Raw genomic sequence first — 144,179 nt, 5'->3', positions numbered from 1 at the left:
ATGCAGACTGACACAGAGGAGAAAGAAACCAAAAGCGCCATCAGCATCTCCACACAAACCATCACCAAACCAGAACAGCCTAAACTGGTAGCAAGTGACCCCGTTCAGAAGAAGAAATCAAAAAACAAATCAGTCTGTAGTGACTGACGAGGATGCAGCAGGACCTTCGCACCCATCAGAAGAGACAGAGCCAGAGATCATCACTCGGTCGCTATCCCCGGGTGAGATGCGTGACCTGCAGAGGGAATTCACTCGCCAGACAAACGAGTCCATCCTGACCTGGCTGCTCCACATCTGGGACGCTGCAGCCAATGACACCATTCTGGACGGAAGTGAGGCCAGGCAGCTGGGATCTCTGTCCTGGGATGTGGTCATTGACCAGGGGATCGGGAGAACCCAAGAAACCCTCAGCCTCTGGCGGCGACTGCTGACAAGTGTAAGGGACTGGTACTTTGTAAAGAAGACCTCCAGGTGCACCAAGGAAAACGGAGCACAATGGAACAAGGTAGTTGATGCCTGAGGGAATTGGCTGTGCTAGAAATAATTTTCTCAGAAGACGAGAGATTTCCTAAGAGCCTGGATGCTGTCCAGTGCACATCACAGATGTGGTTGGGATTCACACGTCTTGGACCAGAGATGTACTCCTGTTACCTGGCAACGCTGCAATGGAGGGAAGGCAAGGACAGGGTGGGCATCTTGGTGAACAAACTGAGGATTTACGAGGACACCATCACAGCCCCGTTTCGCACCCATGTCTCATCTGTGGAAACAAGGCTGGCTGAGCAAGTCCAGAGCTTGATTGAAGAGGGCCATCAGAAACTGAAAAAGGAACTTAAGGAAGAAATTTACCACATCCCGCCAGAACCAACAAGAGTCTCTGCCATTAGGAGCAGGCATCCCCCAACCAGGGAGAGAGGATACACTCCACGAGGTAATCTCTGTTTTTTTCTTCAGGAACATGGAGAAGACATGAGTAAGTGGGATGGAAAACCCACCTCCTCCTTAGCAGCCCAGGTATGTGAACTAAAAAGAGGGACCGCTACCACAAGAAGCGCATCTAGAGTCAACGCTGCTCCGGTCTCTTGCGCACAGAACTCCAGATGGTATAGGAGTGATAATATGACCGATCCTCTTGAAGGGACCTCAGGAGCATATTCACCAGAGGGGAGCAATGTGTATTATGACCAGGAATAGAGGGGCCTTTTCTCTAGCCAGGTAGAGGAAAGGGACAATCCGGTCTTTTGGACTGTGTTGATCCAATGGCCTGGCACATCTGACCCACAAAAATACACAGCTTTGGTTGACACCGGCGCTCAATGTACTCTAATGCCATCAAGGTATGTGGGAGCAGAATCCATTTCTATTTCTGGGGTGACAGGAGGATCCCAGCAGCTGACTGTACTGGAAGCCGAAGTGAGTTTAACTGGGAACAAATGGCAGAAACACACCATTGTGACTGGCCCAGAGGCCCCATGCATCCTCGGCATAGACTATCTTAGAAATGGATATTTCAAAGACCCAAAAGGACATTGTTGGGCTTTTGGGATAGCTGCTGTAGAGACAGAAGATACTAGACAACTGAGTACCTTGCCTGGCCTCTCAGATGACCCCCCTGCTGTGGGACTGCTGAGAGCTGAAGAACAACAAGTACCAATCGCCACAGCAACAGTGCACTGTCGATAATAGTGCACCGACAGAGACTCTCTGGTTCCCGTCCATGAGATGATTTGTAAACTGGAGAGCCAAGGGGTGGTCAGCAAGGCCTGCGCACCCTTCAACAGCCCTATATGGCCAGTGTGTAAGTCCAGTGGAGAATGGAGACTGATGGTGGATTACCGTGGTCTGAATGAGCTCATGCCACCACTGAGTGCTGCTGTGCCAAACACGTTGGAGCTTTAGTATGAGCTGGAGTCCAAGGCAGCAAAGTGGTACTCAACCATTGATACTGCCAATGCCTTCTTCTCCATTCATTTGGCAGCAGAGTGCAAGCCACAGTTTGCCTTCAGCTGGAAAGGCATACAGTACACCTGGAACCTACTGCCCCAGGGGTGGAAGCACCATTCCACCATTTGCCATGGACTAATGCAGACTGCACTGGAAAAGGGTGAGGCTCCAGAACATCTGCAGTACATCAACGACATCACTGTGTGGGGGAACACGGCAATGGAAGTATTTGAGAAAGGAGAGAAGATCATCCGATTCTCCTGGAAGCCGGTTTTGCCATCAAGAAGAGCAAAGTCAAAGGACCTGCTTGAGAGATCCAGTTCCTGGGAGTAAAGTGGCAAGATGGACTAACACTGTCCCTAGCTCACTAGCACGAGCTCTGGCATGCCCTCAGTCAGAGGGGACACAGCATTACTTCTGCGACGTCTTTCAGGACTGACTTTGGTAGCAGGAAAGGCGCTGGCTGGGCACGCGTGCTGCTTCCTCCACAAAGGAGCCACATCAGGGGCCGATGGTATGGGCTAGCGTTAATCTGGAGACAAAGGAAAAGAGAGGGGCTTCTGGTATGGGTTCCAACAGGTTTATTGTTAGAAGGTCCAGGAACCAGAAAACAAAAGCACCAAGGGGTTTTTGCTTTCAGTTTTGTAGGGGGGTGAAAGAGGCGGGGAAAGGGAAGGCAACCAATGAGATACAAGCCAGGGGGAGGATACAATTTAACAATAACCAATGGGGGAAACCGGGAGGCAGGAGTTACAACAGGGAGCCAATGAACAACTGAATAACAGAGAACTTTCTCTAACGGGGAGGCAGTTTGAACCCGGGTGCTGCCCAGGGGGATGCGGCTTAGGCTTCTGTGCCACCCATCGACCCACCCTCCGACTCACTGTCCTGGGTGGGGAAATCCACCAAGGGATAGCCCTGATTTGATTGGCATTCAACTGCCCCAGCCTAACAGTGGGTTGGGTCACTGCAACATCTCCTCTGTTTTTATTACATTGAAATGAGGGAGAGGACTTACAGGATTTTAAAGCTAAGCACTTAAAAATGGGAAGAGCAAGTAAAATTAACAACACCATAAACAAAACCCATACAATGTCTTTGATGACAGAGGGAATCCAGCTGCTGAAGCTCCCGGTGGACGAAAAAGAACTGGAGATGGAAAAGAGGTTTGAAAACCAGTCGCTGCCCTCTGCGTGCAGGTTGTCTACTTGGGCGTGAATTTCTTTAATTTCAGCGTGGATGGACTTGCTCTTTGACCAAAGGTCTATGCAGCAAAGTCCTTCAAATTCATCACAGCTGTGGCCATGGGTGAGGAGAAGGAAATCGATGGCAGCTCAATTTTGTAATGCCGCCTGCCTTGTTTTTTCTTCCTCAGCTAAAAGTTGGCTGAGGGCAGAGGACGTGGCTTGGGCACTTTTCCCTAGCCAGCAAGAAACATGCTCAAGTTCTCCAAGGGCTTTAGCTGCTGCCACCCATGGCAAGAAAATTGACAAGACAACTCTTTTATAATGAGGCCAGTTAGTGACTGAATCATCACAATCATCAGGGATTTTGGGAATAGAGTGTTTTGATCTAGCCTGATTAGCCGAATTATGCCATTTGAGAAGTTGAGCACTGTCTGGGGCGAGGGTGGTCAAATGCCCCAGAGTGCAGGGACCTCCTGTGAGAAATGATGGGATTCTGTTCCACGCCCAGTCTCCACAGATTAAAAACAAACCTTCTGGCAACACCTTGTTGTGACTGACGGAGTTGGAAACTGACAGGGCCATATTGTGACACTGACCCTGGGTTCTACAGTTTTTATTGATAGGGCTGACTGGGAATTGGTGTCTCGGCTTACTATAGCACAAGTTAAAACAATAGGCTGCTTCAGCGGACCCCTGAAGATGTAGTTCTTGGGGCTCCTGTATGGCTGTCGGAAGTTTCCACATCCACCGGTCCCAGCGGTGGGGCTGGAGGATGTGGATGTCGTGGGTGTAGGCAACAAACTCTTCGGTGTGCAAGGGAATGCCAATAAGGCAGGTCGACACTGGGTCCTTTGCCCCAGCCATGCCCAAGCATATCCCCGTTTGATTGAGGGCTTGGGCCAGCGTTACCCACACGTTGTTTTGTGACTGCAGTATGATCCATGCCTTGCCTTGGTGGTGGCACAGGAGGAGCTGCAGCATCAGGTGGGACAGCAGCAGGGAGAAGGTCATCATGCGGTCAAGGGTGGTAGCTTTAGGAAAAGTACAACACAAATGCAATTAACTTAAATAACAATGGCTCCCGTGGACTCCCCCTCTTTCAAAGTAAAATGAGGGATCATTTTTGGGAAGGGAAACACATTAGGGAGACTGGGAAGGGGAGGGTTTGTCTTTCGGGCCTGGAAGAGTAGTCTTTCTTTCAGGTGGTCTGGTTTTTCTCCTCTTCCAGGCTGTGGCAACTTCTTTATTCTGTTTGGTATCTGTTGGTGGTTTCAAAAAAGGCTTGATCCACTTCCCAGGAATCCATTTTGGACCCTCTGGGGTGGAAACACACCCATAGCCTCTACCCCAGGTGACTAGGGGGTATGGGCCACGTATTTGTAATGTGTCAGGATCTCTAATTAGGACCTCAGGTCTCTCAGTTCATTTTTAGCAGCGTTTGTGAAGTGTCTCATGATAGGAGGGTTGGGTTCTTCATGGGAACAGTTTAAAAAGTTTAAAGTGAACAATGCCTTAGAAAGTCTTAGGATGGGGGTGGTGATTTCATTGCCACCTCTTTGTTGCTCTTAACAGGTTTTTCAGTGTCTGATGTTTCCTTTCTACAATGGATTGGACTGTGGGTGAGTGAGGGATGCCAGTAATGTGTTCCACACCCCACTCACTCATGAATCTTTTTAATTCTGTGGAGATGTACGCTGGACCATTGTCAGTTTTAATTTTCTTTGGTGTCCCCAACACAGCAAAGGCCTGGACTAAGTGGTTGACAACATCTTTGGCCTTCTCTCCACGGTGGGCTGAGGCGAAGGTCGCGCCGGAAAAAGTATCCACAGAAACATGAATATATTTTTGGCGACCAAACTGGGGGAAGTGGGTGACATCTGTTTGCCATACTTCGCAACTGCCTAGGCCTCGGGGGTTAACCCCCTGACCCAATGATGGAAGTTGGTGTTTTTGGCAGTTGGGGCATGTTGCCACAGTAGCTTTTGCCTGGTCTCTAGTGAGGTGGAACATTCGGATGAGAGCTGGAGCATTCTGATGGAACATTGCATGGCTCAGCTGGGCTTGCTGGAATCTGTTAGGCAGATTTGCTAACTTGATTAGCATTGCTAGGGCATCCGCTCTCCTGTTCCCTTCGGCAATAAATCCTGGCAGTTCAGTGTGTAATCTTGCACGCATGACATAGTATGGTTGCTTCTGGTGAGAGATCAGTTGAATCAGTTTTGAAAGCAAATTGTGAATTTTTGGGTTTGCAACTTCCTTTAGTAAGGCTCTCTCTGCCCTGGAAACTACACCTGCAACATAGGCTGAATCAGTTATCAAATTAAATGGTTCACTGAACTGCTCAAATGCTCTGACCACAGCTGCAAGTTCTGCAACTTGTGGTGATCCTTTGTCCACCTGCACATCAGACTCCCAGTTCTGAGTGTGAGAATCCCTCCAACTGATGACAGATTTGTGGGATGCTCCAGAGCCATCTGAAAAGATTGTCAGGGCATCTAAGGGTTTTTGGCTTTGAATTTCTTTTGGAATTAGTTTGAAGACCGAATTAAACAGCTTGTTTTTTGGATTTGTATAGACATTTGGCCTGGGTAGCTGTCTAGGGCGAATTGGAGATGCACATTGTTTTTTCCTAGGTGCTCAAGTGAATTGGTTGTCAGCGGTAAGCAGATGCATGTAAAGTCACACCCTGAAAGGGTGTGGAGGCGGGATCTAGTTTTCATCACCAACTGAGCCATGAGCTCCTGTGGCATTGTGACACTTTTGGATGGCTGGTGCGAGAGGAAGACCCACTCGATGATCAACAGTGGATCTCTCTGCACCTCGTCCCATTGAAATATCAGCCCACGGAGGTATGGCATTTCCCCTAACACAATAAATTGAAAAGACAGACCTGGGGTGCAGCGATGTGGCCTGCCGGGACAACAGTGCTTCTTGTACCTTGCAGATAGATAGTCTCGCCTCCTCTGTTAGATGCCTAGGTGACATGAGGTCATCTTTCCCTCGCAGAAGGTTGAACAGAGGAGCGAGATCTTCTGTCGTCAGCCCTAGGAGCGGCCTCACCCAATTTATGGACCCACATAGCTGATGGAGTTCCTGCAAAGCCTTGGGATCGTCATTAATTTTGATTTGTTGGGGAACCACAGTCTGTGGATTTTTAGTCCAAGGTATTTAAATGGAGAAGTCTTCTGGACCTTTTCGGCCTGGATATCAAATCCATTTGCCTCTAAGACCCCAATTACTTTCTCTAATGTCCAGTCTAAGTAGGTTTGATTGGGAGCACACACCAAAATATCATCCATGTAGTGGAGCACCACAGCCTTTGCTGCCAACTTTTGGATGGGGGACAGAATGTGAGCTACATTCTCACCACTGGCAGATGGTGGGTGAGTTCTTCATGCCTTGCGGCAGAACTCGCCAGTGGTAGCGCTGCATGGGGGCCTCGCGGTTGATGGGAGGTACCGAGAAGGCAAACTGAGGTGCATCATCTGGGTGTAGTGGGATCTGGAAGAAGCAGTCCTTGATATCAATGACTGCTAACTTCCACTGCCTAGGGAGCACGGAGGGTGAATGCATTCTGGGCTGCAGGGGTCCCATGTCCTCAATGACTGCATTTATTTTCCACAAGTCCTGTAGGAGGCGCCACTTGTCTTTCCCTGGCTTTTTGATTACAAATACTGGGGAGTTCCAAGGGCTATTGGAGGGTTCAATTTTCCCTTTTTCAATTGCTCCTCTACGAGTGCAGTGACCACCTTTAATTTGTGTTTTTTCAAAGGCCACTGATCCATCCAGGTAGGTTTGTCAGTGATCCAATTTAACTCCTGGATGGGGTGCTCTGCAGTGGCCTTTATTAAAAATCCCAAGTTTGAGATGGAATTTCGACCTGGGCCCCTCACTGGGACATGAGATCTCTGCCCCACAATGTAAACCCGGAGTTATTTACAAACGGGTGGACTGATGCTATCTGTCCCTCTGGACCCTCGATGTGGACAATTGCCCTGCTTCTCTGGGCAGATATCAACCCTCCCACACCAGTCACGATACCTTCTGCCAGCTGCAACTCCCAGTGTGACAGCCAATCGTTGGAGGAAATGACTGTCATGTCTGCTCCTGTGTCCATCATTCCTGCCAGGCTGATGTCCAAGCCTTCGCAGGACAGTTTGCAGTTAAGCATAGGTTTGTCTTTCCCAACTACCTCAGCCCAGAAGACAGAGGGATTGTAGTTCTGTAGTGGACTGCTGGGCATGAGGGTGGCTTGGGTGACAACCTGCTTAGCAGCAAGGAAAAAGGGCAGCTTAACACACTGGATGTTTATTGTAAAAAGCCCTTGCGACCCCACTTGGACAATTTCTGGTGTTACACAGATGTCAGATGGCACGTGTACAACATCTCCCAACACAAGCAATATACAGTCTTTCAGGTTTTTGCAACTCATGATGACTCTTTGGGGTGTTACTGAGTCCATCTGAGTTGTGGTGGTCGTGGTAGCAGGCTTTCTGGTTGCAGCTTTTTCATTTGTGTCCACATGGGGGGACACAGATCCACGCTACTTCCTCAGTTTTATAGCTGCATCCCAATGAAGGCAGGTGATGTCATTTGCTCTGGGGAGACAGCTTGGAAATTCTGATTAATTGGAGCCAGGGGTCTACAATTACAGGCTAAATGCCCTGGTTTACCACACCTGTGACAGATTCAATTAGAATTCTTTTTGTCCTAGGTTGCCATTGCTTCAGTGGCACTTGGCAGTTCCTACTACGTTCCCCCTTGTTTTTAAATTTGGTTGGTTAATTGGGACTAATGTTGTGCAAGCATGAATCATCTGGTTTAGGGTTGGTGGAGGATCAAATGGAAGATTTAAAATCACTCTTTTACAGGCTTCATTTGCATTAGCTTTTGTAATTTGAGCTATAGATGTTCTTTTGGTTTTGGGTCTTCCACTTGTTTCTCTACCACAAGCCTCAGTTTATCAACAAAATCAATAAATGGCTCATTTTGTAGTTGCTGAATCTCAGTATAATTCAATTGAGGTGCCAATTTAGGGGGCATCATTAAAAATGCTCGCTCTGCCACATGGTTTATAGCATTCAGGACCGGCTCTGGTGTGTTTTGGGCCTGGTTCTGTGGCTTGACCAACAACCCCTCACCGGTAAGGTGATCCATAGAAACTCCTGCATTTCTTGGGTCCTGCAATAGGATCGGGAGGACCTCTCTTAGTTGCTTTCTCCAACCTTCTTCCCACATTTGGAATTCGGATGGGGAAAGTAAGCAGGGAAAAATGCTTTTGAGGTCATGCGGGACTATCACTGTAGTGGTGAGAGTTACCCACATGTTGCTGCCTGTTCCAAGCTTCCCTTCCCCCTCCGCAAGACACTTGCCTCTGCTGTGTGCTCCTGAACTCCTTTGTTCCAAGCACAAGAAAAACCAAATGTAACTCAAACTCTTTAGTAGCGTCTGATTGGCCGGGCCCGCCCCCAGTCCTCCCCTTTCCCTTTCTCTGAATAAAAGAAGAGCCCGAGAGGGGGCCCGCCCTCTTTGGCTTGCATCCCTTCTGCGAACGTCCTGTCTCTGTTTCTATTTGAAAGCTTCTAACTGCAGGAATTGGCAACAGAAGGCTATGTTTCTCCCTCTTTGCTTCTGCTCGTGATATCAGCTTTGCAGGTACTCTTTGCCGCTTTTAGAGCTACTGAAATGCTGGATTGCCCGAGCTACGTCTCTAGGCTGCCCGAGGCTTTCGAAGGCATTGAGCTACTAGCGCTAGCCGGTAAAAAGTTGTACGTATTTCCACATCTGTCACCCAGCGTGCTCTCTCTGAGCCTCAGTTCTGAGAGACTTATAGGGTGTCCCAGCAGCTGCGTGTCTGCTGGAGTTAGCTCTGCATGTCCTGCCATGCCAGCTCTGTGTAGCGAGCTGTTACATTTTGCGTAACAGCGAGCCGAAAGCCTCAGCCTGTACCCTTCCGCACACCACATGGCGAGGGAACGAGTGGAATGTAGAAGACCCTCTTCGCTTATTTTTTTCTCTGGATCTGCTTTCCTGGGGTAAATCCAGAATTCTGGTGAGTATTTCCCTGCTGGTTTAGGGGCTCCTGTCTTAAGGTGGTGCCAGTGCAAACTTTCTCTTCCCCCCCCCCTTTTTTGCGATTTGGGGCTGAGGTTTGTGGTGCTGCATTTGTAATGGGATCTGAGGTTTCTACACACCATAGAGAAATATACTACCAAGTTCAAAGCTACCTTTCTTGTACTGGGCATAAATACCCTAAAAATCTAGTTCAATCTTTTGTACAATGGCTTTTTCAGTACTTTTCTAATCTGACCTCCAAGGATATGAGATCTTCTGAATTTTGGGATAAGGTGGGGAGAAAACTCTCCTCTCTTAGGTGTTCAGGAGATGAAACAGTTTCAAAATTTTTTCCTCTCCTGTTACTAAGTTATACTTTGCCAGAGAAAAAAGCATTTCTTGAAAAGCCACCACAAAATCCCTCTTTAAATTCACTTACACCCTCTTCCAACCCCTGTGTCCCTGACCCCTCTTCTCCTATGCTGGAAAACACAGCTGGAGCAGATTGCTTTTTAGCACAGGAAAGCTACCATCCTCCTGGCTCACCCGTGTTTCCTCAGCACCCTCTCTTGGACGGGAATCCGGAGCCAGTCCCAGGACCTTTCCAACCCCTTTTCTCCACTCCTTTGTCCCCAGTTTCTAGCCCTCATGTTTTAAGCGTGTGTAAAAACCCCTTCTCCCCTGATCTCTTTGTTCCCAGGGACAGCAATAGCCATGTGCTCGCAGCCCGGGAAAAAACCCCCTCCCCCCAACCCCTTTTCTCCGTTTGTCTCCAATAATGGCGGACGCAACGTTTCTTCATCTGCAAACTACACCTCCCACAATCCCTTTCTCCCCCACCCCACAAGTCCCTTCTTGTCCCCATCCCCTCCCACTCCCTCGTTGGAACCTGTCCCTGCCCCCAACCCTGCCCCCACCGTGTCGATTTTCACCCCACAATCCCTCTGTTCCTGCCCATGATGCAAGTACCGCCCCTGCCTCCCACAACCCCGCCCCCAACCCCTCCCCTCCTCCCATCGCATCCCCGCCTCCACTCCCCGCCCCTGCCCCTCCACTCCCCGCCCCTGCTTCCCATTGTCCCGCCCCAGGTTCCCACAGTCATGTGACTACTCCCTTAAATTCTGAAACCCATGGCTACCAGGAAGTTAACTGCTGCTGCTACTACTACACACTCTCGTACTAGCACAACAGCTAACCCTGTCTGGACGCCCTTTCCTTATTCTAATATTAAGGATTTGTGCAAGGCAATTAAGGAGTTTGGGATGCATAGTAATTATTTTAAGAGCCTTTTAAGTGCTACTTTAGCAACTCACTTACTTGTACCTCATGATTTAATTACAATAATGCAAACTCTTCTCACACCTGGTGATTTTGTGTTGTGGAAACAACAATGGAAAATAATTTTATCTGAGTTTTTGCAAATTTTGTGGCAAACTCCAGATAATTACCTGGACTTTGACAACAATTGTATCACATTAGACCTTTTATCTGGTGACGATAATATGGCAAATCCTCAAAAACAAGCAATGCTTACCCTCGCCCAGTTCTTACTGAAATCACGTGCTGCTGAAAAGGCCTTAACATTACTACCATCTCAGACTCCTACATCTCATTATACCAACATCAAGCAATTGCCAAATGAAAATATTATTCACTTTTATAACCATTTGCGTGAAGCTATCTTTTCCCAGGTCCCTAATCCTGACCTCCAACAAGTGCTCCTACTCGAACTGCTCCAAGTGAATACAAATGATGCTTGCAAACGAGTCATCCTGACTCTTTGTTTGCACCCCCATCCGACTGTCGAAACCATCCTCAAAGTCTGTACAAAGAAGGTGCGGCTGAACACAGCTGTTCCCTTTTTGAAAAAAGTGGGGATGGTAGGGGAGATTGTGGAGAATGCTACGGGTACAGGGGAAACTCAATCTCGAGGTAACTTTATATGCTATCGTTGTCAGAAAAAGGGACATGTTGCTCACAATTGCAGAACAATTATAATTGCTGATAAAAACTCCCCAAAGACTGTTTCCCCAGGTCAACAGCAGGGAAACTAACGACTCAACACGTCCTAACAGCTCCGCGTTCCGACATAAATAGAGCTGAAGACAAAGCAACTTGGACTTCTGGACTCAGGTTTAAGGTAACCTGTGATGAAACACACCATTTCAACAACAACAAACAGACTGTGATACCCATCTCATTCCAGAATGTGGACCACATGCCAGAATTTACATACCTTTTTGTTATTGGAGACACTCGGGAAACACCTGCTGGGATAGACGTTACACCCACACTCATGAAAGTGGATCAGAATGGGTGTTCTAACCTAATGGTACAATGTATATATCCACCGTACTTTATGCCAAAGGGTCAGGTCGTTGCACAGGCCATTCCACTGCCCAAATACCTGCCCACAGATGGTCATATTCCAGCCATCTGTTGGGCTGAGGTTTTGGGAAACGATAAGCCTGTAATAGAATGTAAGCTCCGTCACAGATCACATAGAATCAGTATCATGGGAATGATAGACACAGGTGCTGATGTGTCTGTCATTCCATTTGATAAGTGGCCTGCGCAATGGGAATTGCAGTCTCAGGGTGTCATACAAGGGATTGGAGGTACCCAAATTGCAAAGCAATCCAAAAACACCATTCAAATTGAAGGTCCTGAAGGACAAATAGTGACACTTCGTCCGTATGTCCTAGATACCAAATTCACCCTGTGGAGAAGGGATGCCATGTCTCAGTGGGGAACAAAAATTGATATCACCCCTAGACATCAAAATTTTCCCTTGTGGCTGCTGGAGCTGAGTTGCCAGCCACAAAAGCTAACTTGGAAAACAGATGGACCAGCGTGGGTTAACCAGTGGTCGCTAAAAGAAGAAAACTTAGAGGCACTCAAAACATTAGTAGCTGAACAATTGCCTAAAGGGAATATTGTGCCAAGAAATAGCCCCTGGAATACTTCCATGTTTGTAATACAAAAACCAGGAAAGAACAAATATAGGCTCCTCCAAGATCTTAGAGATATCAATAAGGTTATTGAAGACATGGGACCCCTTCAACCAGGTATGCCATCACCTTCAATGCTCCCACAACATTGGCATTTAGCTGTTCTTGATATTAAAGATTGCTTCTTTCATATTCCACTCCGCCCTGCAGATGCCCCTCGATTTGCATTTTCTGTGCCCTCTATTAATCGTGAAACTCCCATGGAACATTACCATTGGCTTGTGCTTCCCCAAGGTATGAAAAATACCCCAACTCTCTGCCAAGAGTAAATTGCTAAAATTCTATCTCCCATCCTTGCCAAAGCAGAGAAAGCCATCATCCTACATTACATGGATGATGTGCTGGTGTGTGCTCCCAATAATCAGGATGTCGAGCAGACACTTAACATGGTGATTGAGGCCCTAGAGGCCAAGGGCTTTGAATCACAACCAGAAAAAATGCAGAGAACAAGCCCTTGGAAATACCTCGGACTCAAAATCACAGAAACCTCTATCACCCCAACACCCGTCACCATTAATAATAACCCAAAAACACTAGAGGAAGTGCAACAGATCTGTGGGACACTGAAGTATTTAAGGTCCTGGTTAGGACTCACCACAGAAGATGTAGCTCCTATTGCAAACCTGTTAAAAGGGGAAGGTGGTCCAGCATCCCCTAGATCCCTGACAAAAGAGGCAAGGCAGTCTTTCAAAAAAGATACAAGAGATCATTTCCACCAGACAAGCACACAGGAATCAGCCCTCCCTACCCTTTAAGCTTGTCATTCTAGGGAAGGTACCACACTTTCACGGCCTCATATTTCAGTGGGACAAAGAGCAGAAGGAACCTCTCATCATAATTGAATGGGTATTCCTTCCACTCCAACCGCCTAAAACCATCACACAGCCACAAGAACTAATGGCAAAAAATTATCGTGAAGGGTAGAGCAAGGCCGCACCCTGGCAGGATGTGACTTTGCATGCATCTACTTACCTGTAACAACAGACACATTAAAGCACATATTTCAAAATAATATAAATTTACAATTTGCATTAGATAGTTACTCAGGCCAAATCTCAAATCATTACCCAAAACATGACATGTTTAATCTGCCATTCTCTTTCATCCCTCAAGAGATTCAAAGTAGAAAACCCCTCGATGTGATTACCGTTTTTACCAATGCTGCAAGAAAGAGTAAAAACTCAGTGATCACATGGAAAAACCCAAAGACGCAAAAGTGGGCATCTGACATCAAAGTAATCCAGGGATCACCACAAGTAGCTGAACTAGCAGCCGTTGTTAGAGCATTTGAGAGGTTCAAAGAACCCTTTAATTTGGTCACAGACTCAGCATATGTAGCTGGAGTAACTGTTAGAGCTGAGCATGCTCTCCTAAAAGAAATCTCAAACAAAAAAATTTATGACTTGCTCTCAAAACTAATTTATCTGGTTTCCCACAGAGAGCATCCCTATTTTGTCATGCATGTGAGGTCACATACAAACATGCCAGGATTTATTGCAGACGGTAATCGTAGAGCTGATGCTCTGGCTATGCCAGCAGACATAGTTCTATCAGCCGACTTACCAAAGCTCCCCCAAGTTTTTGAACAAGCAAAATTGAGCCATGCCGTGTACCATCAAAATATTCCTGCTCTTTTCCGCATGTTCCATCTGTCGCAGACACAGGCAAAAGCAATAGTGGCGACATGTCCCAACTGCCAGAAGCTACAGCTTCCATCACTGGGCATGGGGGTCAATCCCAGAGACATTAATAGTGGTGAAGTGCGGCAGATGGACGTCACACATTTCCCTGAATTTGGGAGATTAAAATACGTTCATGTTGCTATTGATACCTTCTCTGGTGCTGTGTATGCCTGTGCACATGCAGGTGAAAAAGCTAAGGACGTTGAAAAACATCTTGTCCAAGCTTTTGCTGTGCTCGGTATACCTGAGGAGATAAAAACCGATAATGGACCTGCCTACATTTCTCAGGAGTTTAAAAACTTTCGTCAGCAGTGGGGATTTCGACATGTTACAGGTATTCCTCACTCCCCAGCTGGACAAGGCATTGTTGAACGTGCCCATCAAACCCTCAAGCGAATGCTGCTACAACAGTCAGGGACCACTAAACTCAACTCACCTGTCCTCAGACTCAGCAAAGCATTGTTTACCATAAACTTCCTGAATGGCACCTTTGAGGATCCAAACCCTCCCATCTGTCGTCATTTCTAGAACACCGGGAGACAGAAACTGAAGGAAAATTCAGAAGTCCTGATCTGGGACCCAGAGACTCAAAATATCCAATACAAACTTGTAACTTGGGGACGTGGGTATGCCAGTGTATCTACCCCTCAAGGACTGAGGTGGATCCCAGGGAAATGGATAAAACCTTATGTCACTTCCTCAAAAGTCAAGGAGGTTAAAGCTGCCTCCTGGAGGAGATGCCATAAAAAGAATCCTGATTTTGCACCTCATATAAACCCCCTACTGCAGATTTTGATGTTAATCCCTTAAGATAAGTTGCACTGTTTTGCACTCACATTTTGCACTGTATTTTGTAAATCTTTGTCCTGATACCCCATACCATAGATGTCCTGACTAACCCCGTGAGTTTTAACTGGGGAACTAGTTTAAAGGCATCCTAGGTACTGTCGAGTTGTAGGGACGATAGATTCCAATTATGTTTTGCACTGTCGTTTTGTTACTGTTCTATGCACTTTAAGTTACTAAGAGTTACAACCCAGCTTTAAAGAAAACAAAATAGGGAATTGTTGCTGCCTGTTCCGAGCTTCCCTTCCCCCTCTCCCCAAGACACTTGCCTCTGCCATGTGTTCTGAACTCCTTTGTTCCAAGCGCAGGCAAAACCAAATGTAACTCAAACTCTTTAGCAGTGTCTGATTGGCCAGTCACCCCGGGTCCGCCCCCAGTCCTCCCCTTTCCCCTCCTCCGAATAAAAGAAGGACACGCGAGGGGGCCCGCCCTCTTTGGCTTGCATCCCTTCTGCGAACATCCTGTCTCTGTCTCTATTTGAAAGCTTCTAACTGCAGGAATTGGCAACCGAAGTCTATGCTTCTCCCTCTTTGCTTCTACTGGTGGTATCAGCTTTGCAGCTACTCTTTGCCACTTTTAGAGCTACTGAAATGCTGGATTGCCCGTGCTACCTCTCTAGGCTGCCCGAGGCTTTCAAAGGCATTGAACTACTAGCGCTAGCCGGTAAAAAGCTGTAAGTAACTCCACAGGTAAAGTCAGACAATTCAATACATAGCATTTATTCATTTTTCTTTTTTGTGCCATGTGGGCACTCTGTTTGTCAATAAACAGTTGACTTTTTTTCCACTTTCATCCACTAATATTGTTTTTTTTTATTGGCAGAATGGGATTGTTGGAGGCCTTTTCTTTAGAGGAAACACTCATTTCCAGAGGGTTTTTCTCCTAAACTGGTCTCTAAACCGAGACAAGAACTCAGCTCTAGAAGACTAAAATTGGAATTGATTGTAATAATTTTCAAATAATTAATGTTTTTCTCCATTTTCAGGAAGGACAAGTGTTGGTGTGACCCAGCCCACTGTGGGGCTGGGGCAGTGTGATGCCAATCAATCCCAGCCCCTCCCCTGGATCGAGTTTCCCAAAGAAGCAGACTCAGAGGGTGGGTCAATGGGCAGCTCAGAAGCCTAAGCTGCACCCCCTGGGCGGTGCCCAGGTACAAGCCACCTCCCCCGGTTCGGGAAAATTCTCGGTTACTCGGTTGTTCACTGATTCTTTGTTATCACTCCCACCTCTCGGTTTCCCCGGTGGTTCTTGTTAATTTGTATCCTGCCCCTGGCTTGTAACTCATTGGTTGTTTTCCCCTTCCACCCCAGTTTTCAAATTGCCTATAAAACTCAGGACAAGCCTCGGGGAAAGATTCCCATCGCATTCCATCCCTTCCGAGCTTGTTTGGGTTGCGAAACTTCTAACAATAAACCTGTTAGGAGCCAGACCAGAACAGCCTCTCTCTTCCTCTGTCTCCGAGCTAATGTGAGCCGATACCATCAGCTCCTGCTGTGTTCCCTCTGCAAAGAAGCCAGCTAGCTAGCTCAGCCAGCAGCTCTTTTCCTGATGCCGAAGTCACTTCAGCAACGCACAGAAGAATGCAGTTGGACTCTCTCTGACCTGGGGCATGCCAGAGCTCGTGCCTTGAGCACAAGTACTGCTTTAGACAAGAATCTGATAAATGTCATCATCATCATCAAAAAATAATCCAAGATGAAGATTATAATAATCCAGTTCTTCCCAAGCTGAAAGAGAGGAAAGGATTAAGTTGGTTGTAGTAGCTACTTCTCTATAACTACACTGTGTTTTCCCCTCCTACTACTTACATCAAAAATTAAAAGTACAAGGGAAAACAAGACCAGGAGATAGATTAAAAAGCATCAGGGTGTCCAAATGCCTTGATTTGCTCAGACATCTCATAATCTTAATATTTACATCATGATGCTGACCTAAGTGGCAAAGCAATTTTTTCATAGCAGAAGAAAGAAGCTAGTGCTCCCGGCTGGGTCATGTAAGCTTTCTCATGCTCACAGCAAGTAGTGCAGTCCTCCTCATGTGAACAGGATGACCAATGGTTGAGTCTTCTTCAACTGATCTGAAGCAAAGCATCTTTCATGTAATCACTGTGCCACTGCTTACAGTTGAACAAGTTCTACTTCGGATTTATCCATATTCCTTCATGAAACAGGCTAGGCATAAGACAATAACTGTTTAAAAACCCTGCTTATACTGACATCGATTCAAATTGAACTTCAGAAGGCATTTCACACAGTGTAATGTAGTACTTGAGCAGCTCAGATCCCAATTAACAATGATAATGTAGAATAGTGTCCAAAGCATGATATCAGATCAGAATTTATGGGGTACTGACTTTATTGAATCTAATTCAGACAACCATTTAGCTTGATTTAAGGTGCAGGAAAGGCATGCATCTGTGTATGCACTATAAAATAGTTGCAATCACTTCTACTGATAGCGAAATTTTAATAATTACAGGAAGTCAACCTACAAGTAAACCAGAAGAAAAACTCAGAAACTAACAACAGCACATGTCAGTCATGGGGAATTGCCATGAAGGAAATGCCTGCATGCCAGCACTGAACCATCGGCAAAATTTACCAAGGACCTCACAAAACACATCTGATACATTCACGATTAGCATTTGACTCTTCTGATTTAACTTTCCTTCCATGCTAGAAATGATAGAGTTTTACTACGTGGGATTGGGACCAGTGTCATCCTGAAAGATGTTTCTGACTGTGAAGTTTTGCAACAGCATGAGTTTGCCCAGCCTCTAGAAGCTTGGATGCATCTTGTTCTTCTACAAGGAAAATGTTTCTTCCCTGTTCCACTGTCCTGCACCCCAACACAGGACATCACAGAGATTTTCAGCATTCAGTTCTGCTCCAGACCCAACAGCCTCTAGCCCTTGCATTCAAGTTAATGGTGAGGAAGCACACCACCACCAGCACAATATCCCAACAACAGAAGTAATTGTACAGATGCTGAAATGACACCCACGGAACAGTCTACTCAGAAAGGAGAGGACCATAAGAATCAAAATCCTTGCAATTACAGAAAGAAAAAAACAGTTTCAAGTATTCAACATGAAAAAGAGATGCTTTCAGGTTTTTTGTTTCATTATTGATTGTATCTTGACAGGATGGAGCTGATGTATGACAGATCAGTGTCAGGTATACAAAAGGTATACAAAAGGTAGATGTGATGAGGATGATTTTATGACCCACTTCTGATGAGACTGAACTCCTTTGTAAGATGCTGATCACTTAAACCATGTTTTGCACACAAGTTACTGAATACTAGGAGAAGAAAGTGGTTTTAAAGGAAAACTGTCTTGCTAAGGTTGTTTACCTCTACTGTATATTTTTTTTAATGACAAAAGAATGTTTAAATTAAATTCTTTTTCTCAGCAATCACTGTGAAATTAATACAACCGCTCTTCACATCAGGGGCATGACCTAATGACACAGTGGTATCTGTGTTTTTGGTGTCCCCATAGTTCACAAAGTCCTCTTTATAACTTCTTGATGAGCATTTTCATTCACTGACTCACCTTCTTTGGTGTACAATCAGTTTAACAGTCATCCCTGCCTCTCAGTGGTTTGTTTCAGCTCAGCTCACCATCATGGATTACAATGACAGTCATCTCACAACCATTCTGGATAAGCTGATTTGATCACACTTAGAATCTTGATCTGTCAAGTGATTTGGCCAACCACTTGCAGTTCACTGTGTCAACAGGATCCAGTGGGACCCATAATCCAAATGTCTTTGAGGACTGGAGTTGCATTTGTGCTCAGATACATTGGTTTCCAACTGTGGGAAGCACAGCCGCAGCCTCAGCCACTTCTGCTAGCTCCAGCAGAGCCCTTATGACTTGCACTGATTGAGAAACTGGCTTGAGAGCCTCTCAGTGAGGGGCACCACAAATTCCCACAGAAATTATTATTCAAGTGGTGTCTTCAGTTAATCAAGAATTCTTCTTAATGGAGACGAAGGGCCATCTGCCAGAGCATCTTCATTAGGATTCAACTGTATTAAATTTACAGTATTTGTGGGAAGATCAGAGCCAAATGAACCAAAACAGGTTTCCTCTTTTTTCTTTTTTTTTTTGTTTGTTTGTTTGTTTGTTTGTTTTTAATATTTAGAATGATTCAATGCACAGGAACTTTCTCCCCTTGCTCCTCAGCCAGGAAAAAAACCCCAAAACAACCAGCCACCACCACCAAATAACCCCAAAACCAAAAAACAAACAACACCCACAACAAAAACACCCACAATCAAAAAACACCCACAACAAAACAAAACAAGCAACAATAGAAAAACACCCAGAACCAAAACAAACCTCAAAACCTACATTACCCCACAAATTCCACAAGCTAACTTAACTTTCTCTCTTTCCACCAAGTTTAATCACAAAAAAAATCTCATCAAAATCTGATTTAGTGCAAGGTTTACTAATAAAAGAGACCCTGAGTTTGTGAACAGAAAATTATCTGGATATTTGGTTGGTAACAAACCATGCAATCTGGCAGCTTCATTGACTTGGGATTTGCATGTCTCTGGAAAAAAAGCTTCTTTTCTGCAGTGATTAGAAGTATGAAAGGTGCTTTATGTTGTTGAGGAATGGTTGGAGGATCAGGGACACGGGTCCCTGGAAGAGCTGTACAAGCAAACACCTTTTTAGCTTGACATAAGCAGGCCTCTTGCTAACTGCAAAAATCAGCAGGCCTCTTGCTAGATGCAGAAAAAGGAAATAGTGAGAACAGAAATCATGAGAATAAAGAAAGAAGGCAAGGACACAAACACAGTGTTCTTGACAATCCTGTTATAGATAAACAACAGGACGTGCTGACAAGATGTACTGACCATGAGAAATGAGGAGGAACCCTGAATCGCAACATTAGCAATACGTGTAAAATGTAGCTTTTTACCCAGCATCAATAGACAATAGAGAAGTGACAAGTATGCATATTTGAGTGCATAAAAGCAGAATCCTAATTCCAATAAACTGAAGCTTGCATTAACAATCACATTGATTGCCTGCATGTCTTCCCTCGTTGGAGTCAACAAGATTATGTTTTAGCAACTGGCTAAATAGTTTTTATGGACATTTGTTTTTATGACAGAATTGATGGTATCACAAAATCAAAACAAAACTGTGCACTAAAATTTTGCAGAGGAATAGAAATGACCACTTCCTCATAAGTATTTCCAAGTGTTTATTAGCAACATTTTGGAATTGGTTTTCACAATAGTAAAGTGCAGGAGCATATACAGAAAACACAGAAAACATCACTTGTCTTGCACACTGGGGAGCTCAGAAGTTGTGTTTATTTATTCATTTATTCCTTTATTTGCCTTTGTCAGGACAGGAGTAAGAAAAACAAAGTTTTGGTCAGGCAACCTATCAGAAATGAGCTGTCAAGGACTTGAAATACTAAATACTGAAACTTGACAAAGTTCATCTGTTGATGTTAAAAAAAAGACATTTCAGCACTGTATTTTGGTTGCTTAAATGTGATGTACAATCAGCAGATAAAATGAATAATTTACAGAATAATTTATATAAGTAGCAGATGGTTATATGACAATATCCTCAGCTATTAAAAATATTAATCAAACCTGTGAGAGCTTGTACATGATCTAATAATCTACAACTACAGGTAAGCGTGTTGTGAAACTGTTTGCTATAGTAACTTTAGATACTCTCCTGTAATCCCAAAAGAAAGAAGAAAAAAAAAATTTCAAGTAATTTACAGATACAAAAATTTCTAAAAGAAACCTTTTTTGTGCATCTGGCTGAAAGTGAATGATGATTATGGGTGAATAGTCAGGCTGGTACACTGACTTTAATTTTATTTCAGGAAAAATACTACTTTTGTGAACATGCCTGAAAAACTTGGAAAATTATTGCTCAAATCATAAACAGCAATAGCTTTCCCAATCTTGTTAATAAATGATAGTTGTTTGAGGAGGGAAGAAGGATAGGAAAAATACCCCCTATTTTCTTTCTGCATAAGCATATAGACTAAGATACTGCTAAAATAAAAGTAAAACGTTTGTGCATCTTGGTTAATTAACACTTTTTAAAAATACTAAAAATTATTAAAAATATGTGCTTAATGTAAGGATAATTTATATGCTATAACAGCATCAGCTGACTTGGATGAAAATGATGAATGTACATTTCAGAAGGCATTTCATTCTCCTGGGGAAAAAATCAAAACAATCTAAAATCTCTAAACCAAAATCTAAACTAAAATCTCTATATTTTAACTTTTTAAAGTCAATATATTTCAACTTCTTCACGTGTTTGTTGGCATTTTCTTGTTACTTTCACTGAGAAACCTTGAGAATCTGATGATTCTTTACTTATTTATAGCTCATGCTCACTTTTGTGCAAACGGAGAAAAAATCCAGCAGTATTCTTAAAAAAAATCCCTAAAAAACCAAACCACAGATTTGACTCAAACCACAAAGGAACAGCCACAGACCTTTTAATGCATTCTTCCCAGGGAAACAAAATAAAATCAAGGAGCAATAATTTCACACAAAACTTTGCAATACAATTGCCTTGAAAAGGTTACAAATATTTCTCACAAAATAAATACTGTCCATTCCTGTCAGCCTTTTCAACCTCTATTGTGCACTCAGAAATTGCCAGTAATGAAAACAGAGCAGAGCCAATCAAACTGTTGTATACACTACTGTACTGTGGGAGCTAGGAGCCTTGCATTTAAAATAAGTCTTATGCATTATTCATATACTGTGTATGTTTATGTAAATTATCAAAAGCAGAAGAGTATATTAAAGCAGAATAAGAAGTAAAAAAGTGACGTTAAAAATACAATCAGGGAGATACATATACAGAGAGAGAGAGATGTATATATGTATGTATATATGTATAGGTGTGTTTATGTGTATATATATATAAAATACCCCTTCTAGGCCTCCTAGTTGAAAGAGTGCAGACACATGTCAGACTTGCATAGAAAACAAATGTACCTTCTGACTTCCAGGACCAGACATATTTTTCAACATTTATATGCGAACAAGTATCTAAAACAAGGTATGTGAGCCTTTCAGTCATTCAGAAAGGCCCTGGGAAGGTTTGGTAGTGCTATTTCTAGAGAAGATATATATATTTAAAACTACATAAGGGAATGTGCAGGAATGGTCACCTGCAAACTTACAAAAATTGAAAAAAATCTTACTCTTTCCAACAAACCCAGAACATTTCCAGGTAAAAGCTGCTTTTCCCATCTATTTACACTAGCTATAATCAAGGTACATATACCATCTTCTGAAAGGAAGAGTGTTAGAAAAGATCACATTCAGTACACAAATGCAGGCAAGGATTAAAATGTTAATTTCATTCAGACATTTTGAGCAACTAAAGGAGGAGCATTTACGTAAAAGGCCTTTCTAATTTGAAGTCAACTATGCAGCCCTCTGCAGCTGAGTAGCACACATAGCACAAATACATTGATGCTCTTGTATTCACATATTTGCATGCAAAACGTAGTAACTTCCTCCTAAGGCATTTAAATTTTACATTATATTATTTCAAAATATATATCTAACTTGTATGCTCTCTATTATATATGTTAAGCAATATAAATTAATATAACACATGAATAATGTGTTAATGAATATATTAACTCATTATATGTTAATATATTCATATGTGTTAATGAATATATTAACTGAATGTTACATAACATGAAATCATTCTCCTTTTCATTCTTTAAATCACACTATTTCTTCTCCTAAGCTCAAAATATAACTTCGTGTGTGACTACAGCTACAGAATTACACATTTAGCATGAGCAGGAAATATTTTTCTTATCTGTATTGCAATTTTCCCTTAATGCTTTATAACAAAACCAACACTTTTCAGAATACTGCGGATTTGTAATTTGCACCTCAAATAATCTGAGTTCCTTTAAAAACATGGGTATTTTGAGTAATGAGTTTTTCCACACAAACCAGAGGCAGAAACAGAGGAAACTTAGGCTCAAGATGACTGATAGGAAAGTAGAGTTTTGAGAGACATTTTTCCACTCTACCACAGTGCTGATTTTTGAAAATTAATATCAGGATTACTATGTGACAGTATTTCTGAAACTTTATTGTTGAGCTTGTTTTAGCATGTAGAGAATACAGTGGGAGGCAGTTGGACCCATAATCCTGCAGGACCAAAAAATACTGAGTGAATAACTGCTTTCTGATGCCAAACATCTCCCTCCAAAACACTAGGCCATACACTTTTTTGCCTACATGTACTTACAGATGAAGAACCTCTCCATCACCATTTTCCTAGAAGTGTATTAAAGAGATCATTTGAGAATGCCCATAATGAAGCATGTAAGTAAAGGTTTGGGTTGCTATCTGTGCATTAGCATAAAAAATTCCTCAGGGAAGAAGCTGAGGACCTGTATCAGTATGACAGTTTTCATGTCTCAAGGCTGTAGTCAGAAATGCTCAATGCCATTAAGTCTGAGAATAGAGCACTGTAATTAGTTTTTACTGTTAACCCAGTGATAAGCAGGATCCACTCAAAAGACTCTTCCAGAGAAGAACCTTCAGCCTTCAGACCTCTCTGAAAAGACTTTGAGGAATATGTTGTACCAAACAAGTCTGGAAATCTCAGACAGCAATTATTTGATACAAGCATCTTACGGTGTTTCAGTTACACAGTACTCAACACCTCTGATACCAAGGAATAGAATGTTGGGTACATTTACCTGGTATTTCCTGCATATAATAAATACAAACATCAAATCTATCTATATCAGATGTGTGATATTTTGTACCGTATTTTGTAATATAACATAGACGATTAATATATACACCTTTCTGATAATATTGTAATTATGAAAGGACTTACTAAGTAAGGAGATCAAACTACATTATGCATTTTTAGGAAGCAACATGGATACTTAATCCTGTGCTGGGGTGGAACTAAGAAAAAGAAACACAGAAGAAGTCTTGTTTTGACTAGAGTGTGCGAAGTTTCTTTGAGAAAAAATACCATTGTAACCCTTAAGAGGTATAAAATCCATACTGATGTCCTAGAATTTTTAAGCCTTTTTTCTTCTCACTCAGGCATTTCAATTAATGATTGTGTTTCTTGTATGCTTGTGAAAGTAATCTCTCAAGTAGCAACATCAGCATACTCATCATGGTTCAAAAAGGCAGCTGCCAGTCTTCAAATGTAACAGCCTTCCTAGTGATGAATGTCCTCACTGAAAAGTACTGTTGTCAGGTTTTTGCGTGCTAGCTCAAAGAGAACCCGGAGGTCTAGCCGCAACCTGACTGCACTACAGCAGGCACAGACACACATGAAAGCACAAGCAGACGAGGGTGCGCTCCTCACCCGAGGGGGCCGTCCCTAAACAGGGTGTGAAGGCACACAGGCAGAGGCAAAGAAGGGAGAGAGAGGGGACTCTCCGTGTAATTTCTACACAGAAGGTTTATTGAGGTGAGACAATGGGGGGAGGAGATGGAGAGCCGAGGATCTGACAAGGGTCCAGGGATTTTATAGTGGGGATAGAAAAGGTGGGGATAAGGGATATAGCAAATGAGATACTTGACAGGAGGCAGGGTTGAGTACAAGGGAACCAATGGAAGTAACACAAAGGAGGGATTTAGGGAAGGAACCAATAGGACATCAAGGAATAAAGAACTTTCTAGAAGTGATACATATTAAACTTGGGAAATGAATATACACAACGTCATACATAAAGCAAGGTGGGAAAAATATTAACCAATCAGGGGAAAACATGCAAACAGCAGAACAAGGGAATCATGGGTTCTCACCATGACTGAAAGTTACATGCTAAACTTGGGTTGCTGACTACCACAGCTGGTTGTCTGAGCTCTCTTCAGGAGAGAGAGTGGCTGGAGCCACCTGCGCTGCCACATACTATGACCTGTCAAATTAGAAAGAAAAGTTCTGTTCTTTCAGAAAGGTCTTGTGGGTATCCAGTCTGTAGTTTTGGAAGACTGCAATAGTTAACTACAAAGCAGAGACATTTAAATTAATGACATTTAGTACAGAAATACTTTTAACACCTACTATGCAATGGTCCTCTTTCAGTTTATGGTGAGTACAGTTCTAGTGAATAAGCTTCAGAGGCAGACATCTCAGAGGATGGGTGTTAGTACAACACAGACTTTGTGGGGCTGTGTGGGGCTCAACAGTTCTCCAATAAAATTACCTCCATACTCACTAGTGAGTGATGTAATCTAAAAGTACCTGGACAGGTATTCTATGCACAATTTCACATCCTCATTTTCAAAACGTTTGTAGAAGTACCAGTCTTGGAGGTTTTATTTTGACCACTGAGAGATATGCCGCCAGTGCAGAATGATTATGGAGTCTCCAATGCTGCTCTTCCAGGTGCCCAGATGGGGTGGCAAAGTGTGAGGAATGAGATAACTCTTGGTTCTTAATTAAAATAATTAAGAACAATCTATTAAAAGAACAATCAGGGGGAAAAAAAATTGCAAGTACAAATGAATTATAAAGCCAAAAAAAAAAAAAAAAAAAGGGGTCTGCAGTGATTTAGAGACCTTGTGGCCGAACCAGGTCAAAAGTCCCAAAGTAGAGAAGACCTTACAACACTGGGGTGACTTCAGCTAGCCCAAAGTCTGAACGGTTAAGTTGCCTTTTGAAAGAGGTAGAGGTCCGTGCTCCCAGCATCGGGCTTCACCAGCAGCTAATCTGAGGTGAAAATGGCACCTCTGCTCTGGTGTCCAGCAGTTTTATAAAGTCTGGGTCCCACCCATGACTGCCCACTGTCCAGCCTCCATGGTCCTGGATGATTGGTGGTGTCTTGAGGTGAAGTAATCTCTGTCTGCCAATGGCTCGCTGCTGTCTAAGGGAAAGATGTCATCGGCTCCAAAGGTGGGAAAAGTCCTTATTAATATTCCAGGTTGCCATGGTGCTGAGCTGCTGACCAATGGCCAGGTTCTAAAAATAACTCCCTGCCAGTTAGAAGGTCTCCTCTTTGGCAAAGCTTAAAACTCACTCAAAACTTACAAAGGTTAAGAACACTTGGTAAAAGGTTTAAAACTGGTCTTCAAGTATTTCAGAGAACTCTTAAAAACAGGGTAATTAACTTGGACACATACAGGAAGACATTGTGGTTTTTTACACTTTTTAGGGACTAAAGAGGGGAACAAACTTGTGGAACTTTATTAACAAGGCATTTTTAACGAGAAATTATGTAAAACACTTTAATCAACTAATCAGGGGAGTAGCTTTGGAACTTAATAACTCTTAACTGGGTTGATGGGTAATTTGAATAAACAATAATTAAACAATTAACAATTAAAAGTTGAAAACACTTAATATGCAAAGGCCAACACTCCATTTCATATATGACACAAAGCAAGACACTATAAAAATATAAATGCTAGACAATGGGACAGCACTTGGCACCTGTAATTTAAAACTCTTGATGACCCAGCCAGCTCAAGTAAAAAAGGATTTCCATCTTGTTGTGGTTACAAGGAAAAAGGGTGCCAATAGGGGTGTAATCAGTCTATGTACTCTGCTTCCATCTGCATCATGAACTGTTAACGGTAGGTCATTTGCAACAGCTGCCTGGTGCACATTCCACCCCTCAGACTAGAGCTGGGTGTTTGAGATAAGGAAAAAAAGAGGCAACCCTGAGAGGCAGGGTGATGACTCAGCCCTGGTAACTCCCTCTGGGAGAGCAGTCACACCCATTCTGAGGGGGTCATCCCTGTTAATGGGCCATCACAAACTGAGGGTGACAAGGACTCCAAAAACATGACTAATAGGATTACATCATTCCATTGTGAAACTCCCTGCCCTGGGGGAGGTACCACATATAATCTTGAATCTGACCACATATAATCTTGAGGTTTGGGGACTTGGGACACCATCACCAGTGTGAACATCCATAGGAAGACCTGAATTTCCACAGGTAGACCAGACCTTTCCACAGGACCACTGCTTTCAACAAGATTACAATCATCACTCCAGTGGGACTGCAACTGCTGCTTAAGCGGGCTGTGACCACAACCCTGACCAAAAGGGTGTCAGGTTGTACTCTGTTGGTTTAAGCCAGTGTTTCTGTACTATTGCATTTATTGTAATCATTCTATTAAATTGCAATTCTGACCTGAAATCTTTCTCAAGGTGATTGTGTGTGGGTTCCTTTCTCATGCTGGTTTACCAGCACACACTTCTGAGATCTTCTATACAGACATAATACCGAAGTAGGGGCAGACCTTGCACTATAACTTGACCTAAAATTTTGGTCAGTAAACACTTGGCGAGAAAACAGCTGAAGGATGGACTGGGGCTCCTATTCCAACCCTTTCATAAGACTCAGGAGAGTTAGCTCTCGATAGTGTAACTTAGCTAAAATTGGAGGATGTAGATACATCAAACCACATATGCAATGGCATTACAACAATGCTTGCTGCACAGCCATTGACCGAATGATTACTAAATCAATGAAAAGGTGTTTCTAAACACTGAGAAAGACAAAAATATAAAACTCACCAGGGTGGTAAGACATGATTTGTGAGAACTTTGTTTATGAAAAGCTCTGTCTCAAACGTATACTAAGCAGTAATGTGAAAATGGAATTACTGCAAAATGCCACCAATTACTGTGCAAATTGTGCTTCCACTGGCATGAAGATGCCGCTGATATACATATAATATAGTTGGAAATGAAGCAATGTGACACACAAGACTCCAGAAACATCAGACAATCCTGCTACTAATTCTACTGGCACCAACAAATAAATGCTGCCACATATAGATCAAAGGCAGCACTGCAACCATTATGTGTTCACTTTAAAATTCTAAAAATACTTGGATTTCTTTTTAATGGGATTAGAACTGGGAACTCCAGGATAGCAAGGCAATAATTTCTCGAATAAACTAAGGGAACATGCATTTCAGTTGATCATGGGAAGATACAAATATTTTCAATTAGACTGCTAGGATTTTGTGGAACAAGAAATTGTGCCACGAAAGGATAAACGTCTTCAGGGATTGGATACTCTCAGCAAACAATATGTACACCATCTCATATTGTTATGTGAACAGCATTACCATAATAACAGCTTCATCCTGCACTGAAATACTGTGATGAAATCAAAGGTTTTTGTACAGAAACGTCCTGTTTGAAATATGCTACCATTTTTATACAAGACAATGGGTATTCCAAATCATGCTTTAGGAAAGTATCCTTGAATGCTGTAAGATTGATGCCATGTTAAGAATAAAAACACATCAAATTTACCTCTTAAAATACCAGAATAAGTCCATGGTAGATGCATAAGTTACTCTATGATTTCTAAGTTAATTTCAAAAAATCATAAATGGCTTGGATTGGAAGCAACCTTAGTTGTTGAGCTTGGATGGGATACCCTTCTTTCTCAGACCAGGATAAGAGACCAGAGGAGGCTGCTGTTCTGCTAAGTTCTTTATTTCATAGTCTCATAGCTTTCTTGAAGGCAGAGTTCGAAGTGGGTTACATGATAAATCCAAGCAGCAACAGCAAACAGCAGGCAGAAAACAGCTTTTTCTTCTAATTCTAGTTTCTTCTATATGCTTTATATTTTTTCTTACAGAAGATTAACACACGATTCTAGTTTTCCTTTTCTTAAGCTATCCTGGTCTAACAGTTGTAAGTCTTACACAAGTGTTACACAGGTATTATACAGATTTGTGTATACAGTTTCTATCAACTCTTATTGTTTATGTGAACACTCTATCTAAAAAATGTGAGCAGTATAGTTCTATCTATATTTTGTCTAAAGAAAAGAATTCTATGAAAAGATAACACAGCTGCAGTAAGAACTGTGTTTAAGGTCTCTGCTGCAGCTTTTCAATGTTTAAGGCACTTAGCATATATTTCTACTAAAAGTTAAAAATGTATATTTCTGTTTCACTTTGGTGTGACTTCATGTATCTCAGCTTATCCAAAGGTTTTAATTCAACCCCTGTGCTTTGGCTTCCCTCTGGGCCTGAGTCCAGAGAACCTTTCACTCCAACACTTAATGATCATCTGTTTCCAAAACTCATTCCACTAGACCAGGTTGCTCAGAGCAACAAAGTGTTTCCAGGGACATAAACAAAACAGATTAAATGGGAGTGTGATCCTGGATTCCATGGACACAGAAATTTGAGCTGTAATGTGTTATTTTGGCACTGGATAGTAGATGATATTTGGTTTATAATTGATAGCAAGTAAGTGTTAGTATTGGCCTATGTAACTGAGACTAGAGAGATCATTAATACTGCTTCTAGCAGTAGTCAAGAAGGATGGAGAACTGTGAATACAAAATAAATTTAAAAGTTACTTTTAGATTTTGCCAGTGTTTAATATTCCTAAATTTCCAAAGTAAATGACCCAGGTGTCTTAGGTGCTAAATATTCACAGTGTCGTGATGTATCAAAAGGGACAAAAGCAGCAAGGATGGAGCAAGAAGAGTGCTTACGGTCCTTTGAGAAGGAAGGACAAACATGGCAAGCATAATCAAACCCTTCTGACTGCCACCACCGTTGCTACTGATGACAAAAGAGCTAATGTTTAGGCAATGGTGTAAGGTAGGAACCCATCAAAAAATTAGGGAACACAGTCATTTTCAGCTGGAGGATCCCAACAGCTGGAGAGGATCCCAACAGCACTTTAAGGACACATGCTTTTTCCTCAAGAATAAACTGAAAAGAATTTTGAAGACTAGAATTTACTCCTCCTGGATTATCTGGAATACCACCTGCTTTGACAATGAGTCTTCAAAGTTCCATATTCCAGGGATAAATTTTAATACAATGATGGCATGTACCACCGTTCTGTATTAAAGAATGTTATTCCTTACAGTATCTCCTGAATTTTACTTATTTTTTAACATGCACATAGCTGTACATGGAGGAAGGATGACCAGTAGCACTTCTGTCCTGTCTTTCAACACACAAGAAGCAACACTGTGTTTTCATTTCATATAAACCTATTTTAATTTGGAGGTAAAGAACAGCAGCTTCAATAAAAGCAGCCTTTAACACCATAAAAACAATTTATACAGTGTTACTATTGAAGAGGAAAATAATTTCTTCCCTTTTCTTGTTTTACAGATTTTGAAGGGTGTTTTGTTCATTTGTGTTCAAGCAGCACCATAATAGAGATGTGACTGTGATTAACAATATCAATACTCCTGACTGCAATGACTCCAAATGACAGCATTGGGATGGACTAGTGCAGATGAAAGAAGGACAGTGCAAATTAAATTTTGAAACACATCTAAAAGTAAATCAACAAAACCAAAAACAAAGCCACAAGCAAACAAACAAATAAAAATTTACATGAAAGGGGATTGGTTGAAATCTGCTGACTTTGGTATCCAGTGCCATTTCAGATGCTGCAGGCTATCTTGGCCCAGCAGGTAGAAATTGATGGTAGGTGCTAGGGAAGCCTATTTCATTCTTCATGTCTCTGGATGGGACATGAGAGGGCTTCTGAGATCTCTTCAAGAGGGGGCAGGGATAAAATCTGATGCTGTAGAGCAAATCTGTAAGGAAATCTGTGTCATTTGGGGAGTCTGGGAATAATTACTGCAGTCCACGGTGTCATAAAAATGCTCCTAGAAAAAGTCTCAGGCACAGCTAAACTGAGCTCATTGTATCGAAAGAAAGTGGTTTTAGCATACTTAATTACCAGAATACTTACATCAGCAGTTCTAAAAAACACAGAATCATCACATGACAGCAGAAATCACACTTTTTTTGATTTGAATTAGGTTTGTATCAGGCTTACAGTTTTGTTATACAGAACTTAAATTCCATTAACTTGTGCTTTATTCACAGTCTCAGTAAAACAAATGCCATAATAATACCACTGCAAAACACAGCTTTTTTAAGTCCTTCATGTGATAGACACCTACATGCAAGACACTAACTAGATTTTTCACATTTTTTCTTTTGAAAATATAATAAAAATATGGAAAACATTAGAATTTTAATGCAATTAGAAAATATGAGAAATTTTTTTGAATATGTGTGAATAGGCTGCAACACATTTGCTAACATAACTGTCATCTAACTTGTTTCTGCTGATTTTTCAATAACACACAACAGCTGATATCTCCTCAGGCCTCTAACAGCTGAGATTTCTGCAGCAAGACCATTTTGGAAAGTCAATTCCCTCTTTGAAAAAAATCTTACTTCACTGTTCTGTGAACTCACTAAATGCTTGGCAGCAAGGGCACAAGATAAATACTCCAAAGGCCATATATTCATCCAACCACAGAATCACATTTAGGTTGCAAAATCCAGATTTCCCAAAACAATAGAACAGCTGCAAAATTTATGAAATTCCAGTGAAGGACAAACTCACTCATATCCCAATAACCTGTACCCTGCATCACAGATACCTTCCCACAGGAAAAGAAAAAAATCACTAGGTTTTGCTGCATGATATAACTTGTGCATCACTGAATGGTGGAGGGTGGTGTCACAGAGGGGCAGATTGCAACACTCCAAAGCCTAGCTCTCCAACAATACTGACCTTCCTGGTCTGCTGACCCACCTCAGAAATTATGTCTGTGGGGGCAAAGCCTCTTGTGCTCTGCCCAGCCTCTGGTTTATTTCCATAGATAAGAATTCTATGAACTTCTCATACCTCAGCTTCTCAATTTCAAGACAATAAGAGCTTGTCTAAAGGGCCAGACCAGATAACACATAAAAAATTACTATTACTTGGTAAAAAAGTATAGTTTTGAAAATATGGTCAGTGAGTTTTTGTAATCCTTACTCATTTTTTAGATACAAAAGCACCACATGGCATCTTATGTATTGGACCCCCCTAGCCTGAGACTAACAGGGATAATCAACGAACACACACAAAAGAACTCTCATTCATCAGCAGACAAGACACACAGCTGCAAAAATGAGGATGCAAATGATTTTACTGCTTCTGAATCTCATGCAGCCTTTGTGTACCCTGGTCTGTATTAAATGAAGGATGCTCAGAAGAACAAGCAATGTGATTCTCCCCAGCTACCTCAGCAAACTGTACATTTTTCCCTAAGGTGCTGAGCAGAAATGGTGCAAGGCATTCCCACAGCTTTACATTTCTTGCTTGAGGAATGCCTGGTCAGTTTTTTCACTTAGGACTCTTCTCTAAGCATCCACCCCAGTGTTTTCTCACAAGCTCTTCCATCACTGTGGCTGCAGCAGCATTTCCTGGCGGAAGCAGCTCTGCCAACATGGCCCTAGGGCTCCAGGGGTCTTCGGCTGATACTTGGGTGTAAGGGTAAAGGAAAAATGCTTCAGGAGAAGAGGAAGGAAAAAGCAACCTGAGGCTGCATTAAGGAAATAGCCATTTATTTTCTTTTCCTTGTGTACAGGCTTGCTGTGGCTTTTCTAGAGCTGATCATGGCGCTGCCTCTTGCTAGGCTGGGAGGCATCTGGGGGCCCAGGGGTTCTCCTCTTTCGGTGGCGCTGGGATGTCGCAGGTGAGTGGTCACTGCCCTCGCCAGGAGCAGAGGAACCTACAGCCACTCTTGTCTCCCCCAGCTCTTCCTGGCACTGGTCCTGCTCTGCAGGGACGGACACAGATGGGGAGTGGCTGGGATGTCCACGGAGGGCAGTCGCCGATGTGCTGGCTTCCTCTTCTGTGTTGAAATTTGCGATTACACTGGATGGGGCCTGGCTGAGGGTGGGAGCACCCTCCTGAGAGGCTGTGGGGTCAGAGCTGGCAGCAGGGATCTCATCCTCCTCCCTGGCAGCGTGGGAGTGCCGCAGCCTCTGAACCTCCTCACTGCACTGGGTCTCAATGATATTGAGGATGCCATGGACCAGTGATGCAGTGTATTGCTGAAGACGGGGCTGCAGTCTCTGGACCAAGACTTCCCTGTCTGGACCATAGACACAGAGGGCTAGCACAATGCCACTCTCTGCACTCTTCACCTCATACCACTCGCCCCCATATATCATCTCCAGCCCCTGGCGCAGCCAGGGCCGCACAGGGTCCAGGAGGTTCCGTCGTCTTCGGAAGAGTTCTGCCCAAAGCTCAGGCAGGATGCCACCCACAGCCTCTGGTCCTGCCGCCTGTTGCTCAGCAGGGGCTGTTATTCCTTGTGGAGAGGAAGCAAGGGACTCTGCAGGGCCAGGGCCTCCAGGAGCTTCTGCTGTCTGACTGCTGGTCTCTGGTGACTCTCTGCGAGGTGTGATGACACAGTGTAGGTAGTCATCTCCACCATAGTCAGAAAACTTCACTGTCAAGATGGATCTTCTGCAGAGTGGACAGGCAGGATTTCTTTCTGCCCAACGCAGGATGCAGCCAAGGCAGAATCGGTGGCCGCAGGGCATTGCATAAGCAACGTCATCTGGTGCATCGAAGCAGATGGGGCAGCTCCACTCCTTCCCCGTGGCCATCTGTGCTTGTTCCCACAAGCTGGCCCAGGCTCTGACAGCACCTGAATTTACAGAGCAATGGATGTGAGGTCACAGTCATAACCCACCACCCAGTGATGTTACAATGTGACATCCACCCCTATGGCTCTTGGAAATACACTGCTAGTTGGAGGCTGCCCTCTGCAAGACTCCCTGCTGCACCCCAGAAAGGAGGGCATCACCAAACCATGAGATCTGAGTTAACGGATTCATGGCTGTGGAAAAAAAAAAAGGTTAAAATGTGGTCCATCACTGATCATCAGAAATTCAGCACAGGAGGTTCAGGAAGCCAGGAAAAGTTTCAGATGGCATAGTGAGGAATGGCTGGATTTCACAATCCATGAAGGAGTGTTTCCCAAGAGATGGACAAAATGCACAGATAACCTGGACAAGAGCCCTAGAGACACATTGGGAAGGGGAGCCTTGCAAGAGCATCAGTGTAGCTATATCTGAAACATCATTTAAGTTTGACATTGCCTAAATAATGCTGTCCCAAATCCCAAATCTGGGACCAGATCAATCCATGTTGGAAGCAACAGGGAAAAGCATCATTAGGGTGGAGTTGTTTATGTCGGTGGAGGCAGAACCGGAGAAAGTGAAGTGCAAGGGCATCTGAGGAGAGGAAGAAAAGACAAAGCTTTTGGTGACTGGTATGAATTACCTATGGTGAGCAGAAGACATGGGTGAGAAGAAGAGAAGTAGGAAGTTGAGCTGCAGTAGCCCCAGACGTGTGCAGAGGTGTGATGGAACCCTGAGACAAACATCCCTTGGGCATCACAGAGCTGAGGAGGCTGGCGTCACAAAGTGACCCTCCAAGGCCTGGCTCTCCAACAATACTGACCTGCCTGGTGTTCTCTGCTGCTCATGACTTCTCTCCAAGCATCACCCCAGTGCTTTTATCAGAAGCTCTGTGATCTGGAGCATTATGGCACTCCTTCCAGGTCTTTTTTGTTGACACAGATTGGAGACTGAGAATGAAGAGCTGCTACCCCTCAGTGGTGTCACACATTGCAGAAGGGTCATGGTCTTTCTCATGGTCACAGGCTGTCCTGGGGATGGAAAAAATTCAAGAAACATCCAGACCATCAATAGTGACACCCTCCTGGTTCCCCAAGCCTCAAACTCACCCCAAGGCCAGCCCCAGGGAGGCGTTTCCTTGCACAGCTCACCTGCCCTGTTACAAGCATTCTGTGGTACCTGGCTACCTGAACCAGGAGAAAACATTTATGAGGAAACAGAGGCAATGGCTCCTCGATGGGCACTGGTAGCTGATGGCAACCTCCAATGCACCACTCAGCACCAGAAAGATCATGGATCAGTTATCCAGACCTTGCATGCACACTTGGCAGGAGTCCAGGGGGCCTCTTGCAAGGCTGGGAACACTCACCTTCATTGTTGTTGATTTATAATTAAGAGGTTCTCCTTAAGACATTTCTGATCTAACAGAAGACAGTTTCAGATTTCACTGAAATTAAAGGAAACTTGTTCTCTAATCTGAAGTATTTGATGTTTAGGCTGTTCAGAGGTCTTGTTTCAGAAGCAAGGGTTTGATGGCTTTTCCCTCCTCATGTGTGAATTCAGAGCCAAAAAGACTTTTTTCCTTTGTTGCATTACAAAATAGAAAATAGTTTTACTAGTGATCTATATATATTCAGATTTTATTGTATAAAATCATTAAAAGGACTACAGCTCTCCAAATGCTAAGCATTGATCTAAACCCAGAGGAACTGTAGATGCACTTTTAATTATTTCTCCAACTTTTTACCAGTTCTAGTAATAGCAGAAGGTACATGATGGAGAAATGTCCAGCATTGAAAAAAAAAATCTTAGGTTTTTTTCAAAGTCATTTATTAAGAGTACATTTCCCTAAAGGGAAAATGAAGTATTGTTAACTCTTTTCTATAATGAAACCAGCCTCTGTTATTACTCAAGAATGTAAAGCATACATAAACATTGTACTTTAGAATACTAGTAACTCTTCTCCAAGTTTTTGTTGATCAATTAGTCTCCTATCTCATGGTTATATAAATGTATATTTAGTTACATATAATGTGTGGAAACACAGAAAGGTCCTTAAATAATTATAGTATTCAACTAGATCCAATTAATATTGCACTGACATTAAGACATACCTTTAATACTAGACTCTTGAGACCAACTGAATGTTTTGTGTTGTTTAAAAAGTTGAGTTGCTATGCTATGACCACCCAATGTGTCCATTGCCATATTACCTGAGATGGCTGTAGCTTAATTCACTCTCATTACCTGAGCAGCTAGATTTATACCAATAGCAACCGATATAATTTAGCCACTGTCTTCATTGAAATATGCAGTAGTATTTAATTTCTATTAATCTCTTGTCTTGGGGTGACTTTGTATGATGTTGTATCCCATATCGCTGTTCTATGCCCAGAAATTAATTTTGTGCCTTTCTGTGCCTTTAAACTGAGCCTGAGAGGGGGGAGAGGAAAAAAAACCAGCAAAACTTTCAAAGCAGTTTACAGTTTGTTTATAAGGACACAGATACACAGACTCCTCTGTGTTCTGCTTTCTGCAGTAGAGAGCAGAGGAAGCACGCTGCTTGCTTTCCAGTCAGCTTTTTGCTTTTTTTTCTCCGGAGGGAGAGGGAGAGTTGAACTTTATTTTCCTCGGACTTCAATTTTTCCCTTTTTCTCTGCTGGACTGTTTCAACATCAGAACACATCGGGAGGATTTTTTTCATCAAGGCCCCAGAGGAGGGCCCACCCCGAGGAGGAGGAGAGATACTACCTACAGAAGGATTCTAAAATTTTTCCAGGTTTCCTCTCCACAGCGAGAGGTTTTATTATTTAGCATTATTATCCTTTTTCTGTGTGTTTGTTAAATAAATAGTTTTTATCTCTTTCATTTTCCTTTGAGGAATATTTTTTCCCGAACCTGGTGGGGGAGGGCTGGTTGTAACCCTCTTTCTATCAGAGGATATTTTTCCTCCAAATTTGTCCAAACCAGCACATCTCTAAAGCACAGGTCTAATTGAAAAGCCCATATATGTTAGTACATGTGGCCGGAGGCCTGTGAATTTATTGAAGAAGATTAGCAGTAGGAATAGCTGCTTCCTAATGCCATGTCCAGGCCTTGACTTCACACATTGTTTACTGCAACCATTGGCCACTCTTACCATACAGAAACTGAAAATCACACATGGGTATTTCCTCACTCAAACAAACCTCACTGCACAGGGCCATGTGAGACAATCTAAGAAAAACTGGGAATTTATTTAACTTGAATAATCCTTTTGAATGCATAGGAGTTAGCAAAAATTGAGGTGGATTTTGAAAAAAATGATTTATTTGTCTTCCTCAGGAAAAAAAAATGCTGTATATGGATAATTAGTATGTTTACATATTGCCGTATTTGTATCAGAGTAAGGCCTATTGACAATATTCTATAAAATGCACAAATTCTTTATGTTCCTCCTATTAGCTTGTGTGTATGTATGATGGGATTGCCTTATATAAACATTTGAAGAGTGTATACCTTTCCTTAACACACTAATGCCATTGTATGGCATGGGAGAGGTAGGATTTTTTGAGGAGATAACGCGATTGCTGCATATTTTTCCAGTATTTATTCTAGGGTCTTTTGTGGCACTCATTTCCATAGTAACATAAGAGCTCATGCCCTCATTCTTTAGTTTTCTGAAGGTAAACAAGTGGGAAGTAAGATGCACAGTTGAAAAGACTAAAAGATGTCAAAACTGGATTTCTGCACCAGAGATAGTACTAAAATTTAGATCTCTGTAGTCCTAATCCATTGTTTTAATCCAAATTCATCTAGATCTTCACTGGAGGTCAAAGTAATTAATTAATTATTCACCAAATAAAATAATAAATAATGGTTTTCATTTTTAGTGTTTCCCAAATCATCTCCACTTTACCAATGTACCTACACCAGGGAAAATGAAGAGACAACATCTGTCATTTGAAATACTTAGAATTTTTAATAAAAGTTTTCTCAGAGTCTCAGATCAGGAATTCTGCCTCAGTATGAGGATGTAGAACACAAACTGGATAAACCTAGAAGAGAAGTGTCTGTCTCTGGATTACATGGAATATCCTTTTCTAGAATACCTGATTCAGATGGAATCTGAGTGTTATAAGACAAAATGCCCTGAAGTCATGGAAGAATAGGTGCAGTGTCAGTAAATTCAGACCATGTATCTTTTCTCGCTATTAGATTTTCTTAAAATTAATCCCTGTGTGTTGGGGTCTCCTCCCCTGCCATGGAGCCCTGGGAGAGGGGCCCTGAGGGCACAGACACGGGGTTTCCCTGCCCCTGCTCAGCCTCGTTCCCATGGGTTGGTTTGTGTTCCCTGCGCGGGCAGAAGGACCCTTGGTCCCGTGACTGGAACAGTTCCTGGGCAGAGCCCCGGCCATGCGGCTGGAGAAATAAACATCTCTCTGGAACAGATATCAAGAATCTGTCTGCCCAAATATATTTCTTTTCCACGGGACTCCTGGTTTGATATATGCGTGTTGCAGTATCCCCACTGCAACACCTGTGGGGAAAACTCAGCATCATGTTGCGCCAATGAGTGTGAGAGGTTTTAGCATCTGCTACCATTTCTTACAGATGAGACCTATTTCTGAGGAAACTGTGTTCTGGAAACTATGTGTTCTAGAACAAAGAGCACAGTGTAAAACACTCGGTGTGTTGCAGCAGGACTTTGAGTTTCTAGAGCATGGCAGCCCTTTTAGTAGGGAAGCCAACACAGAGTCACTGCCAGGAGCAGGCAGCTGGACAGCGACTGCCTGTTCAGCCACTGCACTTGCTGCCCACAGCCACTGCAAGCTCCTCTTCTGGCCAGGCAGGGACTGCTCCCTGTGGTTCAGGAGGCTCCTGAGCCGGTCCTCTCTGCCTCTGTTGTCACCGACATTTTTGATGTAGACCAGATTCTTCCTCAGGTGCTTCCCCCAGAGTTGCCAGCTCCCCACAGGCTCCCTTGCCCTGGAGCTGCCCTGCCTCAAGGGAAGCCCCCAAGACACGAGATATGCCCCTCCGCTGCAGGTCGAGCCATTCCTGAGCCGCTCCCCTCCATGAAACAGGAGGAATGTCTGACTTAGTTGAAAACCTTTTTTTTTGGCATCTAATTTCTGCGACGGTTGCCTGGGCTGCCCATATCCCTCAGAGAGCTGCTCTCATCATGTCCTTAAGCTGAGAGACCCTGCATCTAGGTGCTCTGAAGAAGATAATTCTAATTCATTTACTTACTTTGTATTGAAAGTATGCTTATGTATTGGGTTCGTGTGGCCACGTTTGGGTAGCGGCAATGGGGAAGGGAGGGAAAGGGTGTGGGGTGTTGATAAAGGGGTGGCTCTCACTTTTAAAGTACATTTCAGGGACACTTAGTTCCAAAGAAATCTTTGCAAACATGCCACAACTGCACTTTCTGAATATAAATGCAGTTGCATGAGTAGCTCAGAAGTCCACGTTCTCAGCTTCATAACTCCAGGGAATTCTCAGTTTCTTAACCCATCCAGAAATCCAGTGATGACTTTTCAGCATCAGTATCAATAATTATATTCTTATGAGATGACATATTGGGAAGTGGGAAGAATGGAGCTGTGGAGAAATAAAAAACAGAGGTCAAGAACATGAAGGTAAATTCAATACAGGAGAAACAGAAAAGGGAAAACATGAAACAAGGGATGGAAGCAACAGAACTTTCTCCAGGAATGACTGAAAACACATCAGTGAAGAATGGCAAAAATAACCACATTCCTCAAAAAAAGCCAGCTTTGGCTCTTAGGCTTTAGGTAAATCTTGTGCTGACTCCAATACATGTCCTGCATGGTCTCAAAAGGAATATCCAATTCTAATTGCCCCATAGGAATTCAGCCCTCACAGCTGAATGAATGGAATGCCCCAAATTTAAGAATAAACAAACATCTCTGCTTCATCACATTTCAGTTTTGCTACCAGGATTTGTGATTTCTTTGACACTGTATACTTAATATATTTTTGAAGCTGTACATTATTAAATGCAAAAGGTTTTCCTTAGTATTTAAAAATCCAGAAGTCAGGAATTCCAAACTGCTGTTTCTGGTCCTTTTTTGTTTACTTAAAGTCTGCGTTTCTGCTGAGGATTCTAAAGTTCATGTCCCTGTATTGCATATTCAATATAAGTGTGTTATAGTTGTATATAACCTAAGCATACTTTGTAATGCTTTGAATGACAAGCACATTTTGAGAATATAAAGTTCCTTCAATGAAATAATCTCACTGATACCAGTGAGATCAAACAAAAGTAAAATACTACGTAGCAAAAGCAAAAGTAATCTGATTTTAACTAGCTTCTATGTTATTAGGACAATTAATAGCCAAACACTGTAAAATCAAGAAGTCCCTGTGATATTAATATACTCAAAAAGTGAGAACTAAAATATAGTATTTAAAACATTAAATCTAGTTCTACTGATAAATTCTCAGCAGCATTAAATATAGCAAATATTAACATCATGTGGGAATAAATCTATGTGTTTTCACCTCTAAAGCTTTTAATCCTCTCCAGTACCATCAGCAAGGTTAACCTTTTCTTTGAATGTTTTAGGCTAGTTAGTATCTGCAGTTAGGCTTAATAATAATGAGAATAATGAAAATAAAAATCAGGAAATTTATTATGGTAATTTAGTTGTAGTAATTACAACTCAGCTGAAGGGCTGTACTCTTGTGTTCACAATCCCCTTCCTCTCATATTATTCTAAGAAGACACTACCAACATCAAAGTTGAATGGTTTTTTGAATGTTTATTTTCAACAGTAAATTCTACAGACCAAACCTCTGTGGTTCACGTACCTTTCCCTTCTTAGATGGCATGTGTGGTGCTCTTGGTCCTTTTAGGTCCCCTCTAGATCTTCTGAGAGATTCTGATTCACTATACCCCCCAAACAGAAAAATAAAGAACACTTAAAGAAGCCATGGCTGTTACAAAAAACATCAGGAGGAATACCTCTGTTTGTTGTTTGTTGTTGTTGACATAAGCAGGCAAATTATACTCTGTTTCCTATTTAGGTGGTAGATACTTATTTACACCTTCAGGCAATTTTTCTGAGAAATTGCTGAACACACTAAAATTCCTGGGCTACTGGAGAGCTTTTATTAGCTCGTAAGTTTTGTTTGGTTACCTTGCTACTTGCATAATTCTGAACAAATATCCCTACACATGACATGTTTAAAACCAGCATAAAGGACAGACCTCAAATACTTACATTTGACTGAGTTGAGCAACGGATTAAAAACTCATAAAGCTACCTCTAATTCAGACTGTATCTCTAATATCAAAGATGCCCGTACATACTTGGCCCAACACGGTTCTGTATTTCACGATAAAATTGATGTGTTTTAAAGCTTTAGACTTTCAGTTTCCCAAAAACCTTTCAGTTCTTGTAATTATCTTTCTGAATTTAGTAAAGGATTTTATACTCACTCTTCACTTTATTAGTGTATTCTGTACCATTCTTTTAGACCTTATTACTTGCACAAAAATCACACTGCAGTATTTCTACTTTTTATTAACTTCTTTGGCTACAAGGTAATGTATTAAAATTGTATTGTGGGTAAAGAGATTGTGAAAAGTGCTATTGTGAAAAACACAACAGAGGACTAGAAACAGTAAATTCTTTGTTCTGTTCATAGCTTGGTATCATAGCTTTCCATAGATGGAAAATCATGCCTCAAACATTGATATAAAGTTTTGCTCATTAAAAAGAAGCTACAACCAAAGAGGCCTCCCTGAAGAGTGGGACTTAGGACTGAAAGTCAGACTGCTGATTAGATAAAGGGAAACCTATCCTTCAGTCATCTCAGGCTGAGGGAAAGGTATATGCATCCACAAAAGGCCAAAGCCACCAGCTGCAACTAGCCCCAGCTGAGTCTGGGGTGGGGGGAGAGCACAGCTCACATATAATAAATGGTTAAAAAGTTATCTTTTTTTGGTTGAGAAGAAGTTAAAAGTTGCTTGTTAGAGGAGTGGGGGTATGCAGTTAATGAGTTAACTGTTATTGCTATTGTATGGGTGTAATGTTGCCATGTACCCACAAGATGGCGAAACCAATGGGGGGGAAAGTAGTGTGTCCACAGGAAGGAGGGGAATGCTCTAGAATGTTCTCAAGACAACCCAATAATCATGATGTAAACAACCAATCACTCGACGCCCCAGAGACTGACAGAATTGAACACCAATGAGGACCCTAGCAACGAGCCATCATGTGAAGGATACAGAATGTTTTGTTCACTAAATATCAAGTAGCAGGAAACCAGCTGCCTAGATCTAGATAAGAGCCAGAGACAAATATGTGCTTGCCTAATCCCTATCTGTACTTGCTTAATCAGCTTTTAGTTCCAGGACCTTGAGCATAATGACCATATAAGGAGGGGTCAACCAAAAGACACCGGAGGATGACTACTAGCCTTCATCCTGCGACCACCAGGAGGAAAAAGACCCCCTAGCAACAAGTCACACATGCGCAGAATACCATAGAAGAGACACTTCAACTGGAAAAGAGACTGTATAAGAAGGAACTGGAACTGGCGGAAGGCGCAGCAGTTGGTGGAGCGGAGACTCCCCTGCCGCCCAGCGCTGTATTTGCCTTTGCCTTGCTTGCTTATTAATTAATAAAATTTTGTGATTGGCAAAATGGAGTTCCTGGATTTGTCACATATTTATCACAATCAGAGGGAGGATCTGAGCTGCACCAATCACAGCATCAAAAGAGACTATAAGAACTGCTCCGGGGCTCAGCCCCTCGTTGTCGTGGGGAACCTGAGTCCAAGGGAACACCGTGTGCGACGCACTGTTTGTTTCTCTGGGTTGTTGAGTGGGACTTGGGCTTACCTCGAGTCTCCACTCCTGGTTTTCTTTTTAATAAACGAGCAGACTTTTATTCCACCCAAAAAAGTCCAAGCTTCGTTTATAACATCACAGAAGCCAGGTTTACACAGACTTCCCCCAAACCCAGGGGGGAGGAAGAGGTTTTGGGTGCATGGTGCAACCTCTGGTCAGAGGCAATAAACACCCATCCTCCATTACACAAACCGGCCCAGCTGTGGAACCCCCAACCCCACAGGCCACACCCATGGGACTTCCACGTGAGAGGCTTGGCCCCACAGGACTGCACGTGAAGCAACAGATGCAGAGTCTGCTGTGAGAGACTGACCCCCACCCCAGGGGGATGTGCCCAGACCTTGCTACCTAGCTTAAGCATATACACCCTTTGGATTCTTGGTGAAGATTTGGATCTTCACCACTAAGAAGACCAGGTGGAGAGGATCAATGGAACATCGTTGGGATCCATTGAGTGGTAATATTTTCCTTATTCTGTCCTGGTCATTTTCTTTCTGTACCCACCACCTATTGTCTATTTCTTTCTCTCTCTCTCTCTCTCTCTCATATTTACTATCAAATAAAACCCTCACTATTGTCACTGGCATATGGTCTCGCTTCCACCTTAATTTGGGCAGAGGAATTTGTAAAGAACCTCAATAATCTGAACTTAACACTTGGTCACAGACTTACCAAAAGTTTTTCTTAGTATTTTACTATTACATTTCCAAATGTGTTACCTAAATCTGCTTTTGTCCACTTTCAGACTGAATTTTAGAATCACTAATAATTCATGATACCAGTTAAACTTCAGGAAGAACTACAATCAGTGAAGTCATCCTTAAACCCATACACCTTTGAAGTAGATTCTGAAAAGTGAAAGGTATAAAAGAAATGGAGACTTAAAAAAAGAAAAAAATCTGCTTTATCCTCTATAGTGATCTTTTCAGAAATTTTCATTCCTATTCTTACATTTTACTCAAAGAGTGATGATGTGAAATAACATACTGTCCCTCAGTAAACTGAGTATTAGAATAATATGCAGTATATATGAGTCTCTAATTTTTGATGGAACTGTTGCAACTAGATGCACAACAATACCCTTTTGGTATTTTTTGTACATATGGCTCTTGAAACTCAGATTTGGTCAGATTCGAAACTGTTGACATGTTGGATGTGTTAGATTGCTGTAATTTAAGGCAAAGTATTGACGGATTTAGACTATGTAGATAATACAATTATTTTCTGTGTAGTTTAGGGAAAGGGCTTTTGTCATGTCCATTCATAAGGAACCACTTTGTCACTGAAAACCAGGAAACAAACTCTCCAACCAGTCTGTTACGTTAGAAAGCTGGTATTTATTCTACATGCTGGGTGTATGGGGATAGCTTCACCTAATATGCACATCCACTTTCAAAACTTTTCACTATTTCTACACTGTAGCAAATAAAGAAATCAATGTTCATTAGTTATAAATTCTATAGTTCTCTTCATTAATTAATATTGTATCTTTTTTTTGGTTTTTTCTCATTTCTTATGCTAATTAGCCCACTTCTTCAGTCTTTTTATTATCTTTTTCCCAAACAAAGAAGGTTTCAGTACAGTTGCTGAACTGACTTTGTTAGTTTCTTTTTTGAGTTTCTGCCAAATGTCCTTGTGGTCTATGAATTTTGCATTACTTGTGTCCAGTTTCAGCAATAGATCTCTCTCCAAGGCTTTGTTGACATCCTTCTAGGTCTGAGATCATTGAAACATATCAAAGTGTTGATTACACTTGCTTTAGCAAAACTTAAAAGTTTCAGTAATTTTCCATAACCACGTTTTCACAATACCGGCTTATGACAACCTTGCTAAATTTTGGCTACAGTGGCATATGACAGAATGGAAAATTACACAGCTTATGAATAATTGAAACAATTAGTTTGAAAAGTTCTGAGGAAAGTTATACTATTTCCAATACTAACTGGCACAAGGCTTATTAGTCACAGATGTAGGGAGTTAACATAAAGCCAAATGAATCCTTGGCATTTGTAGTAAGCACTGTATGATACAAAATGCAGCATTAATCCTAGATAGGGATCAAACACTATTGTGCTAAGGTTAAAAGAATTTTCCTCCACTGCTGCATAAACTCCTTTTAAAAGAACATAACTTGGTCAGTAACACTTCCAACTACAAGTCCTGTGACTGACTGTCCACAAAAGTATGTTTTATATACTTTCCTCACATACTTCAAATACAAATATTAGACCCTACACAGTAGTATCTAAAATTTCTGGCGGAAGCATGGAAGCTATGAAATGCTGTTTCCTTAATAGCATAATTGGATTTTTTATATAATGGTTACCTGGTGAGAGCAGGAGACTACTGGAGACTAGTGAAGGAACCTAAGGGAGCAGAATCACAGAATATGCTGAATTGGAAGGGACCCACCACAATCGTCAAGTCCAACTCCTGGGCCTGCACAGGACACTCCCAAGAATCACACCACGGGCATGAGAGCATTGTCCAAACACTTCTTGAACTCTGTCACGCTTGTTGCTGTGACCACTTCCTTGGGGAGTCTGTTCAGTGACCAGCCACCCTCTGGATGAAGAACCTTTTCCTGATTTGCAACCTAAACCTCCCCTGTCTTAACTTCATGCCATTCCCTTGAGTCCCGTCACTGGGCACCACAGAGAAGAGATCAGCATCTGCCCCTCCTCTTCCTCTCACAAGGAAGTTGTAGACTGTAATGGGGTCTCCCCTCAGCCTCCTCTTCTGCAGGCTGGACAGACTAAGTGACCTCAGCCACTCCTCATATGGCGTCCCTTCCAGACCCTTCATCATCCTCATGGCCCTCCTTTGGATGCTTTCTAATACCTTAATGTTTTTCTTATATTGCGGTGTCCAAAACTGCCCCCAACACTCGAGGTGAGCCTGCACAAGTGCAGTGTAAACTTGCAAGTTTACATTAATAAAACCGAAAGAGAAACAAGAGAGTGATGCTATTGTGCAAAAATTTACAGACGTTGTTTACAAAACAGCGACACGGTTTTTTTGCCAGAGGTCGTCCTAAAAAATGAAAAGTTTGGAAAAGGAAACGGAAACGTCCCTCTCTCACCAGGGCCTCTCCCGGACCCACCCCGCCGCGCCCCGCGCGCTGGGGCGGCTCCCGGCGTGCCATGCGCGGGTGCGGCCATGTTGCGGAGCCATGTTCCACAGCAGCACGCAGCGCCGGCACTGGACCTTTCGCGGCGGGGAGGAACTGGCGCGGCGCCGCGCCGAGGGGAACCGCCGGGCCCGGGCCAGGGCGGCGGCCAGCGGGAAGGTGCGCGGGGCTGCGGGGGTGGCGGGGGCTGCGGGCGCGGGGCGGTGCCGGGGTGGAGGGAGCGGGGCCGGCAGGGTGAGACCGCGGCGGACTCAGGCGCGGCTTTCCTTCTCCCAAGGTGCCGCAGGGCGACCCGGTGCTGCTGGAGCCGCACGAGGAGCTGGCGCTATGCAAGTACTACGAGAAGCGGCTGCTGGACTTCTGCGCCGCGTTCAAGCCGGCGATGCCGCGGTCCGTTGTGGTAAGCGAGACGAGGACGGAGCCGCAGTCTCGGCCCTTCCTTATTCCTTCGCGTGCTGCCTGCGTGGCTTGTTCTTGAGAGCACGGATATCTTTAAAGCCTCTTTTCTCTCTTCTAGCGCTACAGTCTGTGGCCGCTTTTTTGTTTCGTTTTCTGACACATGCAGGCATTTCAAAACCTGATGTTTTTCAACGTGATCTTTTGCTTGTGGCTCTTAAACTTGCATGGGTGACTGAATTGTTTTGTTTCCCTTTACAAAGAGTAGAAACAAAATAGCGGTAGATGGTTGGCGGTAATGTTTGATGATAAAATGAAACCATCTCCCAGTAGCTAAAGGAGGCGGTCCCAAATTTGGGCTGTCATTCAGTTGTTGGCTCCAGCATTGATGCTGGTCTGACTATAAAATCAGCTGGATCAAGTACTGACAAAATATTAACCTACAAAGGAAAAACAAAATTACTGTGAACGGGGGTTTGTCTTGAATGCAGAAGAGCGTGTTTTAGAAGGGAGAAGCGGGGACTTAGAGCTGAAGAACCGAGTGAAATTGTGCCTCTCTCTCACTAAGCTATTAAGATGTATGATTTATTTTGTCCCGTTAGTCCTCCCTTTTCGAAGCAGGTGTGGTGAAGAGTGCCGTGCTTGAGGATGTCTTTGAAAGGTGGCAGTCACTGCCATGGCATGTTCTGTGAAGCCAGACTGATGTTTGAGAAGTAGCCCATGCAGAGTCTCGTTTTGGAAGGCATCAGCTTTCATGCTGATAAACATGCTGCAGAATTTACTGATCCAAAAAGTCAAATGGTTGGGATTGCTCACAACTTTCAGGATGATTTTTTTCAGCCTTACCAAATTTTTTTCATAAAGATACTGTTGGCTTTTTAAGCATTGTCTTCCAAAATATGTCTAAGAAATAAAATTATTTTGTATGGCAGTCATATTGTAAGGCTCTTACAGGCAAAAATAAAGACTTTGAAATATTTAATGACATGGCTGTGTATGTGTCTTAGTGCCTTGGTGTATGTATCCTGTGTGCCTGTAGTATATATTTAAACTTGGCTGTTTTGTGATTTTTTTTTCTTTTTATGTACTTATATTTTTTCTTAATCCATTTTTGGTTTTTTCCCTCCCCGTTTTTTTTTTCAATTTAGGGAACAGCTTGCATGTATTTCAAACGTTTTTACCTCAATAACTCAGTGATGGAGTATCATCCTCGGATAATAATGTGAGTTATAACCCTTCTTGAGTTACTGTATCAAATGGAATATTGAAGTATGATCTTTATATTTGTAAAGACCTGAAAAAAAACCAAGAAAGAAAATCTGAGCACTTAAGTAGGAGTAAAGACAAAATATGGTTTCAGTTTCACTATCCTTTTGCTGTGTTCAGAACATCATGTTTTAAAGATACACAAATTTTCTGAGCAGAATTCTTGATAGGGGAATGGATGCTGCGTATGTCAATTGTTTTTGCTTTTTTTGTTTTTTCCCTCCTCAAGGCTGACATGTGCATTTTTGGCCTGTAAAGTAGATGAATTTAATGTATCCAGTGCACAGTTTGTTGGTAACCTTCGAGAAAGTCCTCTTGGACAGGAAAAAGCTCTTGAACAAATACTGGAATATGAACTGCTACTTATTCAGGAACTGAACTTCCATCTTATCATCCACAATCCATACAGGCCATTTGAGGGATTTCTAATTGATATTAAGGTAATACTCTCTGTTATGCTACATGCTATGTATAGTAAAGAAATACAAGTCTGTCATGCATTGTCATAAAAAACTATTTCCTTTTGTGGCTGTAATTTAAAAGATCTAATTTCTAAAGTGATAGACAAATACCTAAAAGATAGTTGTTTCACTTGTGGTCTTTAAGCTATTTAGGATATTTTTGAAATAAAAATATGGTCTGCTACCTTTCAGCTTTATAAAATACTGTTGAATTGTGTGTTTTGAGCTCATGAACAGGAATGACAAACAGCTGCTTATTTTCCTAAATCATTACTTTTTAGACTCGCTATCCAGTGCTGGAAAATCCTGAAGTTCTGAGGAAAACAGCTGATGACTTCCTTAATCGAGTGGCTCTGACAGATGCGTATCTGCTCTTTACGCCCTCACAGATAGCTCTCACTGCCATATTATCTAGTGGCTCAAGAGCAGGAATTAATATGGAGAGGTAGTATTTTCTTTCTTACAGGTGTGATTTAAGCAGTTTTTTTGCTTCATGTATAAAATTGTTTTGCTCTAATATTCTTAACTAGTAGAATTGTGTAGTTACTGATTGATAGCACTGCTCTGTTCTTTATGTTTTAGAATGCAGTGGTACTGTTCATTTTCACAAATAGGTGAGGAAAGCAGTTAGTTGCTGTCTGGTTTTTATATTCTTTTGGAAAAAGGGAAAAAAAAACCCTGGTGATTTTGCCTTAATTAGAACAGCATAGGATTTTCAGACTCAGCTTGGGGGTTACACCATGAAGAAAGTGGAAATATGATAGAAAACTGAGAATCACCTGAAACTACGCTGAACTGACAGCTAATGGGCATGCTGCAACATGCTGTGTTTGGCTGCTGCTGCTGCTGTTCAGCTTCCATGGATATGAAGCAGGGCTAAGGTGTTGCTTTAAATCAGTTTTTTCTTTCCCTTCTGTGTTCTTGCCACTGGTGTTTGCACAGGCATTATCAAACACTTTGATATGTTTGCTGAAATGTGTAGTTTGTTTGGTTCAGTTCTCTTATGGACAAAAAATACACTTTTCTTCAGATAAACAGCTGAGGTGGTTGCTGTAATACCATGCCACAGCCTGTGAGCATTTTGCATCTGGAGTGTAACACCTCTAAATCCAAGAAGTTGTTTTAAAATAAAATCTTCCATCTGCTCTAAATGTATCTCACATCTTTCTTCTAAAAGAAAGAGTGTTGGGAGTATTCGCTACAGGATTCACTGTCTTCTCAGAATTGTGTAAAAACATTCAGGTGCTTACTTTAACTTGAAACTTTATTCCTAGATCTCTATTCTGTACTGCTTGTGCCAAAACTCAGAAAGGCAAGCTTGCAAAAAGAATTAAAATAATTTGTAGATAGTGTGTGTGACTCAAGGTGTCTGAACTTCGTTTGCACGTTCAGGAAGAATTCAAGCCTCTGTTATCTGTCTGCACCCTACAGTTGTTCCAGCCTTGTCATTTATTGTTTGATGTGAGCTTTTCCTGCCAGACATGAGAGAAGCTGCTGGTGCAGCTTCAGTCTGTGGATCTGTGAGCAGGTGCACCTGCAGAGCTGGTACAGAACACCTGGGAATTGGAAGACCTGTTGCTCCCATGATGAAGGGGATAGAACTCCTTGGTTGTTGTGGTTGTTGGTGAGGGCATTGCTCGTGTGTGTTGGGGTTTTACCCAGGCAGTGTGCATTAGGGTTCTTACTAAAGAGAAGTTTAATCTCCTTGGGAAGAGGAAGAGACCCATAGGCTCAGGCAAAACAGGGTTTAGTAATAGCTTTCAGCTGCCAAAAAAAGCAGGCCTGTCTTGCAAGCTCTGCTGTCTGTTGGTCAGTCTGAAAACCACTCTTCTGTAGTATTTGTTTGTCCTGTGGGCGTACTGTACAATAGTGTGATGTTGTCATAGAATCTTAAATATAATTTGACTTAGCTCCATGAGGCTTAGAAATGTCTCATTTGGCAGTGTTACTTCTCTATGGCTGGGGAAGTACTTTTGTCACATTCTTACAGTGACAAATTTGCTTCTTTATCACTTTATAGCACTTAAGTAACCAAAGCGTTCCTTCTTACCTAATTATAAAGCTCTAGCAGATATGAGTAATAAATAATACACTTTTTATTAATTCATAGGAATTGCTACAAATTATTATGACACTTTTAAGAATTTATTCTTCTGTGTCTCTTTGCAGCTATTTATCAGAAAGTCTGATGCTGAAAGAAAACAGATCAACCTTATCCAGATTACTAGATGACATGAAATGTAAGTAAACATTGAAAAAGTATGATAAAGAATATCTGGAAAGGAGGAAAAACCATCTTTTTCCAAATTACAGAAGCTTTAGATAGAAGGGTGTGCTTCAAATGGTTCTCTTCACCTTAAGGCATGCATAAGTAAAATGCAGGCAGGTAGAAAACTACCCAGCATGTCGATGGAAGGGGAAAAAAGACTGAGACACAATGAACAAATAAATTAAACAAATGAATATGAACAAATTAAATAAATTAACAGGCTAAGGACCTCCCTGGTGCTTTCAGAACATAAGTGCTAGAGTCGGTTAAGTGCTAGCAGTTGATTCAAAAGTGAGAAATTTATTTCGAGAACTAAATAATGTTTTTTGTAAGACAGAAATCAATTGCTTTTCAAGTCACCTCACCATATCTTAAACACTACAGCTTCAGGCAAAGCCTGCATGTAACAACTACTACCACCAGAAGGTGCCTTTTGTAAGCTAAATGATTAATGTGTTACGCCAAGATTTATACTGCACATCTGTTCTGCAGTTATGAGGTGTTTCAGCTATAAGATGCTTAGCTTCACTAGTGAGAGAAATGTGTGTGTGTGTGTATATATAACAAATATTAAGAATATTACCATGGTTTAGCTAAGCTAAAAGGGAATGTAGTACACTGATTACTACCTTTTTGTATTTAAATGAAAAGGCTGTGATACGAAATTCTCAGTAAGTAATCAGTTATTGAATGCGTTAAGCTAATGCATGCACTTAAAATGGGAGTGGTGGCAGTGAAACTAGGCTGCCTGACATGAGCAGTGAATGCATCATACAAGTAACCAGAGTCTACAAATTCAATTTATGTTCAGTTTATAAAACTTAAGATGCCCTTTCCTTTTTCTTCTTCTAAATCGCATCTTTAGACTTCCATTGCTGAGATGGAAGGGAATGCTGGGATCACTACTCTTCAGTTATTATGGATGGTAGCTTTAGCCCAAAGGCAGCTCTTCCATAAACCTAAGATGGTTGGAAGGAAATTTTTCAAGCATTTGTAAATGACTTCTGCAGAGTACTGGTGGCAGAGAAAAAATCTTGTAAAATGAATTTGCATTATTAATGAGATTGGAACTGATATTTGTTTAGGACAGCAGGTACAATGCTGATTGCAAAAAATACCTGTGTATTTTGAAGCTTGTTGGCAGAGTAATGTGAACTCTGCCTTAAGGAAATCCAGAGTCAGTGATGCTAGAGACTTGTTTGATTGTAGTTACAATGAGGGAAGGAAGGGTGAACTGTTGGCTCAAGCCTGACTGAGACGTAAGCAATACTCAGCCACACTGGAGACTGGATAGGGTTGTGTAATTCGCAAGTGCAGTGGGCTGACCTTAGCTGGATGCCAGGTGACCACCAAAGCCACACTATCACTGACCTACCCAGCTGGGCAGGGGAGAAAAAAGAAAACAAGTTCATGGGCTGAGATACGGGCAGGGAGAGGTCACTTGCCAGTCACGCTCATGGGCAAAACAGACACAGCTGGGGGAAATTAATTAATTACCAGTCAAATCAGAGTAGGATAATGAGAAGTGAAAACCAAATCTTAAAAAGGTCTTTCCCCCATGCCTCCCTTCTTCCTGGATTCAATTTCACTCCTGAATTCTCTCCCTTCAGTGCAGGGGTACTCAGCTTATGATGTGTTGTTTCTGCTGCTCCTTCTTCCTCACATTCTTCCCCTGCTGCAGTGTGTGGTCCCTCCCACAGAGACAGTCCTCTACAAATTTTTCCAACATGAGTCCTTCTGATGTGCTGCAGTTCTTCATGAACTGCTCTAATGTGGGTCCATTACACAGGATGCAGCCCTTCAGGAACAGGCTGCTTCGGTGCGAGTCTCCCACAGGGTCACAAATCTTGCCAGCAAACCTTCTTGTAATAGAGGTTTCTCTTCCCAAGGGTCTGCAGGTTCCTACCAGGAGCCTGTTCCAGCATGGTATTGCCAAGGGGTCACAGCCTCCTTTGGGCACATCCAGCTGTTCCAAAGTTGCCTCCTCTGCAGGCTGCAGGTTCATCTGCATGCTCCACACTCCTGCTGACCTTCATGCAGGGGCTCAGCTGCTTCACCATGGTCTGCACCAGGAGCTGCAGGGGAATCTGTTTCAGGCCCTGGAGCACCTCCTTTCTCTCCTTCGTCACTGACCCTGGTAGATGTAGGGCCATTCTCATATATTCTCATTCCTCTTTCTAGCAGCACTTAGTGTTGCACCAGGGTTTGGGTTTTTTTCCTTTAAATCTGTTATCACAGGGGCATATCTACTGTCACTCAATAGGCTTGGCCTTGGCCAGTGGTAGTATATGTCTTGGAGCCATCTGGCATTGCCTCTGTTGTATATTGGAGGGAGCCTCTAGCAGCTTCTCACAGAAGCCAGCCCTGCAGCCCCCACCACTAACAATATCTTGCCGTACAGACCCAACACAGCAAGGCAGAGCAGAAATTATCTGTGTGCTTAGATCTGTGTTGCTGCCATTTTAGGCATGAAAAATCTCATAAAACGATACGAACTGCCGAGGCCTGAAGAGGTTGCTGCTCTAAAACAGAAGTTAGAGAAGTGTCACAGTTTGGAGCTTTCATTTAATACAAACCTGTAAGTAGATCTTGGATGTGTTAAACTTCGGCCTTTTTTATTGGCATAGGAACATTAGTATTTGCTTACCTCTGTGAGTGATGGAAAATGGAAGCCCTTAGATGTGCACACAGTGTTTGCCTGCTTGCTATGAGTATCTACTGGAAGCTGAGATCCAAGACTCAAAGCAGTGCTTTCAGTTATACCTAAAATAGGTTCTTTTGTGCTGATTTGCACTGCAAGCTGATTATTTTGTAACACAAAACTGGAATACTGGGTGGCTCCTAAGGTGTGGCCAGTTTATGTTGTATGTAATGAAAACTAAGGGCTTTAAAATCAGGTGGTTAAAACAAGAATGTTATAAAGGCTTAATGTTTTCTTAAGAATTATGTGGATGGCAAACGACTCCTGATTTTTCTTTTCTGCCCATTTCACTTCAGTATGCATTCTGAACTTGCAGCAAGCTGCATGCTGAGGCTTTGGTAGTATTTTTATGGAACAGGTATGTCCACAATGTAATCCTGGGGTCAAATAAAGATAGTCTTAACTTGTAAAAATACATAAGCATTCCACTTTTCTTCTGGGTTAGGAAGAAGAGGAAAGGCTATGAAGATGATGAATATGTCACAAAGAAATGTAAAATGGATGAGGTCAGTAAACCTACTTGTATGAGTTTTTCCTGTTTTTTTCACTCTTAATTGCTAGGACAGAAGTGACACGGCTACTGAGATAAACTTATGCATCTGTAATATAATTTTAATTGTTGCTTAGACTGAACCTTTTTCAGCTTTTTTTTTTCCATTTTAAATGGAAAAAATACTCACCTGCACTTGAAAGTGTTCTTGAACACCCATTTTTTGTGGAGAGGGGAATGAACACGCAGACTATCCTTCCTGCTGTTTCTTGTGCTTTGAAAGTTTTATTTACTTCATTTGGTTTCTTGCTCAAAGCAGTATAGAGTGCTGGACTAAATTTATGTCAGACAATTTGCTAACAAGGCTGCATTAATTACAGATGGGTAGCTAGTACTTTGGATATAAGACCAGGTATAAATAAGGTGGAGATAAACTGATGAGGGTGACTCAACAAATGATAACAGTACTAAGGTTGTCCTTTACATCGGAGATGAACACCTTCCAGAGCTTTTGTTTGTAATACGGACTGGAAGTTGGAGCGATTCCACATTGGCAGAGGTGAAGAACCCTTTTTAACTAGACTCATCTTGATACTAAGACACTGGATACTGGTAGTCTAAGACACACTAACTATGGCATTTAGAAAAATGTGCTGACATCTGAAGCGGATCACCTGTCAAACTCTGAAAATAAAAGACAAGATTTGTGTCTTTTGCTATTAGAGATTATCGTAGTAGGTTGATGCTATAGTGTCAAATTAGAATCTAAAACATTATTTAAACAAGATTAAAATAAAATTGGTATCGAAAGTATGTTCTAACAAAATGTGGAACTTTAAATTTATTTTGTAACTTTATTGCTGCAAAAACTTGTGTTTAGTGTTTATTCCAAATGCTAGTCTTAAAATGTATATTGAAACTGGCAACTCCATATAACAGGCACTTGCAAAATTTTTCACTTTATGACAGAATGGCTTAAGAAAACAGCTCCATATGAGCTTTGGAGGTTTCACTTGTTCCCTGCCCCAGTTTAATTTGTGTCAGTTACTCTGCTGTGGTTTGAGGCAGTTTTGATTTTGGAGCTTCTTTTTAATTAGTATCTGTAATTCTTTGCCTGATAGGCAATAACCTGATAGGATAAATTCACATAGCCTACAGCATGACAGACTCTTGCACAATTCCAAAGGTCCTGAAACTCAGGATTTTTCATTATTGATGTATCTGAACTGGGTTTCTACTTGTGTAATTTCACTTCTGAGTAATTCTCACAGGAAAGATCAGATCTGAACTGGCCAGGATATAAAGTGTGCTTAACTTTTGAAAGCTTACTGAGTGTGCAAACTGCTCATACCTTGAGGCTTCATTAATCCTGTAGTTAGCTGATATTAGACTGTAGTCTACAAGTGCATAGTCAATTCTGATCTAATTTCTAACATGTTTCTGGATTTAGTTGTTTGCAGCTGAAGGTTAGTATCAGTAGGAAAGCCAGAACTGGTACGGCAAGCTCATCAGTTTGAAATGATAGTAAAAAGGTAATGGTTGAGCACAGATGACTCAGCTGCCAAGGTGACAAAGCCATGAAATGCACAAGACAGTAGTAGAAGTTGCAGTATGAGCTATTTTGGAATCTCTACATCATTATCCAAATAAAGCTCATGCTTCTTTATCTCAGACAGGTGCTGAAAAGGGGCTGCTAACATGACTGTCTCCATGACTGTAAGCATAGGTATGGATAACTAGCTTTAAGGTTAAAGGCCTGACTTGCCCCAAGTTACACTATATTTTTAGTCTTGTGTTCCTGGAATCTTTCTGTAAGTTCTTAAATCCAGACCATACAAAGCACATCAACACCACACACCACACCACACACAGATGTCGCTCAAGGTGTTGTGTTTTCCTTTCCATTAGGAAGAGTGGACTGATGATGATCTTGTGGATTCAGCATTACTTTGAAGAAGATGGACTCCTACCACTGCATGAACTACTCTCTGGTGTCAGGTGTGACTTTGCCTGCCACAGGTTCCTTTTTATGTGTCCTAAGGGCTTTGTGCTGATAGTTCTTACGTTGGCAGTAAAGCCTTTTACTTTCCTAAAAGAATGAGTCATGGTTCCATTAAACCCTCACCCTTTACAGGTCTGACACTAGCAAGAATTACTTGCTTCAAAAAAACTGGCCCACAAGTTGTTTTTGGTTCAGAAAAAGTTTGATGTGGCTCCAGTGTAGGGTTAGAGCAGCAGCTGATTTATTTCCTTTTCATACATCCTGTTAGAGTTCTACAATACACACACCTAAGTGCAGCTTTGGGTGTTCCCCAATTTCATTCTCTTTGCTGCATTTTGTGTGTAACAGGTAGATTAGCTAGGTAGCTCTGTCTTCCAGTCTGTATTTTTACCATGTTGTATTGCCTATAACCAAGCAACTAAATCCAAAAATAATCCCTTTTATATATGTTAAAGACCTAAGTAGGACAGAATGAAAGGTAAATTATTTACTCCTCTGAGATGCAGTCTAATACAGGCGTGACAGGGTTATGGGACTCTTCTAAGAAAAGACTTTCCTAGTAACAAGGTCTTGCAAACGGGTGTATTGTCACTGTGGCAGAGCATCACATGTGACTGCCCAGTGCCTTACATGTGACATTTGGGAGCTCTCAGCTTTCAAGAAGCTGTTCCAACTGTAGACCAGGGCAACACAGCAAGAGCCACTATAATACTACAGCAAAGGTGCAAAAGTAAAGTCTGATTTTATGTGACAGTGAATTGGCAGTTCTAACAGGAAAAACAGTGTAGGCATTATAAAAGTCTACAACAGTGTTCGTTCATACGATAAAAATATTTGATTATCTCATTAGTCTTGTCAGTGAATCTTTTTATTCCCTATTATTAGATCACTGCCTAGAACATAACACATGGTGATGGTGAAATACCCTCTAAATCAACAGCACATTTTACTTTTCATTTTTTTAAACAGTTTGTGGCAGTGCAATGGGCAGGGACACCTTCCACTAGACCAGGTTGCTCCAAGCCTCATTGAACCTGACCTTCAACACTTCTAGGGATTGGGGCATCCCTGGCTTCTCTGGCCCTGTGCCAGTGCCTCACCCCAGTCCCACGGAATAATTTCTTTTTATTAAATCTCAGCCTACCCAAGGTGTTTTAACATCTACTTTCTCACCCAGTAGTGTACAGCTTAAGGCATATGGACAAGGTAATGCTGTCTGAGGATTCATGCTCAAAAAATGACACAGGGTGAACACTGCAAAGTACACCACCAGTGCAGACACTAAAAATTTCCACAGCATCCAGAGTTAGACGGTTTCCATAGAGTCAGAGATATGGAGCTTGACTTATTTTAAAAACTTATTTTTCACTAAAAAGACCAAACAATACCTATTTTATAAAACAGTTTAATGAATGCATGCATGTCTGATACAATGATCAATAAATTTACTGAACTCAAATTATTTACTGTTGTAAACATTTTACAAAAGCACTGTGATTTATCTGGATATACAGTTCTTGATGGAAGAACTCTTCAGATTGAATCAGTGGCACATCAAAAAAATAAAGCTGACAAGACCCATTCTGCATATTCTCTCAACATAATTCCAGCAAGAGAAACAGCATGGTATAAAAAGTGTACAGTAAACATTGTTCCTACCATAACATCAAATTCTGGAAATGGTAAATACAAGTTAAAAGTGGTTGAAACAGTCAAAAGTCATAATTATTGTAGCCAGTCAGAAATTACAGTAAGAAATGTTATCCAGTTATAGGTGGTTGTCAGAACACCACCTTTCTTCTCATGTCAGTTGATAATTCCTTTCCAACCAGACAGCAAAAACTTTGGCAATCAGAGGTGCTGAAAATTTCGAAGTCGTGGACACAGTCACAGCATTTTCTCTGCAGAGGAAGGTGAACTGTACACCAAGGCTCAGAGGTTGTAAAAACTGTTTCCAAGTGGAAAAAAAAAAGTGCAAATGTCCTGCACAGATAGCTTAAAAAAAAGCTGCTGGTACAATCATTCACCAACAGGGTATTTGTTTTCTTTTTGCATAGTTCACACATCACTGGGAATGTGACAGGGTGTGCTATTTTTGGCAAGAGCAAGAAGAAAGTGTGTAGCGGGTTGAGTTCGAAACCGGGCGGAAACACCAATTAAATGTAGTGGTTTTGGTTCAAAATATTCATTACTTACTTATTTTCCTTCAGTGAGATAAGAATTAGGAGAAAAGCAAAGCAGGCACAAACCTTAAACAGTTGCAGTACAATGAAAGAGTTTTATTACTAATAGAATTAAAAGTAAAGAGAAAATAAAAAAAAAATTAAAGCAAATCCTCCCCCCCCTAGCACTTCTCTCCTTTTATCCAGCTCACACAAGGGATAACAGAACATGGGATGTTAGTCAGTGTTCCAGTTCTTGAAAAGTCTCTCTCTTATGCTTAAGGAAAAAAGGGTTTTCCTTCAGTTGCACGTGGTTCCCAAACTGCCACTAACAGCAGACCCGCCCGGAAACAAACAATCTGCTGTGTGTAGGACATCTCTCCCATGAAAAATCTCACAGTTCCTTCACACTGCAAAACATGGGCCATCACATGGGGTTATTAATCTTTTTAAGGATAAGTTATTTTGGCCTGCACACAAAGGCTTTTCTTCGCCACAAGTCTCTAACAGCCTCTTACTACTTCTATATAGCCTGGCATAGGCATTCTTCACAATCTTCACAGGCACACGAGGATTCTCCATCCCCCCATGTTCTTCAGATGGATTAAAGAGACAAACAGTTTGTGGTATTACAGTTTCTCACCACGGCATGCAAGAAGGTTTCTTTTAAGCTACGCGCCAGAATCGCGGCACCGCCCTCTTTTCTCCCATCGCCATTTCCAGCTCCATCTCACGTGACTCACTTCTCTTTCTCTCTGACTCTGAAGCCGCCATGTTGAAGGGTGTTCTTGTTCAGGCTTTACGATGGAGAAAGCCTCACTCCCTTTGTGCTGCTGGCTGCGTGGTGTCCTCTTCAGTTCAGCACGAAGTGTGCTGGCTGCAGACAGGAGGCTCTGCCGGCTCCCGTTGACTCCGCCGGCTCCGCATGGAGAGGAGAAGGACCCGCCTGTCCCCAGAAGCTGCGCTGGATGGGTTTAGCTGTGAGCAGTCCATGGCTGGTTTGAGCTGCCTGCGGCTCTGGGACAGTTCCCCCCAGCGACCCAGGGTCCGTGCCGCAGCGTTGGGAAAGGGGGAAAGGGGCAGTGGCCCCGGCCCGGCCCAGCGGGGCCGGGAGGCTCGGAGCCTCCCCACCTTCCAGCAAGCGAGCTCCGACAAAAAGGGGAAGTCCCGCCTTTCTGTGCGGTTTAAATATGTAAATTGTGAGAAGCGTAATTGGTCTTAAAGACTGTCCATCAACTCAGGGTCAACCCAATACAAAGTGATACTGGTGAGAGTTGCATGTTGGGCATGCTGGATCCATGCAGAATTCAGGTAGAGGGCTGCTACCTAACATTGTTAGACACTGAATACTGATTTTGTTTTTGTTGTAGCAGTTCAGTAATGGCCAAAAGCTTCTTAAGAACGTGCTGTAAGAGAGAGTGAATTGGTAAAACTACGTGTTAGCTACTGGATACAGAGCAGTCCTCTCTGAACAGCATTTTCAGCATCAGCCTATCAGACCGGCAACTCCGTAGTTTAAATATATTACTAAAAAGAGAAAATGTCTGATTCCCTAGTCAATAAGGGTAATCTTAAAATGGTGTCACAGACCTTGGCTCTCCTCCCATGCATCTTCTTGCTGCTTTGTGGTTAACAGAAAGGCGGAGAAAGTGTATAGCTAACCCACTGCTACAAGTTTGCCAGCAGTTTGCCAAGCATACAAGTGTACTGGCAAACTAGGAAGCAGAAATGAAGTATTAATAGAAAGCTAAAGAAAGTGAATTTAGTTCTCAACTGAAAAAATCCAGATCTGAAAACTAAGACCCAGAGAGTCTATCAGGAGACGTAATTTTGTGGGTTTAAGGCTTCCTCTACAGATGTAAAAAAACCCCCCAAACCTACTTCATTTTGCTGCATAAAGAAACAAAACTATGGATTAAGTATTTCCTTCATGCTAATAACCTCCGGGTGAAATACAACATCAGTCATACTGCTACAGAAATACTACAAAAGAACCCCACTATTGAGGAGTAACTCAGGACATAGCAGCACCCCTGCCTGTGATTTATGTTAACTCACCTGCATCACCCCTCGCTCGTTGCTGAGCGTCCGGAGTTCATCCGAGTGTGCCACGCAGATCTCGTGCAAGGCTGCCAGGTCACGGGAGAGGTCAGTTCGAGAGTGCTCTGCCGTGTCTGGAAGCTCAGGAACATTCTTCAGCAAAATAGAAGACAGCAGATTTAGGGTACCACGACCAATTTTGGTCTTTCAGCTAAACCTCCAGTCCATCTTTCTATTATGAATTAATTGTTTATTTTCTCCTTTTAACAGGCATGTGTTTTGCGATTCTGCTGCAGTTTCTAGTACTAGGAGGATTCTTACTACAAGATCTGGTATTGCTCTACTACCTTTGAGCTAACCAGAAATGTACAGCATACAGAGACTCAAACCCTCTAAATGAAAGGGGGAATCCATCCCTTAGGAGCATTTTTTTATCTACATGAAGCAAGAGCAACAAAATTCAGCAAAATCTGCTGTTACCTATCAAGTAACTCATTAAATTGATCATAAACCAATGATGCTGCAATTAAAACAGCAGATTAATCCAACAGGTATTTTCAAACCAACAGTTATCACAGACCTCATGTAAAATCTGTCATTAAAGAAAAGTGATGTATCATAGTATGCAGAAGTTGTGGTTTAATCAGAAAAGGATGACATCTGGAACATACCCAAATGCCACACTTGTTTTTACATTCTATCAAAGTATTCTGAGATGTCTTCTAGATCACTTTCAAAGGCTTAATTCAGGATGCTTAGCACATTTTTTTCATCTCTCTTTTTAAAATTAATTCCTGGATTTAAAATACATAGATATAAAACATGATGACCTAACTCCTGTTACACCTATTACAGACACAAAACAGTCACACTTTGAAAGGACACAGTGATAGTGGTTCACTTTCAAACTACAATATATAGAATGCATGCAGTGAAGCTTTTGCCAGCACTAACTGAAATTCAACCTAATATTTTTTAAAACAAAAATTCGTTTTCATCTCTGGTCAAAACCATGTGACAGGTTATATATAAAAACTTCTGGTTTAAAAACATGTTTTTGAAAGGTTTGTATTTTTGCCCAAAATTTCTAATCTCATAGCTATAAAATTTACTTCAGCTTCTCACATTTACAGAGACACTAAATTAGTAAGTCTGAGAAGATACTTGATGGTTTTAATTCCGTATGACAGACCAGCAATTTTTAAATATTTATTTTAAAATGTACTCAGATAAAAGAATTCAGAATTATGTGGGAGCTGATGCATTGTTGAGCTAGTTAATAAGAGGTGTAAAGAATTTTCATTTACAATCCTGCTACGTAACTTCAGCAAGTATTTTTTTAACCACTTACCCCAAGTTCATCCAAGAACATGATCATGCGATGTTTGTTGCTCTTGATGAATGGATTTACCCCTTCCATATACGGCTCCTAGTAATTTCAAAAAGTATTCATTAACAAATCAGTGCCAAGATAATTGTCACATCTGAGGCAAACATAGTGCAGTCAGGCAAATGACACTGCAAAACAAGTATGTACATTGGAATATTATCTTTTTTCAAGTGAATTTCTCATGTCTGGTGTGCAGCCAATCAATAGACTACAGAATTTGGTATTTTCTGGTATTCGGAAGATTGAGAATCTGTGATTCAGAATTTTTCTTACACATGCATGCAGATACAAATTTGCATTAAGATGAATGTCTCTGAATACATGTTTGCAGTGAACAGATGCTCTATGTTCAGAGGTATCATCAGGAATAAGTGCCTTCTTTTCTGTTTTGTCATTAACTCTTACATTCCAAGTTCTGTGTGTCAGAGAAACAGCTTTCTAATGCCAGCCTGAAGTCAGGTTAATTATGCTTAAGTCAACAGATTTATTTTTAGTAATGTTTCCGCCTGGAAACTGAGACCAGTTACTGCTGGCACTCTTAAGTGTTTTATTAGAAACTTTAGTGAAAGCTTGGGCTTTTTAGTGCAATAGGTAAACTTGACTTACAGTTTCTATTATGTCTGGTAGTGCGATAGTATAAACGGGAGAGCTTTGAAGTGCTCTACCACAGAAAACACCAATCTAATGAGTGATAAATGCAGGATCAAAGTAGAGGAAGAGAAACTCAGAGGTTCTGCATGAGAAAATAGCAACAGATTTTTTGCATGCATTACACAGGAATGTGTGAAAAGTGTACTGGAAACACAGTTCTAAATTGTTCTCTGTGTGTAAAATTATATTTACCTTAGCTCCAAATTCAACCAGATTTGCTAAATTCTGCACAGACTTGGCGACCAGCGTCAGTGTTCTTGCAGCAGTGGGGGAAGGAGAATCTGGCAGGAATGCAAAGTATAGAGTCACTGGCCATTCCATTTAAAATTAACAGCAGACACATGAAAATTAATTCTTCTAGAATTTTAATATAAAACAACTGCGTGTGAAAGACATCACTTGGTAAAGTAAAATATATTCCTTCTGTAATATCCAAAAGCCATGTTAATCTGATATCTGATTTTCTGTAATAATAGCGTACAGAACAAGAAGGCAAAATAAGTAAGTGTTATTCAGAGTTAGGTGAAATAATAACCATTTGCTCAAAACTTGAGCAGTTTTGTGGAAAGGGGAATTACTTGTTAAAACATTTACCATTGAAATTTAAAAAAAAAAAAAAAGTTTGCGTTTTCCTTATTTGCTTATACCCATGTAAGTGGGCACTGACAAGTTACACTTTTAAGTTACTGGCAGCCGGAAAACAGAGTGAACATTACATGCAATCCTGGCCTGTATTTCCATGAAACTGTAGTCTGTAATCACTGTCACTATAAACACTTTACATTAACCACTTAAGTCAGTTAGAACTTCCTTTTCCAACAAGTGATGTTACCCAGCACTATCCCACAAAATTACTTTTCTCTCCAGTTAAGGTAAATGGCCAGGTTAAAAGCATTCCACTGACAGGGTTATAGGATTGTAAGGTCTGTAAGTTTGCCTTAACAGTAGTCAAGAATACTAGGCTGGAGGTAGCTCAGCAGGATTGTAATGTACAAGCTTAAAAGGCATTGCTCAAATTTTTAAGTAGTTCTTCACACCTGCAGTCACAGTGCAACCCAAGTTAGGAAGTACCTAACTTGCAAACCACCCAAAGATAATAAAATGCCGGAGAAATTATCACTTGTTCCAGGCCATGTTTCTCAAATGCTTTCTTCAAAGCATGTACAGAAATTATTACTGTGTGAGAGAAAGGAACTTTCTGTTTGACACAGTCCTCTTTTAGTACAGTTTAAAGACTGATGGTAGAAAACATGCCACATTGTCTTAAAAACTGTCTCTGAATGAAGAAAAAAAGCTTTTCTGAACCAGATTTTTTATTTTCTCCTGTATTTCCTATTTTTCACCTTTTCTGAAGGCCATCTCTCTGTCATATTTAAGATCAACTGTATTTAATGAGTCAAAACACCACTCTAATGTCTGGAAGCCTTAAGCAGGACAGTCAAACAAATTGTTCAAGAATAATTGTTCAAGGTGCACAAAGGTATTCCAAGCTCTGCAGACACATAGCAACTTAACAAGTCTTATTCATTTCAGAGATACCATTGCATTCAGCTGTTAACTCCAGCATTGCACTGTATTGAAAGTGACATCTGAAGTTCCCATAATTATATTTTTCACACTGCTAAAATAAATGAAACAATGATAGGCTTAACTCAAAATTTTATTATTAAAATATCATAATGCATGTTTTTTTGGACTTCAGAATTACATTGGGGATATCCACAATCAAGCCTTTGAGGGTGAAAAGCATACGCTCCAAGAAGAAGTCAGCCAACTGATGTGGGTAACTTGACTTCGAACACAGCATTCAAAAGCTTCCTATTTTGCTACATTAGACACTGCAGCGATTTCATGTCTCCTGCTGCATAAAATATGGATTCAATCTGAAGCACATAGTCACCTGAGATGATATTAAACATCCTTGGGTTCAGGATAGCAGGACAAATCAGTCGAAGAAAAACAAAGCCACTGAAATGGAAAGAAAATTGCATTTCGTTCAAAACCATTAGAAAATTAATGTAAAATTGTGTATCAGGAATAAAGTTAATGTGGCATCTTGAGACAAACACCAAGCAACTAGCCCTTGCTCTGTAAAAATAAAAATTAAGATCATTGTACATCATGCTACGATTCTATGAACTGCAGTGAAATCTGAAAGAAGAGGCACATTGATTTCCCAATAAAGGTGAACTGTTCAAATTGTGTAGGAAGAAATTGATTGCCAAGTCATAATTAAGCCAATCCCAGACCATGCTGGCCTCAAAAAGGAGCTGTCCTTGGTCTCTGACCTCCCAGAAGTTCTCCACTTTCTGCTGCTGCAAGTCATCCATCCCACAGCCACCCACTTCCTCAAGCCGTCATAAGCTGGAGCACAGGAGTGGATGGGCAAAAGGATCCTCTCTTGGCAGAACACACCTTTAGGTCAGCTTCAGCTGATCCATTATCCCTGATGATAGCACACTTCAGTAGAAAAATAATAAGGGATCTGCTACTTTACACCATGAAAGAATTGCTGCCATTTAAAAAGCTGGAAAAGGAGTGCTCTGTTCTAACTGTGGAACTAGGAATTCGTTCAACAGGAACCCAGAATAGGCTTCAGCAGCATGAGAAAAATCTATCTTCCTGTTAATATCAGAGGTAAAAAATCACCCATTCAGGTTAACCTCAACTCCAGCTAATTACTGTACAATGAAGTGACATACAAACCAATTTAAATCAATCTGAAACATCTGTAATTTTGTCCTTGGACACCATCAGCAGGCTGGATTTCACCTCAGCAATACCAGAGCCTGACCACTAATGAAGGGAGGAAGGGAACCTTGCCTGTTGTAAAGTACACAGTTATGGAAATGTCTGCATTTCTTTTAAATGACAAACAGTAGTGAGGTTGATGCACCTTCTGTAAGTCCAAGACACCTAGTATGTTCTGTTACAGGTATGTCTTATCTCTAAGAAATGCAAGTTATGGGGTGGTAAGAAAGCAGTTCTTGGTCAGAGGTTAAGCTAAAATACTTTCTGTGGTGAGAATTTAAAGCTAGAAGTAATTAATTTTGAAGTCATGGCACATACGCCAGTCCCTGTTTTAAAGTGCCCAAAGTTGAAGACCAACAAGGTACGCATCTAGCAGAGACCCTGCTGATCGTGAAGATCTGATGCTTCTTACCTTTGTCAACCTACCCAAATTAAGAATGAGCAAATACCTACATGGAAGTTTTAAACCAAAGAGAAATGGTAGCACATTCTGACTGATACAATAGAAAAGATACCCAGATATCAAAAAACTGTCCATCTGGATCTGAATATTTAATCATTCTTAAACCAAAAATAGTGCAGTGAAGTAATAAACATCACTGAAGGCTGTGAAACTCTGCACTCTAGAGAGAAATCTCTACTATCCACTTGTGAAAATGGAACACCAAAAAAGCAAGTGATAAAGTATTTTTAGCATCCAGTGGAGCCCACTGGGAAAACTCTGAAAGTGAGCTGTGTGTCCACTAATGAAAGCGACGTGGTCCTCTTTGGAGCTGGGGAGGAACAGTAAGAGATACGGAATTCACTTCGGTGCTTTACACCCTTCCAGCAGCTTAGCCCCTCAGAGTACAAAGAACTCTTTAGAGTAGGAGCAGTCTCCATTTGAAGGCAATGCTCCTTCACAGTATGGAACATATAAGGCTTCTGGTGTCAAAATGATCAATAAAAGCCAAAGACAAATCCTCTGAAAGATCCCTCCATGGGAGATTAACCTCCGCTACTCACACAACTGCCTGACACCACAAAAAGGAAAACTGTGGCTCTGATACCCTTAAAATCCCCACCACATTTAGAAAAAGTGTCAAGACCAGAGCTTTGTCAAAGGTTTTTGACCTGCCCTGGCAATGAACAGAGCTAAAACTTTTGTATTGCGCTGGTTTAGTAATAAATAGACTGGAGTTTTGGTGGCTGGTGTGAGTTCAGTAGAGCCAGGTTCTGTAACCTTCAGCATTTTCAGAGGAGCTCTAGAATACATTTCTACATGACTGGGCTGTAGTACTGTAAATTCGAAGTTAAAACCATTAACTAAAGCTATACTGACCTCTATACTACATCATTTTATTCTGGCAAGGCTCTAAGAACAAGACCAAGAATCCAGCAAGCTCAGTCTTTAATTGGGACATTGTGTTTCATCATCGTAAATATCTTAAACACTGCAGTAACCTGTGTAAGTACATACAGTTTTGTCACTGAAAGAAACATAGATAAGCACACTGAAGTATGTCTTCAACAAGGCTTGGAAGAACTATTTCCAGAATAAGGCTGACAAGTAACTTACCTAACAACTCTGGTTCTCATGGTAGTATTAGCTGGCCATTTGTTTTGAACAGACTTCTGTAGGCACCCATAAATATACCTCAGCGTCCTGCAGAAATAGCAGTTAATTTCTCATTGCATTAAATAACGCTGTCCCTGGCACGAGCTCTGGTGTGCCCTCAGTCAGAGGGGACACAGCATTACTTCTGCAACATCTTTCAGGACTGACTTTGGTAGCAGGAAAGGCGCTGGCTGGGCACGCATGCTGGTTCCTCCACAGAGGAGGCACAACAGGGGCCGATGGTCTGGGCTCACGTTAGTCCAGAGGCAAAGGAAAAGAGGCGCCCCTGGTCTGGGTTCCAACCGGTTTATTGTCAGAGGTTCCAGCAACCAGAAAAAAGGTGCCGAGGGGCTTTCGCTTTCAGTTATGTAGGGGGTTTGAAAATGGTGGGGAAAGGGAAGGCAACCAATGAGATACAAGCCGGGGAAGGATACAATTTAACAATAACCAATGGGGGAAACCGGGAGGCAGGAGTTACAACAGGGAGCCAATGAACAACTGAATAACAGAGAACTTTCTCTAACGGGGAGGCAGTTTGAACCCGGGTGCTGCCCAGGGGGATGCGGCTTAGGCTTCTGTGCCACCCATCGACCCACCCTCCGACTCACTGTCCTGGGTGGGGAAATCCACCAAGGGATAGCCCTGATTTGATCGGCATTCAACTGCCCCAGCCTAACAGTGGGCTGGATCACTGCAACAATTAAACTTACAGAATCAAAAAAGCTGGGCAGAAAGGACCTAGACCAACGTCCTACTTGATGCAGAACTATTACCAACTTTACATTAGTAACTTAGAGAAATCCTTAAATTATAAATTAACTCAGTTAAAGTTAACACATTTATAAAAATTCTATTTTAAAAGTTTGTTTTAAAAAGTACATTTATAAATGACAAGGAAAATCCATTCTGTCCAATTCTGTGATCATTCCGATGTGCATTAAATGTTTTGTAACTGTTTCCTTGAGTAGTATTTCCTTTTTGAAAGAAGTCCATTTTGATGGTTGATTTTTCTTTTAGGTTCTCTCTTAACTAAACAAAAACTATTCTTTCCTTACATGATGCATAGTGAAAAAAGCTAAAAAAGTTAATCAGCACAGCAATAGTCCTCTCCCATTTAAAAAAAAAAATAAAAAACGAAATCTGTGGTGTATTTCAGAAAATGTTGATCACTGCATCATATACTTAAAAGGAGCGCAATTTTTCAATGCTAACCTTGCCAGCACTAAAACCAAAGAACTTCCATGCTACTCCACTGCCTCAAAAGTGAGGGTTTCGTATACTTTAAAAGCTAATGACACTATGAAAGGAAATTGTACTGTCCAGTTTTTAATAGACGATTCAAATCTGAGGTATGAAAACAAGTTACTTTATCAATTAAAAGAAGCGGGGGAAAAAAACAACCTCTGTATTTCCCTAGCAGACAAAAACAGGCATAGCATGGTATCACTATTACTACCTACCTGTATTTTTAATATGCTGTTAACAATTCCATCTCAAGGACTGACAAATACATATCATTGTCTGCTAACTAGCACTGTCTTCTACCTTTTTGTAAAAATATGAGATTAATTATTTTATTACTATTTTTTCCCCTATCTCTTGGGTCTAGTAGCTTCTCCTTTAAAAGAAACCAAAGTATGCCAGCCAGAGGCTTTTGTAAAACACTATTAATTCCCGGAAGGGTTATTTTCCCCCTGTCTGTATTCCTCTGTGTCTATTCTGCGCCCCTAAGATAAATCAGTAAGAACATCATTATAAGGTGCAATGTAATTCATGGAAACAGGAATTTTCAAATATAAAACTGAACAGAAAAGTGCAGACTTACGGGGGCAGTATCTCTGCTGCCATGAATATCTTCTCCACCAATTCTGAAAGTATACTGAGTAGATGTGCCAAATTAGTGTTTACATCTTCATTTTTTTCTAACTTCGAGGGATTTAACTAAAACGGAAAAGAAGATTAGGTTTCTTCTATCTAGAACTACATATATACAGTTTCTTAGTATTACACACTGAATACTATTTCAAAGCAAATGAAATATTCTGCTGCCGTATAAGTCTCTTACAGAAGAACTCTCTCACAGGCTCTCAAGCCTGTTTCAGTGGCTTGTCAGGAATTGTGAAGCAACAGTTTTAGGTTCTAATATAGATATCTGGCATTTAACAGCTTGGATATTCACCATTTGTCATCTGTGTGACTTTTTTGTCTCTCTCAATCCAAATTTCTGATGACTCCCATCCTTCCCACAGTGAAGTTGAAGTGCAACACAGAAGTTAGGAGGATCATTTTAAAAAGAGTTTCAGGATCAGTAACAACCATTTAATATCAGGAATTTTAAAATTAAAACAGAACTTCAGACCTTGACTTCTGCAATATCTTGGGTTTAATAAGAGCTACTTAGATTAGGGCATTCAGTAACAGCTACAGAATGCCTCCAATTGCTAAATAATTAAAAGAAATTTTGATGAATGAACTTATAGTAAGTTCTACTATGAATATTGTTTGAAGCCAAAATCCAGGAAAGAAAAATATAAAAACAACTCTTAATTAATTCAGTTCTTGTATTTCTGATGTAAAAAAGTCTAGTTATAAGAGATTATCAAATGTCTCTAAAACTAATATTTAATGTAAATATAACACTTAACAACCAATGGATTATTGTGTCAACAAACCAAAATGTTTAAAAGCACAGTTCAAGGTATCACCTCACAGGACTGCTTGCTCTCCATTATCTTTAATATGGAGTCTTTCAGTGCATGATGAACAAAACTTGTTGCTGTGGCTTTCATATACTGCTCCATAAGTGTGCTTGCTAAAGTGGTGGCACGGAACAAGGTAGTAGCTTCATCTAAAAAAAGAAGTTGGGAAGAGAAAATCTGAGAAAAGGAGACCTCAAAAAGAGAGGGAGAACACATTTACTCCTTGACATAAGCTGCAACTAAAGGAGGAGAAGAAAAAGCACCAGAACCCTTTCCTCCCCACCTGCCCAGAATTCGAGTAAACTTTCATGTGCTTTAGTGCAGTACCTTCCATGCTTATCTCCCTGTCATTTAGTGTTCGTAACAACAAGGACTCAAGCTTTTCATGAAGAAAAATCTTCAGTAAAATGCCAGCCAACAGTGTTCTATCCTGTCCACAAACATGTGATAAGGCATAGACTACATGAAGTTCTTTCTGGAGTATAAGCTGAAAGAAAAACAATTTTAAAATATTCAGAAGCTTCTCCTTACATATAACAGCTTTGGAAGAATATAGTATATCTATATATATAGCTGTCACTTAAAAATATTATTTTATTACATCAACCAGTGTTACTGAGATCCCTCTTGAGCAAGGAACAAAATTAGTTTTGACAGATAAACCATGGATGGTTAAATTTAAGTTCATACCTCTTTAAACTCATTGTACTCTTCTTCTGGCATGATCTTCTCCATGGAATATCGTGCTCGAACACGCAAAGATCCTGGCTCAATACCCTTTAATGGTACATGGGAACTGAGTTGAAACCACTCATCTGTTGCATGTCCTTTTTGTAATCGGCTTAATTGGCAACGCATAAACACTTAGGGAAAAAAAGCATTGTTCAGGTATGTTATCTCCACCAAAACTCTGCTATTACTGAATAAAAAAATGGTTTTATTTTCAGCACGTCCTCTTATTTCAGAAAAAAATATCAGCAAGAGTAAACAAGAAGTTTTTCATCAATATATTAATGGATTCATTATCTTTTCAATGGCTCAATAGTGTCCTGTAAACTGAGGAAGAAATATGTGGCATTCTGTAAAGAATGTATACACATACATTCAAAAATGCCACATGAATACTGACATGGCTTTCCTTGTAACACCCAAGTACATAAAACAGCACTACCCTGCAAATCCAGGTAGCAGTCAGAAACTAAAATACAAGTTAAATCTTTACAATTCACTCTTCCTTTCCAGCCTTGGGCTGACACCACCATCAGGTCTGCTCCTATTTATTATTACAGTGTTGCTATGGTTTTCCCAAACACTGACGTGTATATTACTTGTATAACAACTCCAGTCTAAGTAATAGTTTATGTGTATTAAGTTAAAAAGTGTTCCCAAGCACTTGCTGACTAGATAATGGAAGTCAGCTCAAGAATGGCGAAATCATTAACTGGTGATGTTGGTACATTGAAATTGCCAAGCAACGATCTGGAGTGCACCTGAAGTCTGGTGCAGTAGCTGGCTAGCCAGCTGCAGCAGCTGGGAGGGAGCACAGGCTCAGCTGGAGCAGGAACATGTGCTCCTGAGTGGAGGAGTTTTTTCCACAAAGAAAAGGCCCAGGCACTTCCAGAGGCAACACTGTGCTTATGAAACACCCACCATGCTCCAAGAGGAGTCCACAATTAGTTTTATATTTAGCCTATTAGTCTGCACCTCTCAAAGACCCTCTCTTTCCATGACTCTCCAAGAGATTTTCTTTTACTTTCCTCACATGGAAAACAAACAAGCCAATAAAAAGAGCTTCCCCACCGCCCCCGCCCCCCCCTTTCTGCAAAGCCCATACACCAATCTGCCTTGCAGAAATTGTCAACAGTTCCAGCAGATTTCTCATTGCCCCAGTGTTGCAATACATAGCAGGATATAATTTGACACTGGAATGGAAAAAAGATCAAATTTATAATGCTTCATTCAGGAAAATCCTGCTGCCTATTTTATATTCTCTGGAGTTGATAAACTGATAAAATTTAATGCATTTAAATCAGTCAAATAGCATGAAAAACAATCCATCACCACCTGCTACTTATCACCAGTGTGGATGGGATGTCACTGGACTACGTAAAAATTGACTTTCCTACAGTATTTCTCCCTGGCTTCAAAGCTCAGTATCCCCAACTAAGCAATGTGCTTTTCTTCTTATTTGCTTGCACATGTAAGGCACATGTACCAGTGAGATGAATGAAACAGAGCACCTAGAATAAAGAGATTATTTCATTTTTCCCTGTGGTTGCAGTAGCACTTCATAGCTATAATATAAATACTGTAATTTGACTTTGATTTAAAAATCATAACGAATATCAATAGAAGGACTGCAGAATAGTTGCTACCATAACTTATATTAAATTACTTTGAAGTAACAAGACTGCTCCCTGTTTATCAGATTACATTGAATTGCTAGGCTCCTTTCAGTAAGGGACTTCTATTCAACATGAATTAATTTGAAACTAATCACTGTAGCGCAAAACCAAACCAGAACCTCCACTCCAGTTTAACACTGTGTGGTGGTGTCCCACAAGACTTACTAATTCAACAGTAGCAGATGGAAGTCTTCAAATAAATTCTAGGGCGTTGGATTTTTCAAGCCATATTATGTATTTATTTGAATAAGTCCTTTTGCAATTTACAGTTAGAAAAACAAAAAAGAAGTGAAGAGAATGGATGAATTGATGCTGAACTGTTTAGTATCATTTCTTATGATCTGGAATACTTAAACTCTAAAGGAACTATGGAATGTTCTTAATAGGCAAAACTTCAATGTAAAGACCTGAAAAGTCCGGAAATATTTTAAAATACTGAAAAGGTAGCCATCATTCACGTATCATTTTGGTATTTAAGTTTTGCATGTTACAATGAAAGAAACAAAGCAGTGAATCCAACAATTAAATTTTGGGCCTTCAATCTGCTTTACATGGAAGGAAAAGCAAGCAGAAAAGGTGAGTTAACCCAATTAACTGGCAAGATGAATAGCATCAGCTGTACAGGACTGCCACTTCATAGCATTCCACAGGTAACATCTGTGGCTGAAAAGGAAAGGAAAGGTGGGTGGTTAAGGAAAGGAACCAGTTATCTTGCTTTTGAAGAGTTACAGGTTTATTCTGGCAGTGCAACACAACATATGTCAGAGAAGATGTGGTTTAGCTCATTCTACCCCAGCGAACTTCACATATTTCATAGGGCTGGGGATGTAAGCAGAGGTGTAGGTTCATTCAAGCTGACTTGGTATAACCTTTATCTCAAAATGAAGGAGTTACACTGGATTATGCTTATGCTGTAGGAGTGTAGATAACTGCAGTGAAGAAATTCAGTCAATCCTGCCCCTGACCTAAAACAGGAAGCCTTCCATCACCTGAATGCACCCAGAACTAACAGCATCTTCTTAATCTGGATAGAGAGGAAAAAACTACAAAAATACTTCCAAAGAAACTACTGAAGTATCCCACTCAAGAATTACCCTTTTAAGATTCTTTTCCTAACCAAGGCTTTGGTGTAGATAGGTAATCAGTTTTCCAGTTCCTATGAATTCAAGACCAAGGTCACAACTGCAATTACAGCCGTTTAGTCTGTCAGAGAATGTATCTTTACTCCTCCTGCTATGCAGAAATTTTTCTAGTGAGAGGAGGAGAAAGAGATCTGAAATTGACTCAGGTTCTGCAAGACCATTCAAAATGAGTTGTTAATACCTACTTTGGCCAAGGTTTCCCTAGGGATTTTAATAAACCCCAGAAAACCAAAAATCAATAAATTAGCACCAAGGTGTAAGTTACAGGCCAGTAACACAATACATGCAAACTGAAAACAACTGCACTAGATTATATATATATACTCTAACTGCCTGGGAACAGACAGCTCAGAATATAATGGGGAAAAAAGTAATCTTGGAACAAATTTTAAGAGGGCAGGGAGAGCCATCCTGCTTGCAAGCAGCAAAGAGGGGCACAGGGCTGAAGCTGCTCCAGGATAAATACATTGGGAAACAAGGTACCTTGAAGAATACTAACTAAAAGTATTGTGTGGGAGGAGACCTGACCTTTAAAAAAAAATTTTTTTTCTACCTAACAGCTTCAAATTCACATTCTTTAAATGCTTTCTTTTCTAGGCAGCTGAAAGATTCTACCACCTTGCTGTTGATTTGCTGGAACAGAAACAAAACCACATTAAAGAAGCACTGTCCAGCTAACAGGAAGAGAAGAAAATGCAGATCCTTTCCCATTCAAAATTATACTGAAGTAACTTCAGATTTAAGCCAAAGAATGATAATAAGGGAAGCAGACAGATAAGGTAAAATGGAAAGAAAAAAAGGGAAATATTCTTCAGAGACTGCCAAGATTTTTTTTTTTTTTTAAATAAAGAATTGTACCTTTCCCTATCTCACTGGAAGCAACCAAAAACTTGAAAAGAAATTCCATGTAGTCAGACTCCATGGAACTTAACATTTTATGGAGCAGACTAATACAGAAAATTTCTCTTTCCTCTTGCTTTTTGATAAGCACAGTCATTGTCTAGCAGTAGTTACCCTAGAGCAGAGCTATGTCAGATATACAGGACTGGAGTACGGCGTGTTTTATTACTAAAATCAATGGAGGTTCTCATTATGAAAACATTAACAAAAAGCCAGTACCAGACATCAAAAACATACATACACAGCAGTATGGTGAGCCTAAAAACCTACTTAAATTCTCTCATGACAATGCTAGACAAAAGCTACAATAACCACACAAAGTATCCTTTGCTGTAATGTATGAGCATCTTTTACAAAAAAATACTTACATATATCTGGATCTTTACTCTTCTTTGTTTTGTTACTAAGACTTATCTCAAATCTATTAATATCAGATGAAAGATCACTAGGAGAAAAGACAAGAGAGCCTCAATTAATACGATATCTGGCTGGCATTTGAGCTTTTCCTAATTTCATTTCAATTCCAAATTATCATTATCAGCAAAGATAGGTGTCTACAGAAAATTCTGCCCATGCAGAATTTGTCTGAAAGGTTGCTGCTGTATAAACACATATACAGTGTTTTTTCAAATATTGTAAAACAATACACAGTGTTAAAAATCTTAAATGCAATACAAATTAAAAGTGAAATTCATTAATTCAAGAAAATGAAGACTTACTCAAAGACAAATTCTTCAGACCACACCGGGTTCTGTCCTTCCCTGATGTGTGTTTTTGCTACCTGGACACTGTTCAGGTAGATGTTACAATATGGATTTGTAAAATGCTTTACTGGGAGCGTATGAGCTTCTTCTACATGCAAAATGAGACTGCTGACCTGAAAAAAAAAAAAAATCACAATTTATTTTTTGTTGCTAAAATAAAAAGCACATGAATAAATTATTTTTTATCCTCTGGCTTCATGTTAATATGTGAATACTGAATACAAACTAAAAACTCCTTATTAGAAGGGCAAAGAACAAAGCTATTGGAACATTTTAAGAAGTACAAGCAACAAAATAAAAGTAACTCAGTTACTGAAAACAAATATCCAGACCCATGTTTTTAAGGCATCTTGGCTTTTTATTTTAAAATAATTTTTGAGGCATTAGGATTTGCAAATTACAACTTTTCCAGACACAGAAAATTTTACTAAAATGGAAGACTGGCACTTTGAGTAAGAGCCATGAACAATTCTGAATACAGTGGTTATTGTTTGGTGCTTTCCTAACAGATTAGTAAAATTCTCTTGTGCAACACAATACATTGTGTTCTTTTATGTAGATAAACAGTCTTTGCTTTTTGAAGAAAAGAATTCCCATTTTGCTTTGCTTTTGCACCCTGAAGCTCCCAACTGCACCTGCCACTTTATCTGTAAATTCTCCTAATTTAGTTCACTTATTCAGAAGTATCCAAACTTCTTTAATGTTCACAACCAAGCTGGTTGTGGTTTATTCCTTTTTATTCACCCTTTTATTCCTTTCTCTACTGCTTGTAACAACTACATTCAACGTACCTAAGATTAAATCATATCAGGAATTGTTGAAATACTTCCCTGTTATTCTCCACTCATTACAGACATAGCAATTTAAGACTGACTGTTCTCTATCTCTGAAGAAATTCTGGCATATATCGCGCTTTCAAGAGGCCAAGAGAAATTAAGACACAAGCCACAAGCATGGTTCAGCATGTATTTGTTACATAGAATGAATATCATCAGTTAAATAATATGTACTTATATGTAAATAAAATGTAAATAATGAGTATTTTTTGTACATGTTATATAAATTTTTATAAAATTTTTTGTTTATGTGTCATACAAACTTTTAAAGTTTCCCATGCAAGGCATATTAAAAAAGCTGCTGACTTCTTTAGACTTTTATTCAGGATTTGCTAGTTCAAAGGAAAATTCTAAGATTTATGAATATCATTTTGCACAGAGGAGACAAAATACTCCTCCACATGCACCTCCAACCCCACAAACAGCTTCACCTGACGCAGACGTTTATTTGATGTTCCTGGACTGGTTTTCCTTAAACTGCAAAACATCTGCAGAGCTTTCATCCAGTCCTAAGAGAGAAGGATGCAGAAGAATGTAATGAAACCAAGTCAGATACAGCTTCTTGCAGTGGAACAGACGTATATACAAAAAGTATCTGAATTTTCACTTTAGCTTGGCAAAACCTAAGTTTTCTGTAATTCCACAGTACGAATGTTTGAATATTAAAGCAAATTTATTATCTTTACTGAGCAAAACCTCATAAAGGATTTGCAAATCTGAACCATTTTCTCTTTTACAATTATCAAGCGTTACTAATGGATATACAGCGTGACCTTTGCCAATTTTCCAGTGTAGTGATACTACAAGAAATTACAAATTGTATATAAAATTAAGAAAAATTTGTTTGCTTCTGAGAAAATTGCATTTAACAAGCCAAACTGGTCTGATTATTCTCTCCAGTACTCTCGTATGGAAGTCATAACATTGTGTACACTTCACACAAAAACTGAACAATTAACAGAGAAACACAGAGCATATATCCAACATTCTCCAGCTTGTCTTTGGAAGGTGGAAGATGTATTATAGCCTCACTCTCTAGTTACTGTCTCCCAACCATTAAATCCTGTATATTTCTTGCAAAGCACAAAATTTAGGTTTTGACCAGCAGTCTCCTCTTCAGTCTGAATCTCAAAGATCTGCCATCTACTCTTAAAGTACAACTTAACAATGTCATTAAAATCCCCACAACACTGCTTCGATCGTTCTTCACAGTATCTTCCACATTTTAAAGAAACAGGAATATGTACTGCATCTATTCTCAGCTAGATCACTTTGTGAGTTAGGCTTCAGCTTTCAAATCCTTCCAAGGAAAAGCTTTCAGCTACACCCCACAAAGTTTCTATTTTTCTATTAAATGTTACAGAGCAAAGAAAGCTGAGCTTTCTCAAAAGAGAAATATCTGTAAATTTTTCTGCGCCAAAGCCATATTATAAAGAAACCTGAAACAACTGTGTTCTGTATAAATGGAGTGAACAGCTCTGTTCAGCAGTTTCAAAACCAAAAGCAAATTATACCAATGTTCAGGAAACAAAACAGGATATTCTATCTTCTACACATTCTTAATTCTTTTACTTTTAGAACACAAAAGGTTTTACAGATACGACAAAAATTAATAAAGGAGCATGGAATTTAATTTATATATTCTCAATTACAATACAGCACACTGCTTCCAAAGACAGTACACTGACAATTGTATGACGAATGCCATTACATCATTCTTGGTCATCTCTGCAAATTTAACAAATTTGCATTAATTTAACAAGAAAATCTGTGCTTTCCTTTATATACAGCACAGAAGAAATACTATATTTATACAGCCTTCATGCTCTGGTGAATACAGTCTGTTATGAGTGCTCTAAAAATCTTTCATTCCATTCAAATAACATCAAATGCAAAGCTTAATCTCTAACACAATATACACATCACAGCTGTGGACTTAAAGAGCTTAAAACTTAATAAACAACAACACTCTGTCATTTTAGATAAAACCTCCTGGTAAATTATTTCTCCAAAGTAGGCTTCTATCCCACAATTCTTAATCAGTGAACATAACTGTTAAGAGAGCTAGTAACTAAAAGATACCATATAAACCCAGAAAACCTTACACTATGCACCATCAGGGCCAAAGACTATGCATGACTACCAGTTTATATACAGGACAAAGAACAGGAAAAGGCAGTTCAATGCACTTTGGTCACTGGGCACACATACATGCATTAGCATTTTATTTATTTCACTCTGAAGTAAAACTCTCATTTACTATGCTGTGTTTTACAACATGGAAAATACATGTAAATTTTTCTTCTGAATTGAACAATGTCAAAAAATACCTATGCTGTCCAGAAATAGAGAATAGAAAATAATGGAAGTACTGCCCATGGGACTTGACTGGAATTTGTCAAAACTGAAGCCCTGTAGAGCATGTAATACAGGTGCTGGATTTTCAATACCAACCTTTCCCCTCAGAGATCTGCTACAAGTCCATTTTAACACCTGCTTATATAACCACTAAATATTTGTGATACATTTGCTTCCTGTTTCAGAAGGGCAACATCATTGAATAACATAAGACAAAAGTTACTTTTTTTTTACACTTAGCAAAATAAAGTTCTCACCTGTGCTTGTTCTGGAGTTTCACCTGCAAAGTAAAAGATGTAATGCTCTTCACTAAAGTGCTGAACTACTATCTGAAAACAGTTTGGCCTTAAAAAAAAAAAAAAAAAAAAGAACAAAACAAAAAAAAATTAAGTTTAATTAATCTTCACATATTAATGAACACCTTCACTTGATCTGTGCCAAAACAAAGTTTACACTGAACTAATAGATTTCTCCTGTTTGTCTGTAAGGTGCACTGAATAACTGCATCAATTTTTGTTCATCAACATGTTACCATCACACATGGAAAGAGGAAGAACTCCAACAAGATTTCTCAGGTCCTTCAAAAACTGAATTTTGTTTTTGAATGTATTGTGTCATTTTAAGAAAACTACACTTCAGTACATGCAGCCTGCTTCAGAATATTGACACATTTTTAGAATGGTATGTACTGAACGGGCATACACACTGGCTTACAGTCATGGCAAAAAAACAGCCATCTGAAAAAACCTGTCAACAATGATTATCCTAGAGAGTTTAAAAGCAGCATTAAAGTTCAGCATTAGTTCACAACCCGTTAATCATACATTAAGGATTTTTCTTTCAGGAAACACTATTAACCTAAGGAATACCCTATGCAAGTGTGTCCCACAGCTCTCATGACCAGTAAAAGTGTACTGGATCATCCACGAAACATTCAAGTATGTGACACAACCTCTACAACCTTAAATGTTGTAGAAGTATAGACTTCACTGAGGAAAGGGCAGAAGCAGTTTTTTATCAGCTACTTAAACTGCAGGAGGAAGTCTGTCTCAGCTGCAGTTCCTCACTAACAGTTTCCTAAGTTGCTGCAACCATGCACATCCTCCTACACACCTGTAAGTACCACCTAGCACCCAACAATGCTCCAACCCACAACACAGGGTTTCTTAAAAGCTGTTTAAAAGAAAAAACCAGAATGTTTCTTGATTACAATATACACCAAAGCTTCCTGCCTAGTTGTCAACTACATAGGGAACATTTCAGTAATTTCTCTTATAACCTTTATCTGTATCTGTGCTCCTCATTCCAGTAGTTTGATGTTGGGTTGTTTTGGTTTTTTTTTTAATTATTATAAGGACTTGAAAAACCCCCAAACAGACAGAACAAAGCATCAGTCTTTGCAATTCAAGAAATGCCACTAATTTTAAACATTTGTTTAAATGTTTTTTCATGAAGTAACTAGAAGTCAACTATGTATAACTTTTGAATAAATATTAAGATCCTTAGGATAGCCAGAATTTCTAACTTCTATCATTTACTATATAAGTAAATCTAGTTATATAGTATAAAACACTGTAATACAGGCCAGTGGAGTTGTTTTTGTAACTACCAATGAAAAAATAAATAAACTCTCTTGTTAATTACTAGTGATATCTAAAGAGTTCTGATTCTCAACTTTCTTGCTGATAATCACATCCCCTTGTGGCCAGCATATTTTGAATATCAAAATATTATAGTAAATAAGATTTGACGCCTAAGTAACTCTGAGTATAGTAACTGTGCAAAAACAATCTCTGAGGATGTTACTTACATGAACTGGTATACTACAAAGTACTTGTTTTTAAGTAGAAAAGCACCTACAGATTTCTAACCAAGTTAGCTTTCAAATACCTATCAAAATAATGTAGAACTTTTAGAACTTGCTAAAATTCTTTATCTTATTAACTCTTGGTGGAATAGGATTAAAAAAAGCCAATGTCCTACCTGCCAAACAAACTGTCATGTACTCCATAGACAGAACACACACTAAGGTCTATTAGTCCTTTGGGTTTTGTGGCTCGTTTTTCACTTTCAAAATAAATAAGCTGGGCGTCATTTCCCTCTAATATAAAGTACAAGTTTTTCCATCTCTTTCCTTTACCTGTACGAGAGTCAAGCAAAAGGTTACAATACTGTCTAAAACAACATGTAATTTTTGTAAATTAAGAAAACAGAAGAGGGCAGTAAAGTTTTTGTCAAATTCCAATGAGAAGAACAATGTACAGATAATCACACTTGAGTTATAACATCAGTGTACTCATTCAATTTTATAGAATATGTGACTAAAACCAGACCCTCTTCACAGATGCAGGTAGAGTTGCACAAGGTTCTTCAAACATATTCAGTGCTCTCAACAGCATTAAGCAAGTGCATATGAGCTGCCTGAACAGTGAGCTCCTCTCAGTCTTATACCTATATCTACACAGACTACAAATAATGGAAGTGCGAAACCCAGTCATTAGATTTTTTTAAGAAATGGACTCCTGACATTAGGAAGTTATTCCTAAACTCTGACCTATGTTTAACAGATTTCATTACAATACCTTAAAACAGTCTGAAGAACAGAAATGGAAATATTTTATATACAAACTTAAATCAGAATCAACCCCCAAGCACAACCACATGTAAGAATTTGGCCAGTTCCACTTGCTGCAGAGAAAGGTTCTTTGAATTACAATGGATTAGGAACATTCTGCAACAAATTAATGCTTAAATCAGAGTACCATTTAAAAACTTTCAGCCTTTATTCTATACTTTAATCATCATAAATCCACTAGGGCCTCAATAAACTAGTAGCAACATTGTTTTAAAAATACAAGTGTAACATTTATTTATTACAGTATGACTCTTAGACGGAAGACTGATTTTATTGCATTTATTCCATACACACTATGTGCATCTCTCTACAAGAGAGTACTCCAATTTGCACATTTAATGTATCCCTTTTAGCCTGATTTTTCCAATTCATTCTCATTTCATTCCTTACTCTATGACATCTCTCTATACCTCTCAGAATAAGCCTTCTCAACAGATGAAATGCTTCCCTTGTTCAGTTCAGGAGGTATAGTCCGGGGTGGTTTAGGATTTTTTAATATCTCTTGTATTAGGCTATATGTAAACTCATACCTTCTTTCTTGCATTTGGTCACTATCCAGATTACTACCTGTAACTTATCCTTCTTATCATTTGCAGAAATTTTGTTACTGGTATCATTTTTCTGCCTCCATTAATGCTGATTTTTTGCAAAAGTAGAAATATAACACTTGGCAAGGGACTAGCTTCCTCAAAACCTCAAAGATGTGCTCAATAGCAATTCTTCAGGGTTATATTAAAGGTTACACTGAAACGAGTCAAGCTGTCAGCTTTTAATGTGCTTACTGTATGTTATGCTGTCAGTGTTAGAACCCTAAGAAGTGACTATATCCTTTGCATGGCAGACTGTGCATTTTAAATTTAAGATTGAAAACATACAACCTGACTTCCAATAACAAAATTAAATAGCTGTGCTCTGCAGTGAATGTACAGATTTACAGTATTCTAGCTCTCTCAAACCTCTTACCAGCTAGAACTCAGTGAGTTCCAAATTAAGTACAGACACTTTACGAAAATGTATTTCATTTCATGATTTTGAATGCTACCTTTGACAAGGATGCCTTTTTGTGCTGTGCTGATTTTTTCAGAACAACTGCAAACCAAAATTTTCATACTGCACTTAATTTCATGTATCACATTGTTCTATTCATCTGCTACTTAAGGAAAGAGGTCTTTCATATGCCTTACACACTTTCTGCAACCTTCTGCCCACTTCAATTTTGTTCTTTCTAGTACCACTAAACTCACTAAGTTCAGCTAGGAGGTGCTGATCTCCGCTCTCTGCTGACCAACAACAGGGCACAAGGAAATGGAATGAAATTGAATCAGGGAAAGTTCGGATGAGACCTTAGGAAAAAGTTCTTCACTGAGGAAGTGGCTGGTCCTTGGAACAAGGTACGCAAGGAAATGCTCACAGCCTGTCAGGGTTTAAGAGGCATCTAGATGATGCTCTTAGTCATGTGGTCTAGCTTTCAGTAGACCTGCAAGGAGCATGATCTTTTTGAGTTCCTTCCAGTTTAAGATACTGTATGATTCTGTGATCCTTATGTGCTTTATTCCTTTAAAAAAATAGAGGCAAAAAATAACTCACTTTTTTTCAGAAGATAACCTTTTTTGACAATATTTTTATAAAAAGCATCCTTTGTTTTCCGACGAATTGTATTGTAGATTTCTTTTCCATCCACTGTATCATTAAGCACTTGCTCTTGGTGCTAGAAACATGTAAGAAAAACATACTTTAAGCTCAGAAATTGTCATTAAAGAACATAACCCATGAAGTTGCAATTAGGATCATCTTACTGAATGCTACCAACTCACTACAATTGTTCTCTCATGCATTTTACTAAAGCACTCACTCATTTTTCATACTGTACACTTGCTAGAAATGCACTGTAACTCTTTCCATATTTCCAAAACTGAAAGAGATAAGTTTTCAATACAGACCAACTTCAAAGTTGTCTTTTTCATGTAAAACTAAAAATACATGATCTTTCACTGTGATTTCTGTTAGAATTTATGCCGGTCTTTAAAGATTTACCTAGCTTCTAACTGTCTTCTACCAAAGCTCATGGGCCTGAGAAATCATGGATAAACTCTGAAGCAACAAAAATGTTGCAGATCATAATTAAAACCAACTCAAAGTGGCACCATCCCTCATTAATCTCATTAGAACTCACATGTTGTAATTGAGCAGAACTCAAGAAAACAGAAGCAAGCAGAAACAGAAAACAGAAAAAGGACAAATTCACACAAAAATTGGTAGGATCAAGAAATGCAAGTAATAAATACTGCCAAAGCCCAAGGTAGGTCTGACCTTACTAAGTAATCTGATCAGCAAAGTTCTTTAGCCATGAAAAAAACAAAGAAAAGCAAGACTGTTAAGAAATAAGGACATCGCTGAGATGAAAAGAGACACATGAACTGGTTCTTATATAGTATCCTACATTTCTTCCTGTGAATATATCTACAAGAATTATGATTTTGATCAAAACAACCAAAGCAAGATGAAAAATATTTGGTAATACTAACAGGAATTACAGGACCTACAGTGGAAGGTATATCCAGATGATAGAAATTATAATGTCTGTAACATTACATAATTATGTGTCAAGATAAAGTTTGCAACATAACGACACAAGGAGTAGTGCACAAAAGAAGAGAGCTAGTGACAAATATTTTAAAGTAAGTTGTTGGGGTCCCTCCCCTGCCGTGTAGCCCTGGGAGAGGGGCCCTGAGGGCACAGACACGGGGTTTCCCTGCCCCTGCTCAGCCTCGTTCCCATGGGTTGGTTTGTGTTCCCTGCGCGGGCAGAAGGACCCTTGGTCCCGTGACTGGAACAGTTCCTGGGCAGAGCCCCGGCCATGCGGCTGGAGAAATAAACATCTCTCTGAAACAGCTATCAAGAATCTGTCTGCCCATATATATTTCCTTTCCACGGGACTCCTGGTTTTGATATATGCATGTTGCAGTATCCCCACTGCAACAGTAAGTATCATATTAGACACAGGAATTCAATCAGCTTGACCCTAAAAGGATGCAAAACTTCTGAATTTTTTTTCCCCCTCAAAAACATAGAGCATGGTGGTATGTGGAAGGGAGGTAACACAAAGCTGAACATTAACTGCACCTCTGACCATTAAATTTTTAAATAAAGTCACAAGTGTATCTGGCTAGGTTAAAAGAATCTGAAGTACTCTCATATGGAAAATTAGTCAGTTCAGAGTTTGTTAATACAGAAACTCTACGTTTCGCATATGTGAAAAGCTAAAATGAAGACTTACTGCCATGATTAAAGAGGAATAATGGTGCACAAAGGAAGTTACTAATGAAGTTTTCCAAGGAGCAGTCTCAGAATTCCTATTTGCTTTCTGTCCCAATCACATTACTGAGCACAAGTTAACAGCAGCAAACAATGGGGAAGCCCCAAAGACACAACACAATTAGCAGTACAGGAAAGATACAATACCAAGTATAGATCTCCTGGTGCAAAACACAAGTTAACCTGTTGATACTTACAGAAAATGAGACATGAACAGCTGAGTCACTCACTGGAGGACTGGGCTGTGGTAAGTTGGCTATGCCAACATATGGATCTCACAAGGATGGACTTAACTACTTCTGTCATGGCAGCCCTTAAGGTGCTGTGTTTTGATTTTGTGACTGAAACAATACCAGTGTTCTGGCTCTTGTTGATCAGTACCTGCACAGCCTCAAGACTTTCTCCATTTCCCACTATGCCCCCTTCCTCAGTGAGGTGGCTTGGTGGACAAGATCCTGGGAGCAAAGACAGCCAGGACTTGATGGCACTTGATCAGAGAGATATCCCCTGTCATGTAACATCACGATCAGCAATATGCCTGTTTGCACAGAGATCTCAGAGAGCGGGTGGGCATCACTGTGCTTGTGGGAGGTGTTGAGTGATGCCTTTGCATCACCCCATCACCCCTTCCTTTGCTTATAAAACAGTACTTATCTCAACCCAGGAGGTTTTTTTGCTTTTGCCCCATTCCACAGGAACAGGGAGTGAGCAAACAAAGCTGCAGGTCCTTAGCAGCTCACCAGGGTCAACCCACCACAGAAAATGACATGTATGTTCATTAAGTGCTTACCAGAGAGAAAGGGAATTATGCATAACATGGTACTACTCTGAATTGTTCTGGTACATGTTCAAGAAAGGTGAGTTCACACTGAAACTGGTAGCAGCAAGGCAGCTATGAAAACGTTACAAAGAGACAGGATCAGCTTTCGTGTGCTTAGCTTGGTAAATAGAGGAAATGCTCTCATATTAATATGAAAGATCTCACAAAGAGGTAGGCATTGACTGCAACTCTCTTTAGGGAGGACAGGGACAGCAAATTTCTCATTTCCATTGAAACAGGAAGGCTTGGGAACAGAAAAGGAATAAAATAGGTACATAAATTTCATAACTAGCTATAAGGTCATGAAAAGCTAAATGATGTGGTGTGCTTAATTACTGGTGATCTCTTACAATCAACTTCTGCTATGGGGCAAGTGCACTCCAGAACAAGTGCTGCAATCCTAGCCCTGCAATCATCCCTGACGCTTTTCTGTGTGTACAAGTTTCCTGTGACAGGAGGAAAACCCAAGACATAGAAGGGAGAAGGGCAGACTGGTTCCCCTTAAAATGAGACTAAATCAAAGTATGGTGAGCTAAGGGCACACAGCAGAGGTCGAACATCTCACAGGACAGACAGAACTTACCATACTTTCTGTTGGCTACAAGCCAGTCTTTGGTAAGTGTATGTATTTGAGGATAAAACAAACAGACAAGCTGAAAACATTGAAACTATTGATGACTGACTACTGGAGATGATGATCTTTAACTACCACTGGTATCTGTGCTGTAATTCATTTCATAAATTGAGTTGATAATGATTCAGTCTGTGACTTCAACATCAAAGGCTCAGAGACGAAATCCTACCTGCATTGGAACAGGATCTTTTAAGTAATATCCTTCAACAATCTGTTCTTTTCTGTAGTGCTCAATGACGTCAGCAATACTGTTCCAGTAAGAAAAAGAAGATTGAAATGTTAAACACATTAATTTTTCCTGTTTGAGAATCTGCTTTTCCATAAAACCACAGAAAAGTTTCCCACAAATTTTTAATAAAATCAAGTGTTAATCATCATAATCTTATTTGCAGCAATGACAATTTACTAATATACTAAAGTCAAGAAAGTTCACAAAACTGTATTCAGAATGTACTAATTCTAAACTCTGCAAAATATTTTAATGACTTGCTTAAAATGTCAAACAAGGACACTGCACTTTCCACATTCAAGCAGTACATGTGCATTACCTGCTTTCCAACGAGGCTGAAAATTGTTATTTCATTGGCAATAATTTTCCAAGTAAGTCCTAGAGTAATTAGCTAAGTGGAATGGGACATACATACCCTGAGTGAAGTGCAATCTCTTTCTAGGAGGACAGGAATAGAAAACAGAAAAGGTTTGTAGGAGAGCTTATACAGATTATGACTGACCATCACTGAGCTATCCTTTTAAATATTTATGTCAGTAGCACTCCTCTACAGGGAAGCATTCATTCAAATCACCAGATTCAGATTGCAATTGCACTTGGAAGTTCAGGAGAGATGTAGTGAGAGATACAAGCTGAAATTCAAGGCATTTAAGTAGCTCTAATTTATTTTTGCAGCTACTGAAATTTACACTGTAATAAAAGAACAGCAACAGAAGCATCAACAGAAATTAATGATTTACATGCAAAAGATCAACATAGAAAAAGAGCTAAATAATTAAGGAGATAAAAATATACTGAGTGTGTCTTCTCAGTTCATGCATACTCAGATGGGTGTGCAAAGATATGAATAAGGCATGTGTTCAACACAGAACAATAGCTGATACTGTAAAAATCTCAAAAACTTCTAAATAAAGCCATACCAAGGCATCTTGGTTGGCTTTTCTATCTCATTCTGAAGCTATGAACTAGTGCAAACTTGGTAAAATGACCTTCCCACAAGTATTTTTATTATTCAGGTATGTAAAATGAGATTAATTTTTCCTTCAGTTTTAATGAAATAAAGTAATTAATTTCAATTTTTACTGAGATGCTGTCTGCATATGCTCTTTTCTGCTTAAGAATTTCAACTGTGTCACACTACAGAAAGCAATGACTCAGTCATTATATTTCACAGGTTGAATAGCTACTACCAACATTTCATAAAACAGCATTGTATAATTTTTCTCACTCATTGACCTTCAATGCACCCTCTGCTTCCTTGATTAGAAATTACATCAGGAGTTCCTCAATGTAAGGAGCAGGTGCCTGCAGAATTTATGCATTTTATAATATGGGCTGAAGAATAAACTCAGTTGTATTTAAAAACTCCTTTCGAGTAACATATAGACCAACACTCCATGCCTTGATGGAGCACCTAAGGGCTACATTCCTCATTACATGTTTGAACTTCCAGCAAATTTACCAACCTGATGCTGAATGTGAGCTTAAGAGTATAGTGGTAATTGTCCCAAACATGCAACAAAATAGGTTTTCTTTCATACTGAGGAAGATCTCTGCAAACTAGGTACCAAAATATTAAAAAACTTTCTTAAAGCACTTTGTCATAATTTATTGCTGCTTAACTTTACAATCTTGTTTCCTGTTCAGCTGCATAGAATCTCTTTCAGATAAATGTAATCTACACCCCAAGTGAATCAAGCACTGTATTATGAAGTAATCTGAAACAACAACAATGGAATAACTTTCCGAAAGTATACTATTGAATGCTAAAAAACCATTTGAGACTAGTAAGAGTTCTGCTAACTTGCTGATTAATTTGACATCACCAAGTGTGGGGGGCTCCTGGCCTATCATTCTCCTAATAAGCCATATAACTAGAAATGGGCATTTACCTTCATGAAAGGCTGACACTGCAGCTAGCCTGGTTTTCAGTGAGGATGGTGGGAGGCCAGACTGATTAATGAAGAAGCTGTTCAAGTAGCCTGGGTGTGGGATGGACATAGCTTCATAAGGGTCCAATTGTTTCGCCTCAAAGCATCATGTGAGTGAAGTCATATGAAGAAGTCCACTGAACTTAACTTAGGAGACCTTTACATTTTCTCAAACACAACAGCTGATGAATCTCTACCCACTCAGAAGCCAAGCTGGAGTGACAGAAATTATCTACTGGGGTAAGAATGCCCTGGTTCTAGGTGAGCAGGACTGGAAAAACTATGATTTTTTCAAGGCAGGCAATGATCTCTGTTTAAGGAGGGAAGTGTGTTTTCACTACTGAAAAGTCTTCCAGCTACAACAACTCTAAAAGAAATACTCTCAAAGATGGCGGTGTACTGATAGTTTCTCTCCACAGAAGGGGAAACACCTCATTATTTCTCTTCCATTTGTACAAATTACTGTATTTTTAAACCAATGGCAAAAGAAATGCATCTTAAGTTTGTTCACTCTAAATGAACTCATCTGTATTTCTGTTCCAAGTATCATGCTCGTATTTCAATGCAATTTAGTAACTTTTTCCAACAATGAAGGTGTTTTTCCCCTTTCCTCTAAACACCCATTTTTATTATTTGAAAACTCTGTGATTGTCTCAGATAAAATTAGCATTTTTATTTTCCCCTTTTCAAACAGACAATAACACATGGAGAAGCTTCCAAGCTGCTTCAAATAGAGTATTCTCTTAATTACTGATCCACAAGTTATGGAACCACAATTTACAGAGTGAAGCAACCGGTTTGCAGAAGAAGCACAAATACTTCAAGAGAAACAAGTTACACTTGGGTTATTTAAGCTGTAAGAATTTGTTCAGTTAGAAGCAACTACTAAGGAAATCAGGGAAAATATTTAGTGTGAAGAAAACTACAGTCTTAAAATCGTAGTAGTAAATAATAATCAGGAGCAAGTTATACAAGCCTAAAATATACACAATGTTTTTTGACACCAAAACTTACCTATTATAGTATCTGCCTCCCATCATAAACTGATTGTTTGATGTTGGACATATTTTAAAACGCTGAATATTTTCACTGGTCCGGAAATAAAGTGAATAATCCCCAGGGGTATTATCTGAAGGCCTCACAAGAAAACTGCACACCTGACCAACTGAAAAGACATCATAATAGTGTTATTTTTCTTAGTGATATACATAAACCCTTACTAAATCTATTTCTACACAAACTAGGACGAACTCCACACTTGACGAAATACCAACCCTATAAAGGTAAATTCCAGCAGTGATCTCAGACTAGAAGAACTAGTACCAAACCACCAAAATTAACGAAAAATGGTTCACCTGTAGCCTGCAACCTAGCCACATCTTTGCCGTTCTTTAAAACAGCATACAAAAAAAAGTTTGCTAACATTTTCAAAAAAACACAATCTCTGTTCCAGTATTTAAAGTAGGCTATTAAACAAAATGGGTGAGAAGCAATGTTTTCATTTAAAGAAATATTTGCTTTATGAAAGTGAAATAATTGATTCCGTATATAGTAATTTTATAATTAATTAAATCAAAAGTTATTAAATTAACTTTACTTGAGAACATACTTAGTACTGACAGCCATGACAGTTTTCTTCCAATGTAGTATCCTACTGAAGTAGCAACCAGAGGGGTTAGAGAATCTACAACAATCGTGTATGTTCAGACATAAAAGGAAGTTTTGCCACAGTTTAATATTAACAGGATCACTTTGTGCCATTTCACTATCACTGTATTTCACATCAGAAATACATGTACCTGTCATCAGCAAATTGTAAGCTTCTTGTTTGGAGATCTTCCCATGGAACCATCTTAACAAAGATGAAGAGGAAAAATTAGAAAGCAAGACTACCAGCTCTCTTTTTTTTGGTTGTGGTGACATCCAAGGCTCTGGGACCTATGAATTAATCTTTATTTAAAAAGATCCAATGTATATATAGATCAGACAATCAATTACTATGATGCTTAATGATTCTGTTCTACCAACAGCATGAAAAAGCTAACACTAATAGATATATAAATAAATTACTTTCAGTAAAAATATCCAACATTTGGAGCTGATGTTCAAATACAACTGTGTTTAGAGATTGATATGAATCGCCCAAAAAGTAGATAATTTCATAGGCATTATCTGAAGTCATACAGCAATGTACTAGAATCATGAAATCTGAAGCTCAAACAAGAAGTTAAACATGTAGAGAAAACCTCAAACTCAAATTTGCCAGAGCTGTGGTAACAAAACCTAGCTTTGTTAGATTAATGAAAGCTTTGATCTGACACCTTTGTAGTTTCCCAGAGTCCTGTGTCAGAGCAGTATCCCACAAAAGTTCACAGCCTCTGCCTAGTCAGCCTGATACTTACCACTATTCAGAAAAGCCTAATATGCTACAAGTTAATAATTTGTATTTAAAGGAAAGCTAAAGATATGGCGCTTTTGTTTATCAGAAAAGACCCCAATTTCTAACTTTCTTTCTATACTACCTTCAGATCTTAATTTATGGATTCCTCTGAAAGGCAGATAACCACTGAAAGACAGAATCAAAGCTCCAAACATCTCTTACAAACTACTGTGGAAATATAAAAATTAAAAAATCCACATTTGAAGACATCCATACTGCCAAATTGACTAGCAGAACACAGTAAACCAAACAGACCAATGAAATGCCTCCTTCTGCCACTGGCCTCTTAGAAAGTGGGAAACAGCAAAAAACCAGCAAGCACCAATATGACAAACAAATGAGGACATCAGATTTAGTCATCAAGCCACTAGACATTTTTTAGAACTATCTGCTACTCATCTTCACTTGTGAAAGTAATCTATAAACAGACTGACATATCAACACAGTGTTGATTCTAAGTTGCACTCAATTTTTAAAAAATGTTAAAGTATTTAAGCAAATAGAATGAAACTTACAGACTGTGACTTTTTCTTCAAACTTTAAAGTGTTACTGTTTGGCTTTTAGGAGTTGTCCTTTTGGTTTTTTTTCCCCCATACATGTTAGGGAGACAATAACGACTGGATACTTAAGAGAGACAAAAGACATGGCCACAGCTCAGGGGAGGAGTCCAGCTGGCTACCCTCTCTTTTACCTGGAGGTTTCTCGTGTTGGGCAGAGATGCCGCAAGATCTGGACTGGGGAAAAGGGGTTCAGTGGAGCCCCTAGCTCTCTGGTGCTCTGGGCATTTGGAGGAGAGAGAGGCTGCAGTCACTGTGGGGAGAATTCATCACCACTGCAGGGTTCTGGCTTCTGCTTTCTTCTATCATGAGTGGAGCTCGGCTCGTGGGGAGCGGCCGGTGCACTGGGAGCTTGTTAACACCCTACCTTCACTAAAAAAGGGACTTTTCACCATCTGCTCAGGTGCCTCAAGGGGAAATTCCCAGGATCCTGAGCCCACTTTTCCCTGCCCTGCTGGGAGCCAGCTGCCGCTGCCCCACCCTGCCGTTCTTTAGCCACTGCTCTGAAGCCTTTGCTCACTGCGGCTCTTCACCCCCTGCCTGCCGAGACATCGCGGGGTTCCCACTGCAGCTGTGGAGATTGCTACATCTCGTCTACTACCCGGGATTTTGCGCCCATTCCTGCCGTTCCAGTTTGCTGCTCCTGAGAGTCCTGCTGGGGCACCAGGATTGGCTGTCCAGGGGATTTGTGAAGTAAGCCTTTCTTCCATCCCTTCCCGTCTAGGCCAAGCTGCCATTACCGCGTGCTCCCCGAGCTCGCTCCGGAGCGCCCCCTGCAGGCGCGGGGGAACCATCGCACCTGCCCTGCTCACCGGGAGCCGCCAGCGCCCCTGCCGGCTGCAACATTAACTGCACCGAAGGGGAAGGTGCCTGACAGCCGAGAAGGCTCTCACTCGCTTTCTGTTTGTTGTTACTGCCATACTTATTGTTATATATACACTAGTAAAGAACTGTTACTCCGTTTTGTCATACCTTCACCTGAAAGCCCCTTAATTTCAAAATTATAGTAATTCAGAGGGAAGGGGGTTACATTTTCCATTCCAAGGGAGGCTCCTGCCTTCCTTAGCAGATACCTGTCTTTCAAACCAAGACAGTTATTATAAAAATCACAAAACTGTAGGATCACAGAACCCTTTGGGTCGAAAAATACCTTTAAGATCAAGTCCAATCCTTAACCTAGCACTGCCAAGTCCATCACTAAACCATGTCCCCAAGCGTCACATATACACACCTTCTGAATCCTTCCAGGGGATAGTAATTCTACAACTGCCCTGATCAGCCTGTTCCAGGGCTTGACAACCCTTTCTGCGAAGGATTTTCCCTCATATCCAATCTAATCCTCCTCCCTTGGTGCAACTTGAGTCAGTGTCCTCTTGTCCCATCACTTGTTACCTGGAAGAAGAGACCTCTTCTGGCTACCACCTCCTTTCAGGCATCTGCAGAGAGTGATGAGATTGTCCCTGAGCCTCCTTTTCTCCAGGCCGAGTCCCACCAGCTCCCTCAGGTGTTTCTCATCAGACTTGCACTCCAGACCCTTCCCCAGCTCCATTTCCCTTCTCTGTATTCACTGCCGCACCTCAGTATCTTTCTTACTGTGAGGAGCCCAGAACTGAACCTACAACTCAAGGTGTGGCCTCACCAGTCCTGAGTACAGGTGATGGTCACTGCCCTGGTCCTGCTGACCACACTACTGCTGACGAAAGCCAGGATGACATTGGTCTTTTTGGCCCCCAAGGCCCACACTGGCTCATGTTCAGCCATTGCTGACTAGCACCCCAGGTCCTTTCTGCTGAGCAGCTTTCCAGCCACTGCCCCAACCTGTAGCACTGCAGGGGTTGTTGTGAACCAAGTGCAGGAACCATCACTTGTCCTTGTGGAATCTCATACCATCGGCCTCACTCACTCAGCCTCTCCAGATCTCTCTGCAGAGCCCCCTACCCTCTGGCAGATCAACACTCCCAGCCATGAGGCAAACACAGGCACTTTCTAATAGTGCTTTGCTACAATATCTAGAGTTGTTATGTCCAAGGCAACTGTGTTCAAGAAATACTCCGTGGTGCATATTTTGGCTGAAAGTGATCATACACGGCCTCATCTAAGATTTTAGCACTGCAATACCCATTAGCAAGAGACATACCTTACAGGACTTTTTCATGTTAATTACCGCTGCATCTGCAGCAGCTACTATATACAAAAGTATTGAGATTAAAAAAATAAATCTCTTTGGTCACTTTTCCAAAAACTTAGAAATCTCATAGTGGAAGTTTACGAACAGTTATGATTGCTTTTAAACAACAAAACAAAAATCCTTACATTTTGCCTTCATGGGGATCTTCTTCTCTTCCCTATGAGAAAATTAACATATCAAGTGAATGACAACAGTACAACTCAATTTCAAAAAAAAAAAAGCCGTAAGTTAAGACCTTCTGTAGAAAAAAATTACATTTAGAAGTCTGAGGCATTTTTTAACCAGAGGGCTTACTGCGGCTCTATGAAAAGTTTTCTTCTTCTTCATTCATTAGGTGAAAATTCAGCAAAAATATGTTATTTCTGATGATTACTTCTGTCATGATCCAAGTTCTTTAGAGGTGGTAACTTCCTAAAATCTCAACTTTCCTAAGGTTAAATTACCACTGACCTATCAGTCTATAGATCAATAGTCTAGTACTGCCATTTCAATTTAGCTATTCACATCCTGACACAGGTCTATGAAAAGCATCTCAAGTAACATTGCTATTAGCAAAACATATATACTGTGTAAGACGGTATTATTAAAAAATCTATTTTTTTCCTTTTTTTCCTCTCACCAATAAATTTTGAACCCAAATTTCATCCTTGAATAAAGACCTACCACAATGCAAAATTACATTCTGTTGAGTTAGTGAACATTTCATGGCAATTGCAAGAAAGAAATGCAATTTAATGATTCTTCACCGGGACAGTTGATTTTAGCAAAGTGCCTAGTAAATTTACAGCACCATTTATTTGTACTTCACTTTAGACAACACATGAATAAGCATTTTTTTGATAATGAATTAGGCTTAAAGGTTTGTTTTAGTTTTAGAACTAGTAGATCAAATTACTAGGTTTAGAAAAGTACATAATTAGAAAACAAGCAATTAAATATCACTAGTTTTTGTTCAATAATATTTTATCAAAAAATCCCGTTCATTTAAGAAATTTGAATACAAAAACTACTTACCACTTCTTCTACCAGGTCTTCCACAATAAGACCTTGTTCATCTGTCCGTAGGTTTGTAACCCACATCCAGCCATCTTCCAATTCGTTATGGACAATAAACATGTCTCCTTTAAGGAAACTGAAGAGGGTTACAGCAAGATTTAAATCAGACATACGATCATAATATAAATTTTAATGAACACAATGAATTCTTGAGTATATTTACCATAAAATATTTGGGAAAACCTATTTGTGAAAAATGCAGGAATTGATATTCCAAGCACATGTGTATTTTTCCTCACAGTTAAGGATATACAAGTTTTTATACTTCTGAATTACATCTAGTATCTAACACATACTTCAGTGCTGTCAACTTCAAAGTGTGCTGATGTATAAAACAAAAATAACACAGCAATACTAAAATACCGTAATATTGTTCTTTTATCAAGAGAGATCAAATATGAAATAGAAGAAAAATAACCCTTAGTAGGCTATAAGAAAATAATATTCCTTTCATTGAAAGATTATCTTGCATAATATAAGTTGTTTGATGCCATGAAGATTTTTTGCCTTTTCTTTTATACCCGTTATACCTTTTTTACAACTTCTGTATCCTTAGTGCTTTTTCCCTATGTTCTTGGCTTGTTTGTCAAGCTGAGAGACTAAACATTTTAGAAGCTTCATAGTTAGGGATCAGTGTGCCCCAGACCCCAAGGTCCTCTCTAGAACACATTCTGTAAACTAAGACAGAACCATCCAGGGGAAGGCTCTGGAAGAGGGCTCACTTGAGCCTCTCATTGGGGAATTTTTGATAAATATGCTAATTAGTAAAACCCATAATGTTATACCAGATCTTTTGGAGGGGTCCATTGTGGTGTGCATGTCGGTGCATTTGACCTGGACATGTGCACCTAAGGATCCTTAAAATAAATACCAAGGTTAAATCCCTTTTCCCCTTCTACCCGTGTTTGGCTCTTGATTTTAAGACCAGGAAAAGGCATCAGTTGAATACCTATTCATTATGTTCTCACATCTGAAGACAAGTGATACAAAGAGAATACAGTGCAGTTACCAGAGATGCAATGCAGTTAGGTAGAGGAAAAGCGTAAGAAGCATTAACATTCAGAATCAGAGAATCACAATCAATTAAGTTGGAAAAGACCTCTGAGATTATTGAGCCTATGACCAAATACCACATGTCAGCCAGACAACAGCACTAAGTGTGACACCCAGTCTTTCCTTAAACACCTTCAGAGACAGTAATTCCACCACCTCCATGGGCAGCACTTCAATGTCTAATCACCCTGTCTGTGAAAACTTTCCCCCTAATGTCCAACCTAAAGCTGCCCTTGAGTCTTAAGGAGAGTTTATGTCCTCTCATCCTGCCACTGGTTGTCTGGCAGAAGAGACTGAACCCTGGCTACACGCTTCCTTCAGGGAGTTGTAGTGAACAAAGAGATCTCCCTTGACACTCCTTTTCTCCAGGCTGAGGCCCCACAGCTCCCTCAGCCACTCCTAATAGGGCTTGTACTCCAGACACTTAAGCAGTTCCATTACCCTTCTCTGGACACAGACCAGGACCTCAATGGCTTTCCTGAATTGAGTGGCCTAGAAGTGGACATAGTACACAAAGTGTGGCCTCACCAGTGCTGAGTACAGGGGAAGAATCACTTTCTTAGTCCTACTGGCTACACTACTGCTGATCCAAGACAGGACGCCATTGACTCTCTTGGCTACCTGGGCACAGCTGGCTCCATCTTCAGCTGCTGCTGACCAGCACCCCCAGGTCCTTTTCCATTGGGCAGCTTTCTAGCCACTCTTCCTCCAGTCTGCAGCTCTGCAGAGGGTTACTGTGGCCAAAGTGCAGGACCCAGCACCTGGTCTAAGGGAGTTTTCATTCCTGGTATACTAGTGTAAGTTACTCCTTAAACGTTAAGGGCACAAACTCAGGTCATATGAAAACCTTTCACTGCAGCACAGAATTTTCAATGGTATTTCATGATGCATCAGGGTACAGCAAAAACAATAAAGCACTGAAGCTCATTAACTACTATTTCCATTCAAAATTTCATAGCAAATGTCTATAGTGTGCCTCTCATCTGAAGTAGGCTAACAGAAAAAACAAAAAGCAACAAACCACTATTGAAAACCAGGAATAAATTCAACTGCTATTCAACTTTAACAGGTGACAGACAACAAGAGCACCCTCCATCACTGTATAGTTACTGAATGGAAAACAAGCTGAAATTAACTCAGTAACACTTCAAACTTGCTCAATATTAACTATGATATTAAAATTCTAAGTCAAGATTCTCTGAAATACACAATGTCTTCAAGAGCATATTAATTCAATCTAGAACAAACTGAGAACTTTGGTCTCAGCTATGCCATGAACAGAACTATTTTAGCCATGTAGACCTCAAAACCTCAGTTCTATCCTAAGAGGAAGAAAAGGTTTAATTGCTTACTTTTTGTTATGATAGCAAAACAACAAAATGCTATTTCCTCTTAAGCTGATAGGTACAATAAGGCACGTAAAGAACTCAATTTTTTTTTTTATTCTTACACATAGCAGGAAGCCTTAGTTGCAATGTGCCATTACACAGCCCCTTCCCAGTCCAACCCTCACTGAAACACATAATTACAGAAACAAATATCCTCCTATCATCCTTTAAAGGATCAGACTAGACTGTGAGTCTTGGAATAAATTTCCACCCAAATGAGGATATAAAGCTCTAATATCTTTCTCTACATTTTAAAATAATAGTCCTAAACCTAAGAAAATTCCCAATTCATCTGGTATATTACAGCAACTTAAAAAACCTGTCTCATTATAGAGATTAGAAATCACCACAAATCACTTTCAAATCCTCCTAACTTTTTATCTGGAAACAAAAACTATCTCAAGAAAGCAGTATCAATTCCAAGTTACCAGAAAATGGTCTTCTATTGAAAGACTCACTTCTTCCATTCTTGAATTTTTAAGTAGTCAAGGCTCATTTTCTCTATTAATCTGAATTGCTTCCCTTAGCTATACATCTACTAATAGTTTTGTTGCAGTTCATGAAAAAAGCCTAGCTCATTTCTTTCGCACACTCAGATAAGGCATTTCCATATAGGATTCTTTGACACATGAATTTTTCCTTTGGGTAAAAATCTAGGGCTTTATAAAACATACTTCAAAATTATAACATTACTAATTTTAATTCTATGTACCTAATGTACCTTCCCTTACAATCAATACAAACAACTATAATAACAACAAAAAGTCTTATTTCCAACAGAAGAACAGAGAGGTATCACCCTTTAATCTAACTGTGTCAAGTTTAAGATGTAACTGGAAGGTATTTGCATATGTACACCTACTTAAAATTATCACTATTTATAAATACTCTTGAGAATTTCACAGCTACTACCATCATTCAAACATACCTTATTTCATCAGTTTCTGGTACTTTGGTGTAAGGCAGAATTGCTCGAACTCTCCTTCTGTCTTCCACAGGCTACAGTTTAAAAGAGAGCAATGGTTTTTTTCTCTATACTCTATACTGTATACTGTAGAATCCTTCTCCCCAGCATTATGCAATAGCTGGGGCAAAGAACTGGTTAACATCACTTATATCCACCTTGCCAGTTTTATATTTTCAAAGCTCAAAATCACTCACTGCAAGCTAGAAACATGTAATTAGTTGGTTAAGAGAGCACTTACTTTAAACTTTTTTTCACTTAGAGCAGAAGGAATGTCCAGAATTTTAACATTCAGAAACATCTTTATTCAGGTTTTGAGGTTTGTTACAGGGAATTTTGCAGTGTTCTGTTTCATTTTTAATTACTTTATTGTTTTAAGGATGGGCACGTGAAAGAAACCTTGCTTATCTTTAAGGATGCATATTTGAAACCATTGTGAGATATGCAAAATGTCACAGAACAGTGACAATTACATTACAACTGTGCTCTTTATTAGCCAAGAACTCAGTATTTTCTTGTTTGTCTACTTAAAATAATGTTACTACATTATGAGGTAACTGCAATACCTCTATCTTCCTCATTATATATTTTCATTAAACAGCAACTTTTTAATCATTACTTTGTATCAATAAAATTGCATTTTTATACTCCTTATACTTCCACATATGCCTATACAAAGCTACAGGAAACTTTCTAAAATACTTTTCCCAACAAAAATGATGAATAGTGATTAAAGTTACAAACTTTAAGTAAATTAGTCTTCAGAATTTTTTTTTTTTTACTTACCTCTGGAGGTGCTACTGGAAATAAGAGCTTTTCCCCTTTTAGCAAGCAGGACACATGACTGTAATAACCAATCAGGTCTGAGAGTGAAGCAAAGCGACGCCCACCAATGTAATAGTCTCCACACATGGCAATAATCCTGTTAATAAAAAAAAATCAAAAACTTCACATTCGATTTTTTTTTTGCTACCTATTTTTTTTAAAGAAAAGCAGATTAGGATCATGTTTTATTCTTAAAACAGTGCCTATATTCAGCAAAATGCAGTATTACAGGCTCTCTATAAACATGTAAATAAACCTAATGAATATTTCATCCAAAAAATTCATATATGTATCGTATGATCCACCAGTTCTTTATCTAAAGAAAGTGCTGATTCACAGAAAAACACAGTACACTTGTCAGAACTAAATGAAATCAAAAGAAAAAAAAAGTAAATGTGAACATCCTGGAAAACTGAAATAATGCACTAGTACAGAACAGCATTATTACATTATTACTGTATTATGCACAACATGCATCTTTTATAATAGGCATAAATTTAACAAAGTAGCAAAGTACCTTAACAAAAACTTCCTACATTCAAGACTACACAATTAAGAAAACAAACACCATCAACACTTAGTCATTTTGTTACAGATAGTTTAGCATCCATATTAAAAGTTAAGAGATTTACTTTGGAATAATCGAAGTATCTCCTTAAACTCAATTAAAAAATTTGGTATCTAATGAAAAAAGCTTACATAATCATTTCAGCAGTTAAACAAAACAAAGACTTCTTACAAAACTGTTTATTTTTTTCTTTAAGGTTTGTGTTTTTTCTTAAAGAGCTTCTTTAATGCATTAATTTGAATTAAATTGTTTCTCCCAAAAAGTAATGTAAAATACATACAAAGATGAATCTTCAGAGATTAAATCTGAATTAAATGCTCATAAGCGTATAGCACTGCAAGAGGAGTCAAAAAACAATGCTCAGGAGATACGCTAGATCCTTTGGCATATTTTCTGTTAAGATTCCTTCATAAATTATCCAATGGATAATAGAGTCTAAATGAAATATAGTGTTTCAGATTATTATTTCATCAAGCTTAAATGAAACATTTCTTTGGAACACTGAGTTAGCAAATACAGAAAGACTTCTGTAATTACAGAGAACTCCAAAGGAAAAGATTAAAAATAAATATTTTCTCTCAAGATATATTGTATCACTCTGACTCACCAAAAAAGGTAACATTTAAGTGAAAAAAAAATTAATTTTGACACAATCATATGCTGCATGAACATGTATGTCTGTTTACAACTTTCAAAGGACAGGAAAAGTACACAAAGAAAGATTCTTTAAGGATTGAAAATATTTTAAGGACCCTTTTCTTGGGGAATTGGAAATAATTAGATTATTTTCTACCTGAGATACCAGAGACATTTTTATGGCGTGCATGAACCAACAGTCAATTGTCTGACACTGGCTTCAAAAGGAGAAGTTATTACAGATAACCCAAAACTTCAAAACAACACTAGAAAGTAAGTTTTAGAACAGTTTGCTTTTCTGCTACTGCTACACAGAAGCCAATTCCCAAATGAGTTGAGTACAGCTGAGAGCTGATAGTTCAGATGGCAAAATGCAAATATGAGGTCCTATTTGTGTGTCATACTGTCTGCATTTACAACAACTATGCCTTCATTCCAATAGTACGTCAAGACCTCTGAATCACACTTCCACCACAGAGCAAATACAACCAAAAGTTGCCTACATTTGCAAACCATGTGTACAGTGGATCATAAGCTGGTATTCTGGATAATTCCCACTTTCAGAAGTTGGAAGAATTTGCTTTGGATTTGTTTGTTACCATCAAGACAGCTGACAAAGATTTTTTTTTTTAATGCTGAAGAAACATTTGCCTTCCTGTTTTGTAAAGAGGAACATTAAACTACAGCACTCCACTTACTACTGTTCAAGCTTTTCTCAAAATACATCTCATTTACACCAACGAATAACTGAACTTACTAATGCACACTATTTGACAATGGTAAAGTAATCCTAGTTGCAACTTGGGATGAAGAGCTACTTGTACTCAGAACAACTAATTCTAACACATGCTGAAAGCTGTTTCCAGCAAGCCATTTGATTACTAAACATATGAGCTCTTTGCGGTCTTTGGTTTGAGATTGGTTTTGGTGGCTTTTTGTTTGTTTGGGGGTTTTTTTGTTTGTTTTGGGGGGCTGTTTGTTTGTTTTGGTGGGTTTTTTTCCCCTCAAAATGAAGGAAGCAACCAGATTTGCTAGCACTTTAACTGTGCTAACTACAATGACTACTATGGAACAGACACAAAACAATCTCCTTGACTGACTAATGAAACCTGCATGGGGCTTTAAGTCTATCCAAACCACTTTAGGCAAGCTTCTCTATCCAGATATTATACCTCATACTTTTGTTCTTCATCCGATAAAGTAACTTTTAAGCAGCATGTTTTAAAACAACTAAACACAAGTAAGAAGCTGTACCATGAAAGCATGGAGCAAGAGTCAAAAATACTGCATTATAATACAATCATTGTTTCTGCTCTACTGTGTTCTGAAACAAAAAAAAAATAGATCACAGTATTCAAAATAAAACACTTAACTCTCACCTAAAATGATTGACATTTGTTTTACTAAGGAATGAAAGCACAAATGAACCTGGTCTCCGATCACTCTCTCGAATAAGGTAACTTCCAGGTTTTCCTGCTTGTCGAAGACGTTCTTCTGCAATTGTTCTGTCAAGTTTTCCATGATACCACCTGAAACAAAAGAGTAAAAATGGGTGTCCTTAGAACTTAAGGGTTTTGTTTATTCTCACAAAACAGACCTATGAAATAAAGAAAATCTTTCTGTCATAACCAATATAACTCCAAAGCTTTGTTTCAAAGCTATCAAATTGTTACAAGTTCAACTTCCTAGTTTACTTATTTCCAATAAACAGTATTTTTAACACAGCAGTTTTTCAGACAACCTGCTTTTCCCAAGGAACAACCCTAAGAGGCAGAGGTTCTATACATATCATCAGTTTTTATCTCCTCCCTAATTTGTTTACTTGAAATAAACAGAAACAGAGCTGACTCACCTGACTTAAAAGATTCTTGTATTTTAAGCCTACACAGGCATCAGCTCAGGCTGGGTATTTCAGAAGCACAAACAGAGAAGTGAATTGTATCAGGCTGTTCCTCAGCTGACAGAGATGCTGCTGCAGCAAAACCAATAAAGAACTGGACAGCAGTCACCAGGCCACCATCCAGCCCCAAAACCACCTTTCCTAATCCCAACGTGCACCCTTTCAATCAAAAGGGAGTGCCGATGCATGGCAAATCACAGACGGCAAAATCTGACAAAGGAACATTTTAATCTACGGCTACCATTCAAGCATTCAACCACCTTATCTCAGTTTATTTACACGGCCTTTATCAGAACACATGTTCTACTCCAAATGATCAAGTACAACTTCCTTTTTTTTTAAATGAAGAGCAGTTTTCAAAGACAGCCACTGTTCTCATTACCTTCACCAAGCCACAGCATGTTCCAGAGCTATATATTGCAATAATTCAGTAGCTCTTCCACCTAACTTTGCTTGATTAAACCTTTAGTTTTTACACTCAGAAACTGTCAGCTTCAAAACAGCCACTGTTTCAGACAATTTAAATCCTTCACCATTTCAGACCACGTACCATTAGAACATTTAGTTCTAACAGTTCACAGACATTTTGCAAGATTCACAAACATGCAATTTAGAAAATATAATGTAAATGACGTCTTGAACTAATAGATGCAAAAATATCAAATATTTCACAGCATAGTTTCAAAAAAAATTTAAAAAATTAAAAAGCTGAGCTGTTGATAAAAATCTGAACAGAAACGATTTTTTTCTACAAAATGGAAACAAAAGCTTTGAGAGCTTTTATCAGAACAAAAACTAGATCGACTAAACCAATAAACACCATTTCACCAGTAGGAGCAGTACAAGCATAGATACTGTTTAACCTGGCAAAACTGGGTGCTTGCTAATATTGCTCCCCTTTGCTTCTCTTCCTCATCCTGATCAAAACAAGTTAAACCAGTAGAAGCCCTGTTGTATCTGAACAATGTTTAAAATTTGACACTGATGCAGGCCTAGTTATATTAGCAAGATCCTGTGTCATTCTATTCCAGAGCAAAGCAGCCTCATGTACAGAAACCTGTCGTTCAAGAACAGTTCACAAAGAAGTGGATCACACCTTCCCTACCAGGAGGGTCCTTCAGGAATTGAAACAAAATCAAGACTGTTGATTTTGAAGTAACTAGGATGAAATATTCTGTGTGTCAGTGTGCACAGCACAGCTGAAACTTGAATGAGTTTGTTGCCAACACATCACAACTGAGCATTGCTTTCCTGGGACTGACTTTCATGAAGTATAGAACTCCCCAGAAACCCAAGAAACTTTCCAGATGAAGAAACCAACATTCCATTTCATGAAATCTATTTTAGACTAATAATAGGTTCACTGAGCTTTTATTTGTTCCTATTTAACACCCACTTGAGGAAAATAATATTAATTCTACTGAGAGACACACTGCATTACAATGCCAAACTTAAAGAAAGGCACAATTTCAAAATGGAGAAGGTGGGAGTCTTAATAAGAATGCAAATTACCAATAAAAAATTTACAGAGTAAGCAGAAAGGCAGGATCATATGCAGATAAAAGAACTCATTTTTCTGTAAGGGACCAGGATTTCTAATAACAACAGCACAAACTTAGGTGCTCCAATTTTCAGTCCAGAATCTTCAAACAAAAAAGGCACCCTCCTTGCTGGTGACAGCAATATATATATTGGTATATCCCACATACTAGAGATCACATTCTCTAACACTGAATAGCCTATATATATATTTTGTTCCACTCAACAGTTTTATATCAATCATGACTGAAGACATTTATTACCTGGTAACGCACTTAAGAAAAGGTTTGTTTTCTGAAATAAAAATATTAAGTTAATTTCTGAGTGCAATTAAATTCAGTGTCACTGAGCCCATATATAAAATGTTAACTTCTGATAGAAAAAAATCACTATTTTACAGCTCACTCTGCATTAGTGTAATGTACCAAATTACGCTACAGTAGTAGCCACAGAAATTCATATTAATACTAACTTCAATACAAACAACAGTAAAGCAGTCAATATTGAGCAATGATAAGAGAAAACTGCTCAAGTGGTATCCTCAGGAAACCTCTGTAGATTGCACTCATCTTTTAAAAAACAGGATACACACTTAAGTGCAAACTAGTATGAGACCATTAAAGTATGCAAAATGATTGTCAAGAAATAACTGCATTTTTCCCAGAGAGCAGAGGTTCATCAATAGATAAAAACAGATTGTTCAAGCAATATACAATCTAGGAGCACTGAAAGACATCACTGTCAGAAGTGCGTGCCTAATAACTCATCCTGCTCTCACCAGTTTTCAGCATTACACGTGGCAACTTTCTGTCATTATCTTCAAGGACTTTGATAGCAAACAGTAAAGACTGTTTTACAAAACTGCAGTACTCAATCTGATCTAAGGATATCAAGTGCTCAGTTAAGGAGTGACATTATATATTTTCTTAATATTTCTCCTAAATGGTTGGGGGTTTTTTTCCTGCCTTGAAATACACCCATAGGTCAATTTTTCTGTGAATATTGACTAATCTAACAAATACTAACGAAAGCTTTTGAGATCTCTTATGCTGTATTATCAAAGATAGATCCATCCAATAGTCAATGCTATCCAAACAAAGTACACCAGAAATGAGTAAACTACAGAGCTAGCCATACTCCCAATTTCATCACACAATAGTGTGCAGAAAAGGATAAAAACAGGCTACCAAAATTTCTGAAATTAAATAAAGTAAGCCCCAGATCCTTTGGTTCTAAGCTTCAATCAGGTATCTGAGCGAAGCCTGGTATCAGTATTTCTGCAAAAATACATCACAAGAAACCACCTCTCCCTCTGAGTTTTCTAAGTCAAGATCTACAACTTCAGTATTTTGCAATCAAAACATCTTCAAGTTTAATGTTTTCAGTCAGAAGCAACACTAACCTTAGAGATTCTTAATGAATGCAAAAAGAATTACTATTTACGGCATACTTTAAGGCTCGTGAAAGGAACTAAGGTTTGGATAGAAAAGTATCACACTAAAAACCTGCCTAGCTGTTCATACATAAGAAGTTGCCAGGTGACTGTGACTTACAAATGCCTGCACTCAAAACTCTAACTCACTACCACTTAGACGTACATCTTCCATCATTGGCGAAGACAAGGTCCCTATAATTTTTAGTCAGTCACCTCTGCTTGTTTGTCTCATCCTACCTAGGAACACTTCTGTATTTCTAACATTACCTTTGCATGTTTTTAAATGCTGACAACCCACTACTTTCACTGTGTTTTGAGCAAGCATAATTCAATGACATTCTGAATCACAGCTAGGGCTTTAACAATACAGTTGCTGCTATAACACACATTCAAAGAGAGTAAGTAGCCTTGCAAAAATATGTTACGAAATGATTCAGGTGGTTGTTTCTGTGACCACTTGTTTAACTTGCCTGCTTTAAGAAATTTGTGTAATTGTTCTTTATTTTGCTCCTAAGAGAATACCAATAAAAGGCTTCTGTGTTTCAGAAACCAGTCAAAATTGTGCATGAAAATACTCCCATCTGCCAGTATAAATCAAAAGCAGCATCTTCAAAACTCCAACCCTATCTATCAAAATTTAATTACAGTAAGAAGACAGAACAAAGACACAGCATCACAAAGAGCTCCTATATCCATACAAGTAACATAGAGGTGTGCACAAGAATGGTGCCCATACCACTGCCACACTGAGTGGCTCACAACCATAAGTCAAGTTATGAACCTCACTGCAGTCAGAGCTGTCACCTCTGGTCCGTAGGCAAACAAGAGATCCCTGTATTTTTCCATGCTCCATGAAAGATGCTGGCTACCACACCCCCAGTCACACCAGCCCCATTAAGCCCAGAAAGCCCTTTCTACTGTGAGAAGGAATGCAGTTACACTGCATCCCTTTAACCAGTTCACAGTACAGATATATGGCTTCTGGCCCCCAACATGGCCCCAACACCACAAGGCCCATGAAAGGAATAAACCACTCACAAAGAGGTAGCAGATGGTGAATTTACCATATGGAAGGAGGCAGCTGCTATTGCACCTGGAAGCATGTCACATTGTACAACCAAATCCTTCTATTTACATATTTCCTTTTTACATGTGGCAAAACCAAATATGAAGCTTTGCTGCTCCACTAAAAGACTCCGCTCTTACAGTACACTGCAATTTTTGCTTAGGAACACAGTAGGTAAGGGAGAAGAGAGTGCAAGAGGAAGTGCTGAAGGGAAGTAAAAGTGAGTTTCAGCAACTTAGTACAAATATAGATGTTGATAACATCTGTAGACCTCTCTATTTCCATCTAGAAAAAGCTATGATGCACAGGAAAAACAGTCATCAAATGCCACATGCACTTCACTCAAGGCTCTTCTCAGCCAAACCATGGTGCTTCAAGCCTGTAGTAACAGCGGAGAACTTGTGGAATCATGGTCAGACTCTGCCTTAGTGCCTTTCACACATTAGAGATTCTTGTTACCACCTCAGACTACGAGCTCTGTTTCAATTAGAGGCAAAAGAGAGCAAATACTACTTTGAAGTGCAAAAATCCTCAATCTCAAAAGACACACAAAAATCTCAAGGAGTTTCATGAAGACAAAGGAGAAAAATTACCCAACACAATATTCTGAATTATTATTTTTGTCTTCTTATTCTGTTAACCTCAACCATCCTCCTCTCAAGCCTTCCATGTGAAGATTGTCTTGGGGGGTGGATCACCGTGATGAGGATATCCCACCATGATCATCTGTGGTCATTTGATCACTGCAGTCATTTGTGCCAAGAATTGTCACTGTTTCCTCCTGGGTCCCCCACAGTTCAGGGGATATCACAAGAGGTGTAAGCTCGGCCTGGGATCCTGTGAGGCATGAGGGCAGGACTGTCCTTTCCTTAGGCAATCGAGGAGAGGAGCCACAGGGGTAACAGTGAGTGTGGTTGGCCTAGGATATTGCTACCTCATCATTTTCAGCAGTGTGACCAAAACCCGCCTGCTTGCTTCCCTGATTCCTTGCTGCAAGGGAGCCCAGACCCTATGCCAGAGTGCTGGCTGAGGCCAGGGCCATCATCACCTGGGAAGGTCCCACTCTTGTATCAGAGTGCCCCTGCTGGCCACAAGGGCGCGGTACTGCACCTTGCCTGCTTCACCGGAGCCCGCTGGCACCCTCTGCCGGCTCCAAGGCAGTCACTACAGCTCTTGCATCACCAGAGTGATCAGTGCCCCTGCCGGTTGTGGTCGTAACTACACCACAAGGGAAAAGTGCTTAACGGGCGAGAAAACTTCAGGGGTTTTTTTTGTTTGCTTGTTCTGAGACATATATATATATATATATGTATATATAACTCATATATATACTTCCTAGTAATGTTATTCCTTTTCCCATATTTTGGCCTGGAAGCCTCGTAATTTTTGAAGTCACAATAATTTGGAAGGAAGGGTTGTTTTTCCATTGCAGGAGGTTTCCACCCTGATTATTTTTCTGGCAGATATTCTCCTCAGCAGATTTTAAACCAAGACAAGATTCAATGCTCCTATTCACTGCTGAGTTTCATTTCAGTGTTAATAGTTTCTCCCAGTCTAAACAGCACTCTTGGTTTTACTACTTTTATCCAGATTCTGCCTTTTATGATGACTTCATTCCCCATCTCTGTCCTATCTGTAGGCTCTGATACTGCCTTTATGCACATAATTTGTAGCAATTAAACTAAATTAAATTTCAGTTAGATTTTACTACATTCATCTCCTTCCATCTTATTAGTCATTATTCAGTAGTTACCAACTTTTCACCAAGTCTTTGTGGTTCTCCACATCACAAAACTTTGCTATCAGAAAAAGATCTCCAAATATACTACAATGGATGCACCTTTAAAATCAGCAGTTGAAACTAACTTCTAGCCAAGTAAGTGTTCTTTGTGTCATGTGCATGACATTGAGTGTTACATACTGTTCTAAGAACATGAGGGAGAGATTTTCATCCCTTTTGCTTTCCTAGGCATTTTTCTAAGAGGCACTCAAGCATACCCATGTATGCCTAACAAAGACTCATTCTGCTTTTCTCATTTTTTTGTTCCAAAAATCCCTCAAAAATAGCACAGGGAAGACTGACTGAACTGTCCTGCACTACAAGACTGAGAACCACCAACTAACATGGAAAGTCACTACCACAAGCACTCTTTGGCACACTATCTGTGTCTAACTGTGGGACTTGCACACCTCCACAAGAAAGCCATTAAAACTCTCTCAGCAGTTTATGTCAGCTCTGAGCTAGAACTAAATAGATCAACTGAAAACCTCAGTATGTCTTAACAAAGAGACTATGAAAACATGAAATAGCAAAATAAGCATATAGTAAAAAGAATAACACAAATAATTTCCAAAAGGACAGAAAGGCTCTAAAAGTTTCAACAGCTGTAGCAAACAATGCCATAATTTTCAAAGAGACACAGGTGTGACAAGAGCATAATATCCAACACTGAAAAGAAGGCTGCCTATCTCATTTTCCCAAAAACCACCAATAAGCAAGAGAAATACAGCTAAACTTGATGAAAAATAGCTCTTGAAACAGCTGGCATTTTTCTTACTAAAGAGTCAGATTAGGCAATGAATTCTGGAACTCATTAAAGGCCTTAGCAAGAAACTTTCCATTTTTACACGCTAGGTATCTGTGCCCTCAGGTGAAAAATACACCTTTTTCTGTTAGAACTGAGTTATTACGTCTGAAACAAAGTTAATAAGGCTACATAAATGAGCAGATACTCTTGACAATAACTAAGGAATTTCTAAGATGTTGCTCAGTTTGTCCACCATAGGAATAAAGACATTTCTCTAGCATCCTTTTTTGTTCTAAGGAACAGAAGTAACAAAAATATCCACAGATGCTTAGAAAGCATAAAAATCTACGCAAGAAAAAAACTGAGGAAAAAATGTGCTTTGAATAAGACAATGCAAGCAATTCCTTAGTGTTTGGTATTATGTAAATATCCAACCTTGAATCTGGTAACATCTCAAATGCTAACTCTATTAACATATGGCAATATTGAGAAGAAACTGACTTAATGATTACTCTTATATTTTATAAATAGAAAATATAATACAATTTATCTATAAAATAACCATACAAAGCCTCATGGGCCATAAACAGAATTTCCTTTATATGGCTAAATATTTACATAGAGATATATAATTTTACAGAAAGCAAGAAGTTAACTCAGTAACAATAAAAAAGAAGATGAAAATTTCAGAGAAACACCTTAACACAAATCTACACATAATTACCATATGATTCCTGAAGTCGACTATCAAAAGTTGGCTAAACCTAGATGGTGATCATCCCACTCCACCCAGCTGTGAGGCTGCAGCTGGAGTACTGTGTCCAGTTCTGCTCCACACAATTCAAGAAAGATGTGAACAGACTGGAGAGGATCCAAAGGAGGGACACTAAGACGAAGAAAAGGCTGAAGAACCTGTCTCATGAGGAATGAATGAGCTAGGCCTCTCCTCTCTGAAGAAAAGGCTATGGGGCATCTCATCACCATGTTCCAGTAGTTAAAAATCATTCACTGAAACAACCTCCCTCAGTAGGAAGAAAAAACCTCACTGGAGGTTTTCAAGATGTGACTGGACAGGTTGCAAGATAATCTCAGTTATACCCCCTTTGCCCCAAAAGGCTGGGACATAAGAACTTTGAGCGTCTGTCCCAATCTGGGCTGTTTTATGGTTCTATGATTCTATATATTCCAACCCTCATGAAAACTTTATATTCACAAAAAACTGCAAACTTGAGGATGAACAACTAATGCTATTTCAGTTTAGCAAAAAACAGAACACCAACCAAAAAAAATTGATATGGTGTGAAGTTGGCCTGAAAAGTAGCTGAAAATACTGAAATTTTAACATGAAAATTACTTTTCTGGGTCTGATATTCGTAAGAATCAGACTGCTAACTTTCCGTAACACACTGTGTACATCAAGTGTCCTGGAAAACGCAATACTCCATTCCCAAAATATGACTGGAGCTTTGAAATTTATCTAGCAACACGGGATACATTAATTAATACATGTAATTATAATAAAAACATACCCTAGATGGAAAAGCTAGGTATTTGCAGCAAATAATTAAATATTTAAAAGTCACTGTTAGCTACTTTAGAAAAACCTTTTAAAGGCAAACTCCTGAGCTTTCACCAGAGAAATTAAGTTATGTATCTACATAGAAAGTAATTAAATATTCTTTTTGCCAACCTAAAAATTCCTTGTGCTTTCATTACAAATCTTCCCTTTAGCTACTGTCATGACTTTATTCCCAACTAATTACAGTAACAGTTTTCAGCAAATTGGTCCTGTAATGTGGATCCTCACCTATAAATAGTATCTCTATACATATAGATAAAATCACTTGAGTTGAGGTGACCACTGGGGATCATCTAGTTCAACCTTGCCCCCCTCCTGCCCCCAGCTCAGATAGGATCAGCTACATCTGGTTGCTCAGGGCTGTGTTCCATTGGGTCAGGAATATCTTCAATGATGGAGACTTCATGACTATTCCGAGCAATCATTGTCACTGTTTGATCACCTTCACCATAAAAAAACCCGAACAAAACAACAAATAAACAAAAACATTATACATACATAAATACATGTTGTATTTAAATGGCAATTCAAGTTTTCCCATTTGTCTCCATTGCCTCTTGCCCTGTCACCTCACACCACTGAGGTCAGTCTACTATTTTCATCTCAACCCTTCCCATAAGATCTTTATACTCATGTTTAAGACCCACTCAAGCTTCCTCTTCTCCAGGATCAACAGTACCAGCTTCCTCTGCCTCTCTTTATGTGACAGATGATCCAGTCCCTTCATCACCTTGATGGCCTTGCACAGACCTCCCTCAAGTAACTCCATGTCTGTCTTGAACTGGCAAGGCCAGCACTGAATACCCTAGATGAGTCTCACCAGTGCTGAGCAGAGTGGAACGATCATCCCCCTCAAGCTGCTGGCAACACTCCTCCCAATGACGCCCAAGATACTGTCAGCCCTCTTCACCACACAGGCACGCTTCTGGCTTTGTTCACATCCTCACGCCCGCATCCTTCTCTGCAGAGCTACTTTCCACCTGTTTAGCCCCACCACATCCTTGGGGTTACTACTCCACAGTGCCAGAGCTTTGTATTTCCTTTTTTTAACTTTTTTTAACTACACAAGATCTCCTGCAGCCCAATTCTCCAGCCTGTCCACATCACTTTGGATGTTAGCACAGCTACCTGGTGTTTTCAGCTACTCCTCTCCCAGTTTTGCATTATCTGTGAACTTGCTAAGGGTGCATGCACCCTGCCCAAGCATCCAGGTCACAGTACTGGCCCCTGGTGGTACCCTAGGGAATACCACCAGTGACTTGCCTCTATCTGGACTCCGAGCTGCTGATTATGCTCTGTTACCAGTCACTCAACCAGTTTTCAATGTACATCACGCCCCTTTACCTAACCTGTACACTGTCAGTTTGTCTGTAAGGAGACTATGGGAGACAGGGTCCAAAGCCTTACTAAAGTTACAGTAAACTCTCTCCCTTTCTCCCCAAGTCAATGACTGTATCACAGAAGGCTCTTAGGTTGGTCAAGCACAATTCTCCCCTTATAAATCCATGCTGAATACTCCTCACCACCTTCAGCACTGAACATGATTTAAAGATAGACCCATTTAATAACAGAAACTTTTTTCTGCTCTATTACTATCCAGAGTGATAGACAAGGTATTTTACACAAAAAACTACTGAAGACTACCTTCAGTCTTTAAATAGCATATAAAAGTCTAAAAAGAGGGTCAAGTATATAAACTCTGTCAAGCACTGGTAACATTTTACTGGTACTGACCATACTCTGGAGGGGCACTGAGGAATCAACCCTGCAATACTTCTGTGCAGCACAAATACTTAGTTTAAACAAGATGCCTTCTCCTCCCTTCTACTGTGCCTACCAGCAAGACATATAACAAGATGCTTGTTTTGTTTGGGAGAAAGATATGAAAGAAACTGAAAACTGCTACAGGAGTCTTAAGAATTTATGCCTGAATCAAAATATGGAGTGCTATACTTAGGAGACCTAAGCCCTAACTAGAAAATTTGTGTTCCTCTTCCCTCCACAAGCACTAAACACTTAGATAAAAAAAGGGTGAAAAAATACAGCATGATATTACACTTCTTAATGGGGTAGGCTAGTAGATGAACTGCCAAAGTCACACACTGATATTCTGGGAGTCAATCTATGACACAAAATAAAAACTAAATAAAGAGCAGATCAAGAGACTCTAGTTGCTGTTTAAACAAAATGACATTATCTGATGTTAACTAGAAATACTGACTTAATTACTGAAAAGTCCTCCTCAAACTTCTAGCTTCAAATGCTGTCCCACTTCTGGTTTTATTTTTCTGAAGTTTTCATTTACCTATGTAACTAACACACTCAGTTTACTTACTGCTTCACTTCCTGTAGCAGGTAGGTATGATGTTGTTCTGCTGTGCTTAACCACTCATTTAATACAGTACTTCTAACACCACACATCCAGCCAGAAGTGGCCTGGAGTACATTACCCACCAACTTAGAAAAATAAGGTGTTCTCTTCCACACACAACAGGAACTGATGAACATATTCATTATCTAAAAAAGAAAATATTAAATGCTAACTACATTAACTGCCATACACTAAACCTCATACACTAAAATCTATTAACATCACATTTCATTTTTTTTTAAACAGTACCTAACTGAACACACCAACATTATTTCCTCCCAGTTTCCAGTGCAATAGATTCATTCATTAGTCTGGAAAAGGGTCTTCTGCCATTATTCAGAAAAAAATTCCTTTTCCTGAGTTGCTGTAACAAATACCGCAGAACTCGCAGCTTGCCACCTTCCCATGAAGATACCAGAACTTCCACTCTATGATCAGGTAGAAAAATGTTCTACTTTAACACAATCCATTCTTACCTAATATTCCTCTACCTGTCTTTATCTTCAGTGCTTTTTCTTGTTATTATGTTGCCTCAACAAGCATCAAGAGTGACTGTAAGAATATAGCTGCTTTGGGCAAGATTTGTTTTAGCCAGACAGTATTTTGATGCCCTACTTCATTTTGTGTGGTTCATCATTTTCAGATTTCAACTGATTACCACTGCTCAAAAAACACCACACGAAAATGCCAGTTTTGCTGCAATACTGGAACTGCTCCGGCCACATTAATGCAACACTAGGATATAAAATAATTTTGTCAACTAAGATTTTAAATCAAATACATAACTGAATCAGCATTCATTCATTAAATCCAAGGGCATTTCCTTACACTATTTGAGCCTCTGTCACTCAGCTCTACAAATGGGACAGAAAGCAAGGGGGAAAATGACCTAAACAAACACAGAGTTGCCCACTTTATTCCCTAGTACCCTGTGCCTCCCACCTAGCACTAAGCTGCAACATAAACACACCACCGCTGTGCTCCAGAAGAATGAAACCCTCCCCACAAACTGAATAGACAAGCCTCAAGTTAGTTTCACTCCAGATCAAAGATTTTAAAAATCAACCCTACTGGGGGATTTTGAGTTTGTGAATAAAGAGAAGGTGTTACATGCTAATATCCTCCCACTGCTTGAATATTAAAGAATACGCACTAAGAGCAGACATATTCCCCAAACCTCCTTGAACAAACTATATTTACAACACCCTGATGGGAAATGCAGAACCTACATCTGCTTAATTTCCCATCTCTTCATATTAGTTACTGTGAAAGCCAGAATGTCAGCTCTACAGTATTTAAAAGCATACTCATGTTTTAAAAAGCAATTGTAACATCTTTACAGCCTAAAACTTGGAAGACCACGCAGTCATATTTTGCACGGTTTGTGTTTTGTTTGCTCTGGGTTTGTCTTTTTAACTCTTAAAACAAGCTCAGAGAAGAAGTGATAAAGTTGTGTCTAAGTTTATGCAGAATGTTTTATTTTATACTTAGAAGTCTAATCTAAGATTGGAGCTTGAACCTGGACAAACCAGCAGCAACATTTACCAGATACTTCTCTCTGGAGAGAGGGTAACCACTCAGGAAATCCTACAATGCAATGCATGTCCATGGGAAGGCAAACAAACCTAGTGAATTGTTACTATTATAAAAGAAATAACACATGTGAATTCTTATAGAGGAGAACAGTAATTTTGTATTATGGCAAGGCCAGGAGTGAAGAATACTCTCAAATCTCACATGTACACATCAGATATTGTAAGCAATTAAGACTGACAAAGCCATGTGACAGAATTGTGGAATTATCGATCAAGCCACCAGGCATTCCTCCTATAAAAACTGAATGAACAAGGAGAAAGTGGGACAGGGTGGAGCTGGCAATCATATTTAAACAAATGGAACAGCAATCCTGTAATCACATCCAACTGGAGAAATTTAATACAAGTTTAAACTGAAACATCCATTACTCTTCTCAAAGACTCATATTGGAGCTTCCCGTATATATGATGACAGATTAATACTGATCTCTGGTTTTAGTAATAAATCAATAGTTCAACCCTAGAGAAGCAGATGGTATAACTACAAAGAAAGAGCATTTCCAAAATAAAACAGCAGTACTGAAAAGACAGGATTTACTACTGACATATGCCGATTTTATGACTTAAATGAGAATGATAAAAACTGATGCTGCATAGCAAAAATAAGAGATTAAAGACCGGGAAAAAAGCTTCTAAATCATCAGCCAACTTAAATATTTTATGGAGAAGTCCCACACCAAGGATAAAAATTAAAAAGAAAAGGCTTAAGTATTTGGAAGTACAAACCTCTGAATCAATTTCTAAATGTATTTTACTTCTTGTCTGCTCCAGTATTACATTCTTCAACAGAACATTTAACTACAAAACTATGCCCTGGTCCTGTATAAGGTAAGTAGCATTCTCTGCCAAAACAACATCAGGGCTGAAGTCTTCCCCTAGCCTGTACTCCTTGCCAGAAACCTAACATCCTTTTCTAAAAGTTAACCATGCTGCTTGCACATGGTTACAGTATTGCACCAGACAATGTTTTGACTGCAAAATCCACTCAGAATTGTAGATGTGGTAACAATTAATTTAGTTTTAAAAACTGATTATTCATAAATAATTGCCCTGCTTTCCAAAAATACTGCAAATAAGCTTGATTTTTGGCTTTTTCCTCAGTTCTCTGAGGAACTTAGGTCTGACAGGAGCACTCTGAACTTTTCAGAGAGAAAAACGAGAAAAGCAAAATCCTGTACCTCCTGTGCGTGGCACGCAATCCTGAAGAAGTAACTTTGCTTTTTATGCGCTTCTGTTTCCCAGACTTCTTTCAAAACTGCCTAATCCTATTTCCAACTCACTAGGAACTTCTACAAGTTTAAGACTATTCAAACACTGTCTTCAGAACACAAGGCCTCAATGTTTACAAACTTTCACACAAAGTCTAGAAACCAAAAGATTAAAGGACTGCTAGGAAGCCTGTCAAGGTTAGAGAGACTAATTTAAAAAGAAATCCCATAATGTTACAATTTTATGTCCCACTTAAAATGACAATGGCTCCTGAAATCCTGAAAGTATGTAATGCAGATCTTAACTCTGCCAGTCAAATTATGACAGAATATAAGGAAAGAACTCAAAATTCACGTAAATTTTTAGGTTAACTTTCTGACCTATCCATATATCTCTCTTTAAATACAACTGTACGTTGCCCCCTAAATTATCCACTATACTTACCAGAACTTCAGGAACAACATATTTATATAAATTATACTAATGAAAAAATTTAGGGCTCTGAAACAATTTCATTTTGGAGAGAATATGAGAAGGATATGGAAGAAAAGGTTTATTTTTTGTTCTAATACACATCTTGGAAGTGCTTTGCATAAACCTGCAGATTTTCTACAATAAAATCCAAAGGTTGTGTTTACAGTACTTACTAATTACATGGACTCTATATAACATTATCTGATCTTATATTTCACACAACATAAACATAGAAATTAGTCTGCCTCTAGTGCAAGATTATTTCTATTACCAGCACTGCAAGAATGCAAATTAACCTAATATATGGACAAGCACCATAAAACCTAACTATAAGTTTACAATTTATTCCAAATGTCTCCTCTATCCAAGCATAATCTAAATGAAAACAACTTTAAATTGGCTGAGCAGCAAGGCAGTTAAAACATTTATAAAAATATCCCTCTGTAAAAGCTTTTAAAATTTGAATTATTTTAATTCATTTTACTTCTATGGTTCAAGACTGTCTGAATTTTTAAAAAGATCAAACATGTGGGCATTACTTTGGCTATGTTTCTATAAAAAATGGAAGAAATAAGTTACCTTTTTTTTTTTCCCCAGCAGAAAGCAATGCAATACAAAATGATGATGTGGTATAGGAAGTATTTTATGGTACAGATAGGATTTTTTTATCTATTTAGAGAAACAAAGTTTATGGCTCTACTGAGAAGTCGCTATCAGTCACTGGAAAAGTCTCCCCAACAGGTAGTTTACACCACAGCCGGAACAGCTCACTCTTCCTGGCAGCCTGCAGTATTGCTATGAAAACTTGCAAAAAACTAACTTAAGCGCCTTTTTCCCATGAGCTGATCCCACTCAGTACCAGAGGATCAGCTGCCGGTGAAGGGGAAGGAGCCCGACCTCCTTTCTGCCGCCGCGCACCCTCCCGGGTTGCGGTGGGCTGCCCTCCGCAGACCCCGGGCAGTGTCCCGGTGAAGCAGCCTTCCTGCTGGAACGGAACCGGAGGGACGGAAGGCGGTGGGGGGGGGGGGGGGGGGGGAAACGGGGGGGGGGCGACGCAGAACTTCTGCGAGACTTCCAGCCGAGTTTGACACACACTTTCCCCGCCTAGAGGTGGGGGCCCAGCGGCGCGGCACCCACTCCCCACAAGGACTGGGGCGGGGGCGGTGGGTACTCACTGGTTGGTGGGGGGCGCGTTGAGTGGAATGGCCACTTCCTCTTCCTCGTACTCCGGCCCGTCCAGAGAGTCCCCCTCGTCCACTGTCCCCAGCCCCCCGGCCAACGGGGGCGGGGGCGGCGGCAGCGGGGGGAAACCGGAATCGGCAGCCCCAGCCGCCGCCGGAGGGGCGGGCCCCGCGCCCAGTTCCAACAGCCCCAGAACCGAGCACAAAGCCGGCCCCCCTGGGGGACCGCCGCCGACCATGAAGGGGCCTTGCGGCCCCGGCGCCCTACCCCGGCACACGGCAGGGCAGTGCCCCAGCTCCCCGGCGGCGGCGGCTCCCGCCGTCCCAGCCCCAGTACCCGGGCCGCCCTCCTCACTCGCGGCCTCGGCCGCCATCATGTTGAGCCTCGCCCCCCTCCGCCGGCCGCCTCACGGCGGGGAGGAGGTGACAAAGGGACTCCGGCCCCCCGCCCCCACCCCGCCCCGCCCCGGCAGGCAAGCGGAGCCGGGACGCGGCCGAAACTTCCCGGCGGAAAAGGGCCGGGAACAATGCCCGGCTGGGCGGGGGCTAGCCCACTCCGCAAGGCCCCGTTCGGCTGCCTCGGCCTGCGGCCGCCCCAGGGAAGCGCCGCCCGCCCGCCCGGGGAACTCGGCGCCTGCGCGGCGCCTCTGCGCGTGCGCGGGCGGCGGGGCCCCGGCCGGGCTGTGCGGGCCGGTGGGTGTGGGGGCGTGAGGCCGTGCGGGCCAGGGAAGCAAAGAGCCTGTTCCGCGGCCGAGGATCTGCGAACGCGCGGGACTGGGGAAGGATTCACCATTTCAACTCAACATGAGCACTGCAACCCTCTGTAACCCGTATGACCCAGCGCCAGATCCGGACGCCTCTTGAACACCTCCAGGGATGATGACTCCACTGTCTCCCTGGGCAACCTGTTCCAATGCCTGACCACCCTAACAGTGAAGAAACGTGATGATCCTTTTAGGTGCCTTCCAGCTCAGCTTATTCTGTGTAATCTGAATCTCCCCCGTCTCAGTTGGAGGCCATCTTCCCTGGTCCTGCCACTGCAGGTACAGTAGAAGAGACCAGTCCCCACCTCACTACATCCTCCCTTCAGGTACTGATAGAACAAGTGGATATGGTTTTGTCAATGGAGGATTAGACAGGATATTAGGAAAAAAGTTTTCACTGAAAGGGTGGTCAAGCACTGGAACAGGCTCCCAGGGCAGCGGTGGACTCGCCATCCCTGGAAGTGTTCAAAAACTGTATGGATGTGGTACTTGAGTATTACGGTATCCCGCAGCTGTAGAGAGGAGAGGAGAGATCCAACAGGCAGGAATTGTGCAGCAATCTTGATTTATTTAATTATTTTACGAACTCTTTTATATAAAAAAAAGACTTTTTTTCATAGTCTAATTGGTCAAAGGATCAGCCACCTATTTGGGTGATTGGCTAAAATCCTAAAACATCCATTGTAAAATATTTTTCTACTGTACCATAAACAAATCTCTGCATGGTCGCAGGTGTTCATATTTTACAGAACTCTGCTAATAGCTTCCGTGAGAGAGAAAAGTATCTCACGGGACTGGAAAGAAGCAAGAAAAATTCTTGCTAGCAGCAATATTGTATCCACACTTGGGGACTTGGTTTAGTGGTGGACCTGTCTGTTGGGTTAATGGTTGGACTCGATGATCTTGGTGGTATTTTCCAACCTTAAGGATTCTGATTGTAACAATAAATTTCAAAAATGCATCTTGGTGGTGCTGTTTACCTTGTAAGAGCTGTGACTCCATTGCTACTTTACTCTGTACTTATCTGAAACTGTTTTTTTTTCATGTTACTCAAGCCTGCAAGCTCTCAAACCCCCTGCCCCAAATTTATACCTACCTATATCGTCAACCATTTTCCTCTCTTAAGTGGATGCATCAGCTTCGCTTCACAGCTAAGTACTTCTGGAGTCAAGAAGACAGCATGTGATTGCCATTACCAGGCAATACAATATGTAGATATCTTTAGATTTTATTTTTTTCCCCCAGTCTTAAAAGAGCTGAGAAGTAGAAGCACGTTGACACTTGCATGTCTCTCTACAGGTCTCAGAAGGCATCTAAACATTCAGGTTTTCAAAGCTTTGCATTACCCAAAAGTCGTAAGTGAATTTTTCCTGAGGCCACTAAAACAAACTACTGCTCTCACTTTCACAGCTCTGAAGCTCTTTTTATCTGCTGAAATTAAGTTTCATATCTTTCCTTTTAAGGGCAAGCTCTGCTTCCAAGTTACACTACTAAGGTATGTGGAATTATGCTGGGTTTGTGCCCAGGGTCAGTGAAAAGAGAAGCTGGCTCTAGCCCTCAGTTTATACCATTGTAATACATCCATTCATTGCTGGTTTTCTGCTTTAAGGAATTGTAATTTCAAGGAATGTCATAGGCTGCTCTCTCTCTAGGTTTCCCTTTACTGCTGCTTGCTTTCCCTCACAGATTTCTAAACAAAATAATTTTTACACAGCCTTGTCACTGTAGTAGTAGCAATAAGCCTAAATATAGAAATGCAGTGTAAATGTTTATAAGATTCTCTTTATGAGCTAAGCTTTTCTAAGTGCCTTCCAGGGCAGCAGCATGTGTATGGAGGCATGGGGACTAGAAGGACAGCTGTGCTAAGAATTTCACTCAGGAGGAGGTAATGTGTCTACAACACTCCTTCAGGAGGTTTATTTTGGTGAGAACAGTTTTAAATTCAAAAAGGATTCTGCAGGGAAAGAGCTCCGAGTAGTATCAGCTGAGCTGTTACCTGTCTGCACCTGAAACACCTTTTCTGTTCACTTTCCAGGCAAAGTTGTCATCCCGAGTTACTTGGTGCTGCAAGTTATATACATCACCTTGTGACACTTCTTAAGCCTTAGAAGTCGACTCCCTCTTTAGAATCATGAAATATCTCGGATTGGAAGTGATCTGTAAGGATCGTTGAGTCCAACTCCAAGCTTCCCTCAGGACTACTCAAAACTACAGCTACAAGCCTTCATGGGACTTTTTTTAAATGGATGTATTTGGATGAAGGGGCAAGTGTAATGATATTTTTCTTGATACTTCTTGAGCTGCTGCAAATTCGTCTTTTTCTGAAATCCCTGGTATAAATGACAATAGGATAGTCAGTCCTTCATCCCTGTTGTGTGAATGGTGTCAGGTTGGATTCCCTGAAAAGTGCATTTGCATGTTCCCTAGTTTGAGCTAGTGTAATAATACATATTGTGAGAACGGTGACAGGGGGAGACGTTCCAGGCAGATGTGTACCTGACTAGGAGCTCAGGTATTCAGGCTGGGTTTGTCACTGGTTTGCATGGCATTGGGCAAGTAATTTGAGCAAGGTTATTCCTTCTCCATCAGTAAAATAAGAAGCTACTTCACAGATGTGTCAGAGAATCAATTAGGGGTTTTTACAACATTTGAAAGCTGCTAAACATTAATGCTTATTAGGGTGAAAAGCCACATAAAATGTGACACAGTTTTTCAGTTATTAAAAGAGAAGGTATTGCTTGGACAGGAGATACAAATACCACCAAACCTTCCCTTTCACTCCTTATTTCCTGCTTCTCTCTTCTACCTGAGCTTTTCCAAAGTGTTATCCTATTTCAGAAATTAATAGCAGCAGAGGAATTTTCAGTCTTTCTGCCATAGGACAGAGTGATAAGAAAGCAGCTGTCCTGTAATGAAGAACCTGGAATGCTCCAGCTATTCCAGTTCTTCCTCTTGTACTCTTACACATATAAAATAAACAGTTACAGAGAGTGCTGTTTCCTCCTACCTCCATAGCTGTCATGCTACATGTATTGCTGAAGAGGTGGAAAGGTGGGCAGAATTTGGATAAGAACTTGAATATTGATATTTTTATTTCCTGTGACTTAAATTCTCTACTTTCATCATGTTTATATTTTGTTTTTATTGAATACAGCTGATTCTGTTCAGAGACTGATCATCATAAGGCAGTCATTAAACAGCCATCATCACTGCTTTCATATTTAATTTTGGGTCTATGTTGTCCGTTTTTCCATACTCATGGTACAAAATAGAAGCTTTTGTTTGTATTGACCATTTTGTTTGTATTGAATCACTGGACAGAGATTAGATCAGCAATGGTAAGCAGCTTTTTAAATATTTCCCTTCATTTTATGAGTTCAACTGTTTTCAAGTGGTATTTTTGGTTAATGAATTTTTTATTATTATTGATTCTTGAGAAAATTTTTGTTACATGAGAAATTATCACTCTCAAACTCCAAACTCTTCCATGACCTTTTGTCCCTACTGATTTCGCTCCTGCATGGTTTGATATCTTTTCAAACAAATGTTTAAGCTGGAGATGAGTTAAGCACAAATAAAAGACTATACTTAAAGAAATTTTATTTTATCTTGAGAGTCAGTATGTTTATGAATTTGAAATTCATTAAAAAATTACTGCTGGATCAGTACCTTTATTTTTGTCTTTTAAGCAGTTGGAAAAGTATATGGTCTTGCACAGCCCTGGGTTGGTACTAACTTAGAGTTGTTAGGGTTGTGTTTTAATTTACAAACCAACCAAATTCAAGATCTAATCTAGAGACTGGATGAAACTGGTCAGTAAAGTGGAACCCAAACTGCAAGTCATGGATCTGGCATTCAAGAGGCAGATACTGTTAGTTGCCAGCCACAATCTTTAAGTATGTTGGAGATTAAAAGAAAGAAAAACAAGAAAGATATAAATTTCAGTCACAGAGGTGGCGGCATATTATCTTAGCACACAAGAGGCAAGTAGAAGTACACTGAGAATATTTATTTTATTTATTTTGAGACACTGTGATTCTTTTCATATGTGATTTTCACAGATGTCTTTGTCCTTATCAGTGTCCTCTCTGACAAATTTGCTGTCTTTTTTAGTATATAATAGTTAATTAAGCAGCATTTTTCCTCTTCTATGAGAGTTCAAGTTTATGTGCTGGTGCTGGTTTCAGCTGAGGTAGAGTTAATTTTCTTCATGGTGGCTGATATGAGGCTGTGTTTTGGATTTGTGCTGAACACAGGGTTAATAATATAGAGATGTTTTTGTTATTGCTGATCAGGACTTGCACACAGCCAAGGCCTTTTCTGCTTTTCATGCACTTGCCATGCTGGCAAGGGTGTTTGGGGTACATGGGGGACTGGGAGGAGACACAGCCAGGACACCAACTGACAAAAGGGATATTCCAGACTGTGTGACATCATGCTCACTATATAAAGTAGAGGTAAGAAAGAGGAAGAAGGAGAACATTTGGAGTGATGGCGTATTTTTTCCCAAGTCACTATTAGATGTGATGGGGCCCTCTCTCCTGGAGATGGCTGAACAACTGCCTTCCCTTGGGAAGCAGTGGATTAATTCCTTGTTTTGCTTGTGTGCATGGTTTTTGCTTTCCTTGTTGAACTGTCTATATCTCAGCCCATGAGTTTTCTGGCTTTTACCCTTCCGATTCTCTTCCCAGTCCTACTGGTGAGGCAGTGAGCGAGCAGCTGCCTGGAGCTTGGCTGCTGGCTGGGTTTTCAAACCGCGACACCCTGTCAACCCAAAACCCCTTTAACTTCAGTAGCATACAAAAAAAGTGCTATGTGATTGCTCTGTCAGTCTTTCTTAATGGCTGTGATCCTTTTATTAAAATTCTATGTTATTGTCTGTTAAATGCAAGAGAAACTGTACTATTGATACTTACCTATGTTTATAATTTAGGCCTTCATAAAAAGCACGTTTGGATTCTCCCCTGAGCCTGTATATACTGTCTCCATGTACAGATGCACTGAACAATTATGTTACTTTTTAAGCAACACTAAAATGATCCTCATTTTTGGAAGCTGATTCGTTAGTTATTGAGTTTTTTCCATAAGAAGAAATGAAAAACTGAGTTGCAAAGGACAACTTCCTGTTTTTCAGTTTTAAATGTGAAAATATTTGCATGTAGTAATTTCCCTGCTTAGTTAATTACATCTAACTTCCATAAGGGTTCTCAGTAATGATAGAGCTTAGGTTTCTGAAGCATATCTCTGGCTGTTGATGGACAAAAGTTACATGTTGACAAACATCTTTGTATTTTTGCAGCTGCTTAGGTATCCTTTGGATGTTTATATAGGTGCTCAGGAAAGGAAAAAGGCATGATAAGAATGAACAAACAGGAAAATATAACTACACTCTTAATACCTACAGAACTTCCTCTGAGACTGGTGATGTAACCTGCGTAGGATAAACACAGCTGTTGCGTAGAGGACTATCTTCCATTTCAAATTGGGGTAATTTTTGGTGCTGTTTACTCTGCAATTTTTAAATAGTTAGTAACACCATTGAGGAATACATAATTCTCACTCATTTCAATAAAATAATTTCTCAGTTTGTGGTTATTAGTTCCAATGGCTTAAAATAAAACATCTACTTATATCTTCTATTTAAATAAAGAATATTTCTGTCAGACATAGCTATATGTATAACCTATAAAAATCAACAAAAATCTTTAATGCATATATTACTCAGGAGGCTCATATTCTGCATTGATGGTAGAAATTGATGTCCTGCTTAATAGAACAATCAAAGGGTAAAGTTCCAGATGTAGCTGTAATACAATGTAGTGTAATATGTTAGCTATATATTGGTCTTTTCAAGGAATGTTTATATAGTGAAGCTAATAATAATAGTGGAAGCTATGTTGAATTTTAAAATTTCATGTAAGTTTCCAGTTACCTGGCAATTCTTTTTTACCTACATTTTTAAATTAACATCTTCATGAATTGTGTTGTTGAAAACTGAAAAGTAAGGAGAGAAAATGCTGATTCATGTAACAAATGTTTCTTTATCTAAGATGTAGCCAGGTCTAATTTCCTGTATGAAGCCAATTGTGTTTTAAAATGTCTGCTTACATGCTGCCGTCAAAACTTACGTATACACTTGCTGATTATACAGAAGCTAGTATTTGCATGTGAGACATACAAAATGTATTTGCAAAATGAGTAACTGCGTCTAAGGTCAAATTTACACATCTAAAGCATCCATTCTGTATATGAAGATTGCTATTACCTTACGTATATATTCCCATGGAACAAGTTCCTTCATATGTTACACTGGGATAGTTTAGGTGTCCTATTCTTCTCCTTACAGTTTAGTTCCTGGGGTGAATTTTTTCCATTAAGATATGTTTCTTAATTAGAAAGAAGAAATCAATTGTTAAAATCCAATATGCTAACTCCAATTCTTAGCTATTTTTGTTATAGGATTCTATGATTTAAGACACTGAATTAATCTAACTGCAAGATTTAATAGGTGAAATGCTGTGGTTTATATTATGCAACAGCCCAGACTCCTAAATTTCTTGACCTTATAATATGTTAACATTCACTTCTCACATAGTCTACTTATCACTCTTTCCATTACTGTTTATTACTTATGATAGAATTTACTTTTACTTGTATAAAGCAATTTGTTTAAGCTATCTGTATTTCTGTTGTTGACTTTGAAATCAGTTCCAGAGCATGAAACTACTAGGAACAGGAATATATGTAGTCTATACTTTTAAGGAGTTATGTAACTCATTCTAGAATAACCTAAACATATTCACACAGTGATTACTCACTTTTAACTTACTGTGGCTTGAATTCCACAATTCACAATTAAACAATAATAATTGTGTTTAATAATTTAAACACAATTGTTTAAATTATTAAACAATTAAACTAGCTGTCATTTCACTATTCTATTTAAATCAGAGATACCTGAGGATTTAATGATGATAATGCTGAACCAAATTGCTTTGAAAGGTATAGAAGACTAATATATGTGCTTTACATGACATTAATGATGATTGGGAAAATGGGAGGTTCAAACATTGCATCTGATGTATGGCATCTGCTACATAGGGGCAGTTATTGTAGCAACAGTTAGCTACAAATAGCACTAGTTTCATTTGACATTTAAATAATAGCTCATTAACACTGTTTAAATTTAATCTAAGATTTTCCAAGATGTACTGGTATATAGTTGTTTATTTGCTGCTTTTTCAGCGCCTGTGAATAGCTTTGCAACCTTCATTGATATTGCAGGGCTATCCATTTCCTCATAATGAGCAATACACATTGATTTTTCTAACTTTATTTCTGTAAAACAGTGGAAAATGAGCTGTTTGGAGAGGTGTATCAATCACAGAGTATATAATATAAATACACAAGGCTTTGGCTGTATTTTGGTAATTGTACTTGGTGAAGAGCATTATATGCATAGAGTTTGTAACAGTAGCAGGGTTTAGCACAGTGAATGGAAAATTAGGGAAGGCTAAATACTAGTATTCTTTTAACTAATGAGAATTTGCAGTGCACATGGCAGAAAGGAAACAAGGAGCTGCCTTGGCATACACAAGGAATAGGCACATCTAGTCCCTGAAGCAGGCGAGCATAGAGGCAGCATGGTGGGAATAAAGTTTCTGCTTAAATTCATGCCTGATGGTGGTCAGCAATTCCTGGAAGAACAAAGTCAGACTGGCAGATTTCAGACGAGGTTGCAGTCCCTAACCCTCTGTCCTGGGTTGCAGTGTATTCTATTACCATCCTCAGGAGCTGTTGAAATCAGGTGGGGCAGTGTTTCCTTGCCTCCTCCCCCCAGACTATCTTTCTGTTAATGGCCCATCATTGTCCTGCCGCCTGACTCAGAGATAACTCCCTCCGGACTATCTCCTGTTAATGAGCCTCATCAACACTTGGCCCCATGACTCATTACCCCATTGTGAGATGCTCCACCCAGAGGGAGGAACCAAGCATCCCATCGTGGATATAATCTGGGACTCTGACCACCAGAGACAGCCTTTCCACTGGATTTCCAAAGGACAGGAGCTACACAGCCACCATTGGACTTTCTGAGGAAGAGCAGACTGTTTTACTACAGGATCACTGCTTCAGAGGACTGCAGCCACCTTTCTACCAGACTGCTACCACCACCCTGCCTAACAGGGTGTCAGGTTGTACCTTGACTCTGTGAGTTTGACAGTGTTTTCTTTTACTTTTTTTTTTCCTTTTCTTTAATTTCCATTAAATTGTTATTCTGACTTAGTGCCTCCCACTGGTTTGTTTTCAAACTAGTACACCCTCTAATGGATTTAGACCTGGCAGTGGTCTTCACTATGTAGGTATTTGAGCCTAGTGCTTCATCTTTTAAAATCTGGTTTTCCCTGTAGGGAGAGATCTCTCCATAGCAGCAGATTAGCTCATGTTACATCTGCACAAGAGAAAAGTGTCCCTTCTCACTCACAAAGGATGCTTCTTAATATTGGTGCTTTTGAGGTTTTGTGTATTAGCAGGGGAGTGGAGGACTGACGGATCACTTCATGTGGTAACCTGCTACTGTTAATTTGGCTTGCCTTTGAAAGCCTGGTTATTCCATGCCTCAATTAAAGCAGATAATTGAAAAAGTTGCAGGCTTGTATATGCGATTTACAGCAGTGCACAAGATACTGTTCCAGTGTACAACTGAACTCGCATATCTGTAACTCAGATTTCCTCTGGATAATTTATTCTTGTGGGAATGAAAAGTAATTTGCATCAACATAAATTTGTTTAGCTATATCTGTGCCAAACTGTCTGCATTTGCCTTCCTCCTTTGCTTTCTCACCCTTCCAACAACTCTACAGTCCTAACCAGCAAATCCACCTATTGGCATCACCTCTGTTTCCCAGGGAATAGAGTACCTGGACAACAGGAATGCCTGACATTACCTCCTTGTATGAATACCAGTGTTTGGCCATATTCTGCCTTTTTCTATCCCTCAGTTTGGATGCCAGAATAGCTAGAATATACAGTATTTTTGTTAGACACTTACCATACCTCATCACCTAAGTTAAGATCATGGATCATATCAGACTCTAGGAAAAAATTAAAGCAAATTTTCTATCAGGCACAGAAAATATGGCATACTTGAGAGTAGTACCATGTCAGTGGAGAAACAAGATCTCAGACAAATTTCTCTGCAGTGCTATAGTGAGAGTAGTGTACCAAAAATTCCATGAACAGCAATATGAAAACTTTATTATCAGTGTCACATGGAGAGTTTTACACATTACCAACTGCTTCAGATCTTAAATTGCTGAGACCCATTGAAAAACAGCAACCCTGTTAACACAGACTTTAATCCAGCCACAGGGTACAAGATACCATGTTTCAGATATAAAAATTGCCATATGAAAGCAGTAGGAACTGCCTATTTCCATCTTGCTTTCTTAAATACCTTCCAAGATGATAGCAATTTCTATGAAGGGCCAGGATAGGCCCACAACTGGAAGGAGGGTTGCTCAGCTGTGTCATGAAACCCATTATCACACTTCCCCCCAATGGAGGGGGAAGAAGGGAGATGGGAACCATTGTTCTCTTCATTTTATTTTTGTACATTTGCTTGTATTTTTTGTGCCTTCACTTGTCTTTTTCATCATATCTCCCTCAGCCTTCATTAAGAGTTACGTTTTTCCTTTGCTGTTTTGTTGCACAGATTAGCAAAATATCTTTCAACATTAAGAATCATGTAGAATGATGAATTAACCAAGCTTCAAAAGGAAAATTCCTCTTAACTCAATGCCATGCTGTAATTATTTTTTAATTCAAAAATAGCACTAAGAAACCTATGCCATCTTTCTGTATCCTTATTTTAAATGAGGACAGCTCATCTGTAATCAAGTGTGTCCAATATGGCAGATAGGCTGTAGTCTGCTATTGGAGATATCTCTGAGATGGGTGGTTCCACAGCATGTTTTAAAGCACACAGAAAGAGATAAAAAGGGAGGTACCTCGAATATTTAAAGACAAACAAAAGAACTGAACAACCCAAGTGGCATTCTGGGAAGACAGAAGCTGTACTAACATTCTCCAGAGTCTTTAGTGTTTTGGAAATTTAATATTGCAGACTGTTGTCCAAATCCGGAAAATCACTGCTGTTAACTGTAGCTCACTGCTTTATTTTGTTTTGGAAAAGCAACAGCATAATAAAAAAAGCTAATAGAAATACTGAAAACTGTTAAGAATGTGGAAAGTTGACTCAGCAATTCATGGAATCATAGAACCACAAAATGGTTTGGGTTAAAAGGGAACTCAAAGATCATTTAATTCCACCCCTCTACTGTAGGCAGGGACATCTTCCACTATCCCAGGTTGCTTCAAGACCTGTTCAACCTGGCCTTGAACACTGCCAGGAATGGGGCAACCACAGCTTCCCTGGGAAACCTGGGCCAGGGCCTCGCCACCCTTGCAGTGAAGAATTGCTTCCTAATATTTAATCTAACCCTGCCCTCTGACGATTTAAAGCCATTCCCTCTTGAACTGTCACTCCATGCCTTTGCCAGTAGTTCCTTTCCAGCTCTTAGAGCCCCTTTAGGTACTGGAAGGGGCTCTAAGGTTTGTCCAGAGCCTTCTCTTCTCCAGGTTGAACACCCCCAATTCCCTCATCTCATTTCCAATAGCAGAGGAGCTCCAGCCTTCTGACCCTCATTGTGGCCTTCTCTGGACTTGCTCCCACAGATCCACATCCTTCTTAAAATAAGGACCCTAGAGCTGAACACAGTACTGTCGGCAGCATCTCACCAGAGCAGAGCAGAGGGGGAGAATCAATTTTTTTTTACCTATGCTGAGCAATCTCATTTTTCAGGAACTGATTCACCCCACTCATAGAAATGGAGGATGAAGGGTGAAAGAAATCTAAGAAACCCAGATGGGATGTGTCATTCCTTAAAACCTGTTTAGGTAAGATAAGGAACAAAGCCTGCCAACAGTGTTCCACTCAATTTAGAAAAGTCATTTCAGTGGAATGTCAGAGTAATGCAAAGTGAACACTGGTCAACAAATGGTCAACACTGAACCATTTCAAAAGCTTGTGGGAGCATCACATTTTTAAGCTCTGGAACCAAGGAGGAGTATCAACTCACCCTTGTTTTGACTGCTTAAGATTCTGTTGCTTTGGGGAAGAAATGTTTGTGTTAATTTAAAATAGTTTAGTTCTGTTTTGATTTTCATGTTGCATAGTAAATACAGTATGTTGTCATAATTAAAAAAGTTAATTCAGTCCCTTGAATTTTCTTTTGCAGGTATCTTGAGAGGGTAACTCAGAGCAAAGCCAAATGCTGAAGTCTCTATGTATTTTAAGAGACATTTCAACCTTTTCAGATTTTCACTCAATATACAAATAAATGCCATTATAATCTCACTCTGATATAAGCTGTTTTTACAACTTTGTTTTCAAATGGGGTCTGATACACTACAGGCTCTCTGTAGTGAAAACCACATGCAATTTGACTCATAGTTACAGAGGATGTGTTGCACAATTGCTAATGACCTCTGAATGTATAATTATGCTTTTCGGTTTGGGTTTTTTTTTTTTTCCGATGAAGATCAGTGTGTCTTTTATTCAGAGTATGCAAACTGCTTGGTAGTATGCCATTAATACTTCTCCCTACACGTCAAAGTGACTGGCATTTACATAGAAACAACAGAAGAGATGCTTGTAAGAGCAGAGATTGAAATGATCCTGAATACTGTCTGGAAAAAAAATTGTACAAATGCTCCATCTGAACTACCATATTGCAGCCTTTTGTTTAAAAAACTGAATTCCTTGAGTGTAAGTACCTATATATCTAAGTCACTTATGGATAGAGGTATATCTGAACTACAAAAAAAAAAAAAAAAAAAAAAAGGCAAAACAATTTATGTGAAAACATGAAAACATTCAAACCCTGTGCAGTGAACCATGGCACTAAACCCTATTGAAATGTTCCTCTAAGAGTGAGTTAGATTCCCTAAAACCAATATGTAATAAGTTTTGAATAATGATGGTTATTTGAATAGCTGTGAGATGACAAAGTACATAAAAAGGAGGTAACTGAGGAGGATGAAGAGGAGACTGAATGAACTGCTTTAAATCTATATGCTGCTATTAGAACAACAAAAAAAATATATATATCTTGAATGACTAACATCAAGTTCATTTTCTGCTTTTGGCAGTAAATACTTAATTCTGGTTTCATAAAAGGAACAATACTTCATGTTTGATCATTTGAAAGGTGGGAATAATTTTTTTAATTAAAAAACGTTACTGCAGTTGTTTAATATAGATGATAACAGACACCTGGAATTTTGTTTTCATTCTCACTCAGGAAAAATCACATTACACCAAAGGAAGAGTGTATCTGTTCTCTTTCATTTTTGGCTATACATACTTCATGTATATATGTGTATACATATATATTCACTTCATATATATTCTTATACTTGGCTACACGTCATTATAACTACTCTGTTGAAGTAAAAAGGGGGAGGTATATGAAGTTTACTCACTTAGAAGGTGGGTGGACTAAAAAAATAGCAGCGACCCATGTAAAGGTGTTTTAAGATTTTTTTCTGCTGACCCTCTGGCATTTGTCTGACAGAACCATATCCCACACTGTCCATCAGTAGAGGAAACCATCACTAAAGCTACTGTATTAGCTCATTTCCTTATTTGGGCATGCTTTTAAATCAGCTTTGTAATTCTCAGTAAAAACACAAAGCATTCTTGATGTTCTAATAGCTGTCATTTATCAGCTATTATGCCACTGAACAAAGGCATTATTTTTCACTGAAAACCTCAGTAACTTTTTTCTTGTTATGCTTTTATTCTACAGAAAAATGCCACTGTATCTCACTGATGAGAGAATTAGTGTTCTTTGTATTCAAAGTTTTCTCTCCCATTTAGTTTTAAAGGCAACTGTAAAGGTTTGATATTTGCACATGAAAGACCATAGCTTTTACGGTTTTATTTGTCTGTATTTTACATTTACTACAGTAATGGGTTATTGTCATTACTTAGCGTTCCATTTGTTCAGTAGGATCTAGTAGTGTAGAAAAGGGAGAGGTTTGTTTACACATACACTTCTGAAAATGGCTGATTACTAATCTAACAACGCAGGGATTTTTCTTTCCATTTTTTGTGTTTCATGGGTTTGGTTTGATCTATCTCATTGCTTTTTAGAGGAAAAGCGAAAAAGGAAGCAGAAAAGAAGGTCCTCTCTCCTCTCTTGAAGTTCATTTTTATGTGGATAACATTTACTTTCCTAAGTATGTGTTTCAACCTTGAGTTTTGAAGTATCAGTTCCTACAAATAGCAAATCAGTCGTTCTGAGTGAAATATACCCAGCTTTTAACAAATGCAAGGGAAAACCTAATACTTCTAGTGGAACACAGGGAGAACCCAGTTGTCTGACTATTTTGGGAGATTAACCTGAAAAGGAAACAGCTGTCAAGGGAATAAAAAATGCACAAGTTCTGTAGCATTAAAGGAGCTTATATTTATTCTGTTTACAAGATCAATCCAACAATTTCTTGTATTTTGAGCTATGTATTTATAAGTAATTATTAAAAACTTTTCTTTATTTCAAATGTTACCAGCAGATTTTACAAATCTGATTTTACAAAATGCTGCAATGTAATTTTCATTTATAAAATTCCAGAAGGGGTAGGGAAGAAAATGTGTAATGTGTTTGATAATATCAACCTCACATTATATACACACCCACCCCCCCAAAAAAATTAATTTAAAAGTTTAGACTATTACTCTCCATTCTGCCATTTTATCATTTTATCTTGGGCGCTTACTTTAACAATGTCACTGATGGTCAACTTCTAGTCCAACAGGACCTCTAGGGTTTAGAGCAGAGCTGCTTTCCAACTGGGTGGTCCCAGGATATACTGGTGCCTGGGGTTGTTGTTCCCAGCTGCAGGATTTTGCATTTCTTGAACTACACGATCTTTATGTCAACCCATTTCTCCATCCCTCTGGATAACAGCACAACCCTCTGGTATATTACCTACTCCTCCTCGTATCAGCCTGTCCTCACAATGTCATATCAGCAGCAAATTCATTGTGCACTTTACACCACCATCCAGATCATTTGATAAGATTTTAACTCCCTTCATATGATTTGAGGGTGGGCAAGCCTAGTGAGTTACTACCTGTTCTTATAAGAAGTCAGGCATAACAATACAGTCTCACAAGGATACTAATAAATGGCTGGCTTGACGTTTGAGGTTAAAGCAAGATGTTTGTATCATACAAAATTCTATTATAATGTTACCTTACTATGGTCTTCTTCCAGGGTCCAGTGACAGACGGTGAATGGCTGACTTTTCCTCTCCAAGTGTATGTGCAAGGGAGAATTCAGCAAGTCCTCCATCTATATCGAAACTGCAAGCTTAAACATTTGATCTTAAACAAGGCTGGAGATTCAAGGTAAACTCTGTCCCATTGCTGTATCCATTGGTCCTGGTTTTCTCTAAACAAATGGTTAGGGGGAAGAATAATCTCTCATCAGAAGAGTCTGGCACATCTTCTTTAAAGCCAGGACTTTCTCACTTTGAGGGCCAGTGCCAAGCAAACAAGGGAAAATATAATTTCTTTGTTGCAGGAGAACTAAGATTAGGTTTAAGGTTTTTTTCTCCCACTGCTGTAATGGCAATTTTTAGAAAAGTGTTAAGTACTTTGTGCTTATATTTTGGCAACCATAGGTGATTTCATTAGAGCCCTGAGTACAAGTATGGTGAAGTGTCATGGGACAGTTGGTATCTTTTCCCCCCATACAGAAATAACCACTTCCTTTTCAAAAGTAATTCAGAATATCTGAGTCATTGAGGGTCTGTCTCAGAGTGCTATTTCCACCACGTTGCTGTTTTTGTGGTTTGCTTAACGTGTGAGTTATCTATACTAGCTTTCCTTCAGTTTCAGATTCATGGCCTTGTCATCTCTAGAGGAAAAAAGAAGATAATATTTTGGAACAAAATACCATAAAATCACAGAATATTTAGGGTTGGATAGGATCTCTGAAGATCAAATGATCCAACCCCCCAGCCAAGGCAAGGTCACAGGTGGGTTTTGAATATCTCCAGACAGAGACTCTACAGCTTCATTGGGCAGCCTGTCCCAGTACTCTGCCACCCCCATTGTAAAGTTCTTCCTTATGTTGAGGTGAGACTTCTTGTGTTTTATTTTATGGCCCTTATTCCTCATCCTGTCACTGGGCACCACTGAAAAAAGTCTGGCACCTTCTTCTTGGCACCTGACTTCAAGATATTTATATGCATTAACAAGATTCCCTATCAGTCTTCTCTTCTTTAGACTAAATAGGCCCAGCTCCCATGGTCTCTCCTCAAGACAGATGCTCCAGACCCCTCATCATCTTTTGTGGCCCTTCTGGACCCTCTCCAGTAGTTCCCTGTCTTTCTTGTACTGTGGAGATCAGAAGTGAACATAATACTCAGGATGTGACCTCACTCAATATGATATATTATGAATTATTGTAGATATCTGTTCTCTTGCCCTCCCTCCCCATATTGTTATATGACTTTCTCACCAATGATTCGTGAGGAGGAGGCTCTTCTCTATAGCAAGAGTAAAAGTAATCTTAAATAATCCAAGAAACCTATTGAGCTAATCAGGTAGCATAATTTCATTTAAAATAGATTTAATTAGCACTACTAGTTAAACTTCTTTACTACTGACATCATCATCATCATCATCATCATCATCAACTATATAATAAATTATAAATAATAACAATAACAATAATAATAGAAACAAAAAATGACATGTGCCTTAAAAGTACCAAACTCCTTTTAATTTCCTCCAGTAACCCTTCTCTCCCTTCTGTTATAATGTGTTCAGTGTCTTAGCTATCTCTTTTTATCAAAGGTCCAAAACAATTACTGCAAACAAGTAGTGCAGACTTTGAATCCTCTCTTTATATAACTTCCTGCCAAACCTTCCATTTAGACATATAACTTCCTCTTCTAAGAAAGTCTTTTGCACTTTCTTACCTCAGCTGCTTAAAATCCGATCCTTATCTCATCTTTTACTTAAATATCTGCCTCTCTACCAGTCAAGAGGTGTTAAAATTGCTTCCTTTCTCTTTATTTCAGAGTTTGTGTAATTACAATTATATTGCCATATTTTCTGTGCAAGATAACATTGCAAGAGGAGATTTTTGAAAGTATAACTCTCCAATAGTTAAGGTATTACTTTAAATTTTGCAGCCTAAAGTTATAAGAAGTATGAGTAGAGACTTGCTGACATTGAGGCGCATATGCCGTGACCATGCACTCATCTTACGACAGATTTAGGACAAGTAATCTGCAGCTAAAACTAGAAACTTGAGTCAGGACCTGGAAATGTAATAGACTTTTGAAGGCAGCAGACCTTGAGGTGCAGTGCATTAAAGAGTGAAAGGGTAATTCCACTGTGAAACAAATATGCTAGATCTCCATAAGTAAATGATTCTCCACAGATAGCACTGTATGCCTTAACACAAGTAGGTAAACTTAGGCACAGTACCTATGCTGAAAATCCATGGAAGCCATTTCCAGAGGTGTATGTTCCCCAAAACAAATTCCAGGAACAATCCCAAAGAGTTAAATAGAGCAGCTCATTTCTTTGTGAAGCAGAATTTGATACATTGCACTCTGTTTACTTCATTTGTGCTTTTACTTACAATCCTCAAACATAGCAACAGTATACCAAAAGAAAAAGCACAAAGAGCTGATACAGCTGCTGCACAATGAAAACATATTTCAATCTCTATTCATGGCATTCAGAGAGAAGAAAAAAACCTTAGTAACAACTCCCAGAAATTAAGAGTGCTTTTTTTTTTTTTTCCCCTTTTCTTTGGAGGGAGGGCTGAAGGAATATTTTTCTTATATTCTAGTAAATACCAAATTAGTGTGTGGTGCACTGTAAAGTCTGAGATTTTTTATAGATATAAGTTATGGCACTCACATTTAGCCTTTCTTATGAATCTACTTTAGTAATGGGACCAAATATACCACATAAACTAAGAAATTAATTTAATTGTTCCCCTTCTTGCCACTGCCATGTCAAGATCTGTAGGACTAACATGCACCTGGTCCTATTTATATATTTATTTTTAATTATCTATTATCTGAGGGGTTTTTGTTACAGCTAATGAGTTAGAGCTTGAAGCCTGAAGAACTTGTTAATTTAGGGATTCTGAAACAGAAAAGATAAGGAAGAACAAAGAAATAATTTCTTCCTGCCACTTATGCTGAATTGAAGTTAGTTTACCCTTTTTCTTTGTATTAGATAATCTGTAAGTACTGCTTTTTTTGTTTGTATTTTGTTATTTCAGGGCTGTATGTGGCACCTCTTCCCCCTTTTTCTCTGTGATGGTACTTCTTTCTTTGTTCCAGATGAAAGGAAGTTTTGCTGCTTTTATTCAAATCCTAGTGAGCTGGACAGCTGCCAGGGTTTCCATTAGATGCCTTCAGCTCTAATTACACTCAGCCCATTTGGAGCTTCAGTTCAGCTATGTCATAGGAAACAAAAGTATTTTACTAACAAACCTTTAAACTTTTATAATGCATGACATCAGTAATCATTAGCATGTCTTTGGCTACTGTTTGTGTGTTTTGAGTGCGTAGTTAAAAACATTAAAGCACTTAGGTATGTCCATGGGCTGTGTGAAAAAAGTACAGTAACTGGTGTTTTCACTCTCTCCATTTTACAGACATAGTATTTTGCATCAGTAGTGCATTGAGTTATACTGGAAGTGTTCAAGACCAGTTGGATGAAGTTTGGAGCAACCTGGTCTAGTGCAAGACATCCGTGCCCTGTCATAAATGGCTACAGCTAAATAAGATTAATCCAACTCTATATGTGTGTGTATACATACAAGTTTATGTACATCTATCATGATGTATCTTTGAGCACAACCATATCTAACAGACTCGAAGGGAAATCCTCTTATTTGAATCTTGGAATCTATGTTAGCATCTTTCAGTAGTGCAGTTCGTTATCTGAAAGAGCTCATGTTTCAGTGTTTTATAGATACATAAAATCATGGACTGGTTTGGGTTGGAAGAGTCCTTACAGATCATCCAGTTCCACCCACCTGCCATGGGACACCTTCCACTAGACCATGTTACTTTAAGCCCTGTCCAACCTGGTCTTGAGCACTTCAAAGGATGGAGCAGCCACAGCTTCTCTTGGCAACCTGTGCCAGGGCCTCACCACCCTCACAGGGAAGAACTTTTTCCTAATATTTAATCTAAACCTACCCTCTGTCAGTTTAATGCAATCTTCAAGCTAGCATCCCATTCAGCTTCTGATTTCCCATACAGCAGCCATTTCAGATAGTTGTAACAGAAGGATGATCTCTGTCCTCACCTGCCTTCCAAGTCATTACTGGGAGACCAGATTTGCTGGCAGTCTCCTTTTATTTATGCCTTCTTGGTTTTTGCAAAAAGATGCATCAATTTCTTTTTATTGCTTCTTCATATTCATTAGGGCATTAGCACTCAGAGAGATTGTGAACAACAGCAGTTGTAAGCATGAGCTCGTTATGATCCACCTATCTATCGCTTATAAATTAAGAAGAAGAATTTATAAGTAAATCAGGTGGTATTAGAGCAATGCAATAATATACTATCAGATTCTTTTGGTAAGAAAATATCTGAAGACTGAAGCAGTATGTGCATGATGTTACTTCTCTTTATTATGAGAATGAGCCAACTGCTCTGTATCATTCATGATTTCTTTCAAAACTGAAATCATCTTCTTTTAGTTTCCAGGTAGTGGAAAGGCATCATGTGCAGCAGTGCTATGTGACTTTTACTTTTAAGCCATTATTTAATTTATGAATTTGTAATTACTCTTTCCTACTTGCATTTGTTGAAAGCAACCCATTTCATTTATAATAGAAAAATCTATGCCCTTCATATACTTTTTATGCAACAAAGTTCTGATGGTTGATGTTTCTCTGATGTCTTTCATTTAGCTGTTCTGTTTACATATTTTAAATCATTGAAGTTCAAATGCACATTGTATGCTGAAATATTTAAAAGTATATAATTAAAACTTGCAAGATAACATGCAGAACTATTTGCTTCACAGTGGCCAGAGTAAGATTCCCATAAACTACTTGCGAGCAGTGTCCAGGTTTTGTTCATCCCATATGCTACATCAGAATGTGCAACTTTCACATATATATAACTTTTGCACCCTTATGTTCTCTGAAGAAAAGATCACAGATTGTCATCATACATATATATATAAAATGTAAGAATACAGATGGTATTGTAATTGAATAACAGAAAAGACTGTTATCCTGGCCATTGTAGTTGGGGGAATCCTTTATAAAATTAATAGAGGCACATAAAGACCTCCAGTGTGTCAGGAGATAGATGTTAAAGAGGGGGTGAATCACCCTTCGCAGATTATCTAGTGACAATACAGGGCACTCACCCTAATGTAAACTACGTGTTCAACTTCCAGTGCACCACCACCAAGTATGTTACCATAACCTTCCTAGTTTACATTTTCTTGTTTAAACAGCCAGGATTCACATCAAATTTTTCACTTATAGTGGTATCCTGGAAACTCCACTTTCATCTGTCATGACAAGCAAGTCTGGCTGATGAAGGCTGGAGATGGCTGCTCTCAAAACCAGCAGGAAATTGCAGTGTCATGTCAGGGGGTGCCAGGTGACAACCTTGTTTTACTCACACAGGTATATGGTAACAGCCCAGCACTCTGTGTCAATGTCTCAAAGATGTGTTTGGTTTTCACTGTAAGTCTGGGGAAGCACCCATGGCTGTTTGCCTTGTGTTCATGTGAGGATAGGGTGGGCTGTTTCTGTATTAGAAGGAAGAAGTTGCCTGACATCTGGAGAATACCCTATCTTGAATACTCCTCCTGGATATTATTCAGGGAGACAGAGTTCATGGCAAAGCAACAAAATGCAGTTAAGTGGAGAAAGAAATGCATCTAAAACTTGAGAGCCCATTTAATTCAGGGGATACAGTACTGGTTTTTAGTCCAGAAGTTACTATTTCTGAATAATTTCAAAAAATACCAAGTTTTTCCTCAGATTGTGACATATTTCAGTGATAACTGTTTTACCCTGTGCCTAATAGTGAATCATTAGAATTAATGTGTCATTTGTACCAGCTTGACAATATACCATCAAAGAGTTCACCGTTATTTTTGACACACTCAGACTTACCTTGCTGGTAGAAATCAGATTTTTCATCTGATACAGCGACATATTAGAATTGTCGTTGCACTGATGTAGTGACAAAGTGTGTTTTATCTCATTTCCTGGCGACAACATGAAAGTGATGTTAAAATAAACTGTCATTTGCTCTAATATAAACTTTCTTTTCATTCAGAAGCACTAAACTGCTTATTGCCATGATGTTTTGATGCTGGAAAAGAGAAAAAGCAACTTTTTTTTTTTAACAAAGAATGAATCAGGATTTTACAACTACAACAAAATGCAGAAAAAGGAGAGATGTACATTGACTTCAGCAGGCTTTGGATCTTCAGATTTTATCAGGAGAGTTCATCATGTGCATAGATGTATTGACACTGTCAAGTACTAGCACTCACTATACAAGATTGGTGAATGCTTCTTCTCATAAAATCATTTGTCTTTGAGACTTTATGTTTTGGGGCTTGTGAGATTGCTTGAACAGCAGAATGTCATATTCCAGCAAATGAGGAAATGTTCCTGTGGGTGAGGGTGAATCAACTCATGTGTCTGTTAGTCACTGAGGAGCTGTCTGGGTGCAGTACAGTAATAAATGTAAAGCAGGTAATCCTTCCTTCATTTGTTTTGTAAAGATGTCAGAAATATTTATATTTTAAAGAGAACCAAAGCCAAGAAGCAGATGCTAACATCCCATAGGTATGCAGCCCAGTTTCTTAAGATTTGTTTCATCTTCTTCTAAAATGAAAGTGGTTTTGTTTGCTCCAGCCATGACATGCAGCCTTGCATACCTTTTAGTAATGCTGTTAGATTCAGTCTCTCATACTCAGTGTCCTTCACAATATAGAATTATTATATGATTTTAATTTGATTTGTTTTATATGTACTGGAAATAAGTAGACACCTAGTGGAAGGTGTCCCTCACCATGACATATGGTTTAGAACAAAATTATCTTTAAGATCCCTTCCAATGCAACCTATTCTATGAAATTCAACCTTGTTTCCTTGCACATTTGTAACATATATACATAACTCATTTACCCCTTTGCTTCTTCAGCCTGGGTGAACCAGATACAAGCCTAATACATATGTTATTTCTAATTCTTCAGAGCCATAACTCTGCCAATCCTGTAGCCATTGTGTTATTTTTGTTTGCTGTCGAAGTACAAGTAATATTTCTAGACTAGCTCTACTAGGAAGTGGTAATAAAAAAAACCCAAACCAACAACCGAAAGACTTCTTTCTTCTCTGTGATGCTATTCTTATTGAAAATTTGGTTTATCAATACTTTACCACTTTCTTGTCAACTGAACTTTGAGTTACATAAGAGATTTTTTTGGTTAAGGACTGTGGGATAGTTTTTTTTTTACTGTGGCAAGTAAGCCCCATTGGGCTTACTGCAGCAGTGCTTCTGGAGCTGGCTGCAAGAAGTTTCAGCTGTCATTGCTCCTTATAATTCTGGTTTTTGGATTCTGCTTTCAAAACGAGATATGAAGCCTTAAGTTGGAATGTAGCAGACATTCATGTGACTGTATATTCACCCTGATGTTGATTTACAATACAATTTGTTTTACAAGACTGGCAGGAAGCAACACTGTGGCATTTAAATTCCCTGCTTGCATGCAGCTCTGCCAAAACAAGTTACAGATCTATTGTACCTTTTTTTTTTTTCTCCCCTTTAAAATGCAAGTACCTCTGGAATCATTTTCTGTAATCAGGTAGGAAAAAAATTCTGCAAGTTTGTCAGATGGTGCTTGACCTTTTGGGCATTTTCCTCACTCTGAAGTGTTATTTAGCAGTTATTAAGTTCTCTTTCCTTAGGCACTCCTTGCTTTTCTAATATTTCAGTAATCATTTTTTTCTCAGGCTTTGGCTTCCACTATTTATTTATTAACCTCAAAAAATATCTGGCTCTTGTAATGATTTTTCTGATGCAACACTTTTCTTCTGGGGGTGCCTCTGAAAGTATTCCTGAAGCTATCAAAGAGTCACCAGCTAAAAGTGAATTCTTGTGGTTAACATGGTGTTATTCTTCTGAAGGGCATTATTCTCCACATCTTAACACTTTTCAGTGTAAGAGCTCTGCCTGTCTTTATCTTCCTCCCTTTATATTTATTAATTTAGAATAGTCAGGATAATATTTAGCAAAATAAATCAGTGAAATAATTAATTGGTAGACCCAAGTGTCTGTTACCCTCTGTCTTCTTTTCTACAAAATGTTTGCTTGAAAGGGATCAGTAGGGCTAGCTGATCATTGGGATGAGTGTTAAGTCTTTTCAGATATGCAACCATCTCACAAAGTGTTCTCTCTTGCCTGAGCTAAAGCATTTTTAATGCTGTTATGATGTTATATGGTGGGGGGTATCACTTTGGTCATCTTGGGTCAGCTGTCCTGGCTGTGTCCTCTCCCAGCTTGTTTGTTGTGGGGCAGAGGAGTAAACAGAGAAAATGTAAATGCCCTGTGAGCACTGCTATCACTGGTCTGCTATCAAGGCTCCTTTAGCCTGAAATCCAAAGTACAGTACTTTATGCGTTGCTGTGAAGATAATGATCTCCATCCCAGCCAGACCCAGTCCAATCAGTAATAACTGAAAAATCACTTACTATAGGGGAGAAGGGGAAACTCTGTGCAGAGCCCTACAATTCCTTTTTTAATGATGTGCCATTTAATTTTTTTTTTTTTTTTAATAATGAAAAAACGTTCCATCAACTTTGTGTGGGGCACCACACAAATATTTCTTTGTGGAAGATTTCAGAAAGTCTGTATTTCTTCAGAAACAAAGCAATTTTCTTAACAGTAAGGAGGGATAAATTGCAAAGCAAGTTCGTTATTTTTGCAAGAGGATGCTTGCAAAGTTAATTATCTTACTTCAACGTAAGGTAGAAGTAATGTATTATTTTAAAGAAAAAACACACACAAAATCCCCCAAAACTCTAAACAAAAACACATGCCAAGAACTACACAAATAGGGTAGAGGGAAAATGTTTAGGATAAGGTGTAATTTATTCAGTGTAAAGTTAAATCACAGCTTTATGTTGTAATCCAATTTAAATTTTGTGTAGGGTCCACAGGTGCTGATATCAGAGTTGAATGATATTACAAAAACATCCTGATTGCTAACCTAGGGACAATTCATAACTTAAAATTTTGAGCTTTCATGAAAATCCATCTGATTCAGCTTTACCAGTCTTTATATATAGTTGAAGAACTGGAGGTCCAAGGCAATGGAAAATTAAGAAAAATCTAAGTCTAAGATCTGAAAGCCAGTTCAAACCCCCAATATATAATGTGATATTTCATAAACTAGCACTGCCATAAAAAAATACAAATTATCTGTTTTCTAAAATGGGAAAAATCCAAAGTTGATGCTGAATTCATGTTCAAATCAGGAAAAGGAAATACTAATGTGGAATAAGCTGAACAAATTATCACAGAACATTTCTACTCAAACAGCAGATGCTTTCAATTACTATTCATTCAACCTGTAAATTTTCAAGGCCTGACCTACAGTTTCCCTTGCTTGAAGGACCTGGATATTTTAAATTTGTAGTATTTTTCATTCTTTTTCAATTCTATCTGTAACCCTGTGAAAACCTCAGGGGGGAAAAAAAAAAAGAGAGAGAGATTTTTCTGCCTGTTTTTATTGTCCTATTCTTTACTGAACCTGAGAAGGAAGTCAATATGGCCTTTAAGAGAAGAAAAGTTACAGCTGCTTTTTATTTACCTGAGAACTGACAAAACTATCATCTATGAAAGGTTATTGCAACATTTTATATGCATGTTTGTTATCCCAATAAGAGCACAGCTGTTTGCTTTATTAGTAAATTGCAAATGAAGTGGAATTTTCAAGTTAGATACATTCACATGTATATGTATATATTCACAACCTCAGTTCCTGATGCTACAATTTGCAATAATTGAGAAATATTTTTTGTTTTATTTTCTTTCATATGTGGGCAGGAAGATCTCATTTTTCCCAATTTACAAAGCTGTTTTTAAGAGGGAAGAAGAATTAAAGTCTGAATTCAGTATAGACCACTGGGTCTTTTTGGAAACATTTGAATTCCCTCGCAAGACTCAGGAAAAGTTTACAAAAATGAGAGGAGTTCTTTCTGTTTAGGTAGTTATGTAAGAAGAGGAAATAATGTGGTTCCTGATGCTATATCGAATATTACAGCTGTGCAGTAGGACTTGCTTTCAGAGTTACGTGAACGCAGCAATTCTAGTGTAAGTATTGAATCGACCCACATGATAAGAGCTGAATTAACAAAGTAATCTGCAAAGAATACATAAATATCTGCTTAGCTTCATAAAAAAACAGGATGTGAATGTTTTATCTTCTGCACACAGCTCTGAAATGTATTCCTTTGTTTTGCCTTGTCCTGTTCTGAAGCCTCAACCAGTTGATAGGTTGGACATGCCTACACTGTTAAAAGTTACTGCCCAAAAGATTTGCACTGAGTGTTTGCAGCCTGTGGACATCCATACACTGAGCATAATCCCTGGAGCCATGGGGTAACAACTCTAGAAACATATTTTGAGGGGGGGAAAGTGAAAAGTTCGCATTGTATACATGATGTCTCAGTAATTTTATGGGCAATAAAAGGTAGCAGTTTACTTACATTTAATTTGCAAAGATTTGTATCTCAGTTGAAGGAACATCTGTGATCAACCACCTAAATGCCCAGGCTTGCAATCAAGGGATGACATCTGTGTTGCCAGCGGGACTGTCTTGCCTTCAGCCACCGTGGTAATATACACTAAGCCTGCCTTTGCTGTGCTGCTTGGTGCATATGAGCTAAGACATGATGTATCAAAGGGTTGGAGAAGGAGGAAAGACTGAAGAGTGTCCATCACAAGAGGTTTTCCAGATGTGGAAAGGGTGCTAGACAATCTCATCTAGGTTCCCTTTTCCATGAAAGGTTGGACCAGGTGATCTTTTGAGGTTCCCTCCAGATGGAGCTGTTCTGCGATCCTCAGTAATACGTTGAGTGGAGCAGGGTTAAAGCCAGCCTATAGCCATCTTCCTTATTCCCAGTGACATTCCTTATTATCTGTGACTTTATTTAAAGGTGGAAATTATTACAGAGAAGCCTCTTGTACATCCTTAATAGAAAAAGTCTGTGTTGTCCTCTGTTTAATTCTATTAAAAAACACATAATCTCTTGTGTGGTATTGCAGTATTTTTGGCTCTGTTGGTTTTGTCTCAGAAAAGATTGGTGGAGTTTGCTTTGGAAATTTCGTAGTATTCAGATTTAGAAGAACACAAACCTGATGTGCTGGCATGGTGCATTCTATCACTAACTGTAATGCACCTGTTGCACACAATGGTATTCAATGAGAAGGACATCAGGTGGCAATAACAATTTGTAGTCTTTTATTTGAGAAGGCAGGTGGTCTTGGACTTACATAAGGAGTTGGCACAACTGTCCTGGTATTAAGGTTCAAAAATTGTTACAATTAGTGTGGTTTTAGTTCATAGCCAGCCATTTTGTAATAGGTATATAGTTTCTTAGGATGCTTGTGGCGGAACCTTGACATGCCTTTAATGGTTTATTTATAGACTGTGGTTGTTGGAAATGTGCCTGGAGTAACAATTTCTTGATTTTTTTCCTCCCCAAAGAACATGTATCTAAATGGATTTGAGCATCCATGAAGGCAATAGAAGGTCACAGAATGATGAATTATACCATTTAAATTAAAAATAGGTTGTAAATTTGAATGGACAGCAATTTTACATCATTGCTATATTAAATTGAAAGGTTATATACATTACCAATCAAAACTTTATATCCTTCTTTCAGGTAATACACTTATTTCAGAAAAAAAAAAAGTGTTCTTAAAATTCCTAAATGGGGAATTGTTTTCAAGCCTTTGAAGATGTCTTCTCAAAGAGTATGCTGAAAAGGGAGAGGAGGGGAAGGCAGAGGGGGAGGGGGAGACGGAGGGGGAGAAGGAAAGGAAAGGAAAGGAAAGGAAAGGAAAGGAAAGGAAAGGAAAGGGAAAGGAAATGTCTTTCTGATAGGCTGTCTCTTCAATGAGAAATAAGCCAATAACTGTGCAGTACAACAAACAATAATCTTAGCCCAGGCCCCAAGGAAGATAAAGATCACCAGAGGGAACACATCCTACAACTAAGGTCTTGTATAACACAACTCTGAGAAAAAGGGCAACCACCCTGGAAGAAAATGAATCAACATAATGTGAAGGGATTACTAAACCAATACACTGAATGCTTGTTACAAATTAGTTTTAACACACTCTAGACAGATCTGTCAGTATCTCAAACTTTTAAATCCTGTGACGACTACAAAGAGGAGATGAGGACTGTTGGGGCTTAACCCCAGCTGGCAACTGGGTGTCACACAGACATATGCTCACTACTAAGACAGTTGTTCTGGGGGTACCCAGCCCCCTGAGCAGGAAGACAGGGATGGGGAGCAGAATGAAGCCCATATAATCCAAGAGGAAATGCTCAGTGACCTGTTACCAGTTAGATACACACAAGTCTATGGGATCTGATGGGATCTACCCAAAGGTAGTTTAGGAGAATGTTGCAGTGGGGATCCTGCAACACGCATATATCAAACCAGGAGTCCCATGGAAAGGAAATATATATGGGCAGACAGATTCTTGATAGCTGTTTCAGAGAGATGTTTATTTCTCCAGCCGCATGGCCGGGGCTCTGCCGAGGAACTGTCCCAGTCCCCGGACCAAGGGTCCTTCTGCCCGCGCAGGGAACACAAACCAACCCATGGGAACGAGGCTGAGCAGGGGCAGGGAAACCCCGTGTCTGTGCCCTCAGGGCCCCTCTCCCAGGGCTCCATGGCAGGGGAGGGACCCCAAAAGGAGAAGGCAGAAGTGCTCTGTGAGGACCTTTTAATCATTTACTACCTAGGGCTACCCAGGGAACTCCCAGTTGACTGAAGGTTGGCAAATGTGATGCCCATCTACAAAAGGGCTGGAAGGAGAATCTGGGGAACTACAGGCCTGTCTGCCTGACCTCAGTGCTGGGTAAGGTTATGGAGCTGATCATCTTGAGTGTGATCACACAGCACCTACAGGACAACCAGGGGATCAGGTCCAGCCAGCAGGGGTTTAGAAAAGGCAGGTCCTGATCTTCTATGACAAGGTGACCTGCCTAGTGGATAAGGGAAAGATTGTGGATGTTTCTACCTGGAGTTCAGTAAAGATTTTGACAGTCTTTCCCACAGCATTCTCCTGGACAGACTGGCTGCTCATGGCTTGGATGGCTACACTCTTCCCTGGTTAAAGCACTGCCTCTGGATGGCTGAGCCCAGAGAGTAGTGGTGAATGAAGTGACATCCTGTTTGTTATAAACATATATTATAATATTGGCTTCTTGCAAGTATAAAGGTAGATATTATATAATGTTAGAAATGCTTTTTGCTGTGTGGATGTAGTTTTCTCTCTTTTTAGCAAGAATGTTAGCAAGTGTGAGCAAGTAAGATAACCTCCAAGGGAGCAGAGGATGAGGCCCAAGGAGCTGCTAATCAACACTTTGTCCAGAGAACAAAAGGGCCCAAAGGCTGCTCTGCCCGGAGAACGGGCGGCCAGGAGGGTCCGAGAGCCGCTATCACCGCTCTGCCCGGGGGGCAAAGAGGCCCAAAGCTGCAATCAGCCCTGACTGTCTGGAGAATTAAGAGATCCACCCTACCATCAACTCTCACCTAGCGAGCCCAGCCCCAAGAATCAAAAGAAATAAAACTGCAAGGCAGAAGAAAATACATGCTCTAAAAAGGCGGAACCAAGGAGTGGCCATGCAGAACAGCTCCTGGAAAAGTTTGAATATGCATAAAGAACAGACAGTAAAAACGGTATAAAAAGCACTCACCTCGAGCATCAGGTGTGCTCTTGGCAGAGCGCCAAGGCACCCGGCCATTATCCGTTTGCTTTATTTTATGTGTCTCTTATTGTCTTTATATTACACCCTTTAAATTCTCACAGGAGAGTTAACCTCGTTTTTCACACGTTGGTGGCCAGTCACTAGTGGTGTTCCCCAGGACTCAGTAGTGGAATCAGTCCTGTTTAATATCTTTACCAGCAACCTGGATGAGGGGACTCAGTAAATTAGCAGACGCCATCAAGTTGGGTGGAAGTGTTGATCTGCTGGAGGGCGGGAAGGCTCTCCAGAGGGCTCTGGCTTGATGGGCTGAGGTTAATTGTATGAGGTTCAATTAAGGTGAAGTGTGGGACCTGCCTTTGGGTCACAACCCAAGTTTTGGATTTGTGACCAAACCAGTGTCACTAGCACAACACTGAGCTACAGCTGAACAGTGAGCACACAGTGTCAAGGCCTCTTCTGCTCCTACATCTGACTCTCAGAACTATTTCTGTACCCTTTAGCCATAATGATTTAGTGTGATGGCAGCAACAAATGCTCAGGCTCAGAGATGACTGCAAAAAAGGTAGTCCAGACATTCTGGGATATTCTCAGACCATATGATCCAACTTGGGCGGATGCCCAACAATTATTTGAATCAGTGCTTGCTCTGGATGAGTGTATATGAATCCAGGAGCATAATCAAAGGTGGGCTGCAGATGGGACATGCTGTCCAGGAGCATAGCCAA

The 144,179-nt window shown here is 39.8% G+C and overlaps 2 protein-coding genes and 4 long non-coding RNA genes across 11 annotated transcripts; 4 read left to right on the top strand and 2 right to left on the bottom strand.

The window, feature by feature from the left end:
* Nucleotides 1–37,440: 37,440 nt before the first annotated feature.
* LOC121664671 lies at nucleotides 37,441–44,488 on the bottom strand. Its single transcript, XR_006016087.1, has 3 exons — nucleotides 44,385–44,488; nucleotides 40,012–40,090; nucleotides 37,441–38,778 (listed from the first exon to the last, which is right to left on the bottom strand). It is a non-coding gene; the product is annotated as an uncharacterized LOC121664671 (long non-coding RNA).
* On the top strand, nucleotides 41,051–42,103 carry LOC121664670. The gene is made up of 2 exons (XR_006016086.1): nucleotides 41,051–41,423; nucleotides 41,891–42,103. It is a non-coding gene; the product is annotated as an uncharacterized LOC121664670 (long non-coding RNA).
* Nucleotides 44,489–45,206: 718 nt separating the features above from the next.
* On the top strand, nucleotides 45,207–74,315 carry CCNH (cyclin H). Of its 5 annotated transcripts, XR_006016084.1 has the most exons (11): nucleotides 45,207–45,347; nucleotides 45,466–45,588; nucleotides 46,733–46,806; nucleotides 47,080–47,290; nucleotides 47,593–47,756; nucleotides 49,481–49,551; nucleotides 52,047–52,158; nucleotides 52,727–52,787; nucleotides 54,680–54,769; nucleotides 72,208–72,389; nucleotides 74,128–74,315. XR_006016084.1 is itself a non-coding variant. In XM_042028125.1 (10 exons), the coding sequence occupies exons 1-9, from the start codon at nucleotides 45,231–45,233 to the stop codon at nucleotides 54,722–54,724; spliced, it is 978 nt and encodes a 325-aa protein (XP_041884059.1). In that variant the 5' UTR covers nucleotides 45,207–45,230; the 3' UTR covers nucleotides 54,725–54,769; nucleotides 72,208–74,315. The 5 variants fall into 5 exon arrangements, 4 of the variants coding, with proteins under 4 accessions (XP_041884059.1, XP_041884058.1, XP_041884060.1 ...); XM_042028125.1 differs by having other exon boundaries at nucleotides 72,208–74,315; XM_042028124.1 differs by lacking the exons at nucleotides 72,208–72,389; nucleotides 74,128–74,315 and adding an exon at nucleotides 62,719–66,321.
* RASA1 (RAS p21 protein activator 1) lies at nucleotides 57,993–115,028 on the bottom strand. Its single transcript, XM_042028121.1, has 25 exons — nucleotides 114,580–115,028; nucleotides 99,088–99,237; nucleotides 96,466–96,601; nucleotides 95,644–95,714; nucleotides 92,233–92,350; nucleotides 91,344–91,375; nucleotides 87,832–87,884; nucleotides 87,047–87,197; nucleotides 84,042–84,120; nucleotides 80,691–80,811; nucleotides 78,452–78,608; nucleotides 76,726–76,813; nucleotides 74,542–74,619; nucleotides 73,230–73,387; nucleotides 72,879–72,955; nucleotides 68,754–68,926; nucleotides 68,391–68,550; nucleotides 68,070–68,212; nucleotides 67,190–67,305; nucleotides 65,326–65,412; nucleotides 62,917–62,984; nucleotides 61,209–61,297; nucleotides 60,327–60,404; nucleotides 58,994–59,128; nucleotides 57,993–58,341 (listed from the first exon to the last, which is right to left on the bottom strand). The coding sequence occupies exons 1-25, from the start codon at nucleotides 114,960–114,962 to the stop codon at nucleotides 58,258–58,260; spliced, it is 2,985 nt and encodes a 994-aa protein (XP_041884055.1). The 5' UTR covers nucleotides 114,963–115,028; the 3' UTR covers nucleotides 57,993–58,257.
* Nucleotides 115,029–115,253: 225 nt separating this feature from the next.
* LOC121664669 lies at nucleotides 115,254–119,017 on the top strand. Its single transcript, XR_006016085.1, has 2 exons — nucleotides 115,254–115,628; nucleotides 117,385–119,017. It is a non-coding gene; the product is annotated as an uncharacterized LOC121664669 (long non-coding RNA).
* A 4,481-nt stretch (nucleotides 119,018–123,498) lies between these two features.
* Nucleotides 123,499–140,794, top strand: LOC121664666. Of its 2 annotated transcripts, XR_006016083.1 has the most exons (7): nucleotides 123,499–123,541; nucleotides 126,211–126,305; nucleotides 126,647–127,176; nucleotides 128,566–128,651; nucleotides 129,689–129,822; nucleotides 130,309–130,454; nucleotides 135,768–140,794. It is a non-coding gene; the product is annotated as an uncharacterized LOC121664666 (long non-coding RNA). The 2 variants fall into 2 exon arrangements; XR_006016082.1 differs by lacking the exon at nucleotides 123,499–123,541 and having other exon boundaries at nucleotides 123,628–126,305.
* The last annotated feature ends 3,385 nt before the right edge of the window (nucleotides 140,795–144,179 follow it).

This window comes from Corvus kubaryi, unplaced genomic scaffold (genome assembly GCF_017639235.1).
Source record: "Corvus kubaryi isolate FWS band 111438036 unplaced genomic scaffold, C.kubaryi_AGA036_p1.0 37302, whole genome shotgun sequence".
In the NCBI taxonomy this organism is placed as follows: Eukaryota; Metazoa; Chordata; class Aves; order Passeriformes; family Corvidae; genus Corvus; species Corvus kubaryi.
Note: the sequence above shows the minus strand (reverse complement) of the source record. Positions and strands in the feature narration are given on the sequence as shown.

Excerpts from the sequence above, each read along its gene's own strand:
- CCNH (XM_042028125.1), top strand. The coding sequence starts at position 45,231 with ATGTTCCACAGCAGCACGCAGCGCCGGCACTGGACCTTTCGCGGCGGG. Across the intron at positions 45,589-46,732 it reads CGATGCCGCGGTCCGTTGTG|GGAACAGCTTGCATGTATTT; the intron begins GTAAGCGAGACG and ends TTTTCAATTTAG. Across the intron at positions 46,807-47,079 it reads TATCATCCTCGGATAATAAT|GCTGACATGTGCATTTTTGG; the intron begins GTGAGTTATAAC and ends TCCCTCCTCAAG.
- RASA1 (XM_042028121.1), bottom strand. The coding sequence starts at position 114,962 with ATGATGGCGGCCGAGGCCGCGAGTGAGGAGGGCGGCCCGGGTACTGGG. Across the intron at positions 96,602-99,087 it reads ACAAATGTCAATCATTTTAG|GATTATTGCCATGTGTGGAG; the intron begins GTGAGAGTTAAG and ends TTTTATTAACAG. Across the intron at positions 95,715-96,465 it reads TTCCAGTAGCACCTCCAGAG|CCTGTGGAAGACAGAAGGAG; the intron begins GTAAGTAAAAAA and ends TTTAAACTGTAG.